The sequence below is a fragment of the Cuculus canorus genome, chromosome 3 (genome assembly GCF_017976375.1).
Source record: "Cuculus canorus isolate bCucCan1 chromosome 3, bCucCan1.pri, whole genome shotgun sequence".
NCBI classification, from domain to species: Eukaryota; Metazoa; Chordata; class Aves; order Cuculiformes; family Cuculidae; genus Cuculus; species Cuculus canorus.
The window spans coordinates 114,090,707-114,194,173 of NC_071403.1; the positions used below are offsets into that span (position 1 = coordinate 114,090,707).

Here is a 103,467-nt window from a genome sequence, read left to right on the forward strand (position 1 = left end):
AACTCCCTGGGAAAAGCTAGAATCCTCCTCCAATGGTGCAACTCCCTTGAATTCAATAAGAGCAAAACATTTGGCTACAGGATCATTTTGTGCAGTGTAGTGGTTAAAAACACTGTTGCAGTTATTTACATACGAATGAATCAATTAAAAGCATTCTGATTCTTTGGCAAAGTCCTGAGCCCTCTGGATCTGATTTTTCTAGGGCTTAGTATGTGGGCTGGTTACCATGCAACTGAATTTTTTGTTTGTTTTGGAAGTAAGAGATTTCTTTTTTCAGTGCATGGATTGGATGAAATTGCCAAGTGCAATAAAGAAAATCTGAAACAATAAACAAAAAATTATCCCTGCATATAATTTCCTTTTATGAGCTTGAAATTACTGATATATTTCTCTGTATCTATCTGTTAAAGGAAGACCATATTTAATAAAAAAAGGAAGGTATTCAAAGCCAAACCCCAAATAAAACATCACTACATCATCATATAAAACAGAAAATGAAATAATTAAAAATGAAATAATGGTACAAAATGTAAAATATCTGTGCACACCGCTGTGCTAGGAGAATCTCCCTACTTTCACTTCTTTTGCAGGAAGCATGAGTGACTAGAATGAATTTCCTATTATTCTGACATCTTAAGTATCTTTGCGTTCAGAAACTGGTATGTTCAGAAAAAGTCCAGTGCTACTGTTTAGCAACACCCTGACACTGAGCTGTTACTTCTTCACCTATTAAATATTATTAAGGCAATCACTGAAACATTAACACACCGTATGCATCAAATAAGCATGACAGATAATATGTCTTAATGACCTCTACGTAGAATTCCATTTAAAGAAAGACATAAGTTGCCCATACAGTAATGTGCCACCTAAAATCGAGACACCTTGGAACAGAGGTGAAAAACACATCAACCGTTCACACATGGGAGGTAAGGGAGCCAATAGCAGCTAGTTTGTTCTAGACGGAGACAGAAATGTACTGAAAAATGTGCATTTCTCACTCTCTCAAGCTTTGACATCTAATGTGTGTGTACAGTCGATGTTTGCTCCTCACTTAAGCCAGAATGCAGACCCTCGCTATCTCCGTTGATTTGTGAGCATGTACTAAATCATGTTTTTTGCTCCAATAACTGGAACAGAAGAAAGCCCTTCTTGGCTTAAGAGAGCTAAAGGCAGATCTCCCCTACTCTGGGAGGATAAACATAAGATTATAGGTACATTCACCACTCTTCAAGCAGTTCACATGGTAACCTCAGCCCAGCTAACACGTGTAGGACCAAAAATATAGAAAGCAAGAAAAGTGTAATATCATTTTCTGTTCTGCTGCAGTGGACTGTTTCTGTATTTCAATTTAAACAAACAAATGTACATAAAAGGAAATTATATACAGAGTGGAATCATTTCTGCTATCTCCAAAGAGTGTTTAAATCAGTGGAATACAAAATTATGCTATTACCTGTTCTTTCCTTGGTCTCAGGGCTCTTACTCCCTTTCCTGCACAATTGCCCATTTTCAAGAGTAAGGGAAAAAACTGAGTTGAATTTTTCAGTATGAAATTTAAAATAATACATACTGTACTGTCTGTGCAAAATCTTCAGTGAATAAATTCTCTGGCACTGATTTTAGACTTTGTGACATATTTTATTCTGTGGTCTCCAAATGTGTTAAGTCTGACTTAAGGCATACTATATGCTTAGGAAACTTCCAATGTCTATACAGATTTAGGGCTTTAGTTTAGATGTCGTCCTGAATTTAGAGGTCTATATTCTATTTCAGAAACATTAATTGTGTTTTGGAGCTTTCCCTAGAAACTAATTTTCAATCTGCAAATTATAAGTATGAAAATACTTATTATTTATGGCCTTAAGCTATCCTGGTTTGGGCAGAGCTGAAGTTCTTCTCTTCTCCTGGGTGTCATTAGAATTTTCTGTCTCGCACCTCAGAAAATCTGGGGTTTTTTTTCATTTAGTTCTTAACTGAAAATTTCAGTTTTGCAATGATCAGAGTACAAGCCTTAAAGCCCCAAGTGCCCAAATGCTTTGATAGTGTCAAGGATGATTTACACCAGCTGACACTCTGGCTCCGGATAGCCAGGTCATCACTTTGGGAACTTTAAAGTGACAATTTCGGCATTTAACCTTAGACAAGTCTGCAATGCAGGCCTTAACTGCTTGGTACTCATCTCCATAAAAGAAACACCTCCTAAGGAAGATTCCACATGTTATCAGTTCTGTTTTTCATTTAATCAACAAGTAACATAGCAACTGCCTTGTCTCTTATTAGCTGTGAGAGCCTAAGTAGATACTTCAAAGCCCCTCTTGAAATTATAATGAAAAACAATTTCTAGCTGAGAACAGTAGAATCATTTGCTTTATGTTCCCACGGCACCAGAGAAGAGAGAGAAGAGCACAGTGAAGCTCAAGAGTAATGTGTTGACAGAGAGAGAGAGGCTGAAGGCTATGAAGACATGTAAAACAATAAACATCGCGTGTCATGCCATCAAAATATTTTACTGGGCAAAGCAGTTCAAGAAAACAGTCTGCTACAGTCTTATAGTTTCTGTTTTGCAGATTCTATCTATTACAGTAAAATTATACTGGATGCCCCTTAACATTCCATTGCAGTAAACAGCCAGGAATCAAACTGTATTGTTACCCCAAATTCTACCAGGAATGTTTGGGTTTTTTTTTTTAATATTTAAAAGTGTTTTTGCAAAAGAGCCTTTGTCACTGCAGGCGTTTGAGTTATTTGACTTTGCATACACATTCATATTTCATGCATAATGCCAAAATTGCTTTGTTTCTGGATTTAATCAAAATTTTCATATTTCCTTCTCCTTATTCCTGTCTGTGTTTCTTAGGGTGTTGCAGAAAGGCAGGGGGAAAAGGGTACCTAGGGCCAAGCTAGCGAGTCTCTCTCTAAAGCTGAGTGGCCACTTTCAATGCAGGGGGCAGAGGAGAATTATGTCCCAACCATGTAATCCAAATTCTTGCTCTGCTGCTTTGGATACATGGCCTAGCTTGTAAAGCAGGTTTATGTTCAGCCGTCTAACTAGGACTCACCGAGTACTAAATAGGCCACAGCAAACATTACTGCAGCACTTCAGGCAGCAATTGTTGTAATTTCAGGAAAAGCTGAGGTGGCAGAAGAGAAGACCTGAAGACATTAATGCAGCCTCCAAAATGTTGAGGGAAAACGTCATCCAGGATCCATTTACTGAGCACATCAATGCTGCAAGTTACTACTGAACAAAACCCTGAAAATGTATCAATGGCCCACCTTCATTCATGAGACATCTACTGCAGCACCCTTCCCTCACTGAGGAAACTGGTGTTTAGTCCTTTCCGTGCCAACAGAAGTAGCATATTCTACTGTTCATACATTCCTGGCATATTCCGCCTCTCAGCATTACTCATTCATGAGTCCACACTGCACTTTTCTTCTTGGTTCTCCACTTCTCCAGATAGATAGCGAGGAAACTTGCTGCATTATTTTACTTCTCAAAATTTTAGTTTTCAGTGACTCAGGCACTGGAGCAAAACAGAGCTTTCACTCATCTTTATGCAACTTATACAGATCTACATACTATATGTAGAAATGAGCAAGACTATATCTCTTTTGTCTCAGTCTTTGAGCACATAGTGCTCCACCTATGTTCATTGTCTAATTACGTCTCCCGTGAGATTAATTTTCCTAGCTACATCACATAATTATACAGCTGCAGACTGTGGCAACTCCTCTGCATGGTCTGCACATTCCCCAAGTGAATATGGCACTTCGTTCAGATTTAGAATGAATATCTGCATTTCCCAGATAAACAGATCTAAACAACCTGTCAATTAATCAGCAAATATAGTTAGCAATTACTAACAGTCATTTTAGTATGATGTAAGTGCGGCAAAGTCATTCATTTTTCATCTCTTGGACCACAAATTTATGTGAGTCTCATTAATTATTTATTATTATTTATTATTTAACAACTGCTATTTTCTGAATTCTTAACTTTAGCACTTTACAAACCCAGCCAAACATTTTTTTTCCCCTCCCAAGTCCTACCACTTTCACTGTGTTATGTCATTATTTCTATATTTCACTCACAAAATTCTATATAAAGCCTCATTAGCACTTTTCTTTCTTCCTTCTCTATTTCACATGCTCAGCTGCTGAAGCATTCATTTCTGGGCTGATAACTGGGCAAGCTGGTCCCAGGTCTGGATCCAATCTGCAGGTCAGCCAGCTGGAGCAGTGACAGAAACACTGAACTCTGTATCATCCCCCAGAGGCCGGTAGCTCTGTTCTCAAAATGTGGTAATTCTTTTCTTATGTTCTTCTGGCCAGTGGCTTTTACTTGATGTCCACTCCTCCATCCTGGGAGCTGGCAGTTATCCTTTGCTTATGAAATAATCTGAGTACCAAAGCCCTGAGCTCAGACTGAAAATACAAATGTTCTATGACAAGATCTTACTACAGTGCTTACATTTATGCTTAATAAATACTAATTGAATGAACAACATAACTTTTAATAAAGTTTAAACGTTCAGGATTGTTGAAGTCTACTGATGTAAGAAAACTCGCAGCTGAAGCCTCTTCTCTTTTTACTGGAGTGTTAAACCAAATGGATCTCTTAAGTTCAAAGACTTCTGTAAAGCTAAGCAAGATACAGACAGTTGGAGGAATAGAGAAGTTGTTATTCTGCAGTTTCAACACCTTTGGTTCTTAAAGGTTCAACATAAAAATTCGGGGTTAATTGTTCCCTTAGGCAAGGAAGCAGCATAGCTTATAGCGTTGTACCCAGAACAGCATGGCTACAATTCAAGGCAATGAAATGCCAATATAGAGATGTTTAGGAGACGTTTGTTAGTGTAGACACGAGAATATCCTGATATTGTGCACTCGTGTAGTTGAATCTGCATCTGAGTTTTTGCCAGAATATGTCCTCAGAAAGCTATAGCTTATAGTTGTGCTTAGAGTAAATCATGAGTTGTGTTCCAACAGATTCACTGAGGAATATATTTTAGGTAACCTCTGTGAAGAGGAGCAGACTGGTAAATTCAGCTCACACTGCAGAGGACTGAGCCTTTGCTGAACATGTCCTGAGTCAGCTTAAAATCTTCCCTTCAGGGCCTGTCATCAATAAGCCAACACCCTTTTCTTAAAGCAAAGAGCAATTTAATCTCCACATACCTAACACAATGTAACATGGGAAACGGTTAATATAAGTCTAGAAGAAGCCTTCTGCTTATCTTCTACATGAGAACTTTTGCTTATTTCTCTCTTTTGATACATTAGGCTCTAGGTTTCCTTTACTTGAGCAAAATGCATCTTTCCCTTCAGAAAGACTATTTAAATTCCTCTCCTCCATCATTATTAGTTTGATCTCCTCCACCTCTGTTTATTATAGGGGGAAGACAGTCTGGTGAGCCCACAAAGGAGCAGAAGTAATCCACCACATTTGCTGGAAAGTGTCTATTTCAGCTGCCGCCCATCTTTCTGATCACTCAGCTATTGAATTTGGGTAGTAAATGCATAACCTTAACATTTCTTCTCAAGCAGCGCCCATAGATTGTTACAAACCACTTCCAGCCCGTTAACACAGAGTCATTACCGAATGACGTTAGTGTGGTTTGCGCTGCAAAGCAAATGGTGGGAGATGTGGATATCATCCCATCGGGAGAATGCTTGTGATGTCTGTTAGAGAGAGCACTACAGAGACAAAATCCGCTGCTGTATTGCCCTCTGTCTCTGGACAAACCAACACCACCATCTATGTGAGCTGAGTTCGAAAAGTGATTTGCATGCTATTACATAAACTGTTCAAGATAGATTCTCACCTTGCTTATAAATAGCTGCTAACGGAAGAACAAGTGATCCGGCGTTCCCGTGGCGATGCCCTCACACCTCACTGTTTGTGCTGCATCTGTTGGTTTCTGCCACCTCCTGTCTTTCACTTTAGACTTGTATTTTAAGATCTTTAAAATGGGGTCAGACACAATGTTTTCATTGTCTGTTTGCTTCAGACGTAGCCCAAGGAGAGTGTCTGTGAAGCACTGTGATGTCTGCACTGCTTGATGAAGTTCAAGACCAAGCACGAGCCAATTGTGCTTCTACCACGTGTGTGGGTAGAGCTTGTATGCAAGCCAGGGGCCCTGCCTGGATACCTGCTCCATTCAGTCGGGATGGAGCCAGGCCATCAGGGAGTTTGACTCCCACGCAGATTAATCTGAGAAGAGAGACTTCAGGTGATGTTTCACAGATGCTTTCAGCTAGACTACACTTGCACTGGTGGGCTAATCCTGCTCTTTCCCTACCCTGACTTCTTTTGCCTATCTAATCCCTCGTGCCTATGAAAGTGCCTTTATGATCATAAACACAAAAGGTTGTTTCAATTTTTCAGTCAAATTCAATCCCATTGAGTCCAATACATTATTCTAGATGGACACCACCAGGGTTGACTGGGTGTAGAAAAGGCCTATGGCATTACTATTTTTGGGTCAAGTCTTGCTTATTTAACTTGACCTAATGTGTGTACCCGTGGTCAAATTCTACATTGCTTTATGTTGTGCCATTTCAGGGTCTTTGACTGGGATTTGAAACATATAATTTGAGTAGACTGTGTAAATCATTATCTTACACCAGTAACAGTTCAGATACTTCCCAAAGCAGCTGCATCACTCTTCTGATACTTATTTTAGCCAGAAAGATGGAGAATCTCTCTTTGATATTTCTTGTATTCAACTTGAAAATCATTCATGGGAAAGCATTAGTCCACATCTCAAAATAATTTGTAGTGGAAAATAAACACTGCCTGCAGCAGGGTCCCCTGGTTAGCCCAATTTACGGCAATATTCCCTAAATGAATTTATATTGAAGATGTATATAGCATAGATGTACATATTACATTAAATACAAAAGAACCTGAAAAAGCTGAGATTTTTAAAGTAATTATTGCCAAGTAAATATTTCAATATCACTCTTTAATTACAAATTACTGGTAGTTTCCCAAATCAATAACCTTTAATTTAAAGATCCTTGAGCATACTTTTGCCAGATAGAATAAGTGATTCTATGGGAACTGAAGGTTTATTGTTTCAGCAGTGGGCAAGGATGAGGGTTATAGGCAGGTTAGGAAACTGACTACAGAATCTTTCTATAAATCTGAATTTAAAAGAGCATATTCCAGAATAAGGGGACTTGTCTATGCTGAGAAGTTCAGTCACTTGTAATTGATCTCATTGTTCCGCTGCTCTTGAAATATAACCTGTTCGGCACTTCCACACTAGCTAGGCTGAATCAGGGTCAAGACACTCTTTAATCCTTGACCCAACTGGTTTACAAGCATACAGATTTAGCTGCAGTGCCTTTCTGGTTTTGTAGTCTGTAGTCTCTGAGAAAACAGCATATTTGGGGAATTTTAAGGATTCTCCTGGAAAGGTCACACATTCACAGGTTGTATGAGAAGCTGCTATTATTTCTCTGAGATGCCTGAATTAGGAGGGGGTTTAGTTGGATTACAAGCCATTTAAATTTTTGCAGCAAGGACATTTTTTATACCTGTGAGCTTAACATTACTGGCATTTCATTTTTCTCTTAATCAGCTTTCAGTGGAGTTGATCTTGACTTAAGATAGGGGATGACCTCTCAAGGTCATACCCTTTCTGTCATCTGAAAAGCATTAACTGTGGGCCATTCTAGGACTCTTTTTTTTCTTTTTTTCCCCAACCATCAGGCTTGTTGCCTGAGAGCAGCGTTTCATTAGTACTTTCTATTATGAACTTCCTTTTGCTTTACAAATTCTTTTGTACATCCTATATTCTTCTGCCCATGAGTATGAGATTTCAGCTTCTCCCAGTCTGAGACCAGTATTTGCAAGCCCATCATTCTGAGCAGCAAACAAAAATTGCTACCAGGTCAGTGTTCTTAAAAACAATAAAGAGAAAGATATGCGGTGTTTTTTTTCACCTAGGTGTCCTGGAAAGCCAACCCCTTCCACAAAACTCTGTGCTTCCAAAGACACAGAACTGACTAAAGCTGGAGGTTCCATTGATAATTTCTTCCAGAAGTGTGCATATAATAACTCTTGTACTTTTTAACTCAAATGTGCACGTCTTAAACTTCCAGCCACTAGTTCTTGTTACTTCCTTCCTCCTAGATTGAAGGGTTATTTAATACTCATTACATTCTCCCCGTGAAAGCACTGTGATTCTGGTCAAGGGCAAAACTACATCATGCTGGCAGAGGCATCCGAGGCATCTGAGCTGTCTGGGTTTATACTAACCAGCAGAAGCAGGGTAGAGAAGTGTGATACCGAGACACCAGAGCTGATTGTGTGCTGAAGAGCCTGAATCCAGAGAACAGAGTAGTTCTGGCAGGCTACAATTAGAGCTAATTATCAGCACTTTTGCCGTGCTGAGACATCGCATTAGGTTACTCCTTTACTTTGATCCCTGTTTCAGAGTCCTGTTTAAGAAAATATCCAGATCATCCTGCCCCTTTGCTTTATCCTTATTTTCCTTTATCCTTATTTATTATTTTGCCAAGCGCTTTTTTCCCCCCTTTTAATTACAAATGTTATCGTATGTGATTTATTATTTACTTTCAAAAATAATCATTGAAGTCATTGAATGGTATCAGGTCTGCTACTGATCCCCATGAAACTCCATTATAAGTATGTTCAGCTGTTGATGATTTCCTGGAAACAATCGCTTTTTAAGATCTATCACTTATACAGTTCTTAATTCATAAAACATTTGCTTTATTAATAGTATATGATGCCAATGTTTAAATCAGAACATCCTGTGCTGCTAAATTCAAATATTTTACAAAAATCAGATTACTCAAACAAGCTTGCAATTTCATCAAAGAATAAAGTGAGATTTCTTTGACATGATCTGCTTTTCATAAAACCATGTTGTCTGGAATTAATTTTATTTCTACCCTTTAATTATTTCTCATCTCATTCTCTTTCCAGTTTTCTGTTATATTTTCTGGAACAGACATCAGATTAATTAACTTACGCTTACTCCAGTCATCTTGTCAGACTTTTTGGAATATTGGCACACAGTAAATTCACTTTCAATCTTCTGGAATTTTCCTGGTATTCCAGAATTTGTTAAAAATGAGTATTAAAGATTTCCTAGGGCAAATTACTTGCAAGCATCTGTGTCCACTGAAATAAAAGTGTTTAATTATATTAAAGTTGATCTATGTTTCCCTCAGACCATGAAAAGCCAAAAAGAAATTTTCTTTTCTCAAAAGGTGGAAGTACATAATCTGTATTCTGTTTCTAGGAATCCAAACACTTTATGAATTTTAACTCTTCTGTCTTCTAATAAGAATTTGATGATTTCATTCCAACATAAGGACAATATATATTAAGACTTACTTCTCTTCCAACATACATTAAAATTCTATGTTTTACCATTCTAATGTTTTCCCTAGACATTTTTAGCTTCTCACATTCTCTTTTCAGTATTTTTTTAACCTCCAAGTTACACGTATAGGTATTTCTACATATGGTATATCTTCATGGGGTTTTTTTCCCCTGACTGTCACCTTATTTCTTAATGTCAGGAGGCTTTTTTTTTTTTTATAAACAATTCAGACTTGCATGTGAATCATTGGGAAGTTTAGGTATGTAGCAAATGCGTTAAAGGAAAACCCACTACCAGCCTAAATTTTTTTGTCCAACCCCTCCTCTCCATCAGATTCTCCAAATTACTTTTACTTGAGTAAATGGAACCCTCTTGAAGAATCTTTGAAGTAATTAGTAAATCCAAAATAATTCCTATTTGAGATGCACCTTCTCTTTTCTCACCTTAGACGTAGACAATTTGCAATCAATGATCTTTAAGCAGCACGTTTCCAGTCCAGCACCACTCTTACCTTTATCCATCACTTAACCCATCCTGTTGTTACGCTGCTGTGGAAGCCTGAAAGCACGGAAAGAAAGTCCGTTTGTTCCTGAAGAAATTTATCAGCAAAACTGACTTTTATAACCATAGCAGTCTCTGGCTGAAGAGTAAAATGAAGTTGTCCCCATTTCCATGGAAATGTGTCTTCTAGTTTCTCTGTTATCTGTTCTGAAAAATGAAAGCTCTTTGCAAACATGTTTGCCATGACTGACAATACAGAATAAAAAGGGTTAATTTTGAAAAGGTATAGCAGCTACACATGTAAAGAATCATTGAACGGGTGTCACCAGAGAAAGAAGAAACCGATCCTCAATGAGAACACTGAATGCAAAGACAGGATTTTCACTGAGCATCATTCTAGTTTCTGAAGTTCATAAGACATTTAAATGAACGCATTACCTCTTATCGGAGCATGTCATAAGCTTTGCAACACTCCTGCAGGACAGATTTTTTTTTTCTGCCTTTCACTGTAGTTTTTAGCTAATGGGAAACTGAGATCCAAGTGGATTGTTCAAGATCATATACAAAATGTGCAATTGAGGAGGGATTAGAATGCTGTTCTCCAAAAGCTTAGAGACATTAACTCGTGGACTGAGCTCCCTTTCTGTAAAAGCTACAGCTGTTCTTTGACTGAAAAAGGAATTTACTTCCTGTGCAGTCAATTCTCCCCCCCACCCCAGCAGCTTTTAGATTTACTTTCTTACAGTTCTGTTATACAGCTTATTTACGTCTTAATCTGAACAGCAGATAGATAAATGGGCAGCTCTGGAATGAAGCTTGTGACAAAATGAATTCTAATAATGCTGGATAAGGAACTAAACCATTATCAGTCTACAATGACAATAAACTTACAATAATCTATATTTCCATCTCCATCTTTCATTGTTTTAGTTAGGTTGCTTGTTTAAACTTCTTAACGTAATTACTGAAATTCATTGTTCTCATTAGTGCCATTTGTTACCAAAAAAGAAAAAAAAGAGGTTTTCCTGCCAGTTTTGGAAAACTCCCAAAGTATGCAGTTGGCTCCAGCACTCCTCTCATTCTCGCAAGCTTAGGCCAGCACAGAACATCTTTGTTTTGCAGTTGTCAAGGCTCTAAGCAGTTGTCGGGGTCTCTGTGCACTGCACATTTGCCATCACTTATGGACAATATAAAGTATATTGACAGCAACATGGCTATAATTCCCAGATGAGATTACTTGAGGTAATTTTTCAGGAAATGGAAGTACTGCTAATTGATGCTAGCATAAGGACTTACAGGAAGAGAACACAAACAATTAGACTTTCCTGCGGCAAACATCATTCTTGTCTTGCGATAAACTTATAACTAGATTCTGTCAAAGGAGTTTGCAGGAATTACAGTTTGCATTCCTGGCCATGTCATTCCAGTTCATTGGCCAGACTCCTTTTCCCACAGTGCATCTATATTCATGACTGCCTTTTTTGTACAAAATTAAGTTCATCTGAGAAGCTCAACCTCTACTTAATTGAAAACATGGGAAAACTGAGGGTCTGTGTTAGCATTTTTCCAGTAACATTCTCAGGCTGTGGTGTTTGACTTTTCCGTAACAAGCCAACTTTTACAACAGAATTTGGACATGGTCAGATAAAATTTCAGATGGAAGTGAAATTTATATTTGCATAACAGGTGCACAGAAAATATGTGCTGTAAACCGTTGGAAATAAGATTCGAGAGTATGTTGGGTTTATACGTGACATACCTGGAAAAATGAAAAAATGTGCACTTGTTCTTTTATACATTTTAAAGAACTTCCTTCGAAAAGAAAAATCTGACTTTTCAGTATTACATTTCTAACCTGGCTGAATTTCAAGAGCTTTAAGACACATGTGTTTAGGTATCCAAATCATACAGGAAATCCTCTTTCTAAAATACAGAGTTGTTGTGTTTGCTACATTTGTGTATGCAAATGACCTGACATCTCTACTTAACAAGTTTCTATTGTTTAAATTATTTTTCTGAAGATATATTTTGTCTCTTATTTTTGTCCATGTATTAATGAATATACTGCATCTTATACACAATCAGAAATACTCAAAATAAATTATATACATAAAGTCATATCATCGTTGATTCAAAGCTTATTTTATTTGGTTTAAGTTACTAGTTTGGATAGAAAATAAGTTTCCTAAGTAAAAACTTCACCTTACACCAGTAGGAAGGCAAAGAAAGGGAAAAAGGTAGGAGAAGAGAGACAGAAGTTTATAAAAATTGTTGTTTCATTTAGCATCTCTGCTTGTTATCATCGAACAAGCAGGGCACAGGATTAAGAGTTGGAAAATCAGGTTTAATTCCCAGTCCTACCAACTTGCTGCAGTTTGCCCATAGGTAAGTTACTCCAGCTTCAGCTGTTTCTTCCCCTGTAATTTGTCCATCTAAATTATGAATACTACTCTCTTCAGCAACGTTTCACACAGAATTAGTGCTGTGTTCCTCTCAATAGCATCATGACATCCAGTGGGTTATGTATGTGGTATTTAATGTTCAAGATGTAAAATTACAGTGTGACCTTGTCTGGAAAATGAAAATTTCTTGTGCCAGTTATTCCATATTGATAGATTATACTGAAAATACAATTTTCTGTGAGATGCCCCATCAAAGCATCTGGCAATGTAAATATACACCAAAAACATGCAGCAAATTACCCGTTTTACCTCTCCTCCTCTTCCTTCATTCCCTCCAACTCCACCTCCACCTTAAGCTTAGAAAATTAAAGTCTCTTACTTTCTACTCCTCAAAATTTCTCTTCTTCAGATCACAATTCATAAACATACATTTCCTTCCCGATTTTCCTTTTTCTTTTGCTATAGTGAATAACCCAACTAGTTGTAACACGGACATTCCTTCTTGACAGGACAATGAATCACAAATAGCTTATGTAGAAATGACACTGAGTCAATTTAGAGGGAAGAATCCAGAGAATCTAATAGTTCACTTCATTTTGTAAACAAGGCTGGCTCTTTCTGTAATTAAATGAAATATATGAGGAAAAAAATCAATTGATAACCAGTTTTAATTAAGGATACTTGTAGGATATGCTTATTTCCTTTGTGGAAAAAAACCAAACAAACCAACATACTGAGCACATTACCACTGAAGTACATTACTGAACTATGGTTATTTCAAAGAGTTAAAGCCAAGAAATACGAACTGGCTTATTCAATACTATGAACTGAAATTCTAACTTCAGTGGATCAAGGCGACGGTGACATTTATTTCAATTGCACTGAGATTTCACCTTCTGTAGCAAACTCAGCAATTCTCTTTGCTTGCAAAGTGCTTATATCAGACCCCTAGGACACTGCAAAGACCAAAGCATTTTCCTCTTCAGAAGCTTCTCAGAAAGCCCTAGAAATAAAAGCTACCTTTTGATTTGGATGTGTCTGTAGGGTGGATTCCACCAGGGCAAGAAGGTCACCCCTTCCTTCCTGGAGCTCAGGGGGAATGCAAGAAAGATCTTCCCCATAGTACACGCAAGCCTCCTTCAGGAATGAGCCACGTGCTTGTTGCTAAGGAAGCACAATAATTATAAAATATCCATGTGAGGCATTTTATATCTGAATTTACTGAATAGTATTCACATATTATTGGATTAGTTTTGCAGTGTGTGTGTGTATATATATACATATATATATATATAAAATTCCAATTTCTTCAGCTAGATAATCAGAGTTCCTGTATTTTTATGTTAAACATTTATTTGTTTCGACATGGAAACAATATCTATGCCAGTAAATTAAACGTGGCCTGTATTGTTCTCAGTCACTGAGGTCAAATGGCACAGTAAAACCTTCATCAACAACATTCAACTCAGAGTGAATGCCCAAACGGAGGACATGCACCCGAAATGTCTACTGGAAATGGCATTAGCTCCGTAATTTCTGAACCATTTCTGAAACATCGGGATAGGGAGATTGGCCCCAGCTAAAGACGTGCCAAGGATCTTCCTAAGAGTTAACAGCGCAGATAATGAAGCTCCAGTTGCCAGGGATGTTCTGTGGAGCTATTCAGTGCACAGTAATACACGACACAGCCGAATAGCTGCAGGATGAGGGCTCAGAGCACACCCCCAGTGAGGCCACCCAGCAATACCCGTGCCTATGTTCTCTGCCATCACCTGCAGGATTTGAAGGTGCTAGCACATGTGGAGGGGGATAACAGAGTATTTAGGATAGATGCACCACTAAGGCCAGTCAAATAACTAATTGGAGTGGTTCTATGATTGAATAAGGAGTTGACAGCTGATCTCTGACTGTAGGATGGGACTCAGTGCATTCAGCACTCAGAGCTAATTTCATAGCTGAACCAAGCAGGTGCAAATCCTTTGCAGTTCTGTCTTCTGAGCTGACTGAGCCTGATTAATAAGACTTGTTGGAAATTAGACAAGCTTAGAGCACCAACACAAACTGAAAATGCATTCTATTCTCAAATCCTATGAATCAGCACCTTAACTACAACATTTCCTGCCTTTTATGAGTACCAGTATTTAGCTTACCACAGTGACTTCAGAGTATCAGTATATTTCACAATTCAATTAGTCATTCTCAAGTGAAGTATTGTAATTGATTCTTTTTTGGTCTCCACTAGTGATAAAGGTAATGGATGTTTTTGTCAAGCAAATGGACTTCCTCTAAATATCTGCTTCTCCCTGTTATTGCCTCTGAAGTAAATGGTGAGGTGCATTTCTATAAATGGAATGGTAGCTGGCAAGAGGGGGAGAAAAAAAAAGAGAAGGGGAAAAAAGAGTAGAGAACCATGCATTTCCTGACATCACAACTTCTTGATAGTTTAATTACCACAAACGTACATTTTTGAACCACTCTTATCTCAGGGAGCATTGCAGGAAGCAGAGAATAATTTGCATGTTAAAAGATATTGCTTAAAAACCAAAAGGAAAATGAATCAAATGCCTCCATACAGTGCCTATGGTTTCAGTCTTAGGGACTGATGTTCTCAGAAAAGTCTGTAGCAACACCTCTGGAGTAGGAGCTGTGGCTGACAGCAAGAATTGATATTCCATTTTACAGCAGCGGAGCTGCGCTTGAAAAATAGAGCAAGTAAAGCCTGAGAAAAGCATCAGCTGCATTTGTCAAAATTTTATGAAGTCCTCAGTTATGGATAGCATTAACTGAATACAGTTCCCTGCACGCAGTGAGAGGCAACACCCCAAAATTAGGGGGACGATTACCTTGAAAAACACCCTGAATGCAAGGTTTTAGGGCCTTCCTCTACATAGCACTTCCTTTCGCCACCTAGAAAAGACTCGTTGACCTAAGAAACATCCTGGATCACATTAAAATCCCATCACATCTGAACTCTCTGGGAAGAATTTTTTCCTTGTGGAAACCGAAACTGCTGATGCCTTGGTGTTTCGCCAGCACAGCGATGTAAGAGAACAGAAACGCCCGGCGTGTTGCCAAGCCCGTGCACGTGTTTTTGGGAGGTACACAAGGAACCATTGGAGGTAGAAAAACATTTTCATTGATCTGTCAGCAGTGGTCCTTTGCTTCATGTGAAGATGTTAAAAGGACAAATTCTGGTATTCTGAGATTATCAGAAAATTAAAAGATAATGGAAGGCACATGAAGGATTCCTGGTGGGCTGCTGTGTTTCTATTTAGCTGATTTTATAAAGAAGAGCATGCATTGCATATGGTGGAATACATTCCACAATATTCACCAGCACTGTCAGATCTACAAATTGTATCCAGGACTTCTAAAATTGTACCTAGAAGAAAAATCATTCAGAAAAGCTTGATGATGCTTTCCCTAAATTGTGTTAAAGCTCTCCATGCTGTTGCTCTTGGGTGACATATAAAAACTTAATTGAGGCCTTTCCACATCCCAAGACATATTTTCAAAAGCAACAGGATATTAATCTGCAGCCAAACTTGTTTGGTGATAGCAGTTTTTGAAATTTCTCACCGCTGCAGTGTGTCATAGGTTTTTTTCCTATAGCCTGCCTCAAAATCTAGAGTGATGCTGTCATGCACTTGTAATGTACTGCAGAATTTTATGTTAAAGATGGATAAAGAGGTTCACAATTTTTATAATAAACAAGAAAGCAATTGGAATTTTAAAATCCTTATAGGTAAATACCATATAGGCTATATTATAATTAGAGATTTAAAGGATTGATTAGTCCAACAAAGGTAAGACATAACTTTGAAAAAACATCAACTGTTGTATTTACATTTCCTTGTTACTTGTAAAAAGTGCCTGAGCATTTGGAGGATTTTAAGAACCTACAAGTTAAAGTAGTGCACCTGATTTGGACCTAAAGATGACAGGTGAAAGGTTTCCCTTCTTCCACGGGTAAAGAGTACTCTGTATTGAATGTGATGGCACAGCTCACATCTCTGTGAACGCATAGTCACCATGTGGGGCTGTATCTTGTTAACCACTCTTAGCAAAGAGAATGCAGAGTTCCCATCTGGGGTAGAAAGGGATTGACTTCATTGGAATCTCACCTATTTGAGTCAGTGTTAAAACAGCCCTTAACTAACAAAACAGAAATTTTCTTTTTAGAATTTTTTTTTCCACTCTAGTAAGCTTCACAAGACTTTTGTGTGTCATCCTGCCTTCCCCTGCTGGTAGAGGAGATGGGCATAAAGAAACTGGCAACTTACTGGTCTCTTCTCAAGAGCACAACCGTGTCTCTATCATTTGATGAAAATAAAACAATATTATTTTAAGCCCACATCCTTAGATGGTGTCTCATTAACATGATCTGATTGATTTTGATGGCTGATGATGCCAGTTTATTTCATAGGAAGATTGGGCTGTCATCAAAAACTCACTTAACTTTCAAATTTCCTTTCTCAATTGGATATTATGTTCTGATTTAAGTTAAATTCATTGTAGGTTACAGTCCATATATTTTGAATACAATTTTGTAATACATTTTCAACCAGGTTCAAGTTTAGGTATCTAATCTAATCAGCTTATCTAGACACTCCCTGTATCAGTAAACATAGATACATACTGACCTAGAGTGACATACTGACATGAGTGACTATAAGATGTCCTAACAAATAGGTGGCACAAAGAGGTGCCTGCATTTGTCTGTAGAGGGTGATCTTCTAGACAATTCACAAACACAGGAAAAACCTGAGATTTATAGAGACAGGAAAAGCACTCTACCAATAAAAGGTGGTTGTATCAAGTTTGTTCATACAACTGGAGTTAGTTTAGGGATTAAAAACTTTTGTACCAAACCCAACTCACTGGCTCCATTAGCCAACATTGGGAAGATGGAGGTGGTCTTTTCGGATAAAGGTGACAAATAAAAGAGTGGCAGACTTTTTTTTCGCCTCAAAAACAGAAGAAGGTTGTCTGTGAAACCTTCGCTGATCCGCAGCTGCATTGTGACAGCTCAAAGTACTCAGAGACTGGAAAAGGAGTGGATGCGGAGGAATCGCTCAGCGCAGCACAGCACTAGAACTGAAATGGCACAAGGCAAGTTTGCCAGGCAGCAGTCAGGGACGTCATACATCTGTTCCTCAGAGCTCAGCAGGCCAGCTGTGATGGAGAGAGATTAACTCAAATGAAATGGAAGATGAAAAGTCTGGCAAAATTGCCACAAATAAAGTAAAGAGTGGTTCCTGGAGAGACAAGCAGCTCCATCTGCAACAGAGCTAATGAAGTTTGGGTTTTTATGGATTTGTGTCTTGTGGTTGAATTCTCTGGTGTGAGTACCAATTAAAACTTTTCCTGTGGTCGGAGCAGCCATAATGGCTGTCTTCTGTGCGAATTTTCCAGTGGGTGGAGAACATGCTGCAACCTTGTGTTTGGAGAAAATCTGACTCGATTAGACCACTAATGACATCCCTCTTTCCTGCTTAGCCACCTATTCCTACAAAATTGGATATTTAATTCCTGCTAACTTCTGTTATACTGAGTTGAAACTAGTTAAGTGTCTGAGAATTACTGGGCTATAGATGGATGTGATGGGAGACCTCTGTGCACAGATTTCTGCGCATATACAAATGCAGTGTAAACTCATATAGTTCACTCTGCAGAGAGCATCATTTGCTGCAAATGTATTTATATGGACCTATGATATCTCGTGGGTGATGCTGGCTTGTGATTTAAGTAATAAACTCTGAAACATGCCTTTGTCAACATGATGGTATTTACTAACATAGTGGTGAAGAAGTTTTCTAGGAGACACATGCCTTTAGACTTAACAAGGGTCAGTATAGGCTAGTGGGTAGATCACTGTGTAGGACAAAGAAAACATGAAATTTAACTTTACGTTCTATTTGGCAAAGCAATTTCAGCTTCCACTGCGTTGTTATCCTCTTCCTTAATTTCACACAACGTTTTCATGGACTGAAACCTCATAAGCTGAGGAATCCTCACATTTTATGAGGATCATGGCAATGATTGTTGATTGTTGGGAGTCCTACTTGTGTGACCAGGGAGGACCTATTTCAGGTGACAGCACTCTCATTTTCGGGAAGAAGAAGTCACTTTCCAGAGAAAGTCCACAACTGTCATGTAAAGGTCCGCAAAATTTGAATTAATTTTCTTGACACTTATTTCTTCTCGGCACTGGAACAAGTGGAACAGTTTTCTGAGCTATTTACTGAACTTCTATTTTTAGTAAACCTTAAGAGTGATAGTAAAATAGGAAAGATGGTCTTATATTTAGGACTACCTTGGCTTCACTTTCTGGCTTTGTTACAGCCTTTCTGGGTGTCTTGAAATCTTGTACTGTTTTTCAACCTGTAAAATTCTTCACTGTCTGTCATGGTCATTGTAAACTACTGCTTCTTTCTCTTTTTAAGTATAAAGGTGCTGAAGTATATAAACCTATGTACATCCATATAAACATGAAGTTAAGATTAATACGGTTACAGAGCTACTTAGCACAGATACAAACAACTGAATTTAGAAAAAAAAAGGCTAACTTTTTATAGACTACAGAAAATTATTTGCAGAATTCTTATTTTGTTCTGTAATTTTAATATAAACAAAAAAAAACTCGCAAGCTTCTTTTTTTTCCTTTTCTTTTATTTTTTTTTCCCAAATCTTCCCACAGCTAAAGATTTCAACACTAAACAGAACACTTTTCTTAGGGCAACTATTCCACATTGTGTCCAATGATTATATTGTTATGCATTGCTTCAGAACCACTGACCCGGACTCATTGCTGTGGATTTTGGTGTAACAGGACTCTCAGAATAAGATAATTTCTATGATCCAATCAAAATGGTGATCCCATCTGCTGGCTGTCAAGAGCTGGAACATAGACTAAAACCAACTCTTCCCAGATGTCAGCAGAGAATTGCAATGTATTTGTGGATCTTATTCTTGAGAAATATTATGCCAAGAACACCCCCACCTGGTCAAGGAAAGAAATGGAGTCAGAGACATTCTCACATCTGAAATTCATTGCACAAAAAACTACTACTCTGTGATTATTTTTTGAAAACTGCTGTCCATGAATGTCAACATGAATGAAATTCTACAAGTCATGCAGGAAGAGCATAAAGTTATAAATAAAAATTTTTAACTTTTAATAATTTTCATTGAAAATTTTACGTACAATCCGTATATTTCAGATTGTAGTGTAAATATTCAAGCTAGCTTGCCTGGCACCAGCAGTCGGATCTCTACAATATCAGACTAAATGCAATCTAGTTTCTTTTGTTGTTACAGAGGAACATCAATTTTCTGCAATAATTTTCCCAGCCCTAAATATAAGAGAATTCATCATAGAATTCCTGCGCTCATAGGAACTATACCGTACTGTACACATTTATTATTCTTTACATATGGCTGTTTGTGTTGGTATTTTTTTACTTCACAATTGAAACTCATTTTCCGGAATCTAACAAAAAGCACATTATCCATAAACTGTTTCAAACTTTACTGAGATTTTCAGTGTTGCTTTGGTGATGCTTGAACTTGGTCAGATCCCTCTGGGAAGTTAAAGCCAACAGCTTGTTATAGAATTCAAAGAACAGAAAAAGTAATGGAAATGAAGCATATGTCCAGGCTTACAATCTCACAAAGGACTCATATAATAATTTTTCTATCACTCCTTTCAAACAAACTTCTAAGTTACAGCCGGGTAAAGCCATGATGTTTCTACCCTCTCTTCTGAGAAATGAGGCCAGTTATATTCATTGAAAGAATGTCGTGAATTTTAGCACATAGCAGAGAGGTTTATTTGTCTATTTATTTTTAGGAAAAATATTTTTACACTACTGAACGCTCACAACAAGTGCCCATCTACATACAGCCGTGCACAAATCACACATCAACACAAACAATTTTCCTGCAGTCACTTTCAACTTTCCAAGAAAAGCAGAAAAGAAAATCAACAAGGCCTATGTGATTTGCTGTAGACAATCAACTTATAATCATCCCTAACTAGGCTTCCAACAAGATGTTTGGTTCCAGTCCAGAAATTCTTAATTAGTCTATATAGCCATTGATTTCAAGGGGAGTTTTATCTGAGTCAGGATTTTTAATGAGGTCATGAGGAGTGAGCCTCGAGGAAGCAAACGGAGCCTCACCCTTATGCAGGTGTGTGGGTGCAAGTGGCTTCTCCAGTCTCTGCAATCTGTTTGGTCCCCTGTAGGGAAAAGACTGTATTTTTAGTGTGGTACTAGAGGAATTTAGGAGCATCCAGACCGGGTTAAATGTGCTTCAGAAAAGATCCTAGTAAAAAAACGAGAAAAAATACGGGATAAAGGAATGTACAGTGAAGTTCAGAAACAGCAGAGCTTTAGAAATATGAAATGAGGATTTAAATTTGACTCTGGGTTTCTATATTAAAAAAAAAAGCTTGTGGCAGGAGAGGGAGGAAAATGTGAGCAAGGTGTGAAGAGCAGTACCAGTGAGGAGCTGAGGCTAAATGGAGAATCAGAGGTCAAACCGACTGCCTGGGAGGAGGCTTTGCGAGGTCTCTGGACAAACCCCCCGCTCGGGCACAAAAAAGAGAAATTTGGCCTGAGAGCTCATGGGTCTGTAAAAACGCAGATAATGCAATGAGAAAAAGGAATGACTTCGCAGAGAGAATGGTGTGACATATTACACTTCTCTGGGAAGACAAGGACTGAGATGCTGTAAGAGGTACAATTCCCCCCTGCCAAATTTAAAGCTTCATGGCATGTGGGTAATCAGATTACTTAAAGTAAATCACCTCTGTAACATCAACAAAATCATATACTTTTATTAAAACTGATGTATGAGTTTTCTTGAAGAGGTAAAGAATTCTGGACAATGTGGGTGCAAGTGGCTTCTCCAGTCTCTGCAATCTGTTTGGTCCCCTGTGGGGAAAAGACTGTATTTTTAGTGTGGTACTAGAGGAATTTAGGAATTAAATATTCTAAATTTTAGAATATTTATTTCTAAGCTAAGCGTCTTCTTCATGTGGAATTCCAGAATTCCACATGAAGAAGTCTCTTAGCTTAGAAATAAATAGCCCAGAAAATAGAGGAAATTCTAAACAACTGAAAATGGAGACCTGTACGCAGTAATGCCTTTAACCTTAACAAGACATACATCCTCCTCTAAGGCTTTAAAACATGAATGAAAAGATTTCGTAGACTGTGTGTACATAACAGTAGGTAGATGATGAAATCCAGTCAATGTAATTGTAGCAATCAATAGGTATGTATTGGCTTTGTAATTACTCTCCTATTAAAGTTAAATTAGCAAAGGTACAATCCAGGCATTTGTTATAATTTAAAGGATTGCCAATAATTCTTATCTTATTGAGAAAATGATTACTGCTTATTGAAAAGGCCATAAAGCAAACCTGAAAATCTTTGTCCATGGAGTTTGTCTCACAGCCCATGGAGTCATCAATAAAACATCTCATGGACTGCTCACTGCCACTGCACGTACCTGAGGACTATTAAAAGTAGTAAGTATTAATCATTTTCTGTCCTGACACACCCTAGCACGTTTTGATGTTGGTATTGCTCTTAGATCATGTCTTTCCTCTTTAGGACATCAGTTCAGCACCCAGCTGACCTATTCAGCATTCCTGGCATATTTTCAGCCTAGCCCCATGAGCTGATATTCACAAAAAGCCCCTTTAGGTAACAGAAAGGGTACAGCAGTCTGGACTTAAATGCCTACTTTAAAAAAATCTGCTTCATAAAACTTATTTTTGCTTGGGCCATGCAGCTCTGTTTTTCTTTTATGCTGCAAGGAGCAGCTTGTATCTTCCTCTCAAGACATTACCAACAAGTCTGAGAGAAAGGAAGGCAGCAGTTAAATCTCTCACAAAGCAAATGTTAGCTCTCACACATCACCTGTGGGGGGAAGAGTCTGTCTGCCTTTGCACATGGCCCTCTTACTATTCTGTGCATGCTACAGTTCCTCTCCTGTGCAGCCCAGGCAGTTTTTTTCAGCATTATATGATTTACATTCTGCATGGGTCTATGTGGATCCATAACTTTCATCAGGAATGATTTTTACAGATTTACTGTATCATCAGCCAGAGACCAGGGTAGGATTTGATTTTTTTTTTATGAGATGTGATTCACCAAAAGAGTCTCAAGGGCAGAACGTACTCCAGCTGCTACAGGCTTAAACTCCTGGGAAAATCATACCTGTCTAAGGTGGAAAGTACTTCCTAGGGCGTAATACCTGCCTGAGATTTTTTAAAAGAGCTAAGGAAAACAGAGGATCTAACACATGATCAAGTTATTGAATATTAATGAGTTATCATGCATCAGCTGAATGACAGCAGCTCCTGCATACTCAATCATAGCCCATTGCTACTGCCAAAGATAATGCAAGAGTATTACCTTTTCCATTGAGGTCTGGTGTGACTCATTTTATCTACCGTTTGCTACAAACTACAAGCACACACACAGAGCCACCTACTGCCACTCAGTTGACATGTAGTAAATCGTGAAACTACAGTCACAGGGCATATAGGGAAATAAGTAGTCAGGTTCATCAAAGTTGTTCATGCACATCTGAAATGCCATGACAAATGTTGCAAAGGTAGAAAAAGCACCAGTAAATATCTCCTAAATTAAAAAAAAAAAAAAGGACAGCCTTCAGCTGTCAAGGAAACAGCCACAGTAATATGCTGAGCAATACTTTGATGTTGCCAAGAGTGGATCTCTTTCTCAACTTTCCCTCCACTCTAGGCGCTTGTACCTCACCCCCAAAGACCTTGTTTCTTACCAGAACGCTTTTGCATGGCCACCATGCTCTTAACAAAAGGATGAAGAGATGTTTTGCAGACCACTGCAGTCCTATCTTAGCAAGATGCCTCAATCTGTTGCTTTCCTCTTCAGTATGCAGCACATCTTAACTCTTAATAATAATTTTTCAAGTTTATGCACATGAAGGAGCCTTGCGGGTAATTGAGAAACATGGCCTTTTGATGGTGGTTTTGTTTTCTTGGGATTTGCTCTGCTACTGCAGAAAATGGCATATGGAGACTATGTTTTGCTTTCAGATAACTGCCTGCCAGCCGAGAGCAGGGAGTAAGAACACTATTAGGCAGTTGGTATTTTGGGTGATCTCAGGAGGCAGAAGCCACTGAACACTCTTAAAACAGTATTGTTAAGGAAATCAGGTAAATACACTATGCTACAGTGACCACTGGAAATTCACGAACATCAGTTCATGAGAAGCTTCTATGGGCCATCAGGTGTTGCAGTATAAGACATGATGGATTGTTGCTTTCAAAATTCCTTGTTGAAATACACGCTTCAAGTGTGCCATGTCAATATGACTTACAGTTGTTTATATTTGTACATTCTTATATCGAGATATTTTTGTAGCCTCACTTTCTATCCCATGCTCACGTGCATTTCTTGGAGCCGTGGATCCCAGGAGCCCCACAAGGATTGTGCAAGCAGTCTGACAGGTTTTTTTGAGCACTTGTCTCTAGTGGCTGCTTCTGGGCTGAAACACTGACCATACCCACAGAATATGGTGTCATGCCCACCACCCTTACATCTCCTCAGGGATGTCTGGCTCCCTCCAAGGACTGCACATGGAACAGAAATGCATAGCTTTCCTGAAACCAGATGGCCTTTGTCTTTTTTTCCTCTAAAGACCTAGAGGTTGTCCATACTTAGGAATCAAATAATGCAAAAGCCCTTTCCTTGGGCTTCTGTGTGAACTGGCATGAACTAACTATGTCCACAGCACTAAGCTCTTAGAATCATAAAATCATAGAATACTTTGGGTTGGAAAGGGCCTTAAAGGTCATCTAGTCCAATCCCCCTGCAATGAGCAGGGACATCAGCTAGATCAGGTTGATCAGACACTGTCCAACCAGACCCGGGAGTGCCAGTGTTTCACCGTCCTCAGCATGAATAATTTCTTCCTTATATGTAGTCTAAATATACCTTCTTTTAGCTGAAAACCGTTATCCTTGTCCTGGCACTACAGGCCCTACTAAAAAATCTATCCCCATCCTGTGAGCCCCTTTTAAGTATTAAAAGGCATTAAAAGGCCACAACAATGTCTCCCTGGAGCCTTCTCTTCTCCTGGATGAACAGCCTCAACTCTCTCAGCCTTTCTTTATAGGAGAGGTGTTTCACCTCTGTGACATTATTTTTGTGGCCCTCCTCTGGGTGTGCTCCAACAGGTCCATATCTTTCCTGTCCTGAGTATTTCACAGTACCTCAAATGGGGTCCCACCAGAATGGAGTAGAGGGGGCGATTCACTTCCCTTGACTTGTTGTCCACACTTCTTTTTCTGTGACATGGTTGGATTTCTGGGCTGTGACCATACATCACAGGCTCATGCCCAGCTTTTCATCCACCAGTATCCCAAAGTCCTTCTCAGGGCTGCTCTCAAACCCTTCATCCTCCAGCCTGTATTGATACTGGGGGTTGCCCCAACCCTGATGAAGGACCTTGCACTGGCATTGTTGAACCTTATAAAGTCCACATAGGTCCGCTTCTCAAGATTGTCCAGGTGCCTCTGGATGGTATCCCATCCCTCAGGCACATCAACTGCACCACCAGCTTGATGTCATCCACACATTTGCTGAGGGTGCACTCGATCCCACTGTCTATACCATTGATGAAGATGTTAAACAATACTGGTCCCAGTATGAACCCCGAAGAGGCACCACTCATCATCACTCTCAGTGCTTCCAAAACAGGTTGTGTTCAAGTTGCAACTGGGAGAAGCTGTTGCTCCAGAATCATTTGGAAGATGCCTCCAACAGACTCAGGTCTAACTGAACTGAGCTGTTTAGATAGAGCCCCTGACACTTTGGTAGCATACGTCTAACCTATTGTTTTGAAGTTTATTATCTGCAAGACAGATAAAAAACCAGCACATTTGTATTTATGTGTAGTGTAGCTACAGTAAGTGCCTTAATCTACTAAGAAATTAAAGATAACAAAAAGCCTTAAACTGGTTACCAAGACAGAGGTTAGCATTTCTGCAGCAACTTCTCCATAACACTGAGCTTTGCCTCTCTAAGGTTGAGAGACTATTTCTATTTCTCAATTAAGATTCGCAAGATAAAGATAAATTTGCCAAGCTTTTAGTGTTAAGCATCAGGTAAGGAGGGAATTTGCATGCCCTAGGAAAAAAAGATGGTGTGAGGCAGAGTGGCGTTTGGTTTTGGTTTTAAATAAGCATGATAAAAGTGTTTAGTAAAGGTAATGAATGTAAAAAGGAAAATAAGAGATGTAAAGAGGAAAACTACATTGGTCCTGTAGTGAGGACATTCATTTCTCAGCTCTGCCTGCTCATAAAGGGGCTATTTGCTGCAGTTTTAGAGACTTAAAAGTTGCCCCCTCCTAGCCTTGCAGGAAGTTATGTGTAGCTTTTCACAGTCCATAATTTCAGTGATCCCAGAGGGGGGTGGAGAGCTGCAGGCGCATGCGAGTGAATCCCCGGGCTCCTGTCGCTGATGGGAAAAAGATTAGCGTGGATTGCAAAGACACAAAGCAACATGATAGGGAAGATAACTCAGTGGAGCGTCTACCCAAAAATGATTTTTTACTAAATTGCCCGCGTGTTGGCCTGACAGCCCCCGGTTCACTGGGATTAACATCAAGGCTCCGGTGCAGGAATGGTTCCAGAGTGACCAGCGAGAGAGACAATAGACAAAGCTAGGCTCTTTCATCTTGAGGCTGTTGGAGCAGAGCCCTGACAGGTGATGGATGAGCAGAAACTGACACGACTTCCCCATGTCCTCCCCAACACTGGGCGGTTTACGGCCTGACACACTGCATCCATTATCCTTCCCCTTGCTCCCAGCTCTCCTCTTCCCTGGGGCAGCTGCTTATGACAGGGCAAGAGCGGGTGGTGGTTGTAGAGCTGAAGATGCCTCTGCTTACTGCAGGGGCTGTTGGACTAGATGACCTCTAAAGGTCCCTTCCAACCCAAACTGCACTGTGATTCGATGGTCCTATGATTCCTCTTGCTTCATTCTTAACTTGACAGCTGGATTCAGACCTTCTCAGCTCTCAGCCCAGGAGGATTTTTTAGCCTGTGCACACAGTGCTTGTCCAAAAAGATAAAAATTGTCTAACCTGCTCTGTGGGTCAAGATTTTTCTGTCTAGTTGCTTCTATATTAGGAAGTACCTATTAAGCACCTTCACAGCGGCTTAAGTCTTCAGCGATACAAACATTTAACTCTGTGATTCAGTCACTTCCCCCAAAATTGTCTAAAGTCTAGGATGCTCTAAAGTATTTAAGGTCTTCTTGGCTATGTGCTTCAAAATCAGTAAGTAATAAAGAAATTAAGCTTTAAAACTTCTGGTAGCACAGCAGTAGTGCCACTTTGAAAGCTGAAAGAAGATCTCTGATTAGAAAGCAGGAAATTCCCTGCAGTTTAACCTGAATTTTTTTACTCACTTTCTATTATACTTCAGATAATGAGACAAGAAGGATCATGAAGGATTAAGTACAAATATTATAAAAGAGATATTAAGTGTAGTTAATTTGGCTTGCGAGGGGGTAAGGACTGAGTGAAGACTAAGTGATCTTTTAAAAGAGCTGAATTTAACGGTGGATTATGCATACAAAATTTAGAATATTTGTATCTGTCATTGTTAAAAGAGGTATAGAAATATCATAGCCTTTTCTATGCATCAGCGTAAGAGTCTCCTTTCCCTGCAAACACCGTTATTGAGCATAGCTAATTTAGGGGGATAGTGGTTATGCTCCAGGGATAAATGACAGAGAGGACTACATGTTTATCTTCGATGTGGCCATGAAGTGGAGTCGTCACACCTGTAGACGATGATTCGGAGACATAAAATAAAGCTTGGGGAAATGAGGAGAAACTATCTGAGCTTGCTTCTGATAGACCTTGGCTGATGTGCCCAGTATCCCCTGTGTTACTAGTCAAAACACAACAAATAACAGTTCAGTGAAACACAGCAAAACTGTTTAATACAGAGGCCTTTGAGTTTGTGGTGTTATACAGCTGACAGCTTCATAAATTCAGAATACAGGTGAGCAATGAGGAATGCATGCCACGAAGCTGAATAACAACACTATGATGCTGAATGAGAAAGCGTTAATATAATTGCAGCTAGATGGGCTGGAAAAGCAAGAAGACAGAAAATTGAGGTGAACTGCTGAGCCTTTCAAAGGTAAAAAATAAACTTGATTATCAGCTTTTGGATTGTTTTGCTCCTTGAGACTGGTCATTCCCTGACCTCACAAAACACATAGACCTGCTCTTGCTAATTTCATGAAACACTTCATGCTGCTGACGAACAGATTTTATTTAGATTTTGTCAGTATATAGGCAGGTCATTTAAAAAGCACTGCAGTAAAGCCACTTTAGGCAGTGATGCTACTATTTTAAATTACAAAAATTTAGAATTGATAGAATGTTAGAAAGATCTTTAAAGCATGGCACCGCATATTAAACATTGCCCTTCTCATTGAATAATCCATCTGTAAGCCGTATGGATTTATCTGAAAATCAAACCAGAGAAATTCCTTTATTTCCATAACTTGAAAAAGATGATTTCAGATTGCCAATAAAGTTTGAGCCCATTCTCAAACCATTGCTGGCATTTCCACCAGGCTGTTGTTAGATAAAATTTGTGTAAAGCTGCTGGATTCAGTCAAGAGATTTTGGCTTAAATGAGTGAATACAGCTGAACAGAAATCCTGGGAGTATCTTTCTTCACTGTGACTCAGAAAGGCACTGCTGGGCATAGTCAAAATCTTAAATTAAATTGCTACAGACCCTTTCTATGGACATAAATTAATATAGGACTACTGAGATTGCCTAATGAGATTATAATTCCCTGTTAAATATTTCTGATGGAGAAGATCCAGAACAGAATTCGGAAAACATCTTCATCTCATGATGAAACCAACTTCCAGTAGGCTTTGTCAGAAATATTCCCAAGAAAGCCTTCACAGTTCTGCAAGAAATTATGCTGCATAATGCCAATAAAGCAGCACTAGTTCAAGTTGCTGCTGACAGCAAAAACTTCTCAGTTGTTTCACCCTATCAGGCTCCCACACTTGTAAATTATTAGAAGTAACAGCTACAAACAGGAAAATGAACACAGGAGAAAGTGGAGAGAGAGGTTTTTTTCCTCTGGTTGCTCTTGGCACCTTGGGATGATCATCCTGAAGTGGATTCTAACTCACTTAGATAAGTGAAATTACCTGCAATGGAAGCACCTCTCAAGATACAGGTTAAACTTTGTTTCCTTTTTCTATTAATTCTGTTTTTTGTTTGGGTTTTTTTTGTTGTTTTTTTTTACAGGCCTTCTAGATTATGATTTATTATGCAACACTGGAAGAGTAGGGTTTTAAAGGGGAAGATTATTTTTCTCAAATTATCTTTGAAGCAAGATGCTGCACAGCAGTGCGCTTTACTAACTGATGTTCACAGGCAGGAGTTCAGTTGGTTGGAGAGAAGGTGGGCTTTGCTGGTTTTTTGTTTAGTTTTCTGGGAGGTTTCTATATTTGCTTATTCCTGTTTGAGATGCTGCATCTCTGGTCAACTTGATACTAATGTTCTCTTAATGCAAGTTATATATTTCTCTGATTGCTGGGAAATCAGGGAAGATGCTGAACTTTTACCACAACATTCTGCTGATTATAGGAAACAGCATTGCAATAAAGAAGTGTATACTAAAGCTCTGACAAGCATTAATTGACAATGAATTTGGCCCTTTCCATAATGACATAATCAGTCAAAGCATAAAGTCAAAAAATCTTAACGAGTCATCCCCGTCTCATGCCAAATTTAAGAAGCTGTGCGGCCCAAGAGGAATGGATCTGTAGAGCAAAACTCTTGCTGCTGACATGATGTCCCCTGTATTATGTATTATGGAGGTTTTATTTAAAGCTAGATCTATTCTGGTGACATAGACTGAATGTTCATTAGCAGTTAGAGCTGTGAAGAGAATTTCTGGAGCACATCTCTGGTTGACTGTCAGGGCAGAGGAGTCACTTCACGTGCTCCAACACAGTTCCATCATGTGGGCAAGAGCGTTGCGTCAAAAACTCCATTCCCCTGATTTAAACTAAAAAATTAATGACGATACCCCCAAATATATTGTGTAATTATTACCCTGGGGCCTGCTGTATATGGATGCAAACTCTGCCTCGTCCCTTGCCCTCATCTGACATCCAGCCGCAGGCTATTGTGTTTGCAAAAAAGCCACAACTGTCCTGCCCCAACCACACACACGTCTCGTTTGCAAGAGAAGAGATGGTAAATGCAGCTCACATTTACTTGACTTAATCTGTAGACTGGATATTACAGAAGTGGGAAACGAGTGTCTGATGACCTCAGGCTATGTCTATGCTTGAAAATACGCCAAAGATCATAGTTTGCCTCATATCCATACACATAAGCTATCTTCCCTCCAAAACCTGGGTCTCCTCAGGTAAAAGCCTTGTTGTCTTGTAGTGAAGCTGCATCTATGTCTCACCCACTTACTGCTTTTTTTTTGTTTACACTATTTTTTTTTTTAATTTGAGAATTGAATTAAAAAATCTATCAGAGCCAGATAAATCCTCTCTCTTCAAACGACTAGCACTTTTCTTGCTATTACTCCTCTTTTTCATGTGAATGATAAAGCTTCCAGGATTGGTTGTACACCTTGGCAAAGACTGGTGGAATAGAACATGATGATGAAATTATATTGGGAACTCAGTGTGGTGTACCCCTCTCTCTAAGGACCAAACCACAGAGTGTGCCCACACACCTTAAGTCTGCACAACCTAACACATGACCTCGGAGACCAATGCATCTAAAATCATCCATGCTTTGCACAAAACTAGTGTGACTGAAAACCACCTTGCTGATTCTGTATAATTGGCAAATCGCTTTGCTTTCCTTGCACTAATGAAAATGCTGCTAATCCCAAGGGGTGCCAGCCGTCATTGCTTCTAGTGCTGGCATTTCTGTAGGTTCCGTGGCCTCTCCATTAGGTAAAAATTGCCTTTTATCCTCAGCTCACAGTGAAATCTTCGCCATCTTCTACATATTTTTCTTTCTTTTTTCAGTTTTATAACTGGACATCAAAAATAGGAGCGTATGTTTCTACATAGACAATGTAGTTAAACAGGGTTCAAGTGTAAACTGCCAGCATTTTGCCTCAGAATGCACTGTGTGGTAAGGCCACATCCTTTACTTGGATAAATTAGAGTTGCTCAATAAATAGAGCTATTCTGATTTTTGCAAATTCAGGAACTGGTTCGATATGACAGGAAGAAAAAGCTCCTAAAAATTAGACACAGCATCCTTGAAGAGTGATGGAGGAATATATTCCTTCTATTTGGTACAAATAATTTATTGATTTAAAATCTCTGCATCTAGAAAACTCCTGTGCATGGACACTGAAAAACATCCAACACTTATTCATATCAGAGGCATTAATTCCAGATAGGAGTGAAAGCTTAAGAGCTCTCTCTTTAGCCTACACATCTGGATGTTCGTGGGGAGGTATTTATTTAAAATCTATTTGTCTAGTAGAGACCTTACAGATTATAAACCTAGCATGAACATGGTCATATAGACAAACCTGCCTATAAAACCAAAACAAATCCGAGTTAATCCAAAATAACTGACTTATTGGAAATAAGGAAAGCCATACTTAGTCATCCATAGTTGAAGACTTGTGAAGGCCTGCCCTAATGCCCAGTGTTCACCAAAATATTCATAAAAGTAATGGGCAATGGGCTAGAGAATACTTTCATTCTATTTGTAGATAATATAAATGGAAGTACTGAGAATGCAACACAAAGACTGAGGTACAGCTTGCTACTGAAAAATGGTCCCATTCTCCCCAGGCTATTCTTTCCCTCAGATACAATCACTCATGTAGCAGTTGGAACTAATGTGAAAAAAAAACCCCAAACTCCAAAAGGATTAGTTTTCAACCGCATATTGTCGACTGCGAAGTGACATGACACCTGGCTAAGAACAAGGAATAGAGTGGGTATGTGTGAACAGAGCTGTGGGCGAGTGGGGGAGAAGCCCTTTTCAGCCACAGACATTGTAAAGAGACTCTGCAATTGCATCCTGAGGCCAGAAATAAGAGTTCAAAATAATTTTAACAAATGGGAAATTCACTGAAAATAGGAGTAAATAGATGGGAGCGAAGTACCATACTGAAGAACTTTAAATGGCTGCTGTAGGTGGATTACGCGATCACAGTTCCCTCTTTGAAGTTTATTTTATCTCCATGTGGACTTCTGAGTGTATCATCTTGATCCTGTGCCTTTGTGCTACCTATGTGAATTTTGAGTTGACTTTCCAATTTGATTATGAGTAAATATTCAGAAGGCTGTTCTACAAGTCGATGAGCTGATACTCAACCTTGCTGCCCGTGCTTACTGCAGATAACATCTGTAGCAATCCTTGTGTCCTACAATTTTCACCTACAGCCTCCAGCTTCTGCCTTTTCAAACAAGGCAGGAGACAAAACACAACAAAAAATCTGCTCTCACAAGCAAAAATCACAACCTTAATAATACGGTTAGAAGGCTTCATGTCTCACACATTGTATATCCACAGTTAAACCCAACGCTGATGCCTTTCCTCAGTCTCCAATAGTCCTTACTCAGGTGGAAACCTTGTGGAATGGTTCAGCTCACCAGAGATCTCAGCTGCCTTCTCCAGGTAACATTCTGTCATATATTAAAGCTTTGCATTAAATTGCTTTTATAGATGAGAGACTCCAAAGACAGACTCACGCCCTTCTAGTTTTCAACAGGGTACAAGTCCTATATAGTTTCTCCCATTGCTCTCATCACCTTCCCACTACGAATGGAGCAATATTATATATGTCTAACGTGAAATTTCTTAGGCTTTTACTGGAGGGATAATAATTTCTTTTCATAGCATTTAGATTAAAGGAAATACTTTTTTTTTTTTTTTTTTTTTTACGAATTACTTTCTGATGTCATTTAAACTAATGGAATTACACTAGAATATAAACAATCCATAAAAGAAGAAACTCGGGCTCCTAAGCCATGTTTACATAGGCGTCTGAGGGAGGAAACCTTTTTTCTGAGCCACACACACATCATTCTCCATGGAGTGTGGTTTGTATAAAGCTGTATTGTTCTCTCTTCCAACTCACTCAGAGGGCTTTTTGTGTTTTTGCAGCCTTCCTCCCCCCCAGTCCCATACACAGCCCATTTTTCTCTTTTCATTCTTATTGCTGCTGTGTCCTGCTTCCTTCTTTGGCCTCTTTGTAGGATGTAGCAGAGATCAGACTCCCACCTCTCAGCATACAAATAGTATCTCTCTCTTAAACCAGACTGCAGCCTGCAGGAACAGACTGTTATGTCAGCCCTGGGTAGGAACCGGGAGCTTCTCTAAACAGATCCGGAGACCCTCCGCTTCTGGCAGCAAATTGAAGCATTGAGTGGCAAATCCATGGCTCAGCATTTAGCTTATGTCAGCAGTAAATCACTCACCCCTAGTTTTACTCTACAGGCGTATCAAAAACCCCAAAGAAAACACACAATGTATAATACCGGATTCAAATTTGCTTCCAAAACATTGTGCTCAAGAGCTTATGTTAGAAAGAGAGAGAGGTCTTTTCCCCCTCAGGCAAGATCAAGGAGAAGTGGAACGGAGAAAAAGAATGGTTTGCAAAATTCAGCTGTTGTTTGGCACCCATGGTTATTAAATCCATCAAAATAACTATCAGATTATCGTTTGTTCTTTTCTTACTTATTTTGACTATCTGCTGATAATAATTATACAGAAGGAATAAAAGAGTGAGAGGAACATTTTACCCATATTCAATTATGCTGCACTTCACCTTTCTCAGATTATACTAATTATAATTCATGGCTTTAGCAAACCACTCTTACAGTTAAAAGGCACTCAAATAAGGAAGAAAAACAAATGTAATCTCCGACTCCAGCGTACTTATGCAAGTCCTGTTAAGCCATTGATTAAATGATCCACAATTATCCCTAATATATGGCCTGGTAAAAAAAGGCAAAAAGCTAGTGGTCCTAGTGAGATCCAGCACAAGGATATCTTATCCATTAATTTCCACTGAAGCTTTAAAATATTGTTAGAATGTTAGTATTTTGCCTTCACGTTCACAAATATCAATAAGGATAAATTTTTCCATTTGAAACCAATTATGGTGTTTCAGCAGGGGATGAGATATGACATGTAAATCCCTTATGTTTTAGACTGCATGGCAGAGTTTGTATTTCATCAGCTGGTTACAGTTTTATGTAATACCACTTAATAAAATCAAACGTTTTCCTTCATACAAATGAACATATTTTGGTGTTTGTTTAAAGGAATAACTACAGAAAAGGTATAATGTAATACAAAATGAATGCCTGATGAACTGGTTTTTTCTCCACCCAAGATCTCTGTCTTCTTGAGCCACAGTTATCTGGAGTAAGAGTTGAAGTACCTGCATAAAATGACTACATCACTACGAATAAATTGAACCGGTCTGGTCGCTGATCAGTGGGCTCACTGGTGTGATCTGGCTACAACCACACCCTTACTCCTTCTCTGCCTCCAAACCAGTGTTGTCACAACTGATGGAGCAATTACTGGAGCTACAGGTGGACCTTTTTGGGGTAGGACTGAAGCATGCCAGGCACCGGGAGGCTCTCCCTCCTCAGTCCCATGCCCTCGTGCGCATACAGCTGTACAACTGGAGTGCCTGTGTTCAAGAAAGGGCTTTTATTCACCTTGTAGCAGATTTATCTAGAATGCATTCCTTTAGTAATTTAGAGGCAATCCAAGTGGAGTAGTATCAAAAACTTCACAGAGGCAAATGACTTGACATCGCTGCTTCTTTTCTGTTACTTCTTCCACTCTGTTAAGGAAACCATACTGCTTTCACGTGGTCTGACATGGTCTGTAATCCACCTGGTTTTTTGTTTGCACAGTCCTTCCTGATTTTTAAGGGTAGGCACTCGCCTCAACTCCCTTTTAGAGGTAATCACATGCAACTACAGTCTGTGCTAAGGCAGTTCATCAGGCCCAACCAACTCCAAAATATTGAATATAGCTAAAGCTAAGGCATGGAAGCATGAACTTGATATTTAAGGATATCACTTGTGGCATATCTACTACTTGCTATGAGATAATGGTGAAAAAATGCTAGCTGATGAACTGATCATGAACACTGCACAACTTTTCCATTACTACGGCTGTGTTTTCTCATATCAGTACTGTCGGTGCTATGTGGCAGCAGAAGCATAACTCCTTTCTTTTCTCAGTCCATTTTAATGCCTCCACATCTTTAATATTTTTAGATTCTTCCCCTAAAAATATCTCTGCTAATACCATTCTAGAATAGAGTGATGCCACGAAGTCAATGCAGCAGTACCTATAGGAGACAATTTCTGTTTTTCAGTATTCCAAAGAGCCAGATTGTTTTGCATTACCTCTTGATTTCACTGCGTAGTTCTAGGGGCTTTCTGTGGATCTTAAATGTTTCCAGGTCCCCCTGTCCCTAGTTGTTTGCATTCGCCTCTTTCATCCTGATTTCACTGTTAAAAGGGCAAGGAAAGTTTACTGAATGGAAAGACCTTGGAGTCTACAATATCAAACAGCAGAGTGACCTCAAAGGAAAACATATTTCATTAAAAAGAAAAAAGAGCTTCCTTGCAAATCCAGCTTGTTTAACCCACCCAGATCTGTCCTTTTTCTGCCTCTGTGGTAACACATGTTTTATATGAATCTATATTAAGATGAATTTTAACCTACAAATAACTAGATACAGCTATGCAGTAGGAGGGAATTCCTACAAGATGATGTAAAGTTTGTTAAGCAGTAAAATTAAAAATAGCACATAAAACCTGACCAGTAGATTTGGATCTGAACCAAGGCAACACATTTGGGAAACATTATCAAGTTTATCAGGGGTAACATATCACAGAAAATTTGCTTCTGTTTATACGCCATTTATTATTCATTTTTGACATTTCTACTTTTTCCTCAACCTTTTTACCCATAAGCAAATATATATTAGACTTAACTGAAATGTGAGATAACAGAGATAACATTTTCATTTCATTCCTGCATTTCATCACGTATAAATAGCACAGTACAGACTTCTGCCTTATACAACATACTGTATCTTCGATAAAAAGCTATTTTTTATGTTTATGACACCTAGATTAATAGTTATGCCAGCAGAGATTTTTTTTGCCCATGGTTGTCAGAACATTTGCAGGTCAAAACAGATTATAGTAGCCAAGTCTAGCTTAGGGAAAAATACAAACAATGTAAGAAAATTCAGTCTTAGTAAATGACCCAGTCCCTCAGCTTTACTCAGGCAAATTGTCAGACAAGATTCATGCAGTCTTTCTACTAAATGCAGTTCAAGTTGAAACTCACATTAAATTTGAGTTCATTAGTTGTTTGCCTATCAGTAGTTTGTAATTTTCTTCAATGGGTTCAAAATGCAAAATATCAATATCTTTGTAAGCTCATGCAGAACAGTGGTTTGAATGTTTATTATTCTTTGCTTGGATGAGTAAAACTTTGGGTTTCAAGAGCAGACCTTTTCTCTCTGTGCTCTAGAATCCACACTTAGACCCCATCCCATCAGCAAACACTCCTTATATCGCAGAGAAAGCAAACACAGTAATAAGCATAAAATGGTGAAGACACTTATTTTAACATGCAAGGAAACCCCCAGAAAATAATAATGTAAATAAATCTTATTTAATGTTCTTTTATTCTTAACTTTTATTTTAATAAATGTTGCTGTTTTGTAAGTAGAGACTTTTTCAGAATCTATGTGATAGAATAGCTGCGATTGTATGAGTTGTTGTATATGTTGTGGATGTAAGTGCTTTCTTCATCTACTGAACATTTCCAATTGAACAATTACTTGTACTACAAGATTCTTGTATTTCAATATAATTATTGTGAAGATTCCTATCATTACAATGTACAATGAGTTTGCAGAGTCACACTCGGACGTTACTAAGGAGATTTTGTGTAACACTCCACGACTGCGGCAAAGCACAAAATTCATGTTTTGGCAAATGTAGGGTAACATATCTCGAAATATGGTATTTAGAGGATGTTTATTCAAAGTGGATACAGATGGGAAAGACCAGAGAGAGTAAGTCAAAAGGACTTCCTAGTAACCCAGTAAGGTTGAACTGCTGAACCCTGCTGTGGAAATTAGCATCGCTGGTGATGCTGTCGGGTAGCTGAGTGCTACTAGACAGAACAAATGATTTATTAGCGCACATGAAGAAAAAGTTACAACTTGTAAGAATGAAAAGATTTTGTTTGGGATTTTTTTTTTCTGATTTATTTTCAGCTTGGCAATTTGAACTTTGAATCTGACCCTCAAAAATGAGCTAAATCAGAATGAAACTCAAGTCACTTATTTGACATCGCCGCTTGTGTTGCCTCTCTTTTGCAGTTGCAGAAATCTCAGCACAGAACAGAACCAGACACTGTTCACAGCAAAAACTTTCAGAAACAGTGAACACTTAGATGTTTAGTTCCCTCTCCTGAGGATCAGTGTAGGAGTCAGCACTTTATCCAAGTTACTAATTCAGGATCTCTGTAGCCCACAGTTGGAAAGAGAGAGACATTTCTGGGGATAATTCAGTCCACCTTAACACAGGAATACAAAAAAGAATGAGGGTCTTTAGCATTCTGTTTCTCCATAGCCTTTGGAGGACATAATTTGCTACTGGAGGCAAGTGGTGTCCCTTGAAAAGTCAAATGAAAATTAAGGTTATAATATCTGCTACCTGTATTTTCAAGGTGTCCGTGGTAGGCAGGACTCAAAAGTCTATGCTTTAATCAGGATATCAGGTCAAGATGAACAAAGCCGTGCAAGAATTCATCTGCTTCAAATGGAAGCAAAATTACATTTTCTAATTTTGAAAATAAATCATAAAAAAAAATAATGCCATTAAAAAGAAGATGAGAGGGTGCCCTTTTAGCAGCCCTGATGCCAGTACTCTGACCATATATTGTTTTTATTCTGCTTTCAAGATCAAGGAGGTAAATGACCCATCAATGCAAAGTCTGGAATCCTATCTTTCATTTTTATGCTTCTTGACCCATGAAGTCAATAAAAAAAGCCTCAGAGGAATTCTTCCAGCAGAAGGTTCTAATACAATTGTGATACAATTGAACGAACACCCCAAGAGAAATGAACTTTTCAAAACCACAAAAACTCTCAGACAGACTTTCATGTGTGGACAAAACTCTGCTATTTCATGGGCCTTCGTTTTAGATGGCAATGGCCCCACTACTACCTGGCACGAAAATAATCTGAATTAAATCAGAGCCTGTACCTCTTAGAGCCAAAAGCCACAAAAGTTTGCTTGTTAGTCTTCATTAAGCAGAGATTTTTATTAAGTATGGTACTTCAAATTGTTCTTGGGCTTAAAGGAACAGAGGATAGACACAGATTAGTTTTATTTCAGAAGTATGAAAAACCTGAGGGATCTCCAACTGCCCAGCACGAGCAGCGATCATTGGCTTGGGCATGTGTGTCAAACTCCAACAAAATTATTATCTTTTCTCAGCTCTGTTATACTGTGCCTCTGGATTCAAACTACTTGCATACTTGGGTAACATCTGTATGAGTAAACCTCCAGTTTCTACTTGGAACATACAAAATAAAGGCGATTACTGATACTTGTTTGAAAAATAATCTCGTCTCAGAAGTAATATTTTTCAACAAAATAATTTAAACTAATTTTCAGACAGAATGCATTTGAGTGCTTCTGGTGACTTCATCTAACCTACACTGGATAGTATTATTTCAAGACCCAGTCAATTATATGATGAATGACATAAATAAAGAAAAAAAATTGGCCTAATTTGCATATTTTAATTAAAGTAATTAGAGTTGTACAGCATATAATCACAGTAGTGGGTCTCAATGCTAATGTGAAACCACTGAACAAAAGGAATCTTCATTAGCTTTTCAAGCTTCCCAATTTAATAAAGCAAATGTCACTTTGACAGGCTGTGTAGAACAAATATGGCATTCACCTTACAGTTTTAAAACACAGCTGCAAAGAACTGGCTAAGGCAGTGGTTACAAATAATTTTTTGTTTTATAAATACCATAGATATTATCATGAATGTATACCAGAGTATGCGTAATCCAAAATTCATCAAAACAAATATGTACATTTCATCTGATACACATAACAAAAATTTCCACAAAATCCTTTAATTGGTTAGATAACACAACTTTTTTTTCTTCAATTTAAAAATTTTCATAGAGGCTTAATACCTGCTTCAGTCTTACACTGATATATTAAGTATCTCATTAAATAGGACCAGGTATCTGTTCAGTGAAGTTCATCTAGGGATCCTAATTCAAGTCCACTGTAAGGAATCGTGTTTGGGAAGGTTTCTATTAAAGAGCCTTTGAGCTAGGATGCTGCTTCCTATTTAAGCCTGAGTTTAATACATAAAAGTACCTATAATTAATCACAGCCTTGTGTGCAATAGAAGAAAAAAGAAAAAGAAAACAGAAAAAAGTCATTAAATGGATTTTGCTTATTTTCCCAGCCACCCAAAACCAAATAAAACACAAAAGATCATCAAAATGCTGTATTTCATTGTCATGTTTTGTTATTATGAGCTCATAAAGACACAAACGGGAACAGCATAGAAAATTCGAGCATTAAAAAAAACCCCCATATACAATTTGATTTTATTTGATTTAGAAATATATCTGAAATTGTCAAACATTAATCTCTGTTGCAAAAACAGCATAAGGACACTTTTTTCAACAACTCTCTCAGAAATGTTACCAAAATGAGGTTCAGTTCCCATCTCTCTAACGCTGGGAAGACTCCATTTACAAAAGCAGAAGGCAGATCGAGACTGTGTACAGGCAAACTCAGGTGAGCCACCTTCCACTCCCTCACATGATGTTTACATCACGGGATAAAGCCAAGCTTCAAAGAGTAGGGGTTACAGCCTGAGGTGGGCCCTCAGGCAGCAACTGGAGTGGAAACTGAGGCTCTGCACAGTGCTTTGCTGCTGCCATAGAAAGGGAGGTAAGGTTAATAAGAACCAATATGCTTCCTCCTACCATGGCATCCTAAATTCGTGTCTGTCAAGAGACTTCTTTGGGTAGAACCCTTTCCTGGTCAAAGCCCTTCAGAACTTCCCTGTCCATCTAACATGATTCGAACTTCAGATATTGCCATGCCACACAACCCACAGGACAGGGTAGTTTCTGAACTGCATGATGACTGCACCCATGTAAAGTCTTGTGCTTTGTCCTCTTTTCGTCATTTAAGATCTAAATCAGTTGAGGCTGATCATCTTCCACTGTCCTCTTCCAACTTCTTTTGCATGTCTAGAGAAGACAGACAAACTCTCCCACGATTTTCAATTTTAAGTGAGTAATTGCTTGACACATCACGAAAAAAACATGGAAAATTTCTTTAAACCCTAGAATTTTGCTGAAGTGAATGCAGAAACATAATGAGAACAATCACGGGCCGTACTAGCAATTTTGATCCAAGCCACATAGAAATACTGTAACCTGTAAGTTCTGTTAGCAATTTAAAAATGTCAAGTGGTATGTCAAATTCCTAATACCCAAGCCTACTTATTTAACTGTTAACAGCCCAAATATCCAAATATCCGAGACAAGAGAGTTGTATTAATTCCAGCTGGACCCGAGATTAAGATCTGTTGAAAAATGGTGATATATCTTCCTCCTAAAGTAGGGATTAGAACTTGGCTGGTCTACTTTTTAACTATACTCTTATTGATTTTCTTGAACTCCTATTGCACTGTTCATTTTAGTTTTAATTTCAAAGCAGTCGAGCACAAGAGATCTCTGCAAGATTATCATGTTACATCATTGATCTGCGTTAGCAGAAGATTCAATTTGCTCAGTAATAAGCACCTTAGGTCAAAGGTCATGACTGAAAAAAGACAAAGGGTATAGCTTACATCCGTGTCAGTCAGAAACAGCTCTACTGAAATCAATTGAGTCGCATTTGTCTTGAATTGGTGTGAAAGAGAATTCTGTGTTTGCAGAATTTAGATTATGTGGCAGTCAGGAATTCACCTATAATGGTCTGTAGCAGGAAGCATTACAGACTACTAAACTAAAATTCCACATCTGCCATATTGACATTTTAACCAAAACGGGTTTTATTCTCTTGTTGGCAAATTAAATTCATGTCGCTGTTTCAGCTCACTGGCTTCCATTGTGTTATCTAATCTGCTCCATGGTATCAATTCATAAATTCTGCAATTTTGCATCAAAGAATTCATCTAAGATAAGAGAAAAGTAATTAGTGTCCTACTTTTTAAACAACACAAAAGCCAACAAAACCCAAAATCTTCTATTTGCAACTAATAACAAATTTCTGGATATGCAAGACTTTATATTTCTTGACTTTTGATGTTCACAGAACCGTACACTTCTAATAGTCCTACAACACACACAATTTTTAAAGCATGTTCCTGACTATATAGCTACAAGATGATTTAGAGGACAGAATTAATTTGGTAATTGTAATTTGGTTTGTTCAGGGATCTGGTTGGAAGAATCGCATGGATATATCCCTGGAGAGAAACGGAGCCCAGGGGGGAATGGCTTATTTTCAAGAATTACCTCCTCCAAGCTCAAGAACAGTGCTTCCTGATAAGCACGACACCAAGCAAAGACTGCAGAAGACCTGCATGGAAGAACACAAGAACTTCTGACTAAACTCAAACATTATGAGGCAGTGCGCAGAAAGTGGGGGCAGCTACAAGATACCCAGGAAGAATACAAAGACACTGTCTGAGCATGCATGATTGCCAAAGCCCTTCCGAAGTTAAATCTGGTGAAGGATGTAAACACCAGCAAAAAGGGCTTCTAGATGTACACTGGCAGCAACAGGAAAGCTATGGAAAATGTGTTCCTGCTGCTAAATGGGGTATGGGACCTGATGACAAAGAACACAGACATGGGCAAGGGATTCAGTACCTTCTTTGCCTCAGTATTTAATGGTAGCATTTGCCTTCAGGAAACCCAGACCCATGACACCAGAGAAAAAATCTGGAACAAGGATGACTTACTCTGGGGAAGAGAAGGATCAGGTTAAGGAACATTTTAAAAAAGTAGACATACCTAAGCCTATGGGATCTGATGAGATATGCCACAAATGCTGAGAGGTGGCCAATGTCACCAAAGGCTTGATTATCTTGATTTTAGCAAGGCTTTTGACACCACCTCCCACAACATCCTAAAAGATAAACAGATGAAATATGAGATAAAAAGACTCTGAGGTATTTTAAGAACCGGCTGAACTGCCAGGCTCAAAGAGGTTGTTATTAACAGCACAAAATCCATCTGGAAGCCAGTTGTTAGTGGCACACCCCAGTGTTTGATACTGGGATGAACACTGTTTAACATCTTCATTAATAACCCAGAGGTTGGGACAGAATGTACCAAATGGAATTCTGGAGATGATACAAACCTGGGAGGAGTTTTTGATACATCAGATGATGTGCTGCCTTTTGGAGGGCCCTTGACACACTGAGAACTGGACAGACAAGAACGTGTTCTGGTTTCAGCCAAAACCAAATGTGGCATGAAAAAATGACGCAGTATTTCCCAAATGTGCATCCACCTAGCTGACACTGCATTTTTGTAGGAGTTTATTGATTCTATTAAACTTCTGAAGAATTAAATGGAGAAGAGTGAAAACAGATCATTTCATATGAAAAATTTATGTCCTACTTTGTTTAATTCAGAGTAAATGTAAGACTACAAGCCATCTTATATACTACGTATGTTTTACCTCCAGTTTAAATTTAGCTGAAATACAACAAAGAAAGCAATACAGAGACTTCTTGCTGCTTTGTACATTTTAGTAGACATGGAGAACATCAGATAATTTATCTGAGTGATGTGGTCTCCCACAGACCAGTAAATATAATCTTAGGAACCATCTTTCGCGACAGCCATTTAGTAGCACCAAAAAGCTTAGAAGTCATAAACTACATTTCAAACCCATTCGTTTCCATTTATGGACATTCTGAAATGCTGCCATTATGAAGCTTAAGTAATTATTGTGCTACAAACATGTATTGTTACATAACGATGAGCAAAAATAAGAAGATAAAACCGGCAAACCTGAGATCAATAACTTCGAGCATTAGTCTATACTGCCCCCTTCTTCCAAGGGCAATTAATTTTTACTTATCTAAAGATTAAATGAAACATACTCTGGTGACCTTCTTGATTATAAATGCAAGCTGAGATGGCCACCATAGCCTAGGATGACTGCTGTGAAGATATAAAAGTCATAGAGGGATTCATATCCTCTATTCTATAAAGCAGTATTAACAACTTCCCCTGCTCAAGAAGACAGACAAGTGTCAAGAATCATCAGAAAACTCCTGGGTTTTAAGTGATGTGAGGTTATATTGTTATGGTACACAAATGAAACGTTTCATATGGTTTTACAATAAACTATAAACTGGATACATAAAGGCGAGCCTACTATATGTCAGATGCAACACTTTAAATGAGATAACTTCTTAACCTGTGTATGTTGTCTCTAAATACAAACAGTCCCAATGCTTACTGTACCAAACTTTTTATTATTTCAAACAAACTTCTGTACAAAAAAACATCATATCAGGCAAAGAAATTCAGTGACTTCGGCAAACAGCACATGACAACTCACAGAATGCTTTAAAGTTTACATTTTTATTATAAAGTGACAAATAATTTTCCTCTGGGGTACTTAAAGATAAGACTTCATTGCTTGACAAATAATTGCAGGTAAAATACATATTAACTTCAGTTACCAAAGCTGAACAGAACGACCTGTCATCTACCTAGATTTACCTAAGTGGAAGTGACTATGAACAAAGTAGGATTTCCCCTAATATACATTTTTAAATGACCCCCCGTGAAAAATGGAGTTTGTAAACAGTGGGTTTACTACTGTGAAAAAGCAGCGTGGTCACTGCTTTTAGAAAAAGAAAAAAACTAGTGTGAGTTCTAATTCTGTTCCTGACAACAACAAAGCAATCTGCTGCTATCAGCTGCAGAGGTGTGACACGAACGCTGGAGCTGCAGTGCTGTCCAGTATCACGACACACGTGATGGTGGCACCTACGGGTTCTGATCAAGCTTAAGAAACCTTGCAGTGGTAGTTCTGCTCAGAAATAAAACTCTAGGGCAACCCCTACTCCTGCGAACTCATGGTATCGTTACTGTCTAACGATGATTCCATTTGTCACAGCGCAGAGACGTTTCAGCAGACCAAATGCATCTTCAAAGTCTTAAGGTAAAGTTTTTAGAAGTGATATGCATGAAAATTCCAGTGAGAGCACACAAACCCTGATTTACATACACAGGAATAAGCAAATAAAAATCTGAATCTGTGCACAAGCACTGGAGTTTTCACACATACATGCAAGCAAAGTACACAAAATTGAGCACATTTTCAAAACGTGACCTTTGCAAGAATATGTACAGCAACTGCAGACCACCCAGAAGACACAGTTAACAGAGCATAAGCGCTTTGCTGATTTTGGCAAAGAAATTCTACTCCATTTACTGGAAAAATTACTAGAAAGTAAGAACAAACAACGTGGCAAGGAACATAGCTCCTTGAAGCATCAATCACATCTCAAAAACCAGTGATGAGCAGTCAGCTGATAAATATTTCTGTGTTGACTCTGAATCATCTACTACTACTATCAAGGAACTTGATGGAGTGCCTAAGAACAACTCAGCTCTTAAAACTGTTATCATACCAAGTCTGATGGGGCCAATTTGACAGTAGGGAAGTTTGCTGCTACAGATGAGTGTTCTGCTTTATACCAGTTTATATCAGCAAAAAGATTACTTACTAGGTAGAGCTGTCTGAGAGATAACGCTCGTCATGATATATTTACACTGACAAACCCTTTCTAGTTAAGTCAAGGCATTAGTATTTTCCCTTTCCTTTCTAAGTCTAATAAAATTATACAGAATTTTGAAAGTCTAGCAATGGTCTTAGAACACATTTTCTGTTTATTTACATTGAATCTGAAAAGGATAATAATTTCCTCAATGGTTGAAAGGTACAGGTTATACTTACTACAAGAGGAAAAATTACCTCTTTGCAATATGTTTTTGGATGTCAGCCAGCACATAATGCTTAAAATTAAGTAGATCTCCACTTATTACAGGAAAGACAACACATTTTATGAGAGCAATGAACATTCAGGTATTCTCCTATTCATACAAGTTTGATCAGATCCTAAAACCAACTGTGCAGATGTTCTTAAAAGATATCCAATGACTTTTACTTTCTCTTATATTAACTTTATTCTTATTTAAATTTTCTTTTCTACGGTATCTTTGACATTTCAGTTTATTTGGTTTCCATTTTGTCCTCACTACTACTTACTTCTCTGATAGAGAAGGTGTTTAAGGAGTAAAATGCACAGAAAAAACTGTCGTAGCTGAAGTATTTAAGTAAAAAAGTATTTTAAAAGTCAAAAGATAAAGGCTAGCATAAAAACTTAGGCTGCACTATATAAAGTCAGTCAAGTTATGAACAGATTCATATATTTTAGCAATGTGAAGAAAATGGTTATGTAAATACACACAAGTATTAACATCAAACTGTATTAAATTATGTAAACATACACATCTTCTGTGATCAATACAAACATTTACTTGTCTAAGGATACTACTGCAGCATAGCCCGAATTTGTTTTGAAGTAGATTCATCATTCAGGTGTTTTGTAGTGAACCTAGAAATTACAAGTTAAAGCAATATTTTAGAAAACGAACAGGGATTAGAGAAATCTGAAACTTTCAGTGCATCTTTTTGAAATCAATGCAGTTCAACTACACAAAGGATGAACTTACATGTTCCTCTAGTCACTGACCACTGGAATTTAACTGCTATCAGTTTGGTGCTCTTTATCTTCTAAATACCCCTTGCAATAAATTATTCCCTGTTAATAGGTGGAGAATTGTGGCTAAATCCTGGCTAAATAAACGTTTGCCATTTGCCTATGATGTTATCATAACTTTGGGTCAAACCAATCCCTTTTCTCTTCCAGTTAAAATCCTCAAAAGAAGTAAAAGACATGGAAAGACATAAGAAATAATAAAATACATAAACACTAAGTACTAAATACTGAAAGGAATTGGGAATCTAGATTGAGTTTTGGCATAATACATAAGCCTAATCTTAAGCAGCTTCCTTAAATATCCTGTACCTTTACAACTTAGAAAGTACCATCACAGACAAGATTTTCTATTCTTTTGGATTTTGTAACCAGCAGAGTTTGTTTGGTGTCTAGTTACGCTTTTGGGAATATCTTGGAAGGACTGAAGAGCTTTAGTATGTTTTTTTCCATTGAAGTCCAACCATTCTCCATTGTTTATGTTCACAGGGAGATCAATCATCACATAAACTCAAAACACACCTGATACCTGCAGGATTTAACCCCACATCAATACTAATTCAAAAAACATGATAAGCAAATACGGAGGTGGTTATGGCTCACACTATCCGAGCGTTCAACAGCTATAAATTTAATACAGCTCTGAAAAACTTGGTACTGACACTCCTTTCTGAGCTTCAGAGAAGTGTCAGACCATTGTGTCTTGCTTCCCAAGACAGCACTTTAAACACTTAGCTGTAGGGCTGGGATTTAGGTTGCTCTTTTCTTGAAGTTGAATAATTTAGCAAAATTTTTTAAAAAAAAAGAAAGTCCTATTAAAACATAGAAAAAGAGAGAAGGGAATCATCAAAGGTTTGAGAAATACAAATTCTACTCTTTGCTTCTAAAATTTTCAAGTTGATGGGGTGCTGGAGTCTTTTATATAAGAAACCTTAGCTCAGAAACATCATTGTTTACTTTCATGTATTGTGCATTTTAGACAGCCAAGTTTTAGGCGATAAAACAAACCTTAAGTATCACTGAAGAAGGACATTATGACTTTCACTATTAGCAGTCATTGCTTATGGAAGTGAAATGCGATTGAAAGAAATTAATATCACTTCAGAAAACTCCAGGTGATGAAGGCACACCTGAAAGGACAATTTTCTCAGTAGCACAAGTTTCTAAGGTGAAAAGTCTGAAATATAAAGGGATTGGAAGAAAAAAACAAGGAATTTGTTAACGCTGAAGAAAACAATTATTCTACACATACCTGAGAGCATTCAGAAGTCCTTCCACAGTGTCAAGTGGTTGTTCCTTTAAAACTTTTATGCATCCCTTCATCTGGGAACAGAAGCATGCCACTATTGAACAATAATATATGAATTGCACTAGCAGAAAACAAGGAAAAGTTTCACCAAAACAGGTAGGTTTTTTTTTCCCCTACTGAGTGTTAGTGCTGCTTTGTATGACACAATAAAAACAGTATAAATTATTAAAAATTATCTCAAGTTAAAAACCTGACTTATGAGAAAATGACAACTGCTTTAATATGTATTTGTAGATAATAAATTATATATTAAGTGCATATAATTTCTCCAATTCCGACATAAAGAAATATATCAATAACAGCTGATATAAGCTACCAAAAAAAAAAAAAGATTTTGGAAGCGAGTCCATGTGACAATAAAAATGATTTGGAAAATGTAACTCAGTCTGCTGTATGTTGATCAGCCTAACAATCACTGATCACTGCTCAGCTGGCTCACTTCTACTTGGAAGATAAAACTAGCTTTGCAAATAGCAACATAGATGAAATTCTCAGGATACCCGCGCATATTTTGAAGTGACACAAGTCCTTCTCCTGAAGCAGAGAAACTCAAGACTATATTCACATCACTCAGTACACGTTTACATGTCCCGTCAGACCTGACAAACTCAAAAGGGATACAAAGTCAAACCATTCTTTTCCATTTCTACTAGAATCAAACTTCTGAAACAGTCAAAAGAGAAGCTGTTAGGATGTCTAAGCTAGAAGTCTGTAATTAACAGCTTGAAATACAGTTTCCAGTCTTGTAAGGGTAAGGAAAAGGTAAACTGTTCCGCTGTCCCTGAACGTCTCTTCAAATGGCTCCCAAGAAGTGACTAGTTTGGAGAAAAAAATTGTTTCTCACAAAACAAACTCATCATCTGAAATATTATAAGATTTTTTTTTTTTTAATTAAAGGAGAATCACTAAGGCAAATTAAGATTTGGGACCATGTACTTATTTTTAAAAACTGGGTCATACATCTGCCTTCCATTTTCATCCAGGTAACTATCCTGTAAGATTACAGGGCTTTAGGATAAATGTGAGAAACAACGTATACACACTGTATGTTTGGTCCCATCAAAATTTTACTCGTGTAGTCTCTGTGGGCAAGAGACTGAATTAGAAGTCAGGAGATCTGCATTCAGTTCCCAGGCTCTATCTGCCGCATGACCTTGAACAAATCAATTCACCTCTTTGTAACATATCTTTCCCTCTGTAAAACAGAGTCAAAAGGGAGATGTGGTAAAATACTGATATCTGCAGATGAAAAATCCTAAAGAAGACTCAGTGCCAGGAAGCACAATAGTATATTAATTTTTTTCTTTTTTTTTGAAGTAGGCTCTCTTGTAAAGGGAATGACTTAACACCTTTTTTTTTTTTCACGAATTACAGCTTATTTCTGCTGAAGGACCTGGCACATGACATTACATTTGCAAAAGCATACAGCAAAAATAAGAGTAGTTTTTTTTGTGTGTGCTTGCAATATTGCAGATGAAAATATAAGGTTGATTACCCTGTGACTTGTCATGCCAAAGCCACAGCTGAAGGCTCATTAACAACATTACAACAATAACATTTCAGTTCTGCTACCTCAAATCTCAGACAAAGCAAAGACAATGTTGAATATCAGACTCTTTACAACAGAACTACTGCCAGAGATGAACATTTTAGCATAAATGAATTACATGTTTAATAAAAAAATAAGACCAGAGAACTTATTCTGGGGTAAGTGCAACACAATACTATTTTAGTGTAACCATACAGGTCTGGAAGAAAGCGGAGATAACTAAAACAAATAAATATGTATGTCAGGAAGAAAATACAAACAAAAATTAATCATCCTTATTTTAACTTCAAATAAACTGTTATTTTAAACTACACAGGTTAAGATAAATTCTAAATTTTGCCATTCAAAAATAATTAGAATGATCTATATAAAGTCAAAAGCTTGTGCTGAACAAAAAGCTGCAGACTAGTATTCTCAGACCTACAGATTATTAAAGAAAAGTCACTCTTACATCAATCTTTGATGCCTTCGAGAAAGCTCCCACAGGATGAACGTGATCATACAGAATAATAACTCCCACCATGACTCGCATGCAGAACATAAGGGTCTCTTCACTGGTGAATCTACTCCTGTACTCTCTGGGAAACAAATCAAACAAAATGAATAATTTTAACATTTTACAGGACAATTTTGCAAACCAGACCATCAGCACGTGAAATCTGAACTAAAATTGTATTTTAAGGCTGAAGATATATCTGAGCAATGTTAGTAAGATCTTTGAATTGCGGAAGTCCTTGTCAATTTAAAAGAATGTAAAACCCTTCATAGTTCAGATCCTCACTTCAGCAAAATGTCTATGACATCTTCACAGAAGACTTTCACAGTTCATGAAATACGATGGAGACAGATACACTTCTGTTTAGTCTTAGAAACACAGGATATCAAGACCTCAAAGGAAATTTACTCTTTTTGCTTTAATTTCTACTTTGAAACTGCAAACATTTAAGTGGGATCAAATTTCAGCAGCTAGTAAATTCAGGGCTTCATCAAGGTAGATCACAGTCATTGCTGTTTCTCTGTACATCCATAGGCAACTTCAACAATCCAGATTCACTGAGCAGCTAAAATGTGGAGACCTACTTGGTACGACTAGACTGGACTGATCTAATTCCGAAGAATTTTTCTTTGACTTTCCAATTCCAAAATAAGAATATGGATGGCACACTTAAGATAGCCCCTACAGGCTCTAATCCTTGAAACCATCATCAGGAAATTACACAGACACTGACTGAAGCCTGTGCGATTAAGACTATTTTGTATTTTAATCTTAATCTAATACCAGGTCACGCTTTGTATACAAAAGTGGTAACAACTTAAGGCAAACATACAGGAATTCATTTGGAAAAATAAATATGTTAATGCCAGCTGCAATACAAATTCTCTCATACAAGAAAAACAAGATTTAAGGTAAAACTTACGGTGTTTCCAACATGACTTTACATACACTAGCCATAGTACTTAGACAGTCCGTCGTGTTTTCAATTGGTAATGTTTTGTTCTAGAAAGGTTAAAAACAGTCAGTGTTTAGTAAGCCAGCTAGTAAAATTAAAATCAAGAACGTATGTGTTAGACCTTTTCTTCCCCATTACCTACTTCTGATACAAAATGTGTAGTTGCATTACTGAGTGTTTTCAGCATTGGTGTGGCTTCTGCATAAAACAGGGACATCCTATTGGCCATTTCATTGTTTACTTCATTCTCGATGTCTAGCTGAGGGAAAAATGAGAAAAAATAGTCAGTAAAACTTCTAAAACTCTTGCCACCAGAAAGAGAAAGACACAGTGCACGCTTATGCCAGCAAGCAGATTGTTGCATGAATAGTTCCACACTAATCACCTTATCCGTGCTGCTGCTGAACTCTGTGTGTGAGGGAGAGAATATGACAGCCAGTAAATCAAAAGAAAAAACATTACCACAAATCATATAAATGCATACTGATAAAATTTTCAGTGTGAACAGCAGATAAGATTTTATTTACTTACATGCATGTTGTTTATTCTGTTGCGATTTATTGTCCGCCGATAATAACTGAAGTCATTCTGAATTGCTGGGTTTCTCATCTTCGAGGAAGATAAAAAGGAAATAATCAGTTTTGGTTCAAAATACATGGAGAAAAAATCAGCATGTATTAAAGATTTTATTAACCTTAAGTTCATCAAAACGAAGAGTAAAATGTAATATTTCTGCAAACTCTTTCGCTAGAGCCTGTTCTCGTTCCAGGTGCTGAGTTGGAGTATAAGGTGGGCACGTCAAGGACTCCAATAAACTCTGCAGGGCTTTCTCTGAATAAAAAGCAGAAGCACAAATGCTATTAATTCCATTCAGTCCACACTATGACAAAGTTTTAAGTAAGTATCAAAATACACTTTGTTTGAAGGGAAGGAACCCTCTGAAAGAGCAGAGCTCTAACAGAAACATTAGTCAAATACATCTGCTCCTTCAGGCATTCTGCCATTTTCTCTCCATTTTGCATCTCTGAGCTCTTTTCCCTTTTTACCATTTATCTGGCTTCCCTATGGAAAATTCTAGAGAAAGCATTTTTCTTGCATTCAGATATCCAACTCTTTCATCTTCCCCAATTAGCCATCAGCTCAGTATAGAGAGTATTCTGGCATCTCTGTTACTAAAAGCGTACTCTCAGGCACTGAAAGCAATGTAATTCAGCTCCTATGGCTATAATTAAAGCAAAAGACTTTATAAGCAGGATGGTGTTGAAGAATTCCCTTGCATGGAGAGCTTTCCCACTTTATATATAAGTTTCTGCACACTGGTTCTGTTCCAGACTCCCAATTCAAGGAATCATTGTATTGCTTTTTGGGTTTGTAGGGATGATAAAGTCAGAGTAAAACATGCCCAACTTCAGATTTTCAACCTCTGAGAGAGTTTATTGATATCATTCTGCCCATTATCCCCGACTTTAAAATATATGAAAATATTATTGGTTTACAGTCCTTTAAAAGCTCTGAAGGATTCAAATTAGAAAAAAATAAATTGCATTAGTACAATAAGGACCAGTGAAGTGCAGAACAATGGCAGGCACCACAGAAAAACCTCATACAGTTTCTTGAGGTTCTCTGCTTGTACTCTATTTAGATAGCATCAGTTGAAGTGACAAACTAACAAACTATGACTTTGAAATTGAATGAAGATCAAAACCATGACTTGATAAATATAACTGCAGCTAAATGTCTGCTGATATCAAAGAGAATGCACAGCCCTTTAAACGTCTGTGGAAAAAGAAACTTCCTACTTTACATATGAAGTAGCCTAGTAAACATAGTAAAATAGGGCTCACCTAATCTGAGTGAAAACTCATAAAAGCGCTTCAGCCTTACAACCAGAGGACATACTGAATTCCATGCTCTCTCTTGCAACTGGATATCATTGGGGTTTTGTATTGCCTGAAATGAAAATATCACTTTAAAGAACTGTGATCCATGAATAACAAGCAAAAGATTCTTTGGAAGTTTTCTATTTCACTATTTTAGATAGTATTGTAAAACACAGAACGATTACAAGCTATTACATTAGACACGAATAGGAAATTAGTGAGTCCAAAAAATACCAGTTTTCCACCTTCTCTCTCTGCCTGTAACATAGTTATTTAAAATTATTCATTCAAACGCATCACTGACTGACAGGAATATGTTTTAACACATTATTTGGGGAAAAAATTGTAGCAGAAACATCAGAGAAGACCTTCTGTGTAAGTATGGGTTACAGAAATAGCCTTTTTTAAAGATTCTGATGATTTTGAAATCTTCAGCATATTCAGGTTCTTAAGCAACCAACAGCTCACACTAACAGCAACTGCAAAGCTTTGATCAGAGTCAAATTCTAAGTTAAAGAGTTCAGATCTGTACTTCAGAACTATTTTCACAGAATAAGATGCCTGAAAAGCTGATGTAAGGTTATAATATACTGTGTTTCACTATTTCACTTACACAGAATAACTACTTTCAACTTGTCCTTATAGCGTATGTCTAACATTTGAGTATTACTACGCCCACGTCCTCAACTTTGACTTCTACCATAAAATATATGAAATGAGGTATATGAAATGGTGTTTCTCACAGTGAAAAACAATTACTAATTCCTAACAGGAAACTAAAAGAAGTCCCAACAGCCATCATTTAACCACTTAACATTAGGGCTTTATGTTCAACTTTAAGCCTACTTTGTAAAGTATTTTCTAAATACAAAGTTAATGAACGTTTTCTTATTGTTTTATATTATGTGGTCGGATACAGAGCAGAAGCAAGGAACACGCTGAGTTTTGTTTCCAAAGAACCGTCATTAACTTTAACAAACATACATCTCTAATTTCTTGTCCAGCTCCTTTGTAAGCCTGGAGGTCTGCAAGCATACTTTCCGAGTCCTGTAAAACTGCACTGATCTGATTCCATACCTCCCTTTCTCCATCCGTGGGCTGTGCATCTAAGAAACAGAAAAGCAAAATGCACAAAGTCAAAAGGTAGCTGCAATACAAGTGGCAAGATTACTCAGTTCTACTTAACATTGTATCCAGATTGACTATGAGTAACTCCATTTGATGTGTGGGTTTTTTTAAAACACACAATCATATTACACTGCCAGTCTGCTCATATCCAAGTTTTTGCTTTCTTGCTATAGCAAGGAAGGAAAAGCAGTAGTTTTTGTATGCTCTGGCTCATAATGTCTCTTCTCAAAATAGAGCTTAAAGTGAAGCATTATCATAAAGCGATGTTATTAGAAAACAGAGTAATGCATCCGTCCTTTAGTAAAAAATGTCCTTCTCTTCAATGAGCTCTACAGCTCAATTACAAAGAATTGCTCACTTTTCTTGCAGCTTGGGGATAAAATTAGGCCTTTCAGCAGATGGAGCAGTGGGATATTACATGACTTTGACTTTCCTCCAGGCTTTTTAAGCAAGTTACTTTATTTCTCTTTTTGTCAAACACAGATGCAGTACCATTAAATATTTTTTGTATGTATGTCAGAAATCATTCCTGCTACTAAAATAAACCCAGTTCTGCCAATGACGAGTTTGTTTTCAGGGTGGGAGTGACCTGTAGACCTTTATTGTTCAGAGGAATGATGTTTGGAAGCAGATCAATTTTCCCATTCAAATCCCATCCAATGGGATTTTCACAGCAGTGTGACACCAGGGAGTGATGCTATCCCTAGAACATCAACACATCAGACAAGGTAGAGACCTTCTGCCTTCTTTTACTTTAAAACATAAAGGTGACTGCAATCCTACACACAGAATTGTAGTCAGCATTGGTATAAAAAAAACATACGGTCCCAGCATATTGCTACAGAGACGCAACTCTTTTTTTCTTAAATTTGTGTTAGCTTGTAAAGATAGAATTTTTATTTTTATGGACCAAAAAAAAAGCACTTCGAAGGTAAATCTTAGGACATCAAGGACTACTTGTTTGATTAAAAGAAGTGCTGTACACAACTCTACATCAACTGATAAGAAATATTAAAAATACTTTTTTTCTATTGAGTCTTCCCACTCTCCTTGAGAAATGAGACACAGTTTTCCACCCATATATCAGGAAAGTAAGAAGACTAAATATCATTTGCCTACCCCCACAATTAGGAAAAAGGAACTGGTTGACCTTGGAGAGTACGGAAAGATCAGACATTCTCTCCATGATATTTTAGGTTAGGATAATTTGTTTAAATGGGTCAAGTTAGCTATGGACCACGCAAGCACAAGACACAAATAATTGAGATTTACATGTCTGTAGCTATGAAGCAACTAATACACAAAGTCTTTGTGATATTCGTGTCACCACGAGTCCTATGAGACCGGGCACATGAAACAGTACTGATTTGACTTTCCTTTTATTCCAGAAGTTTTCCCTAATTTTGTTTAAAACACCGACAAGGGAAAGTAAAAATAAGCTGGGCTTACTTCACATAACTAAAATATTCCACCATCCTCCAAAAAGCGAAGGAAAGTGGCACCAAAGTGGGAAACTACCCCAAAAAGGAAAATCCCAGCGGGGACGTGGCTGTTGAACTGAACTATTAGTTACATTAAGTTTACAGCATCACTGATTGGTTCTTTCCCCAAGCTGCAAGAAATCTCAGGTACACACCAAAATAGGTCTGTTACCTTTCAAAAACAAAGGGAATGAAACAGTAAACAAAAAGTTTAATGAAGAAAGTGGTAACCTTGCTGAAGTTACATACTATATAACAACAGAGTAGAGTGAAGGTAGAGTAACCTATAAATCAATATGTATATCAAACAGCTAAATAAAAGTTAATTAAAATAACACTTTCAGTAAATATTGACACAAAATAAAATAAATAATTTATTAGTACGGTTGTGTAAAATTTACATGATCGGGTCACCTGAAGCATGAGTTGGTTAACAAGGTACTTCTTACAAGTTACTTTTTACAATTTGCTTTAAAAAATATTAGACCCTAATAGAAACTGCTCAGAACTTTAGGACTCAAAAATGGCCTTTAGTAACACCCTTTACTGTTAATCTTTTTCAATTTTTCCTAATTAATCCTTTGGAAGTTGGAGGAAAGTTGAATATTTGAAACCCATTGAGCTTTCTGTAGTATCCCAGCACCTGGGGAAGTAGGAGGAGGAAGGAAGGTGGGTGGAAGAAGGAAAGAAAAAGAAGGGAGAGGAAAAAGGCTGCAAAGGCTACAGAGCAAGAGGCTTAGCTTGCATTTGCAGAAGCAATTTATATTTTGCTGAAAGTGTTTAGCGTAAAAATAAAGATAGGGAGGATGATTCAGGCTCTCTTTTAAAAAACATGCATCTTATGAAATATACGTTATGCAAACAGATGTTGTGATAAGACTATGGTCATGTTTCAAAAGGGATTTTACATGAAGATCTTGCCAAAATTGGTAAGCTAAAATACCTGCAATCAATCGATCACTTTGTAAATGATTTCATCTTGCTGTCAACAACTAGAATAACTACAGCAACGATAGTAACTAAAAGGAATACAGACTTTTTCATGACAGATTTTTGGTTTAAAAATTGGTTTACTATTCCAACAACAGCAAAGTTTGCTTCTCTGGTCTGCATAAAAAATGCTACTCCTGAATCACAGCGTGGAATTCACTGCTTGGCAGTGCTCACCTCTTATCCCCACACCACCATACGCTTACGCAATTTAAGCTCATTTATAAATAAAACCACAGCCAATGACTAATCCACATTGAATGCAGCCCTCTCAATAGTAAGTTACCATAATCACTGGATATACTGCATTTCAAGTCTGAGTTTTTACAGTACTCACGATTCACATTCGGAATATGCTGTCTTTAATAAGACAAAATAGGAAACCTTTTTACCTCCCTTTGCCCAAGATGCTTCTAATGCGAACCCTAAACCTGACAAGCAAATGGATCCTCTGTCAAATTAATTCAAGAGTCAGACCAGGTTTGACTCTCTCATACACAGGTTCTACCCCCAAAATTTTCATTTAGAAAGCAAAAAATTTAGCCCTAGAGAGAAAAGTAGTTCCATTGGCTCCAAGAGAAATAACCAGGATATTAAAATTCATCCATTCCATGAACAAATGCTTTCTTTCATCTTTACATATGGTCTATTCCATGTTTGGGGCAGGGCTTCGGATTTCATAAAACAGAGGGGAAAGCTGGACCAACTATAATCCATTTGTGGATGCATTAAATATTTAAGGTACATGGTGGAGTGCGAAGATGCAGATGACACTAAGCTGGGAGGAAGTGTCGATCTGCTGGAGGGTAGGGAGGCTCTGCAAAAGGATCTGAACAGGCTGGACTGCTGGGCCGAGACCAATGGCATGAGGTTTAACAAGGCCAAATGCCGGGTCCTGCACTTGGGGCACAACAACCCTGTGCAGTGCTACAGACTGGGGGAAGAGTGGCTGGAGAGCTGCACGGAAGAGAAGGACCTGGGGGTGCTGGATGAGCCAGCAGTGTGCCCAGGTGGCCAAGAAGGCCAACGGCATCTTGGCTTGTATCAGAAATGGGGTCACCAGCAGGTCCAGGGAGGTTATTCTCCCTCTGTACTCGGCACTGGTGAGACCGCACCTTGAATACTGTGTTCAGTTCTGGACCCCTCACCACAAGAAGGATGTTGAGGCTCTGGAGCGTGTCCAGAGAAGAGCAACGAAGCTGGTGAGGGGGCTGGAGAACAAGTCTTACGAGGAGCGGCTGAGGGAACTGGGGTTGTTTAGCCTGGAGAAGAGGAGGCTGAGGGGAGACCTTATTACTCTCTACAACTACCTGAAAGGAGGTTGTGGAGAGGAGGGAGCTGGCCTCTTCTCCCAAGTGACAGAGGACAGGACAAGAGGGAATGGCCTGAAGCTCCGCCAGGGGAGGTTCAGGTTGGATATCAGAAAAAAATTCTTCACGGAAAGTGTCATTGGGCACTGGCAGAGGCTGCCCAGGGAGGTGGTCGAGTCGCCTTCCCTGGAGGTGTTTAAGGAAGGGGTGGATGAAGTGCTGAGGGACATGGTTTAGGGAGTGTTAGGAATGGTTGGACTCGATGATCCAATGGGTCCTTTCCAACCTTGTGATTCTGTGATTCTGTGATTCTTTTCTTAGAAATATACCTGTTTGTTTGTTTTTTTTTTTTTTTCAAAAAACCCTAACAGTGCAGCGTATCTACCTTATTCTCTATCTACCTTGTTCTCCACCAAGCGTACACTAGAAAAAGCATAGAAACTGCTTGTAGGTAAGACATTAGTACTCATAGGACAAGATAAAATATAACAAGAATGGAAATGCAGCCTTTACCAATACAAAATCAAGTATAACAACATGTCAATAATTAATTTTAATGAAGATATGACAGGACAGTACTATAAGAAGCACTTACAACCCATACGTCCTTCTTATATCTGAAATGTAGACCAAAAGCACAGAACTTTCTTCCACTCTTAGCCAAACTGATTGCAGCTTAAGAGGATTCCCAGTGAAGCTGGTTAAAGTTTGCATTTCATTGAATGTGGAGTCATATTTGTCAAAAACATAACAGCTGCCTGGCCTTGAGAGCCAAGCAAAAGAATAGTGAGTAAAACAAGATGTCTTACAGGCTCTGCTTTCAGCTTTTCTTGTTCTGAACACGGCCAACAATTCGACCATCACTGACAATGCGCTGATGCAGTCAGCAGTATATATACATTTCATTCAGTTTTGTCACGACAATGATTTTCCCCCATTCCAATCTGGGATGAAATCAGATGAAAAGCTAATTTATGTCCTCAGAAAGGACAAAAGGCATTACAACTGCAGTGAAAAATGCATTTTAGAGGGTATCAGAACCCGCTAGACTCCATACATTAAAAATAATAGTATTAGGCAGAAACAGTACCCTATCCAATCTACACTGAATTTTTGAATGCCATCCTTTCTAAATCAGGTAGAACACAGTGAAGCTTCCTAAATACTTGCTACTGGCATGGTGCTGTGCCAGGGCAATCAGTGCCAGAGGCTGCAGCTCCGTGGTGGACATGGAGTGGACAGCTTCTTTCCAAATCAGTCATAGCTTCTTGCTTAGGGCACGCTCTGCTGCATGGGAGATGAGTTTAATCTCCCACAGGCTGGATACAGATTATACCTCCAGTCTTGCCTCCTGTGGAGCGAGGGTATTAATTAATAACCTATTACAGAAAAAGTGGGCAGTTGCTCTGCTGCTAGATATGTTCTAATAATAGGAATTTTTAATCATACAAGAACACTAATAACTTCAAATTTCATGAATCTTTCTGTGGCTGAGGAGGGAGATCCTGGAAAATATCCTGGATTCTTGGAGGAGTGGCATTAAATTAGAATCAAATAACAAGCCCACCTAGGTAGCATCTAGGGAAAAAAGAGGAACCTACTCAGGTTAAAAATAGAGAGTTTGGTCTTATAAAAGATATTTGTATTTGAGAGAGGATGGGATTAGGTGTCACTTAAGGGCACCTCCACCCAATAATCTATACGCTTTAATTTTTCATGTTTAGAACAAATTCTTGTTAACTCAACCTTCACATTATTTCCAAGAAATCACGTGGAATTTCTTGTTTATTTTGCCGTCTATGAGCAGCAGTAATTTGAAAATACATTTTCTGAAAAACAAACACTTGTAAGCTGCCATGGAAAAAGACTCAAATACCCAGAATTCTTTTACCTATGACTAATTTAAACAAGCTCAACATCTAACGAACAAAGCAGTTCTTGAGCTGACAAAATCCATTTCAGGAGAATTCGCCCTATGGGCTCAAGAAATCCTGAAATCCACAGGCTCTGAAGAGTTCCCATGCACTAACTCTTCCTAACATTATTTTCAAGTTGGAAGCTAAAAAGGAATTAAGGTAAAGTAATTAGTATACATGTAGCAATTTGATTAGAGACATTCACACCAAGATCCATACGTTAAACAGCAGTACGGCTGACTTGCCAGGAACTAAGAGATTCTTCTTCTTTATGTAAACCTTTCAGTAGATCTTAAAGAAAGAGTAATTTGGCTAAATGCATATAGCTTGCATTTCACCTCAAAGAAATCACCTGCACAGGAGAACGCTATTCTCCATGCCACTCGCTGATGTTACCACAGTTCCCATTTGTCCTTGCTTGCTTTCAAGGGTGGCCTCAACGGATCTTCAAATTGCTTCTCTTTGTATAGAGCCAGAGTAAATGCCTAATTCTACAATGATTACTATGTGGAATTCTAAAATGATTACTATGTGGTAAAGCATGCTTTATGGAATGACCCTTTTGGAGCAGCACAGATTAAATTGACTGTCAAACAAAGCTAACACCTTATTCTTTTCCCACTTTCTTTATATAAACACTTATACTACTTCTGACCAACATCTGACCATAAAGCCTCTCCTTTTTAAGGCATACAGATATTGTATCTTTTCTACTCCTGTAGGAGGAAAAAGGCTGTTTTTTGGTTTTTTTCCGGCAATATTTGTGCGGCACACTGTACACACAGCAGGAAGCAGTACGTCACACACTCTCCTTTCAGGTATAATACATACCAAATGAAGAGCAACAAAAAAAGTACCAGGCCAGGACTATCCAAAACTCTGTAAACATTTCAGAAGTAGTGCTGATAGATTTGAGATTTCAGATTACAGCTAACAAAAAAGTCCACAAAAACTAGAAAGCAATATGTTGATGCAAATAACGAAATATAGTAAACACATCAACTCAATATACCTCTCATCTTCTGAATGGCCAACTGTAGTGACCAGTTCCATTTATGGATTTGAATCAAAAATTCAGAACACAAGCTCACGCATCCAGCAAGCACGCAAGCAGGCTCTTGGATCTATGTCCACTAAAAGCGTCCTCTTCCGTGTGCAATAGCTAATTAAAGGAGACCAAAGCATGCAACCACAGGCATCTTCAGCCACACCTCTTTGACAGGATACAGCTTTTGTGCCATAAAAACCTCCTGAACTTTATTCTACAAGTAAAACATTTTAACATGTCAGTCAGGACTGTCAAACTCATTGAAATTTGCAGAGGATAAGTTTTGCTCCTCTCTAGGTAGATGTGCCTGACTAACATGTCCACGTGCTCGCACTGACCACTGGTCACCTCTCATAGGAGAGGGTGTTTCACCCCGTTCTGTTCTTGTTGGCAATGAGCTTTTGGGAAAAAAAAAACACAACCAAAACTCAACCTTAGCTGCCAAGGCAATAAAACGTGTATTTTCCCCTCTCACCACCCCCTCTACTCAGTCAAAACTTCCTGCTGCCACATCACCCGCTTCCTGGCAAGCCTGCAGCCTGGGTCAGGAGGACTTTTGTACAACACAGGACACGATGGAGCTAACTAAACCTGGAAGCTCACAGCAGCTTAAAACCTCCAGAACAGCTTGTCAAGGCCACAGAGTGCTACAGAATCCTTCGAAAACAGGATAGAAAAAAAATTAAGTGGTTTAGATACAGGTTTGACAACCCTACAGTGAAATTCTGAGACTATTTAGACAGAAGCAAAAAGGTGATACAAGGCTCGTAGTACCTTCTCCTAAACCCAAACCAACCAACTCACTTTTTTCATAACTTAAAACTTATTCTTCATAGTAGGTACATAAGACCTAGATGACAATATTAAGATATGTGTAAAGTTATAGTGTCGTAGGCTCTAGCCCTCATCCAAAAAAGCATGTCTGAACAATTTAATGAGATTTAAGTATGCATTTAAATAACTTTTTAAACCATGTATGCACATGCTGTCTCATATTATGTCCACAACTTTTTTTTCAGAAAAACAATTCAGGAATAAATAATTCAAGAAAAATACTTCGAGGTGATAAAATGTGTGTCTAATCACCTGAAATTCCCTCTTAAACCATGCTTCAAAACAAAGTTATTTTAAAAACACTGGCTTATCTCAAACCTTTTGGTTTTTTTTAATAATAAAGATATTAAGAGACAAAACATCACACGCTGTTAGCATTTTAAATAAAAACCATTTCACATTAAGTAGTGAAGTAAGATTAAATCCATATTTAAGGATCTGATGACCAGTTTTCAAGATAATGTCTAGAAGTACATGCAGGGAAACTGTAACCAGCAAGAGTGAAATAGCTTTGAATCAGATACAGATGTGACAAAGAAATTAAAATGCAAAACAGCGCACTGCAAACTGATAACCATGCAATTAAGAGAGATGCAATCAAGCACATACACTTTGACCACTTTACTACTTTTTAGAAACTATAATAATCCCAGTTAAATCATCACTGGACCAGGCAAAAGAGTGCCACCTCCACTCCTTGTATTTTTTCAGCTTTTTATTTCCAACATATATTTTCACTCAAGGAAGTAACATAAAGAATTCGGTTTTAATCCTTATTTGTTAAAGAAAGCTGAGGTCAAGTTCATTCATGTGTAAACTTAACAATGGCTCATAAATGTTTTGAAATTAATTCATAGATACCTGCTTATCATTCTGCCTTCTCTGCTCACAACGAACGTAAGTGATTTTGAACGGTTTTATAAATATAAACAGCAATATTCATCGGAAGTGTAATTTGATTTGTTTGCAAATCCCTTTTGAATTTCTTTATGATGCATAAGCGCATGCAGTTTATTAGGAAATAATAAGCAAAGGAGGCAAGCCAGGCAAGAAGCTTTGCTCACTTTCAAAGTCAAGGAAAAAATTTGGCCCCTGATCAAGCTCTGTGCAAGTGAGAACTTTTAAAAGATTTCCCATTTGGTTCCTGAAAAATAGAAAAGGAAGAGAAAAAGAGTCCTGAGTGAACAAATGATTTTAGAGACAAGGACTTGGACAGATGGTTGTGCTGGAAAATACACACTGCAAGCAATCAGATTTTAAAAGTTTTTCCTCAGTTCGCTGTTAAGTAAGGGAAAAGATTCTTTCATTGTCTTGTAATTGTTTGAACTTACTTTCAAAATCCAGGAAAAAATGTGGATAGTTTTCAATTTCCCTGGTAAGGACCTTAAGAAGATTACCCATCCCAGCAAACCTAGTAAATGCAACAAAATCATAAACAATTATATACATAAACTTAGAATACTATAACTAAGGGCTTGACACAGTCTACATCATATATTAAACATTTTGGCAAGTTCTGGACCATGAGAAACTTTGATAGTCAGTTCTGTGATACTTAGATATGGAGACAGAGAGGATAAGACCTTAGCTAAATACAGAAATAATTCTACTCAACAAATTGGATTTTAAATATCAGTAGAATATCACAGAATACAAACATATTTAGGAGTTTATTCATTTAGCAAGAGAAAGAAACTCAGAACTATATCTGTATTTATAAATTCTCTAAATTGCTGGACTCAATATTACTGAATAGCATTCCAGAGTGAAAAAAAATGAGGTCTTAATCTTTGGTTCGGATTCTTGAACATAAACCCATGTTATTTCATGAAAATAACTCAATTTAAAGGAAGAAATAAACTAATTGTTTCTAATCAGTAATGTTTTATAAAATACTACTAGAAAAATACTACTAGAAAAACTTACTCTTTTTAACTTTTAAAAATGCATGTATGCAGTTTTGAAAGAAAAAAGAGACAAGGTTCAAACTGTTTGTTTTTACATCTTTTTATCTGTTATTCTTATCTCTTATCATCTTGGAAGCCTTTGCATTTCAAGTTATGAAAAACTCACAAAAGGAAAAGTGACCAGTTCTCAAAAAAACCAAGTCTCTATGGAAAACAAGAAGGAAGGGTATTTGAAGAAATGCTTTTTGCCAATACAGTCCTTAGGAAGATACATTATTCTAAAACTATGTAAGAGCATAGATTTTTTTTTTTTTGGGGGGGGGGGAGGAGGCAAACTTTTTGTCAGAAGAGAGAAAAAATAAATCATAAAAGCACATATATGGATAGACAGGTCTGCCTGGAGGGATGTAGAAAAATGTAATTTTAGATTTAAAATTTAGATTGAAAACTGATTTTTACCTCAAAGATAAATATTCTCAGTACTCTAAACCATGGTTCCTGGGGCTTACATCTGATGCTCATCTGTTTTTCAATTAACTCTTTTCCCATTTAAGAAATCAAACCACAGAAATTATTCTAGGCATGTACACGGCTGATATGCCATACGAGGAGACAAAGTTTTTCTCAAATTCTCCCCCAACCACTGCAGAAGAAAAAGTATCATCAACCCTAATTTCCATATGCATATAAAGGATATATTTCTACTGCAGAAAACCCTAGGAAAGTAATGTAAGGCTTGGAGATTTCAAAGCAGGCACACTCATTCCATAAAATGGCATAGTTTTAATTAATAATCTGTTCAGAGCATGCAGCTTCATATAAACCAGGTTTCTGTTAGACAAATGGCTTTGCTTGGCATTAAATACCCCTTTAATTTTTTTCTCTCCAGAACAAATCCAGCGAGCAGACTGTCAAGCCCTTTACAATTAGCAACATCTTGCATATACGGTTTTGAAACAGGAAGAAACAGTCTCCATTATTCATAAAGTTACATTCGTTGATATGCAGGGAAAAAAAAGACAATTCTACTTTCTGACAAGATCTACACTGTAGGAACTGAGTCTGAATTCCTGATTAGCCTACAAAGGGGAAAAAACATGCAAACAGATCAAAACAGATTTTATAGAGCGTTACAACTTGTATCTTCAATAGTTTAACATTTTCATCACACTAGTATAATACATTTTATCAGCGTCAGGTAAGAGGGACAAGATAATGTGGATACACTTACTTCCACAACCTTGAAAGAAACAATTTACAATATTACAAAATATCATCACAATCTAAATGACTGAGATTCAGTTTGGATTTTCCATTTCCAAATCGTTTTAAGCTGCATCTTACCTCACTGCCTTCAATCTTCAGAGAGGGTCCAACCATTTCTTCTGCTGCCAAAGTTAGCACTGCAGCCAGAGACTGGTTTAGTTGATAACACGCTTCCAACAGCGAGGAAGCCTTTTTGCCAAAAACCTGAGGATATGTTCCCTCATTTACATTGAGTAGCTTGAGGTCATGCGCCCAAGCTCTGGTTTCTGATCCTTCTTCTAGAAGTACAGTACATCATAGCTCTGAATATTTGTCCCGTACCTTTACTATAGTTCTTAGCTTGTTTTTCAGTTTATTCCCCTCTCCTTCAATCCTTTTGTAGAAACTGATACAGCTATTTAGGTCAAAGGTATGAAACAACAACTCTGCCGCAATCTTTATACCCATTTTCACTGTCAGCCTCAAAGGCACTGGTTTGACACTATTTCCAGTGTACATCAACCTAAAAAATAGTGATATTCAGCACCAACGTCTAGAAGATTTAGTTCAGGCAGCTGATAAACGTGGTTTACTTTATAATTTGAAATAATTTCTTTAGGGTTTCTGAAAAAAAAACCCCAAACCCAACAAACTAAAAGCAAGCTCTAGTTCCAAGAATTTTGACTTTAAACTATAACTTATCACACAAGATTTACGTTTTTAACTCTGTATTAAAGGCCAACTTTTACGTTAATGGAAGTGCTAATAAATATATTTCCTTGACCTAAACTGAATTATTTTTTCTTTATAGCTTGCTGCTTCCCAGATGGATTTTCCAATCTGTCTTTACCTGGAAACTCTAATTACGTACTCCAAATCTCAGGAACTGTAAGTCCCTTTCAGGATAATTTTTAATGATATTTCGAAGTAACTAACGATATAAATCCTGAGCAGGTTAGTATATATACTGCAGTTGCAACACATATGCAAATAAACAGCTGATGCACGGGAACAAATTAGAAAGGTTTAACTTCAAAGCATTTCATTACACTAAAAAGCATTTTATTTTGCTTAGTTAAATCAGTTTAAATCTTGAAATGAGACCCAATGCATAGATAAAAATATTACTGTTGCAGCACTCCTAAACTCCTAAATCTTTTCTTTAGGGTCCAAATCCCTTAGAATTCCATCTTTCAATAGTATCCTATAAAAATTATGATGTGGACATGACAATGATTTGCAATTTCATGATTTCTACTGTTTTCCAAACCATTAAACTTTACTCTAAGATATTATATAAATAAACATACAGAAAATACTTTCTAACCAACTGTTGACAGTTAAAAACTTTTTAGTCAGTTTTTGATGCTCAACATTTAATTAGTAGTATAGACATAAATAAACTGTAAAAATAGTAATGAACAAGAAGGTGCATTTTTTGTTTTACATACCATTATTGAGTCACAAGTTTAAATCTCTTGAGCTTTGAACAAAATACCACAGCTGGTTTTCTAACACATCACTTTGTTCCTAAAATGTCATTAATTTAATTTTGACATTCTAGAGACATTATCTAGGGTAGGAAAATAAAGTCCCTCTCCTCCACTAAAACAACCAATTTGTTTTTGATTTTTTATAACTAAACTACTATCCCTCCAAAGGAAATTAAAATGCAGCCCTTCAAACCTGACATGGATTTTATACACTGAAAATATACTGAAATGTATACATTCATTATGTACTGAAATATGGTCTTGAAAATGCAGGAAATGTTTGCAAATTAGGTATTATCAACAAAGTAGCTATTATCAACTAACTATTGCATGTCCAAAGCTAAATACCATAGAATCACGGAATGGTTTGGGTTGCTAGGGACCTTAAAGATCATCTAACTCCAAACCCCCCTCTCACGAGCAGGAACATCTTTGGACAATATCAGGATGCTCAGAGCCTCATACACCCTGACCTTGAACATCTCCAGGGATGGGGCACCCATGACTTCTCTGGGAAACCTGTTCCAGTGCCTCACCACCCTCACAGTTAAAAATTTCTTCCCAATATTTAAACTAAATCTCCCCTCTTTCATATTAAGCATATTAGTGTCACCAAAACAGTGGAGCGGACCCTACTGAACGAAAAATAACTGGTTTCAAACCCCCACAGCATACAAACTCAAGACCTTTCAGATCAAACACACAATTCCAAAACAAACTCAACACCTCTCAGATCGAACACACAATTCCAAATTGTTGTGATATCCACCTATAAAGTCTGCTGAGGTGCTTGTAATGAAACCACAGAAGTGCAAGACTCAGAAAACAGTTATATTCTATTAAGGAATGAAATAAAAATGAACAAGGATCAAAAAATGCAGAAGTTCCTTAACAACTATAATCTACTTTGCTTTTTGAAAGAAACTGTTTTTTGTCTCTGAGAAAGAAAATGTAAAAGATAATTTTTAACTGCATTTATCAACTCTACTACCAATATTTGTTGCTATTTTTCTATGCAATAAACCACATAATCTGTTAAAGTATTTGTGCAAGATTAGCTCCAAGAAAACTGTAATGCTGCAGTGTTCAGAGTCATCCATGGAGTGAAGGTGCAGGCAGAGACTGGAGCACCTTCACCTGTGCCCCACGCAGATATCTCTCCCTCTCACAATGTGCACGTGAATGGAGTTGAGCAAGGCTCGCGCAACAGAAAGGACATTAAGGCAAGTAAGAAACTGGGAAGAGTATGGCTGTGAAAACCATAGTGCTGGAGTCAGGACAGTCAAGGAAGCATTGTGTTCCATGTTCACAGCAATGCCATAAAATCACTGGAGTTAGGGGTAGATTTATCTAGATCCCAAACCGGGAACATCATCAGCTCTGTCATTCTGCACAGATGTTTGTCTAAACCACTCTTAAAAAAGCTCTTTAAGTTCATTCATGATGGTTCATGTTTTACTACACCTGACCAGTCTCACTCGTCGGAACAGTCTCCAAGGGGTCCCAATTCCAGCGAGTCACTCAACTCTACGTATAGTGCTCCATGTGCATCCAATTATGGTGCCAAATATAATGAAGGAATTGTGTCTTGCCAAAAAGTGTGCCTTACATATCCCTCAAATATTACTTGGAGTCCTATTTTACCCATTGCTTTCCTTTCTGCGTTTTGGCAATTCATTAGTCCTGCTTCTATATAGTACCTTGTACTTATCCCCATCAAAATCCACATGAGGGGGTGTTTAATTTTCTCACCAACTTAGTTTTAGTTAAGGATATATTCATGGATATGATAGTATCTTAGTTCTTTTACTGGAAAATATTTAAGTTTTATAAAAGGTAGTTGCATTGATGAAGATAAATATGACAACTGATGTTTAACAGTCTCAGTTATACAAGCAGATATTACTTTTGAAAAGTGACATTATTCCTCTATGGACTTTATTTTAGAAATAAGAGTAAGACTGTAATGTCATATTAAGAATAAAAATGTAAAAACAGTTATAGAATTGTATTGGAAATATTAATTACAAAAAAAGACAACCACAACACAGAAGATGTTTCATAGTGAAGGAACTACAGTGTTCTTTAGCAAGGCACAGATAAGGGAAAACTACACTCAAGTTCTTTTTGGAGAACAAGCTACCTTCATTTTCCCAAAGAAATCAACTTATCCCCAATGCTGGCCTCTAAATACTGTATTCATGAGATTTTCATAACATAAATAACACACATAACAAGATATACTATACACAAGTGAAGAAAAAGCCGCACCACACATTCCTTGTGCTGGTGAAGCACAAATAGACAACCCCACGCCCCCCAATAAAACTCAAATCCCTAAAACAGATGTAAAAAAGTCAAAAGTGGAATAAGAGAAGGGAGTTGCTCAAGGTGAAAGTAACCTGAGATGAAAGAAGAATTCCTGCTTTGAACAATTCCTAGATAAGCAACATTTCAAGCAAAGACTTTTTTTCTGTTAACTGATATCCAGATTGCAGGACACAATTAAAACCTACAAAAATGGTGAGGCAAGTCAAAGGGGGTTAATAAGTGGTTTGTAACGACAAATACATTTTTCACTAATCATAAAATGTTAAAAGAGCAATATTAGTACCTGTAGCCCCAAGGAGTTTGGCTCGTAGTCTCACTAAAATCAAAAGGTAGAAAAAAGGTTTACCTCAGATGAACTTGTAACTTATTTAAGGAGGGATTTCTTTATATGCCAACTCTCACACCTGAACATACTTTGAACAGAACTCTTATGCGTTTTCAAAGTGCATAGTGTCAGAAGAGTCACCGTGAAAGGATGAAAACCAGGCAACCAAAATATCTGGATTCTGATCCATAGGTCACAATAATGAAACAAAAAAACCCGCACCAAACCCCAACAAAAAATAGAGAATGGAAGCCAATTAAGTAATTAGAATAAAATTATATTTGAAATTAAGGAAACACTGTAGTACTTTGATCCTTCCACCTGACTGTATAGTAACTAGAGTAACCTAGTTTGAATATGGCATCGCACACAGATGCTCATACACAAAACAGGGTCACAATTTCCTTGTATAAAATAAATAAGAGCCTCTACCAATCAATGCTGTTAGGTAAGCAAAGCACGATACTCATGCTTACTAAACTGATGCACAGGAGAGAGAACTTTAACAGATACAGATCGGGTTTGGCTAGTTGAAACGTTTTTTCCTTCAAAACAAAACCACTTCAATTTTTCCAGGAAGAGTTTGAATTAGTTCTTCCAAACTCTTGTAAAAGAACAGCAGCCACATCATCATCTTCCTCTTAAAGTTCTCTCGTCTTTGTCTTCTCACCAAAATCATAGCAAAAAAGGAAATAAAGCATCTTTGGAAACCTAAGGATTTGGGCACCTGTTTTCAACATCTATGACTATAATGAGTATTCATTATAATATTGAGTATTCAATATAATTTATTCTAGGTCTTATACATTCTTAGATACAGAATCAGAAACAGGACTCTCAGGTGAAAAAGCAGAAAAAAAGAGTTGCTAGTCTTTTCTGCCTTTTAATGATTGTCCATTATTCAGCCTTCTGACTACGCCACACAAAGTACTTTGTACTATACTCATAGAAGATGCACGCAAGTGTCTGAAAAAAAAAATGACGAAAACCATCATATTCTAGTTCTTCATGCAGATATGATAAAGACTTTCCTCAGGCATATTATTTTCAAGTTATTTCTTGTGTCAGTCGACAATGGGAATAAGTCTTTGCATGTTAACACTGTACTTGGCATTGGTGAAGCCACACCTCGAATACTGTGCTAGTTTTTGTGCCTCTCACAACAATGTCATTGAGCTGCTGGAGTGTGTCCAGAGAAGGACAACAAAGCTGATGAAGGGTCTGGAGCACAAGTCTTATGAGGAGCGGCTGAGGGAACTGAGGCTGTTTAGCCTGGAGAAAAGGAGGCTGCGGGGAGATCTTATTCGTCTCTACAACTGCCTGAAAGGAGGTTGTAGCAAGGTGGGGGTTGGTCTCTTCTACCACGTAACAAGTGACAGGAAGAGTGGAAATGGACTCAAGTTGTGCCAGGGGAGGTTGAGATCTGATACTAGTAAAAATTTCTTTCCTGAAAGAGCGGTGAAGCATTGGAACAGGCTGCCCAAAGAAGTGGTGCACTCCCCTGAAGGTTTTAAAAAACCATGTAGACATGGCACTTCGGGACATAGTTTAGTAGGCACGGTGGTGTTGGGTTGACAGTTTGACTTGATGATCTTTGAGGTCTTTTCCCACTTTAATATTTCTATGATTCTAGGTTGTTCTTTACCTATTTTACTTCTCTTTTCAGTACATAAATTCCAAAAGAGTACATCTAATCTCAGTCAAGCTAGACATAAATCCTACAGAGACTGGATTTCTCATTGCGTATTTCCTAGTAATCTGCTCCAAATGTCTCAGTATGTAGGACATGATGCATTTTGCCACTTAAATTTTATTTCTGGTTTAGAGGGTGATAATGTGTAAGATATGTATTTGAAGCAGTTTTTACAAGTATTCTTTGCTGGAAAACGGGAGATAGGTCAAACAATAGCTTATAATACTAAGCAGACAAATCTAGTCAAAGAAATATGTTGATATTACTGGAGTTAAGATAGCTGTGGCTGACACTGTATGCATCAATAGCACAAGCTCTTCGTAGGGATTAGTTGCTATTAGTTTAAAACACTTGAATTTGTGCCATAGCGGACTTATTTGATACCTCTTTACACAAAATAAGAAAACTTGCTGACCAATTTGCGTTACAATGCTGTTGATGGAAGTAGAAAGAGTTCTACTAAGAAAAAAAAAATATTCCAAGACCCACTGTAAGTAGACTGGAGGACAATATATACTTTTGTTAAAATTTAAAATTTCAGAAAAAGGAAAAAGAACTTCATATGTGTCTCTGGGTAAGGGTAAAGGAGGAAAGAACAGGTATCACTCCAAGACAGCAATCTGGGAGACCACCTAATCCCAAGAGTGGTGAAGATGGTTTTGATGAACTGTAGAGGCATCCAAGTAACAGAACTGGCAAGAAGCTTCAGGAGGGTTAATTAACCATGGATCTGTACAAAACTCCCAGAGTGGCAGATGTTCCTTCTAGAACACAGAGGAGTTTGCCAGAGGAATGCTTATTTTTGACTTGCTTTATACTTACGGGGAGAATTAACTGAATGTAAGGATGGAAGTATGGGAGAAATAATTAAAGCCAGCAGAGATTAGTAAACAAGGAGAAAACAGCCAACTAAACATTGCAGTTTAAAAACCGTTTATTCCAATGGACAAATAGGAAACGGTGACTTAGAAATCAATCTGTCTGTATAAGCATATGGAACAATCGAAGAAAGCAAAAAAATACATAAAGGAGGGAGCTTTGAAGAAAGAACGGAGATGAAAAAACTACTTAAATGCTATTTAGTACCATAAATTTGTCACAACACTGAAAATCTGAAAAAGTACTTGTCAGTGTTTTACTGGCAAAAAAAAAGGATGGTATTTTTAAAGAGTATTTGGTATCTATTGTACAGATCTGGGTTTGTTCAATACTTTTAATTAGCAACAGAGAAGAAGAAAATATCCTTTCAAAATATGCACTAAGCTAGAAGGGAATGCAAAGATCCTGGAAAAAAAAGGATCATACATCAAAATCACTTTAATAAACTGGAGATACTATCCAGAAGAAATTCAGTAAACACAATTGTAAAATACTTCACTCAAGAAAAAAAAAAAAAAAAATCAATCCCACAAATGTAGAAAGACTGAGGAAGAAACATTTAATCATTATACTGGACTATAAATTAAAAATAAAGCAGCTCAGATAGTTGCTAAACTCCAGAATTTTTCAAAGACTGCTCTCACAGTCAAATTAAGGGGACTGAATACTGAATAAGAATAGATTTTCTCCAAGATACTGGTCTGATCTGTGATGACGCAGGAGCTACAGAAAAGTATAAGTTTCAACAGAACTCTTCCTTTTTTCTTAACTAGCTTTGTGTCGTTTTAGTCCCTTCTGATATTATTTTATGTATTCTTCCATATTAAACACAAATCATTAGAACGTTTAGGGGCAGACTGGGCCTATGACACTTTTCTGCAAAATACCCTGCCTTGAAAACTGCATTGAGTTAACAGGCAAGCATATTATCCCTTTTAATGAGGGGAGCATAAAGAGATTCTTAATTTTGCATTGTGCCTAATACTTTAAGAAGTGCATTCCCTAGTAAATATATTTTCAAATAATGCGTATTATACAAAATGCCAAACAAGCTTGTGTGCCCCAACATGAGCTACGAAAAAACACTCCAACTTTTTTTGGTGTATTAACAAGCCTAAGATGACCAATAAGGAAGGAGTAAGGTAGACAGTGCTGAATTAAAACCATCCTTTTAATTAAAAATTAGATTTCTTGTAAGCAAATGAAAATTAGAACAACACACTGACGCTGACGGTCTCCGCAGTAATTAATTCAAATTGCTACTGGAAGCTTTAGCAATGAAATTTGCACTGTAACTTTTTATTAAGACAATAAAATTGATGCACAGTAGTGACTTTATACCCTACTCCTATTTTGCTATAAAATCTATTTTTAGCGAATTAAGAAATGCGGACGGCGATTAATCACGAGCCCATTTATGACACACTTTGCTCCCTTCCCATTACGAGATGCACAAGCCCATAGAGGCCCATTATACAGAGAAAACAAGAGCATTGTCCAACCCTGTGAGCACAAACACAGGCAAAGCATCAGACACTGTTCAGCCCTGCTGGGGGGGTTCTTGAGGGGCAAACACCCCCCCCAACAGCCCATCAGTGGGGCTGGGGCGCCGCCTGCTGCTGCTTGGGCACAAACCGGGGGCTTCACACCAAGCAAAGCGGAATTCACGCTCATAACCGCTTAACCCATCCAAAAGGCTCACTATCTTCGTGCCCAAGTAAAAGGCTACAACTTGCAGCCTCCCAATACTTAAAGATGGGGAAAAACCTTTTAGCCAAACCTGTACCAATGGGACAAGGGATAATGGTTTTAAACCAAAAGAGAAGTTTAGACTAGATACTGGGAAGAAACGTTTCACGTAACTGTTTCTCAGTCCTTATTGCTTTGCGCCTCTCTGTGCATTTTGTCTATGTACATTTATTACGTATGCAAAATTTATGTAAAAATAAAAAATTTTGCTTTAAACTTAAATACAGTCTTTTCTACAGTTTCTAAAGGCACTTTTTTTTTTGCTTTAAACCTAAATACAGTGTCTTTTCTACAGTATCTAAAGGCACTTTTTTTGCTTTAAACCTAAATACAGTCTTTTTTCTATAGTTTCTAGTTCTAAAGGTGCTTTTTTTTTGCTTTAAACCTAAATATAGTGCCTTTTCTATAGTTTCTAGTTCTAAAGGCGTTTTTTTTTGCTTTAAACCTAAATACAGTCTTTTCTATAGTTTCCAGTTCTAAAGGCACCTTTTTTTTTTTTTTTTGCTTTAAACCTAAATATAGTGTCTTTTCTATAGTTTCTAGTTCTAAAGACACTATTTTGCCTTTCAAAAAGGTGTATTCAGCAGAGGCAATAAGAAAATCCTGGATTTAACTACCTCACTCCAGGTTTGATTGCAGATAACTGGTATTCCAAAGCCACCATGTCTCATCCCTGTGTCTGGGGTTTGGTCGACAAAAAGAAAAGCAAATTTCTTCTTTTTCAACATTTTAGCCTTCTTTTTAACTTCAGAAGAAATAATGCTAATGGAAACTTGAAGATGTGTAAATAAAGATGGTATTTCTATTCGCACGGAGAAAATGGGACTGCTGCCAGGGCTGACGCAGCACATGTTAGATGCCGGGCTGGGATGCCCTGCCAGGAAACCTCACCAGCCTGGGGACTTTGCTCTCTGCTAAGCCTGGTTACCCATACACTGCTTAACATTCCAGTAGGAAGAACCGTTTTCCTAATTCTAAATGCAGTTGCATTGACTTTTAAACTGAATTCTGAGTTTTGGTGGAAGGAAAGGGAAAGCAATATTATTTTTTTTAATATTGTTACTGGTTCTGAGATGTTGTTTGTAGCTGAGTTTGGCTTTAAGTAAGAAAAATAAGGGTTGAGAAGAAAGTCATCCACCAATTCTGGAGCTGTCATCCCTGGTAAAATTCACTTTGACCTGCAGGAGTAAGTCAGCTGTGAAGGTTCAGTGCAAATATAAAGGGAAGATTATGTCTAGTCATAGAATCATAGAATGGTTTGGGTTGGAAGCTACCATGAAGGTCCAAGCTCCCTGCAGTAAGCAGGGAGATCTTCCATCAGATTAGGTTGCTTGGAGCCCCATCCAACCTGACCTTGAATATTTGCAGGAATGGGGCATCATCCACCTCTCTGGGCAACCTGTTCCAGGTCTTATTACACCTGTTGAATAGTCCCGTTTGAAAGGCAAAGAAAGCACCTTTAGAACTAGAAACTATAGAAATGACATTATATTTAGGTTTAAAGTAAAATTTAAGTTTTATTTTTACATAAAATGGATCTAACAGCCTTGACTTCATTTTCATTTGTAATTAACTTCCCATTCACTCTTCAATAGAGGTGACAAAAGTCAAATGTAAAAGAAACGCAACACTGTAAAGGCATCATTCAATACTTTCTAACAAAAAATCAAACTATTCACAACTATTTAAATAGATAACTTACAATGCACATACACAGACACATGTACATAGAGAGATGCAAATCAATAAGGACTGAGGAATAGTTATAGGAAAAAGAGAAATCAAGATAGAACTGTAACATAATAATAGAAATCAAGATTAAAATCATTGACTTAACTAAACTTTCTGTTTGCTGACCCAAATCCATCTACTCCAGGTGTCCAGAGACACAAGCAGCTGCACAACAGCACAGCATAGCCCGTAAGAGGGAGGAAGAACATCTGTGAGATTTCAGCATTAATGGGGTCTTGGGTCCTCTTAGGTCACGACTTAGACAATGTGAGTTCTTTGAAGGATGGAATGGGGCAGAAAAAACCCTCAGTTATTCCCAATGTCATCATTAACAAAGGGAACACAAAAATTTTCTGTAAAAAATGTGTTAATATTCATAAAACCACTTAATAATACGGCACTGAAAAATACCTGTGAATTGAATTATGATTTCTTCCTCCTCCTCTGAGCCAGTCATTAATTTAATGCAGTTTACTGCAAACAACTTACTATTAAAAAAAACCAGTGTAAATGAAAACCTGAGAGATTAATTAAAGAAATGCTCGGTGACTGAAGATTATTGGGGTTGATAGGAAATAATGGCAATTTACATAGGGAAAAAAGTTGAAAGAACACAGTTTAAAGACTGAAAAGGAATGGAAACACCTAAATCAATATATGTCTCAGCAGCGCAAAAAGATTTTCCCATAAAAAGGCTGCTAAATCGCAGAAGCTAGTGTTCTTTTATTATAGCATAAATTTTTTTTTGATACACTGATATCAGGGAAAAAACATACATATATAGATGATACAAACTATATATACATGCATATATACATTGGTCTCAGAAAAAAAGTTTGAATTTTTATATATTTAAATTTTATATCAGACACACCAAGTTGTTAACGCTACCACGCAAACTACTTAGCAAAGAAGAGTCTTTATGGAAAGAATATATTTAAGAAGTAATAATTGTAAATGACCGTGGAAGAACAGACATTTGGCATCTACTTCACCTTTCTGATATTCCAAAGCAGCATTTATTAGAAGTCTACAAAAACCTCACCAAAGCAGGACCCAGCCCAGTGCTGTACTCTCCTTTTCTATTTGCCCTCCAAAACGTCATCCAAGACAATACATTGACTACTCTCCATCAGGTCCTCTTCAATTCAGTTCTTGAAGAACCAGCGTGGTGTAGCTCAGAGTTTGCTCAGCCACCAATCTTCCAAATCTCAAGTTCTAAAACCAATCATTGCCTAAAACACATCAATTATCACCACACTACCAATTACATTTCATTAACCTAAAGCGCCCGTGCAAGAAGACCAAGATTGTTGTTTAATCTTCCCAATCAAATTAAACACACAAATAAGAAGACCCTTATTATCCTACATGAAGTTTAAAATACTGTAAATAATATTTCCTACTTTTTAATATGCTTCATCTAGAAACTGACTTGGCTACCACCAACTTCCTAAAATGCAGTTTAAAATAAAAGGCTCTCTGCAAACGTGCATATTCTAACCAGGAGCAAAACTCCAATCTAAATCAAGATAGCTGTCTGCCATCTGATCTGAAAAAGGCTGCAGTTAAGGCTGTTATCCACTAAGTGGCATTATCAACTCAAACACCTAATTTTGACAGAAAATAATCATACTACAGTCCAATTTTTCCTCCTAGAAACAAATGAACAGAAAATATTTCCTTTGGATGATTCATTTTATTCAAGTTGGTGAGAAATTTAGGCATCATTCCAGTCAAATATATGAGTAAAGCAGTATTGACAGTTTACTTTTCACATCAAGACACTTGTAAATAGCAGAATGGTCAGAAATAACACTATCCTGACAGACGTATTAAAGCAACCAAAATATTGGAGTACTAGAAGCTCAAATTAGACATATGAAGGTAAAATAAGGTATTTCAAAAGTAGCTGGGATTTCAGAAGTGCTGTACATCGATAATTCTAGTATTTCATGTTGTGAAGCGTTAAAGTACCAAAAGTCACACCAGATGGATACTTCAGATAAAACACTGCAGAAAGAAAAAAAGTAAATCTAATAGATGAGAAAAAATGATGCTACCTGATGCTATAAGATATTAAAATTCATAACAATTGGGAAAGTAAGAGAAGTATCGTGATCTATTAATTATTTAATGATTAGTTTTCATAATGTTACCTAACAATTAAGTAAATATCATTTTTTGAGAAATGTCTACTGGAAAAAGAAACATTTAGGAACAGTTTAAATACATGAAAAAAAACAACAGAACTCATTTAAAAAGAGTTTTTCCACCCTCTCTTCCTATTGTTTGTCCCGGGTCTTCTACCACTGTCAATTTGCACATATATAAACAGCTGTTGAAAATAAAAGGGTAAAAAAAAATCAGTTTTGCTGTAGACAAGAATACAGGAAAATGAAATGAGCAACTGCTTCTGTATCTCTGCCTCTTCAAAGCACATATATTAAGCTTGTGAAATCTCCTATACACACACCAAAATTCTGAGTATGCCTTATTGCTTGAAGTATCAAGACATTCCTTTTTCTTAAGTGATTTTTTTTTCCCTCACTGGCCACAGAGGAATTCCATTAGGACACAGTCCTTCTTCCTTACAACCGCCTACGACAAACATTCGCTGCAAGTCAGCGACTCCAAAATCAAATTGTTTACAATTAATTCAAAAAGCCATTAAAAAAAATTGTTCCTTTGTTCCAGTTGGAAAGAGCAACAGCCAGATGTGTGGCTTGTTGATCTTGCTCTTTTCTGACCTCTGAGTGTAGGAAGAGCTGCAGCTGAGGAAGGAAGTCAGCAAGTTGTGTTAATGAAGGTGAACATGGCAAAAAAAAAAAAAAGACGTTTGCAATCTTTTTTCATGAAAGAAAAATCTACTGGAAAAGTGTTTTTATTAAAACTAGATATTACAGAGCCTTACTTTTCATTACTGGTGGAAAATGAAAGCCTTAGTTTCAGAAGTCAATAGCCTGTAGGTTTCATTACTTTTGAGAAATTCTACCCTTCATTTCAAGAACTTCATGAATGTTCACTGCTGTAAATTAGCAAACACCTCATCATTAACACCTGCTGGGAGACCATCCTCTGAGGATGCAAAATTCAGGAAAGGCATTTGAATTTTAAGCTCTGACTGAGTCGCAGTCTCCCACTGCAGAATAAAAATCAGGCCTCAAGCTGAATTCCAGACTGAGAGCATGCCCACTTCTTTGGGAAACACATCTGGCTGACAACACACAGCAACAAACTGCAGTTACCTTTCTTCACGCTTCTTCCTGGAAAATACTTATGCATTCTATCTGTAAAACACCTGGCAATGAATTGACTAGTAACGTGTGTTCAAAACTTCATTACGTGGTATTCCTCATGACAGTACAGAACACGCCTGTACAAGATATTCTGTGAGCATAAAAAAGAACAATCTCTCAAAGATTACACAGGAACAGACATGAAAGATGATCATCTTGTTTCTGAACTTTGATTTATTTTCTAGAAAACATCTGAAATGCATTCTGAAGTTCTATGACCACAGTGTTCTTCGTTTTATCATGGCAGCTGAAAAGTAAGTAAAAATTATCCTGGTCTGAGCTGATACCTAAAGATACATTTGCATGTTAAGTAAAAATTCACTCCAGAGATTCAGCTTTAGATATTAATTCTGGCACCTAAGCATCAATCCAGACTCCTTGTGCAGTTAGTAAAGCTTCCCAAATGCACTGTAGGCATCCAACCTAACTGTCTGAATTAGGTTGAATCATAAAATCATAGAATCATAGAATCACCAGGTTGGAAAGGACCCACTGGATCGAGTCCAACCATTAAATGATTGATGTTGCTCTCCCTGCACTATCATCACCATAACAGCTCACAGGAGTTGTGGTAGAAAGCGATGCCTGATTCTTGTCCGCTACTTAATATTTTAAGAATAAACTTCCCATTCGGAAACCTAAATATCATCATATTTCATCTTTCAACTTTTGTTTATTATGATATCAGTTAATTAAGAGACTTTCCTGTGTCTTCTTAGAAATGAGAAAATGGAAAATGAAAACTTGTTTACTCTCTTCCCACCCCACATTCTCCTGCCCACAAAGGTCATTTAAAAAAACAACATTAATAGGTCACTATACTCATGCATATGTATACACAAAACTATTCCTGCAGACAACTATGCAAATATTTAATCTGATAGGGATCTGATTCTGGTTAATTAAATATTTCACGTTATACATTCAAAACAGTTGTAAGGGATACTGATCATTTTAAAAACAGCCTCAGACATTCGGTCTTTCTTTTTGCACAAAGAGAAATGAAAAACCTCATGGTGTAAGACTTTCAGCACAGCTCAAATAGCTCACAGCTACAAGCCAAAGAGTTACTTCTGCTGCATTAGTATTTAGAAATTATTATTGGGTTGTCATTGTCATATTAAGATTTGATTTTCAGAACCTTTACTTTCGGGAGACCTTATAGGGGCCTTCCAGTTCCTAAAAGGGCTACAAGAAAGTCGTGGAGGGACTTTTCCAAGAGCATGTAGCGACAGGACAAGGGGGAATGACTTTAAATTGGAAAGGGGAAGATTTAGATTAGACATTAGAAAGAAATTATTCACGCTGAGGGTGGTGAGGCACTGGCACAGGTTGCCCAGAGAAGCTGTGGGTGCCCCATCCCTGAAAGTGTTCAAGGTCAGGTTGGATGGAGCTCTGAGCAGCCTGGTCTGGTGGAAGGTGTCCCCACCCATGGCAGAGTCATTGGAAATGGATTATCTTTACAGTCCTTTCCAACCCAAACCATTCTATGTAGCTATGAATCTTTTAGAACAAAATTGTTTAGATGCTTTTATGGCCTGTATTTTCTCATAGTTTTCTGAAAGAGTTAATCTTTAAAGTCATTAAAGGCATATTAAAAGACTAATTTTGAAAAAAAAAAAATTTTGTCTTAACAATTTAAAAGGTCTCTAACTGCGAAGTGAGGACTTTAAATATTTATCAGATAAAAAATTACTAAAAGATTTTCCTACCAACAGAATTAATAAAAGCAGTGAACTACACTGTAGTAATATTAACTTGCTATGAACTAAATGTAAAATAATCCATAAGGTAGCAAATAACTATTTCCTCATTTCATAGTCATTTCTCATCATTTCCCGTTTCTTCTGACATGTTGGTATGTTCATCTTCATTCCTACCAGTTCTCATTTTAATCTTCCTTTTCAGTCTACTTGTCCTGTCTCCAAGATCTCCTTTCAGCTCATCTTGGTCCCCTCCACCAGGGTGGATAAGCCTATCCAGAGCACTACTCTTTGAGATTTGTGAATTTTTGAAGATTGTCCTCCTTTTAAAAAAGAAGAACGGCCCTTAAAATCTAAGCTGAAATGCTGTCTTTATAAAATTTAATAGGTATGTCATATGCAGAATTCCCATTTTAAATTCCATATGACTGCAACAAAACAGTTGCTGTAAGGCCTTTTAAAGGAGAAAATAAAGTGCAGAAATAAAATATGCAAGGCATCTTCACTGGTTAAATACTGGTCCTTATAAGTATTGCATCACTAGTTTACAAGGTAGAGAAGAATAATTTCCTACACTAAAGAAATTGTTGAAGCTATGACTATAACCTTAACCCTTAATCTTTCCTTCCACTCCCTACATTCACCTCCACCCTTGGACCTGTGTGTGTTCATCCATCCCGTGAAATTAAAAATGAATACTGCTGTCTTTCAAGTATGTCAGTCTCATTCACCAAAGTCCTTCATAGCCTTAAGTTAATGAATCTCTACACCTTTCAAACTCCTCTGCAGGCTGCTTTATTACTTTGAACAAATCCCCATGTGATTAGCAAACACCATTAATTCTACAGACTGCCACTGAGATCCCTGGGTTCACTTGGGTATTGCAAACCTGCTTTGATAGAAAGCCAGGTGGGCTGCTGCCACGTTGGGCTTGGGTTTAGATGCAACAAATTGAAGGCTTTGGTGGTCATTTGCCCATAGTATTGTTTGTTAGATGGCTCTCATGAGACCTTAATTAATAACAGCATTCACTTTTACTAAAGCAGCGTTAATTACGAGTCCTCTCCGTACCTGATGGCTTCTGTTTCTCAGATTGGACGATGCTACCATCTCACACAGCCTAACTTCTCACAATAAAGTAAGATACTATTCACTTCCAGATTTTAATTGTTACATGCTGCAACTACTCAGCTCGCATGTCACAGTTGCTTCACATTTCCCAGCAGTCCAGAGAGGGCTGGCAAACATCAGCGTGTTTATGTCAGAAACACCAGAACCGGTATCTGCAACTTGTTGCCTCGGAGCTCGGGTGCAGTGCTGACCACAACTTGGCTGCGTATGAAGCGTGACACTGACATCTCCCTTCTGTTCCCCATAAGATCTGTTATCTATGTGGTAAGCATGAGTAGCAATATTGGCACAACCTCTGCTATCTCACTATGAGGAAGAAGGTAATCCAGTGAAGACTACTCTTGTAATTACATCTACAGATCAAAACCTTCTAGCTCTTCTATCACTCTCTGCTCCCTTCTCAGATATTTAAGTGCGTAACTATTCCCAACCCCTTTGTAGTCTTCTTCATATATCAAAGCTTTTCTTGAAGCAGGGAGAAGCTAGAAATTTGAAGTCGGTAGAACAGTTTGTTGCTTCAAGTACTGGCACTGATTTCCGTCATCCCAGATGAGTGCAAGTGTTGATGTAAGACAGAACTAAAACACCACTTTGAATGGCAACAAGATAAGCAAACAACTACATATTCAATCATAAAATGAATTCCCGTAAATAGACTATGTAGAGTTGCTGGTGTGGTTTCTCCCAGGGAATATAAAAATTCAGGACAGTGAACTGTTATTATTTAAAATCTCAAATCACACTGGATTCATTCTACAAAGACATAAACTCTCCATACAAAGTAAGGTCCAGCATACGGCATTATTTAGCTTTCTCACAATTTATGTATAAAAGAAAGGAGCTACTTAACACAAACACTTGGTTATATCTTACCTAGAAACACAGTGGTTCCAATTCACATTCAAAAATCCAGATACGTGATGCTAAACATTCAATGTCCGTCTGTCATGAAAAACATTCAAGATTACAATTAAGAACACTGTGATTTTCCCCTCTCTCAATTTTCAGATGAAATTTTCTGTCTTAAAAAGGAATTATAACAGATTATATCCATGGAAAACTGAATTTGTGGTTTTAAAAGTGAAATGTTGAACTTCCGAAAGGTTTTGAAGAAATAACATTCAAAAATACTGCTGGGTTGAAATGATCAGGTACTTAAACTGAATTTTTACGCCATATAATTCTGTAGCACAGATTCAATTTAATTTGAATTTTATAATGAGCTGTTGCCAAGGTAGACAAAGGAAAATAATGTTATGCATTATATTAAGAATTAAAAGAAATAATAATGAAATCATGAAAATGCAAACCCATTTCCAACATATTTAGCAATCTATTGCAATGTTTACTTTTATTTAGAGCAATATTTACATTGAAAGAGGTCTGGTTAAAGTAGTTCTAACTTCAGAAATGAATCTTCTAATCTTCTGAAAGTACCAAAATAAAGAATGTAATGTAAATGGTTAATTTATCATTTTGTTCTGCAAGTGTTGCGGGGTAAGTTGAGAGAAAAATAAGGGGACCAAGTCCTTTACAAAGATCTATAGGGACATTCATTCTTGTGTCTGGCTTTTAAACGTCGCTCTTTCAACTCACAATATAAAATAACTTAGAGATGCAAGTTTGCACCCAGAACAAAGGTGAAGTCAACTTCAGAAAAAGAGATCCACTGCAGAAAAGCTTGGAAGTGAGCTTCTGTTTCAACCACAACCTCCACACTGCTAATATAACTCCACAAACTATCTCCTTCCCAAACATCCCAACTCACTATCCTCACACGTATGGAAAAACAGAGGTCAAATCATCAGGTCCTAAACCAGCTGAATTAGGTTTTGTTTCTGAAAAACCTGTGGTTGTACTTCCACAGCTACATTTATAAAGATATGACTAAACTCTGGTTCTAATGATGGATTTTTCTTCATTTAACTTCAAAAAATGTAGGAGTGCGTGATAACTGCCTAAAGAGGAATTATCTTTTGAAACTCGGGGGTGGTGCAATGCAGACTTTTCTTCTTCTAAAAATATCTTCTTTACTGCAAATTATAACAATTCATTATAAAGGCAGATTAAATTAAATTAGAATATAGCACTAATTTCTCAAGCAGAGCACCCACATAGGGAACTAATTAGGAATAGCTCCTCTGAGTAAACAAATCTTTGTACCAATTAGTAGCTGGTCAAGTCAGGGAACTCCCTTTCTCTAGGGAAAAATAGTCTATTTTCAGAATTGCTTTACTTTGCTGCCGACTGCAAATTCTCCCCACTTCTGTAGCAACACAGGGTGTTTAGAACTTATATTTCAGAGACTTTTATGGGAACTTGGTCAAGATTTGGAAACAAAAAAATGTCAGTAGAAGGCCTAAAAAAAAATAAAAAAAAAAATCACAGAATTAGGACTCCTAAAGGGATGAGAACAAATCCCATTCTCTGCATAGGCCAATTCTGTCCCAAGGGTTTACACAGACCAGAACAATAACAGTGAAATAACTCAAAACAAACAGTGGAGTGAATGAAAAAAAGTGCATGGGAAGAAGAATTCTCAGTTGTTTTTCTGTAATAAGAAAAGCAAACAAATAAAAACCTCAAGGCGAGAACATTATGCCCAGATAGCATTTTCAAAGCACCAGTTAAGTGCAATAGTAAAACTACGCAACAGGATGCCATTCAAGGGAGGCTGAGTATTCATTTATCATTTATGACTTAAAAATCTGCTAGACAGCTGATCTGTGCGAGACAGAAAATAGCAAAGTCAACTCTTACCTTGCTGAAGGTGATCCAGAGCCTTCCTGATGACTAGATAGAGGCTGCGATCTGTGGATTTTAAAATTTGTTTAAAAGAATTGTTATTAAGGAAACTGTTTCAATTACTTAGCAAAAATGGTAAGTTATTAAAATGCCTCCAAAACACAGTAATTTCTCTTGTTTTGTTAAAGCAGTGAGTAGTGCTGCAAGGTACCTTCCCCAGGAATTATGCCCAGAGCAAAAGGTCAATTAATGTCATAGTACAGTCCATGAGGGTAGTGAACTATTGTTATTACCATTAGGACACTGTTAACTCCAAAGAGTACTGCAGCTCATGTGAGAAAGAAGCCGGGAAGGAGTCATCAGAAAAAGGGAAAGCAGGAACACCTTGGGACAGGGAAAAGACCACAAGCATGTCACAGATCCTAGAAATCCACCATTTCCTATGGAGCAGTGATGTAGCAAGAGACACCTCCTGACCTTCCAGTCCTACTGGGTTGCAAACCACAGCGCTGGATTCCACTGTTCTCTACTGGTTGAAGATGTATGAAAACATGACCCTTTCCCTCTTGACCCAACAACAACAAAAATGACAAGTCTGAAGACTCATTAACACCAATACTATTTAAATGAGCATCTGTGAGAAAGTTTCAAAGAGGGTATCCCGCTTATCAGACCATGTTAATTCCCAAGTTACTAAGCATTTAGGCATTTTCCAAGTTTTGCTTAATTAAGGTTAACTTGGAAGAGCAGTTAGATGCAGCAAGATTCATGTTAAACAGAAACCAAAATACCTTCTCTCTTTCCTGGTAGTGAATATGAAGTTGGTAGAACAGAACGGATGAAAATGATGATAAAAGATTACAGGTGATAAGAAGAGATTGGAAAGAACAGAAGTGGGAACACTGCAGGTAAAGAAAGAGAACTGTGACATTTAGAAGATCATTAGAAATAAAAAAGGTGGAATTTAGCTTTGAAAGGGCAAATCTAGCACAGACTATGTTGACAGAGCAACAGCTGGCTTTAGAGGAATGTCATGACATAAAAAAGATCCTAAGATAGTTTGAGAAAGGGGAGGAAAGCATTTGTTAGACAAACATCTTAAATAAATTAATTAGTCAATTAGAAATCTCATACGAAGGCAGAGATCTGCAGAACTGTATTTATATGAACTGTGATTTGATATATTTATTTCATCTACTCCAGCAGGAGTTCATCATTGTGGAAATATCAGAAGTTTTACTCACTGAAGCCACAGGCAACATATTTAATTGAATTCATCACCTATTACCATAAGAAAGAAAACAGACCTAAAAAGACCTTAAAAGGTATCAAACTCCCACTTCTTTCTGGAAGTATTAAATGGAATCATGACTACTAAGATCATAATTTAAAACTGAGCAACTCTATATTCCTTTCAAATGCACAGAACATATCTCACCAAATTCTACATCAGTATGAGAACAGAAGTGCTTTTTTTAAGAAAATTAATTAATTATAGAACAAGACTTACTGGTTTAATTATGATAAAAAAATGCTGGAAACTTTTAAACTGATTGCAAGTGGGACAGAAAAATATCCAGGTTAAAACTCCACAGAATAAAACCAAAAGAAATTAAATAGCATAGAAGTTATGAAGTAGATGCAAGAACAGACGGTAAAATGTATTTGGTAGAAACTTTAAAATTTGTATATTACAAAACAGGACAACTGGCTTGTTTTTCAAAAACTTGTATGTTTATGAGAACACATAAGCCTAGTAAGGCTAATTAAAAATGGATCTTGCATAGACCAAAAGAAAGGTAAATGAGAATTTTATTCATAATTTCCATATTTTTATGTTAGACCAGTTTGTTCTGTTACACAACTTGGCTCATTTGGAGAAAACTTACACTGCTGGCAAAAATACACTCTCACAGAATCGGTGCAAAATATACTCACAAAAAGCTTAGACTGTCTGGGAAGTAGAGGAGAACACAGTTACTCCAGAATTCAAATCACATTTTCGTATAGAAAAGATCAGTTTTGGAAACAAAGCCCAGGCAACTATTGATGAGTATCTCTTGCTCAGCTGAATCCTGAAATTACAAAACCTTTGCAACTTACACAAAACTTTTATCCTAAGCAAGACAAGCAGTACTTCGCAGTGAATTAGATTTTTAACAAAATACGCATTATATTCTGAAGTTCTGCTTTTGAACTTTTTTAAACTTACGCCATACACCTAAATTTCTTCCAGTCTAAACCAGAATCAAACTACAACAAACTTCAATGGGATGTAAACCCGACATCAGTCCAATTCGTAGAGCTACTGTGACAAAGGGGTATGAAACGGGCACTTCACAAGGACTACAAAGAGACACCAGGAAGCACTTCTTGTTCTGCAAGAAATAACTGTGTGGAATGGACCACAAGGCAAGTTGGACATTTGGACTGAGAGAGGTGCCACCAAGTGGAAAGCAAGAACCATGGAAGAGGAAGAAGATAAATTACTCTGACTGGAAGAGCGCCATATTCCAGTTTGGGGTCTTTAAAACAGAATATTCCTTTAAAAGACGAGATAAACAGTGTAAGACTGAGCTCAGAGTCTTCCATAGGAAAGCCAAGGGAAATCAAGACGAACAGCACTTCAACATGTTTATAAAACATCAAGATACTCCTTACAACACTCTGACCTAAAATAAGGGGTGAGGAAACATGTTTATGAGTAACTGCTCTTCTCCTCGGGAGAATTTATGAGTTGGGAAGAAAGAAAAGTGAGCATTTCTTAAACACCAACATGATAAAACTGGACAGAAACGAACGCACTCTGGAAACTTTAGCAAAAACCTTAATGCTGCTTTAAGGGAAGGAAGTCAGCAAGAAGGTAAACTATCGCATATTAAGGTAGAAGAGAAAATTCTCTTTTACTGTTTTGGTAACGTCCAGCAAGTCAATTTATTTAAAATGCATTTATGCAATGAAACACAGAAGTCAGTTCAGTACCCTTAGCGTAGTAGGCTGGTGACCTGCTGGGAGTAAAGCTTATTAACCACTCAGGGATTTGAACAGTCATAGTCCACAACTGATTTGACTTAAGGCAAAACACAGCTGCTACTTTGAATGTTTCCTCTTGTGTAAGAAATAATTAAGGCTGTATGATCAGTATTGAACAAAGCATAAATAGCAAAAATGTGAAATTAATTCTACTTGCACATACAGAGTTAAGTCAAGCTGCATTACAGAATGGGCTACATAATGTTGTAGCTCAAAGGCGCAATGGAAGAGTTAAGTAAGATGAAAAGCGTGTCAGAGGCCAGACTCTGAATCCGAACTATGTAACCACAATATTATTTCACATATAAAAGTCCTTTACAAAAAAAGTAGGAAGTACATGTTCTGAAATGAAGTTCCAAGTCTGTAATTTGATTTAAGATACAGAAAAAAAAAAAGGAGCAGCAGCAGAACATATTCATCAATGTATGCATTGAAAAAGCATAGGCTCATTAAAGCTTTTACTACCAAGCTGGTATTAAAATATTATGCAGAAAGATGCTCAAGACATTGATGGTAATACTGGTAATTCAGGGCACTCTATCCTTAGAGCATCTGGACCCAAGTTTTGATTCTCTCGCCACACAACCCTAAACTCACAAGTCACACCAGGACTTCCCAGCCCAGGAACGACACCTGGCCCATCACTGTCTCTGTGGGGATTGGGAGCTCAGTTTCTGAACACTGGAGCGTTTCCAGGTGGGGGGATATGTGGCCAGTTCAGCAGGCAGCCTAAGCCATCCCAACCGCTACTCCTTATCTCCTGCAGAAGACAGGGTGTGAGACAGATGGAAGTGCTCCACAGACTAGAGTCAACCTGTAAGTTGTCTGTTGAACCAGACTCTGTTAAGTCATTAGGATGCTAATGGTTTTAACACTGCTTTAAAAAAAAAAAAAAGAAAAAAAAGAAAAAAAAGAAAAAAATGCATACAAAAAAGCCCCACACCCTACAGTTGTTGCTAAATATAGTTAGGAGGCAATTAGACAATTAGAAGAAGGTTGAAACATCTGCGTGAGACAGGAATTCCCCAGGGAAAACTTAAAGATTGTGCCAGCTCAGGTTTGCCCTAGCAGGTTGCTACTTTTTCTTTAGTTAACAGAAGGCAAAGCTTAGGACAGGGATAAATTTCACACTACTGCCAGGATATACATCCTCAGGCTGAAGACACTGTAGATGCCATCTGCTTACATTTAATTTATCGATTTAGATTTAAAATGCCAGACCATTAATTTTTTATAAAGACATATAATTTTCTTTAGCACTTTCAAATGGCTACTTATACCTGTGTGTTCCCTGGGTCTTTTCTTATAAAAACAATATGAAACTCAATTACTCTATGATTTCAAGCTGCTTTGGATTATTTTTTTAGCTTTCCAGACACAGCTTCTCACTTACAGGTTTGATACATCTTTTTTCTCCTATCTTTAAAAAGATGCAAAGACAGTCCTACCATTGCTTTCCCAAAGAAGCTGCTGAATACCATCTTCTGTTATTTTCAGCTTCCTGGAAAGAAGCGTCTGTGGCCACATCTATGTCGGAATCTAGAACAGACCAAGGCACATAGCCACGCTCTAGGCTTGGAACCAGCAAGCACGGTACAGCTCATAGTTGTACAACTAAAATCCTATCCTTCCAAAACAGCCTGGCTAGATCCAAACAGCCTTTTGGAAATAGTCCACAGTTCTTCTAACCCCAGAACTATGCACAGTATTATCTGTGAGAGTGTTAATCAGCACAGCACAAAACTGTGTCATGAACAGTACTAATAATGTAACAGTACAGTCCATGCCATATCCATTCCTTATTTAGTCCCTACCATGAGCACGTATCATGATGACAGTACCCCACTGCTTCCGAGGAATGACAATTTAGAAGTCGATTCCATATGTAAACAACGCATTTTAGAATTAACAGGCATTATATGGCTTCTGGCTTTAATACCACATCCTCGCCTAGGTGATTGTTGCTTTCAAATCACAAGAACAGAACCAAATATGTAACAGTTGTGCATTTGTATTTCTACATACATTACACGTAGCCCATGAAAATTTGGCCTAGGTTTTGAACTTTTTTAATGTGTTCAGACAAACTCAAGATGAGCATCCGACGTCTTCATTTCAGCAAGCCTGGATTGCTGTCAGTAGAACAGTGGTCCAGACTGTCAGCTGGTATCAAGGTGGCACAGCTCTCCTGACAGCATCCCAATGTACAGCAGCTGAATCTCTGCTTCTCCAAATTTCACCCATGTCAGGTTGGTGGGCGAGGAAGATATTTGAACACCCTACAAGATTAGCGTTTCAGCAACAAATTTGCTGTGTTTTTTAAAATAATTCACAAACTCAGGTATGTAGCTATGTCTATACGAATTTGTTTCTTCTAGATCAGAAATCCCAACTTATTTAAAAAAAATATCATGCAAACCTGAATCAAAAACATTTACCCTTAACTGGAACAAGAGGCAACACATGCAACAGATCTCTGTAAACACAACAGAGGCGTATTAAAACTTTCCAAAGGAAAACACAACTATCCTGGTGCAAATTGGATCTAAGTATTATAATTAGCAAGAATTACTGTGTTTAAAACTATTGATTATGCAATGTCACGGGGCAACGAAAAAACTACACCAACAGCAGAAAAAAATACATCCCTTTCACAACCGCCCACCTACACATCATCTTACTACACAGTTCTCCATTCCCAACTCTGCTTACCTTTAAGTGGTCTTAAGAAATGCAACGGGAAAGACAAAGCTGTATATTATTCTATAGCAACTTGATCAGTCACTTAAAGTTGTTGGAGTATTGGTTGCTAGACTGGTCTAGTGAGTCCTTCTAATAGTTGACCTAATAATAACCACGTGCTCTGACCTAATAGTCCCAGATGATGAATTGCCACACCCCTAGTTACCTGGGAATACTTCAGTTGCAGTCCCTTGAACTGTAGGTACAATTCCTGTCTTTCAAAAAGATAAAAAAATGCCTTATCTGCCCAAATAGTGACATGACATCAACACTCAACTGAAGACCATCACTCTGATTAACTTGAAAACTCACTATTAGATATACCAAGAAAAACAACCAAAAGATACAGCACAACAAATGCCCTCCCACATAAATGAAGTAACAAATTTATTAAATCCCAATGATGCTAATACTGCTGACATGAGACAGACATCTGTTTCTCACTGATCTTGGCCTACATCCTACTTCTGATGTGGAAAAAAAAAAACCCAAAAACCAACAAACCCACTTGAAAGAAAATGTGACTTTAGATCCAGAATTAGTATAGTCCTTTTGTTCTGCTCCCAGGAGTCTACCGTGACACTAGAGAAGGACGATGCTAGGAAATGACTGCTCATTACCAAGATCTTCATTTTCTCCAGCTCCCTTTGGACTCTTAAATGCTTCATTTCATAAGAAAGTTAAGTGTTTGGGTTGAAGACTGCTACTTTTCACAGTTGTCAAAATAAAAAAGAACTCTGGTTTCCACAGGCAGATCACTTTGCTTTAATTTCTAAAACATCTTGTGTTGGACTGAGCAAGAGGAGAGACAGCTGATTTACATGCCCCAGTGTCAAATCGTTTCACAGCATCAGTAAGCAAAGGGAACACACAAGGCTGACTAAAGCCAACCTGATCAATAGTATGAATCACTGACTCAGAAATGACTTTGATGGCACATGGAGGACATCAGCAGGCAGCATGGATGAAGCTGACAGTTCAAGACCATCCCGCACATTCCAATGTTGAATCAGGAGGCAATTGAACACCACCTGGCAATTCACAGCAGAACCTGGGTGGAACTTATTTATAGCTGTTAATTCCCTTAGGTCTATGAAGAAAATATGATCCTCATCAGTGGGAGGGCTATGCTTTTTGCCAGAATATGTCAGAGAAAGTCAGACAAATGCTGCTTTACTCTACACTGAAAGTCACTGTACGACTGCAGAGCAAGTGGACTCAAGGACTCCTCCAGTCAAGGAAAGGCATCAAGATGTCCAGATTTGATTCCTGAGCAAGTCTTCAGAGAATCACCTGAATAGTGTGTTTTCTGGAAAACTGGAGATGAATTTTTTTAACAGTGCAAAATAAAGCAATAAATGTAGGCATGCCTCCCTACCGTCCCTGGCACAAGATGGGAGAACTCCACACACAGTCATTCTTTAACCACCAGCAGGATAGCATCTAAAGGTTTGGAGGACAGCCTAATCCCCGAGAACTGGGATTTTCATTTTCTTTGCAAACTCATTTATATCCAACTTCCTTTTAGAATCTCTTATCCACGTAGAAAAAAAAATATTTGAAGTAAAGCATTTAATTCTTCTATACCAGCTGAAGGAAAAACAACTATACACTCTGCTAGTAATATCACATTAAACACAGAAAGCAGAATGTCTCACACCGTGTAGAAGAAACAAAGCTACCTGAATAACCTCCCCCATCTCCGTCTTGTGATTCTCTTTAAAGCGAGTCATATGGCAGCACTTTTCTCCTTTTATGGGCAAAAAAAAAAGCAGAAAGGAAGTCAGCACCCGAGCGGGACTGCATTGTCACATGAATTAAGAAGCTCAGACCTGTACTACCACTCACTCGTCCCTACCCCAGTGCATTAAGAATATATACTTCGAGACAGGGATACTAAGAATCAACTGCCTTTGAATTAATGCATATGTAATTGCACGTCACCAAGTGTTTCACGCTGAACTCATCACTAGGGAATGTATTAAAAACTAAAGGATAGAGAGCATGTAATATATTTATAATTGCTTATCTACCATCTCCTTTCTTTGTGTGAATACTCTGTCAATAGCATGAGAACCTCTTCTTTGGGAAACAGCTGTAGTGATAGCATGACTCAGAGTAGCAATTAAAAGCATAGTGCTTTTCTGCTGCACATATTATATTTCCATATGTGTCCCATACTGTCCTGGTGCCCACCACCCACACCCAGTTCAGCCCACCTTCCTTTTCCTCAGCAGCTCTAAAGGACAGAGTCAGGGAAAGTTATTAATCTGACTTACCAAATTTGGCTTTTTTTTGAGAGAACGCTGGAAATTTCATTAGCTCAGCCCTTGGGAAAGGTAAATGATATGATTCTCTATGCATCAGGAACAAAGCAATAAATATCTTGCTCTTTTATCAGCAGAAATAAATAAATAAATAAAATAAATTCTGCCTCAACAGCTGATACTAGACTTGAAAGCCTAAATCATGAGGGCTCTTACACATAACTAGCTAAAGAATCGAGAAACCATCTCCTCTCCATGCACAGGTGAAAGGACCAAGACCATATATGAGAACTCCCATCTCCCACCCAAGCACAGGTGAAGGTGCATCAGCCAGCCAACCATAATGTAGACTTAGGGACCCACCAGAGACCAGCAAACATCTTCTGGGAGTCAGAGAATATCAGCCTTACAAATACCCACCATTGATTCAGAATCACCCTGCTTTTGCTCAGTTGTTTATGTGCAGTCACTGTGAGTTTTATTTGAATATTGCAACTTAATATTTGACTGCTTTGTTTGGGAGTAATCTGCAAACAACCAAATTCAATTACATGAGTTACGCTTGCTGGGGTCACAGCCCACGCATCAAAGTTAAACACTGATAAGCATTTCCAGGGTCAGAGTCTCTGTCCTTAAAACATTTTCTTTTTTTTTTTTTTTTAAAGGAAGGAAACAGTCTCCCTGGTTATCAGATCATTATCAGGTCAGATCAGATGGGCAAAACAGTAAAGTTCAGTAAGGAGTTTAAAATAATCCCAGAATTTTTTGAAGTCTGATATTGGTCTTACACAGAAAATGGAATTTGTTAAATATACATATATATGTATTCGTTATTGTTAAAGACTACCATTTGATCCATCAAAGCTTTGGAGTGTTACTAGCACGTATTTAATTCTCTTTTGACAAAATGTTATTTCAGCATAAACACGGAATATTTCTTTAAAAGCTAGTACTGTAACCTGTAAGTGTCCCTTTGCCTTATGAATAAATTAGAAGACACTGAATAACAGCAACCGCAAAAGTACAAACACTTTATTACAATTGTGGTGACTCAGACTGTCAGGATTTGGCAGCCCACAGTGTTCCTCAGCAGCAGAACAAAAGGGGATTTTTTTTTTGGCGGATTTACTTTTAGTTTAGTAAAGGACAACATGATACTATCTGTGCCATAATGAATCAAAACCTCAGTAAAACAAAGGCGTAAGTAGTTAGACCCCAATCATTTTTTGTCTCACAGCATAAGAAAGGACAAGCAGATTACCTACACTTTAAGGCTTCTAGTAAGCACACTCTCACCCTGTCTTTTGGGAAAAAAAAATAAAATAAAAGTAGTAAGATTATCTAGTTGCAGAAATACAAATCAATTATACAGGCAACATATTCCCAGAATACTCCAAGATCAGGAAATATTTTCTATTTTCCTCTTGAATATGAGAACGATGGTACAAGATAGTAAAGGGAATTTTTAACACCTCCTCTAATTAAAAACATAAACCCCGCAGACCTAAGCATCGCACTCCAACAGAATCTCTCAAGCATTCAGGGCATGCAATACATTTTGAGAGAGACTCGTCTTCCAGCATCCCCATCATGATCTCATTTGGAACAGCAAACGCTCCCTGCAGTAATTGGTATTACAGAGCTCTGCTGCAGCACAGCCTTGCGAGAGGGCGAGGGAAGTGTCCCAGCCCTACAGCACATTTATGCTTTAATAATAAAAACATAGGAAAAACGGTTACGGAATATCGGCTTCCATTTCCTCTGCTGCCAGCAACTGCTAGGGAGACTATTAAAGACTTCTTTCCAGAACCTTCCAAAAAGATGCCTACATCTGTCCTAAAATCTTTATCTGAAGGAGTCACTAGCAGTCTACAGATGATCCTTGAAGCAAAATACTGTGCAATTACAAAGCAACACAGCACAGGGAGTCAGACTGTGCTTATGTGGGTGGGAGAAAGTATAACTGAGACAAAATTAGACTGTTCCTGGAAATAAAGCATAACAAATTTAACAATCTAAACTTCTAAAATCTAAACAGGTCTGAACAACTCTGAGGAATATTATTATATCCCCTCCCCCAACTGCCACAGCATTAAATGCACCCCCTCCGAAAAATAGGGACCAACAAATCATCTGTACCAACTAAATATCACTGCACATCTCTCACGGAGGCTATTTGAACACAATTATGGAATCAATTTACTGGAGATAGGATCATATGGATCAGTTACCAGGGAGAATATTCCTTATTCTCCAAAACCAACTCAGCTCCGTAAGTGGCACCATCACTCAGCATTTCCGTACCAGCTAACGACCGACAGTAATGAATTTTTGCCCCACAGCTCCACACCACTATTAATATGCATGAGAGACAGCAGAAGACGAACTTTCTCCCCTCCTTTCCCAGAAAGCCATTAACTCAAGCTAACCTCCCAGACTTAATCTGAGGTGGCTATAAAATGGAAATTACAATGACTGAGCTGGGTACTAAACACACTCGCAATAAAGAAAATAAAAGAGACAGCAGGTTTTCTTGCTTTTCAGAGACATCTGTTTCAAAGAAGACAACCCCTTCCTCCTGCTTCTCAGTCTAACCACATTCAGCCTAGACTGCGATAGTCTTAGCACATAACTGGGCTCAGTTAGTTGCAGAGTCAACTAGTTCTCAGCTGTCTTAAAATATCCTGCCTTCCCAGCAGGTGCTGCTCCATGCAAGACGTGGTTTTTTTCTGGTTGTTTTGCATCCGGTATCCAAGCATAGACACGGTGGATATCATAAAGCACCTCAGAAAGGATGAGATGCCCACACTGGACAACTGACCCAAGCCAGGCTCAAATTGTGTTCTAACCCCTAAATAAAGACTTTCTCCCGAAGGGAACCTCGCTCTTGCCAAGTTCTGGGCTTCATCCCCCAAATCCACACTTTTTTTTTTAGATTTACTAGTCCATATGAGACTAGAAGCACAAAATAAGACTCCCAGGAGATTTGTGAACATGGCTACAATACATTTGGGTACACAGTGAAAATCAAAATAACTCGGACAGTAAGCAGAAAGCCATTTAACCTAATAAGAAACAAAGCTGTGAAGGCTGTACCTTGAACATCACCTATCTGCAAGCTCAAGAGGTACCTATGTTATTAAAAAGGGTTGCAACACCTCCAGGTCTCCCCAGGAGCAAGGTACAAAGTCATCCCTTTCACAAGCTGATGAGGAAAGGCGTCAGGCAATTTTGAAGTTCCAGATGAGAAGGCAGGAGCATGCCCCCAAGCACCATCAACCAATTTAAGAGCATCAGGGAAGCAACCACAGAGGAAGCAAAAGTGGGCGGTCTGCTCTTTCCAGGCTTAGATGCTGGCTCACAACCACATCTCTGCATGCCAGTGTAGTGCCCTAACCCACAGACTACAGCCTGTCCTACACTATTCCCGATGAAGCTATGAAATGGAAAAATATTTACTGCATGAAAGAACGAAACACCCACACAAACCAGACTTCCCTCATCCCAGCTGATCGCAGGGCAGGAGTCACCCTCCCTCTGGCCTAATTAATTCTTTTTTTCAAAGTAAGAGTTGCAGGTGAAATAAAGGACAGCTTACGACATGCTGCTTGTTGCATTCTCTTGGGAAGAGGGAGATGTGAGCTCACGTTACTTCAAGCTGAAAGGAGGACAGAGAATCAAGCTTCACACTTGGTGTGTAAAGGTTCTAACAAATGTACCATTCAATATAAGGAGAAGAGGGAGAAAAAAACATTACTATTGATGCTTCTTCCTCAAGATTGAATAAATAGCTTACACTTACTTATTTCTTAGCAAAACAAGCTTTTTGAATCCTGGAGGAATCATTCCCATCTCAGGATGCTAAAGGTAGGCAGGAGAAGGATGCCCCTCTCCAGAACAAGACATGGTGGTAACAGCTCTGGGTAGATGCAGAAATGAAGCTCTGCACATCTTATTTTCTTCACAGTAAAAACCACAGACAACAGCGTGCTTTCAGACGTGAGTTTTAAGAACATTAGCCTTAGCTTTGAGGCATCTAATTGTAAAATAGGCCACTCAAATAATTTATGAATTCAGGCTGTAATACAACAGGGAGAAGGATCCCCCCCACCCCAATCCCATAAATTATATATAAAAAAGCTTCTAACAACTACTTGAATTCTAAGTTAAACCTATGTGTATCAGAAAGCTACAGGAGAGTACAGAACAGTTTTTATCTAAAATATCAATGTAAGTCTACACATCCCCTTAAAAACACCGAACCAGTTCCACAGTGCGAACTCCGATGCCCAGATATGACTTGGTCAGCCAGAGCTCACCACAGGCAAACAGGGGACCAAACCCAAGACCCCAGCATACTCCATGCCGTATTCTAGATGGGGCAACTCCCACACCACATTGATGTTCCTCAACAGGTCTGGGGGACATACATCCATGAATCATATTTATTAACTTATGACTTTAACCTAACCAGAATTGCACTTGGGACAGGCACACATAACACCACGAGTCACACCACTACTTCAAAATGAACTTATCACATTTTACAGCCTTCACAAATTTCTTACACAGATTTACTCAAAAATAAGGCTCAGAATTATGCATTAGCTTCACCTTTTGCACGGCCATTCATTCAAACCATGATGTTTAAAGCCAACCTGTCCACTGCCATGTCTACCTTGAACAGCGCTACAAAAGCTGTATTGTGGACAGGAAAAAGCAGGATAAAATACACAAAGAAGTCCCATACGGCACTGATTATACAGTCTATTGAGTTCATAAATTAAACAAGAATATTTCAGCCCTTATCCTGCAAAAGTAAACATTCCTGAACTAAGGTAAGACTGACTGATATGCAACATAATGTAAACATGAAGGCACCAACCACGAGATTGTTACTAAACATTTAAAATCTACAATAATAAAAATCTTTCAACCCTCTGTGTGTCACTCCTGCACTAGTTCATATCTGTCCTAAAGGGTATTTGTCCTATATTCTGTTATAAAATACTGTTATTTTTCCTATAGAAGAAGGTTATTTTTCCTATAGAAGAAAATCTTACTACCAGTTTAAATTATGAACATGTATCAAGCAGTATATAAAGACAGAAAATAAGACATGTTTTTAATTTTAATTGGAAGTGTGAATTGGAATTCATTGGAAGCAGAAGTATGGTAAATTCAGTACTTCACAAGAATTAGGACCTGCACATCTCATATCATTCACATCGCTCTCATCATTCACACATGAGCGCATAGCAGCTTCTATTACAATTTTAATTTAAACAAAATTCAAATTTATGACTGCGTTTTTTGCAACTCTCAAGCTGGCCCGAATATTAAATATCTTAATTCATGCCTCTCAAACTGTTTCCTCTGATTTAACATTACTGTTTTGCATTCCTAGACAACACGAGTATAAAGCACTGCTAAAAGAATGATTGATAATACTGAAACAGATCCAAATGCATACCGAATTCAGTACTAAGAGGTTTTGGCTCCTTCAAATCAACATCGAATCACAGAATTATTGAATGGTTTGGGTTGGAAAAGACCTTAAAGAACACCACATTCCACCCCTGTGCTGTGGGTAGGGACACCTCCCACTATTCCGGGCTGCCCAAGGTCGCATCCAGCCCGGCCTTGAGCATAACATATATTATCACTATCCCTACTCCCCTGCCCACTGATGTTATAGGTCACATTCATATGCTCAGTTTGTCTCCAGGGATTTAACAGGAGACCTAATGATGTCTGCACTGCACACAGGATTTGGATATAGAATAGTATTTTGTCTCTTCTGTATCAAATGTGATCAGAATGATCAAGTCCATGTGCTACTGCATGCATCATGCCACTAGTGCTAAAGAATGTCAGTGATTCTACTAAACTCAGAGTTTCTCTAAAAACTCTAATTAAAATGATATTTGGAAATACATATAAAGACAATCAATTAAAGAGGGCTTATTTATACTATCTGTATACCTATAAAACATGATTTCTGTTAAAAGCATGGAAATTGCTACAAAGCTTCTACTATTTCTGACACAAATTTTAAGCTCTCATTTTGTACAACACATAACGTGAAAATCTGCAGCGTACTGCACATGCAAATCCTCCATCTCTTTGTGACGCTACCATACTGCTGAGGACAAGATATTTCAGCCTGACAAAACAGTGTCAAAAAATGATGTCATGAAGACAAGCTAAGCACACTAACACTGAATTATCTTCCTGGCAGTGTAAAATTCACTAACAGACTCAGTTATAGCAAAATGACATCTTGGGACAGTAACTATGAAGAAATATCCAAGACGATCACCATTTTCCTTTTGTGAATTAACTAAAGATATTTTATTCTAATTACTGGCATACACTGTCTCTTTAATCACTTGTGGTTTGTTTATTTTCTGTTTCTAACAAAGACTAGAAGTTCACAGAAAAAAACAAAGTGTCCCTGCAAAAACAGCACAGGAGGGTAGTGAAAAAGTACAGAACAGGATACAATAAAAAATCAGGCAGTCATTAAGGAACCACATAAATAACTCAGAGAGCCTCACTTATACTCGCCATAGTTTAACGTTTAAGTGAAACCTTAGAGACAAGATAGACCACATTATAGCAGTTCAAAATGAAGTTGAAGAATTTTATTCTTAATTGCTACTTTATGCTTTCTATAAATTTAAGTCAAAACCTTCACGCTATTCCCATAATCTGTGATTTGCATTTGTTAAAACAGATTTGTTAAAAGTCTTATCTTGGGAAAGCCAAATTTGTGAGCAGCAGGAATTTATCAGTACTTTTTAATTTGGGCCTGGTGAGGTGGGGGGTTAGGATATCGCGGGAAGAGAAAGGAGAATCAAAGATGAGAAATTGCATAGTTTATTCCTTAAAAAATAAAGAAGCACATTGCTGATGTTTGTCTTCCTTACATGTTATGAAAATACAAAAGTTAGCATAACGGAGAAAAGGGAAGTTTCAGGTTGGTTCTTCCCAGCGTAATACGAGTTGGGGTATTTTTGTAAAGGAGTGCTGAGCATGTGAAATTCTTTGCCCACAAGGCAACCTCATGTCACGACAGCGTTTCATTCCAGATCTCCTTACTTACAAGTTCGCAGCCAAAGTAATTTTAATTTTATTCCCAACCTTGCAGATGGTGAAAACAAGAGATGCCAAGCAGAAACACCCCTGTCCCCCTTAGCTTCCTCCTTCCCCACACTGTGTGCAGACACAAAGTGCATTTAGGAACAGAGTGCAACGACCGGTTGGATGGCAATCAAAGACTACCAGGAACAGGCTGGAAACCAACTCACATCATCACCCTCGGCAAGTCATTAGCAACGCCACTGAAAGTGCACGAAGTTAAGAGTCTTGCTGCACTGCCAGTGAATTACGGAACATTTGATTTTACACAGTGGCGTCATGTATTACGGAGACCGCAGCATAACAAAACCCAGATAAGTAAAATTAAAGCTAAATGGTCTTGAAATTAAATTAAGGAAAAAAAAATAATAATAAGAGATGCAAGCACATCTCGGCATGGAGACAGATTCAGATCAACACAGTATTACAGAGCATCCTTTTCCTCTCATGTCTAGGTACATCCCTCTGGAAAGATTGCGTTTATAGCACCCCACTTCCAACACCAGCAGCCAGAATAGAAAGTTTTCGGTATAATTGAAGTTTTGAATGCAATCCTCCTTTCCGCCCACCCCAGCACAGGGGTCCTGACTGCAGCAGGGCTCCAAGATCAGCTGCTGGGATGATACCCTGGGCCAGGGCTAAGCCAGGATTCCCGGGCAGAGGCGGCTCCCCAGCCGCATTCCCAGCTAAAACCAGAGAATTCCACTCCGGGGAAAGCGTCTCCCCCTACTGGGGCAAAGCTAAGCCGGGAATCTCGGCGGGATGCCCTTTCCACCGGAGCGGGCAGCGCTGTGGGGTTTTTTTTCTCTAGTCAGGCAGTGTTTTTGCAGACACTGTTCACTCTTTGGAGATGATAACGTCTCGTGTGAAGCACTATCTGTGATGAACAGATGTGGCTCCTTCTGCAATCACCTCTGCTTGCAGCCTTTCCCTGTCCCAAGTGTAAGCTCGAACTGGCTCCTTAAGCTCCAAATTAGCAGGAGCTTTGACTGTTGTGAAGTTCACCATAACATCACAATTAGTCCTTGGAAACTAATAGCATATGCATAAGATTTCTGGGAAAATTTATCCCTATGCACGCAAGTGGGAAATATATTCCGTAACCAGCTTTTGTCTCATTGCACAGGATGGATGGAGATCACTCCTTGGCGTTGCCCAGGCCTGAGAAAGGATGCTTGCTTTCTGAAACTCCAAAATAAGCCTTAAAGGAGTCTTTATTTGCCAATTTCAATATTAGGGCCGGTGCTTTCCCGGGCAATAGTTGGGTGCACAAAGTTGGGGTGCATAAAGTCGAGGTGCATAAAGTCAGGGTGGATAAAGTCGAGGTGCATAAAGTCCGGGTGCACAGAGCGTGCAAAGTCGAGGTATGCAAAGTCGGGGTACGTAAAGTCGAGATGTGCGAAGTCAGGGTGCATCAAGTCGAGGTGCATCAAGTCGAGGTACACAAAGTCAGGGTGCACAATGTTGGGGCGCACAAAGTCGGAGCGCATACAGTCGAGGTGTGCATAAAAGTCGAGGTGCGCAAAGTCAGGGTGCGCAAAGTCAGAGTGCACAAAGTCGAGGTGCATAAAGTCGGGGTGCATTAAGTCGAGGTGTGCAAAATCAGGGTGCATAAAGCTGGGGAGCGCAAAGCCGAGGTGCATAAAGTCAGGGGGAGGGGGGAAGGCGCAAAGCTGTGGGGCGCACAGTCGAGGTGCGCAAAGCCGGGGTGCATAAAGCCGCGGTGCATAGACGCGGGTGCGCAGAGGCTGCGGCGCGGGGCTCCCGGCGCCCTCCCCCGCGGCTGCAGCGCCCCATCCCCGCCCCGCGGCCGGCGGGCTCCGTGCGGGGGGCGCTGCAGGAAGGAGCGGCGGCGGCTCAGCCCACCCTCCCCTGACACCCCTCCCGGTGCCCCAGCGCTTACCTGCGCCTCCCGTCGCCGCTGGCCGCCGCGGAGCCCCTCGTCCATCCCCCCCGCTCGCAGCCAGCGCAGCGCAGCGACGCGCTCGGTCCCGCCCCGCGGTGGCTGCGGGCGGCTCCCTCGGACCCGCCTCCCGGGATGGGGAGGGTGCCCGACGGGGAGGAGAGGGCGCTGGGTGGGATGGAGAAGGGGCGGCGAGGCTCAGGGTGTCCCCTGCCTCCGCGCACACCTTAGGTGGGGACCCTCGGCATCCCCAGCGATGCTTAACAATAAAGCCGCGGCTGTCCCCGTGTTGCAGGCAGGCTCGGGGACACCGGCTCTGACCCAAATCCTCCCTGTTCCGCAGAGATTCCCCTCTCCTCCCGGCTGACGGGCTCGTTCTTTATTTGTGCGTCTAAATGCTCGAATTTCAGCGGGAGAGCGAATACTTTTTTTTTTTTTTTCGTTTTTTTGCAGCACTTCCTCAAGATGTCAAAACCAGATCTGAGCCCATTCACAGCTCGTGAAAATACTTTGTACTTCCTCTTGCTGTTTGGGGGGTTAAATAAGGTTAAAGTTGCAGGAATCGTTATGCAGCGCTTGGTTTCCCCCTTCCCCAAAAGTCAGCGGATGAGTCATTTACAGGAAGAAAGAAAGAAAGAGAGAGAAAGAGAGGAAGAGGGAAAGAGAGAAAGACGGAGAGAAAGTAAGAGAGAAAAAGAGAGAAAGAGGGAAGGAAAGAGAGAGGAAAAGAAAGAAAGAGGGAAAGAAAGATGAAAAGAAAGAAAGAGGAAAAGAAAGAGGAAAAGAAAGAGGGAAAGAAAGAAAGAAAGAAAGAAAGAAAGAAAGAAAGAAAGAAAGAAAGAGAAAGAAAGAGGGAAGGAAAGAAAGAAAAAGGGAAAGAAAGGGAAAGAAAGAGGGAAAGAAAGGGAAAGAAAGAGGGAAAGAAAGGAAGGAAGGGAAAGAAAGAAAGAAAGAAAAAGAAAGAAAGAAAAGAAAGAGAAAGAAAGAAAGAAAGAAAGAAAGAAAGAAAGAAAGAAAGAAAGAAAGAAAGAAAGGAAGGAAGGGAAAGAAAGAAAGAAAGAAAAAGAATGAAAGAGAAAGAAAGAAAGAAAAAGAAAGAAAAGAAAGAAAGAAAGAAAGAAAGAAAGAAAGAGAAAGAAAGAAAGAAAGAAAGAAAGAAAGAAAGAAAGAAAGAAAGAAAGAAAGAAAGAAAGAAAAGGGAAGGAAGGAAGGAAGGAAGGAAGGAAGGAAGGAAGGAAGGAAGGAAGGAAGAAGAGACGGAAAAAGCCTACAAGTAACAGTATTGGAAGTACAGCACAAAAATATCTGGTTCCTTGTTAGGACCGAGGTTTTGCTTGCTGAGCTTTTTAAATACAAGAAGCCGTGATGCTGACCACAAAGCCATTGCAGCAGTGTGCCAGTAACCCCAGAGCTCACAGCTGCATTCTGCCTGGAGCAGAAGTCACAGAAAGGGCCTGCGCGCACCCAGAGGTGTGGTTCTCACGAATAAGGCACCTTTCAAAGTGCTGTGAAGCCTAGCGATTTGGTAGAGTTGGGAGGATGTAGGGTCTGCTGCTGACTTGACCCTCTGGCCTGTCATTCCCACTGAGCATCGCTTACACACTTTAAATTCTTGCCTTTACACAGGCTGTATCCAGATATCCTTGAATTGTTCTTCTTTGGTCTCAAAATTCCAAATTTTCTAGTTGGAAAATAATTTGAGTGACATACTTAGTCTATTAAAAGGCTTGGTGTCTGCTACTGTAGCACATATTTGATATAGCAACCCTTACACCAGCCGGCTTAGTAGAACACTAAGCTGCTAGCTTGCATTTTTTATCCGCTAGTCTCAAAGTACCTTTAAAAAGAAGTAAATAGCCTTGCTCCACTTTCAAACAGGAAGAACAGTCACATGGAAAACTTGAACCAGGAGAGAGAACTGAACCTCAGATTCCCAGCTAGCGACTTAATGTCCCTTCTACTTATTTTTCTGGGGCATGCATTCCGACCGCTGTATAATGGACATATTTTTAACTGGATGCTTTTAGGAAAGATGAGGCAGCTGTCACCCATGATTTGTAAATATTCTGCCTCTTTTAGTGCATGTTATGCATGTTCTTAGATTGTCTGCACTGAATGCATCAGGGACTTAGCCAGAAGAATATTTTAGTTCTGGTTATGAATAGCATTTAGGAGTTTGAAAAGTCAGGCTTTAAAGTCCTACCAAAACAAAGGGACTGTCATATACTGATGAAATGAACTGCAGAACGTCTACATGGCTTTAGTGTCAGATGCTGCCATAAGACTGCAGTTGAACAGCCTGTAGGGGGAATGGCAGGCGAGGGATAGATTTCAGATTCTCAACTTTTAGAGACCAGAAAATAATCGTTGAACCAGCTACTTGCGTATTTGCCAAGTCACAGTAATTGTCTGTGTGAAACTGTTATCCCAGTGCCAATGTGAGACAAACTCAGTTTGAGGCACATGGGATAGTGTTCAGATTCAACAATAAAGTCATGTCTAATCACTTGGACTCCATGAGGGATCTCACATAGCGTCCCGTTTTTGCTCTGAAGAAGTGCAGGATTCTCATAAAGTTGTGCCTCATCTCTACCAGCTCCATCCCAGTAGCTCAGGCACCCTAAACTTTCTCAGGTGAAAGGATGTACACCGGTGAATTATGCCTCTAAATTTAGGTGTAGACAAACCCTCATGTTCATAGACATTAATTAGGTGCCTAATCTCCCATTACAGTCAGCAATAGGGTGCAGGTCTTGTGCTTCATGTTGTCGTCTCAAGAATCACAAGAAGCCGTCGGGTGTGTGCAGTCAGTTCTCTGGTGGGCAGTGCAATGGACCAGCCACTAAGAAGCTGTGTTGTCAGAGCTCAAAGCTACTCAGACTCCATTAATCCAGGTCCTGATTCACAGATGGAGTGAGCTGAAACATCCAAGGCCTTTTAAGATGCACTAGGATATCTTGCCTTGTTTTCTACTGTTCTTCCAGAAGCATCAGATCTCTTGTAGGTTGTGTGACCTGTCGACGTAGGTCGGGAAGCTCAGAATACCCATTGCTATGAAAATGAATCTGCCTTCACTACAGTGGAAACTTAGACAACTAGCTGAAGATACCTGCGTACAGACATCTAAAATTTAGGAGTCTGAATCTCATGCTGAGTCCCAACCAAGTAGATTTGCAACCTCAAGTCTCAGGGGCATTTAACACATTTTATTTCACTGTTATGACAATGTATACCGTACCAGTTGCCATGGCTCAACTGTGACATAGCAGCATAGCAGCAATCACCCATTTTTTTTTTTAGACACTGGCCTTATGACACTCACTGTAATTTCAATAATGACATAGAGTTTGTTTTTTTAAAGAGGAATGGGTCATAAAGTCACCTGCAATGTTGGCAAGCATTTGAATTTTTATCTACCTGGAGGAGTGTTGTCTAGTCTTCTTTCGAGAATGGTGCCTTGCAAGCCTTGAAACTCTTGGGTTTATGCAGAATTGTGCTAACAAGCATCTGGATGCAGCCAGCAGTCTCAGAACAGATGGGAACATGGGTTTTCAGCTTTTGATGTTTAACATGCTAAATAGAACTAATGTATTTATCTAGCAGTTTTCTCAAGTCTTACATGTAGGAGTTGATTTGTGGAATAAAAACCCATCTTTCTTAATGCTCATTTTAGTTCTGTGTAGACTGAAATGAAGAAATTTAGTGCAAAAAGCATTCTCAGAAAAGAAAGGTTTAGAGCCTAGTTCAGAGATCAGTTTCGGCGACCTTTAAATCAGCTCCCTCAATCATCTCCTCAGTCTGGAAGTACTTCTTTTTTTTTGCAGTTAACACAGAAAAAAAGGATAGAGTTGAAGTATTCTGTAAAGTAAATTATATGAATATTCAATACGATCCTGTCATCACTTGCATAATTCACAGTACCACTGATATTGTTGGGAATTGTAGCTGTTCATCACTTATGAAGAAGAACCTCAGTACTGTTTTAAAATTTAGGGTCAT

The 103,467-nt window shown here is 38.2% G+C and overlaps 1 protein-coding gene across 6 annotated transcripts; it reads right to left on the reverse strand.

Moving 5' to 3' along the window:
* Nucleotides 1–42,099: 42,099 nt before the first annotated feature.
* CYRIA (CYFIP related Rac1 interactor A) lies at nucleotides 42,100–99,560 on the reverse strand. Of its 6 annotated transcripts, none has more exons than XM_054062376.1 (13): nucleotides 99,469–99,560; nucleotides 82,396–82,446; nucleotides 80,509–80,577; nucleotides 61,214–61,293; nucleotides 52,427–52,548; nucleotides 51,407–51,512; nucleotides 50,257–50,393; nucleotides 50,094–50,171; nucleotides 49,705–49,821; nucleotides 49,530–49,609; nucleotides 48,563–48,689; nucleotides 46,506–46,576; nucleotides 42,100–45,091 (listed from the first exon to the last, which is right to left on the reverse strand). In XM_054062376.1, the coding sequence occupies exons 4-13, from the start codon at nucleotides 61,284–61,286 to the stop codon at nucleotides 45,028–45,030; spliced, it is 975 nt and encodes a 324-aa protein (XP_053918351.1). In that variant the 5' UTR covers nucleotides 61,287–61,293; nucleotides 80,509–80,577; nucleotides 82,396–82,446; nucleotides 99,469–99,560; the 3' UTR covers nucleotides 42,100–45,027. The 6 variants fall into 6 exon arrangements, 5 of the variants coding, with proteins under 5 accessions (XP_053918351.1, XP_053918352.1, XP_009561156.1 ...); XM_054062378.1 differs by lacking the exon at nucleotides 61,214–61,293 and adding an exon at nucleotides 61,481–61,560 and having other exon boundaries at nucleotides 42,104–45,091; XR_008449106.1 differs by having other exon boundaries at nucleotides 45,042–45,091; nucleotides 46,506–46,596.
* Nucleotides 99,561–103,467: the final 3,907 nt, after the last annotated feature.

What these genes read in the sequence shown, in the direction of transcription:
- CYRIA (XM_054062376.1), bottom strand. Translation starts at nt 61,286, where the DNA reads ATGGGAAATCTTTTAAAAGTTCTCACTTGCACAGAGCTTGATCAGGGG. An exon ending in AAAGTCATGTTGGAAACACC is followed by an intron (nt 48,690 to 49,529) that starts GTAAGTTTTACC and finishes TTTGTTTCCCAG; the next exon opens with AGAGTACAGGAGTAGATTCA. An exon ending in CGAAGGCATCAAAGATTGAT is followed by an intron (nt 46,577 to 48,562) that starts GTAAGAGTGACT and finishes TTCTGTTCCCAG; the next exon opens with ATGAAGGGATGCATAAAAGT.